The 144,179-nt window shown below is 38.4% G+C and overlaps 1 protein-coding gene and 1 long non-coding RNA gene across 8 annotated transcripts; one reads left to right on the top strand and one right to left on the bottom strand.

Moving 5' to 3' along the window:
• Positions 1–35,240: 35,240 nt before the first annotated feature.
• LOC122646253 lies at positions 35,241–42,985 on the bottom strand. Its single transcript, XR_006330578.1, has 3 exons — positions 42,881–42,985; positions 40,139–40,143; positions 35,241–35,251 (listed from the first exon to the last, which is right to left on the bottom strand). It is a non-coding gene; the product is annotated as an uncharacterized LOC122646253 (long non-coding RNA).
• On the top strand, positions 40,604–100,492 carry LOC122646251 (protein TSS-like). 7 transcript variants are annotated; one of them, XM_043839764.1, is made up of 24 exons: positions 40,604–40,673; positions 40,845–40,906; positions 41,777–41,869; positions 49,439–49,511; positions 49,620–50,063; positions 50,294–50,358; positions 50,467–50,598; positions 50,736–50,777; positions 50,860–51,378; positions 55,290–55,447; positions 55,675–56,194; positions 56,320–56,382; positions 56,477–56,578; positions 58,009–58,329; positions 58,420–58,512; positions 58,603–58,704; positions 58,794–58,898; positions 60,092–60,225; positions 94,774–94,957; positions 95,078–95,209; positions 95,295–95,407; positions 97,487–97,568; positions 97,786–98,535; positions 98,716–100,492. In XM_043839764.1, the coding sequence occupies exons 1-24, from the start codon at positions 40,604–40,606 to the stop codon at positions 100,045–100,047; spliced, it is 5,691 nt and encodes a 1,896-aa protein (XP_043695699.1). In that variant the 3' UTR covers positions 100,048–100,492. The 7 variants fall into 7 exon arrangements, with proteins under 7 accessions (XP_043695699.1, XP_043695701.1, XP_043695700.1 ...); XM_043839766.1 differs by having other exon boundaries at positions 97,786–98,584; positions 98,717–100,492; XM_043839765.1 differs by having other exon boundaries at positions 97,786–98,595; positions 98,779–100,492.
• Positions 100,493–144,179: the final 43,687 nt, after the last annotated feature.

The following is a 144,179-nucleotide window of genomic DNA, read 5'->3' as shown; positions in this document are numbered from 1 at the left end:
AGATAGAAAGAGAAGGAGAAGAAATGTTGGAGTTTATAAGAACTTGTATTTTCCTCTTCGAGACGAGATGGCCTTGGAAACAAAGCTGCTCTCAAGCAATAAAAAGTCTTGACATTGATCTCAAAGAATCCAACAGAAATGTTCGTTCCCAAACCCAGGTTTCATTGATTTTAAGAGAAATACAACTAAGGTGAAGGAAGAAGAGGTAGTTGTGACATGGGATATCCCGGCGGCATCGGATATTCATGACTTGAAGCTACTAATGGAAGTGGAGATGGAGGTGAAAGTGGAAGACAGTGGTGGTGTCGGTGCGGTAGCGGTGTAGAGTGAATTCTGAAATTAAGCTATTGAAGAGAAGGGGTGGAGGAAGACATCGAAATTACTAAAATATCCTCATTTACAAAGGGATAAATGATGTGGAGAGGAACTAAAAAGAGAGATTACAAAACTCTGTTGTAACTGACTTGGTTACAAACAACTTTATCCTTAAAAAAAATTCTTAAAATGATATTTTCATAATATATTTCTTTCACAAACAAACATTAGAAAATTTTTCAATCACGTGTAAAATTTTTTCAAGTAAAAAATTTACATGAAGACAAATAGAGCATGATAAGAAAAAAATGTGAAAGTACAATTAGGAAAAAGACAATAAATAACTGAGGAACTTATAAGTCATAAATTCAGCTTCAACATGTCCGACCCATCTCGGTGTTACATTGCCTTTTCCATGTTATAGTGTACTAGGATAAAGAAAAGACTATTTGGTAGTACAAAATTAATTTTCACTGACCATACACATCTATTTCTCCCTTTCTTCAGCAAGGGGGGAATCTCTTGCCATGCTTTTCCCTGTCTTTCTTTCTTTCTTTGGTTACAATACGCAATAAGTTTCGAGAGAGTGGCGCTCTCAGTACCATCACTGTCACCCGTGCTTCTCCCCCTCCTTCTACCACTCCTCACAGTTCCACCAATACAGGTCATGGTGGACTTGGGGGTGGGGGTGGGGGTGGGGGTGGGGGTGGGGGGGGGGGAGGTCACTCTGGACGTGGCCATGGGGGCCGTTTCCCTCAACAAGGCAACCGTCTCTAGTGTTTGTTCTACCACAACAATAATAACAATGACGCTATGTGTTTTTACCGCACCCTTCTGGTGAGGACAATGACATGGCGGGGGATCGTTACGTGTCTTCCACCTCATCCCTCTTTGGGGAGAAGAGAGAGGTGAATTGAATGTTGGAATCACCACCTAGAGGAGGGTCTAGGACCCAAAGTGTAAATGTAATGACTCTCATGCTATGCCCTTTTGGGGACTGATCAGTCCATTGATCTGGGTACGGATCAAGTTACGGCCTGAGAAAGGTATTAGGCACCCCAATCCGTCCAGTTAAGCCGATCTTCCTATTACTTGGCTAGGCAATGGTATAACATGCTTTTGGAAAAATATAAAGTACAAGAAAGAGAGATAAAATGCAGAAATAAAGAGAAGAGTTTAATGCACTTACTAAGAGGATCTTGGCTACAAGGCAATAGTTACTATACAGATAAAGTAAAATAAAAGATTAGAGTTGAGGAAAACATACCTAAAATGTTTGGCTGCAAGGTTAGTATACATAATGTAAACTAATAATATACAAAATAGGAATGAATAATGCATGAGGAAGCAAATCCTAAATATGCAAGTCCTAGACTAGGACGCATTAGTGAAAGGTAAATCAAAGATAAACCTTGAGAATGCAAAGATGCATGGAAATATGAGAATATGTTATTGACATATGGAAGAGATACAAAAAGAACCTAGTTCTAAATTAAGAGAAAACATAGATAAAAGTTAAAGAGAAGATCTAAAGTACTTGCATGTATACAAGAGACTATAATAACACCAAATATGAAGAAGAAAACAACTATCCATAGTTGATCATCACATCATAATATTGGGAAAATCAATAAATATGCAAATCATAATAAAGATGAGATAAACTAAGCATGGGACATGTTAATCATATATGAATCAATGAAACATGGAAATCATGGTCTAAAATCATAGGAAAACATACTTAATAAGAATGCTAGATAAGAACTTAAACTACATGGATGCATGAGGTATAAAGAAAAATAGTAAGTGTTGACATAGAGAACAATTCCATAAGATCACCACACATGTTGTATCACATCATTAAGTATCATCAATCAATATAAAGATTATCATAAGACTAAAAGAGAAAGTGAGATATGAACACAAAACACCACCTAAGACAGCATAAACTATCATAACATTGAATACATGAAGAAGGAGAAAATCAATTCTAAAGGAGAATGAAGATTCATTCACAAGGTAATCATAATGCATCAAAATAGTTTATTGAAAGATTGTTATTATAAAAATATTATGAAAAATAAAGAGAAAACCTATGCCTAAACATGCAATGCAAAGGTCATGAAATTAGATCTAAGGACATAAATTTAAAAAAAAAAAAAAAAGAATTGATATGTTTGATTAAAAGATCTAAAACAATACTAGAAGAAGAATTAAAATCAACACACATGGTGTATGACCACTACCTAGTAGGGTAGGATCACACACCCTTTTGTGTGTAGTGAAAAGAGAGAAGATATGTAAAGAAAATATAAAAGAAAAAAAGCAAAGTGAAGAGCAAGAAAAGAAGATTACATGATCAAAGAAACACAAAGAAGTGGGGTTGGAGGTCGTCCTTGACTCAGTAAGAAGGCCCAAATCCGTTCATAATAGTCACCCAAGTATTAAGGTTGTACAGCCTTCTCTCTCTAGCTCATTCCAAGTTCAAAAATTATGGTTTTGTATGGAGAAACTAAAGAAGTATATCCCTCAACGTGGGACGCAGTGTATTTATAGATTTAGTAGGGTGTACATGCTCTTAAACAAGTCCATGGATCATTACTTGGATCCAAATCGTCCATGGAGAATTTCTCAAGTGGTTTTGTATCAATGGTATAGGTTTTGCCAACAATCTTGGCCAGTGAGGTTCAAGCAAGCGTATTGTTACAAAAGATGTGTTTCTTGGGGCCTAAGAATGTCCATAAACGAGTCATAGCTTCCAAATAGGTTCTCATGCATGATAGGAATCAAAATCCATCAAATATGGAAGGTTAGATGCACTTCGTATTCGCATAAATCAACAATAGAATGGCTCTATTCGACATTTACATGCCCCGAGTTGAAATTGACATAGTGTCGATCGACAACAGTTCGACATCGACATTGGTTGTTGCGCATCTTCACAAAAAAGGTCATAATGTCTTCGTCCAACCTCCGTTTGACCCTATTCTTTTTCCTACATATAGAGGACTTGAAGAACTACAACTTTCATGTTTTGACCATGAGTTAAATCTCTGTGTAAGTACCCTGAAATAGATCATGAAGCTACCTTATATGCAGACACAGCTTTTCTTTGCCGCCCACGCTCCAGCCTTGAAGATCGAGTCATAACTTCCAGCTCTAATATCGTAATGATATGATTCAAATTTCATATGGAATCTATTCAAATATTTACCTTTATTATATTTTAAGCTTCTCAAAAATACAATTGGAAGATAACTCTAAATGGTCATGAAGTTATTCCATAAACATAAGCCAACAACCTTAAATGCACTTTCTTAGCTTCTTTCGACATCGATCCAAGGTTTAGACGACATTGAAGTGGTGTCGAAGAACATCATTCGACATCGAGTGGAGGGGCATAACTGTCAAAAAAAAAATTTCATTGTCGATTGCATGTCGATATTCAGAGGATTCTATTCAACAATATCAAATGGTTCATCGATGTCGACGCTAGGTCAATTTGATGTCGGTTCAGGCCATTTGACCACTGTTGACCTCTAGTCTGGATGTTGATTGTGCATTTTGTGCCTCTTTTATGGTTCTATTTTGGATCGGGTTACTTTCAAAGTGAACTGGGCTAGGCCTAACCCTATTTCACATACTACATTTTGGTATGAAAAATAGGGAATACTACTGGTCAGCATGGACTACCTCCAATGCGGGTCTCACTTATCAGAAATAGAATCTTCTCCCAATAGAGGGGAAAATGAGTTCATTTTTATACCAAATTTGGATATGCTGAAATAATCCATTATTCGGGCACCTCGGCACATTTTCAAGATTAATAATCACTTATTATCATGTTTTTCTCTTCAAGGATATTTTGATCATTTTGTATGGACGATTTGGTGGACTTCTCAAAGAGCATGAAAAACCTCCTAAATCTATAAATACAAAGTCTCTCAGCCTCAAGGGATACTCATCATTGTTAGGGCGACCTCCGAGGTGATAAAATAAGGTGTTTACACCTCCCCCTACACTCATTATCCCATAGCCTCCCCTACCAACCAGCTGCCCACTACACCCACTCCAACCCTTCCCTCTTGCCATTCCCCCCCCCCCCCAATCCCCCCATCCAAGGATTGACTTGGTATCCTAATATTAGGGCTTCGCATCATATAAGCTCTGACCTACAATCTCTCTCCTTTTATGATGGCTACACTGGTCTAGACCAACTTCATGTTAGCAATGTTAAGATTCTACCAATTTCCCATATTGGTTCGACTTCCCTTCCCTCTTCCTCTTTCTCCTTTTTATTTTGTTTATCTAATGTTTTACATGTCCCCACTATCTCTAACCCCTTCTTTTCATTCAAAAGTTTACATAAGATAACAGAGTTTTCTTTGAATTTCATTCACCTCATTTTTTTTTTATCAAGAATTAGGTAACCAAGAGAAATCTGTGTTCTGGTCCGAGTAGTGGGGGCCTCTACACTCTTTCCATTCCACCGCCGGTAATACTGAATGAACATCCATTGATGGCTAGCACCAATAGCTTGGTCATCCCCATGAGCATCTTTTACGTTTTATGTTACGTGTAAATAATTTACCGTGTCAGTCCACATGACTTAGTCCTTTTTGTACTACCTATCAACTTGGCAAGGTGAGTTGTCTATCTTTAGGTCCTTCCCCTTCCCGCAATTTGTTTCTCCTAGATTTAATTTACAGTGATGTTTAGGGTCCGTCACCCACTTCTTCTGTTGACGGTCATCTTTTCTTTGTAATTTTTATGGATGAAAACACGAAATATATTTGGTTTTATTCTATTGTGCACAAACTTGATGTTTTTATAATTTCTTGTCAATTTCAGGTATTAGTCCAGCATTATTTTTTGCACAAAATTAAGTCCATTCAGACTAATTTGGGTGGTAAATACCGTACCCTCCCATCCTGCTTTGCCCAACTAGGAATCTCCCATCATCTTTCATGTCTCATACCCATGAACAATAAGGGGCTGTTGAGCATCGCCACCGTCACATTGTGGAAATTGGCCTCTCCCTCTTTTAGCTCACGGGTCTGTTCTTAAGCAGTACTGGCATCATGCGTTTGAAACCATGGTATACCTTATCAATCGCATTCCCTCTAAAATCTCTAACTAGACATTACCTTTTGAGCTTGTTCATCACAACCACACGATTATACCTTTCTTCAGGTATTCAGTTGTCTATATTTTCCTTACTTTAGTCCCTACAATCGCCACAAAATTGATTATCGTTCGGCTCCATGTGTCTTTCTAGGTTATAGTTCTTCTCATAATGGTTACAATTGTCTTGATCTCTCATCTAAATGTACATACATTGCCCGCCATGTAAGTTTTGATGAATCTTCTTTTCACTTTCGCATTTCCTCCTTTCTTGGTATGCCTCCACTATCCCCTATGCCTTCCCCTCTCCTTATGCGTCTACTCTTTGCATTGTTTCTGCACTAGGTCTCCTACCTACCCCGGCCCTGCCCTTACTGAATCCAACTCCCCCACATTCCCTCATGGCACGATCTCCATCCCTCTCTCTTACCATAACCATTTCCCATGGCTCTCCCCCTCAACCCGTCCTCTTCCCCTCAGCTTCCATCAACAACACGAGGTTGACTATATGTTAAGAAAACAACGCCCAGAAGTGGTGATTTGTAGAAGAAATATGAAAATTAGAAAGAGAAGAGACAACACACACAACACACAACACAAAGGATTTACATGGTTCACTCCCAAGATGGGAAGCTACATCCACGGCCGAGCAATAGAACAAGTTTTCACTATCCACTTTTTAGGCCATCCATGCTTGTTCCGAGGCCGAAACGGCCCTCCGAAGATCCTCTAAACCACTTTCTGGACCGAAATCAGGCTTTACCACTAACACTATGTAGAAACGTTCAGCCCACCATTGTTAGCTCCATTCTTGCCATTGTCTTCTCTTGGGGCTGGCCAATGCGTCAGTTTGATGTTTATAATGCGTTCTTGCATGGGGTTCTCTCTGAAGATGTCTATATGGTCCAACCCCCCGAGTTTGAGGATCCGAATCGCCCCCATCATATCTGTAAAGTCCACCATTCCCTCTATAGCCTGAAGCAAGTCCCTTATGCGTGATTTCATCATTTATCTCAATTTTTGCTGCAATTGAGTTTTATTGCATCACAGACTGACCCCTCCCTCTTCATCCACAAGAATGGTATGCAAATTGTTTATGTTCTTATTTATGTGGATGGTATTTTGGTTACTAGTAATGCTCCTAGTCAAGTTAAATCCCTACTTCACTACTTAGCTGATAAGTTCTCTATAAAAGACTTGGGACCATTGCATTTCTTCCTTGGTATTGAAGCACTACCCCATTCCAAAGGTATCTTGCTCTCACAATCTAGATATATTGGGGATCTTCTCCAATGGTTCAGCATGACCAATTGCAAGCTCATTCAGATGCCCATGGCTACCACGCCTACACCATATGTTACAAGGGATGTTGCGCTTTCATTAGGCTCTGTGTCAAGAATACTTCCAATCCCAAATGGACAATGGTTTCTAATGAAAAACTACAGTGATTTTGCTTATCCCTTCAAGGACAAGGAATAGAGAAGCTTATATTTCACTGCTCCATGCAAACCATAAGAGAATATATTTACTACATAAAAGTACGTAAATATGTAAAACTATAAAAATTTAGTAGCTATTAAAACAAAAAGGGACATAAACCTAAAATGATACAAAAATTGACTTACAAGAGCTGCAAAGTTGAAATATTCCCAATCTTCTTTGGTATACTCTCTGTTATATTATTCACATAAAATCCCTTCAAGTAGAACCAAGAAAATAGTCATTATAATTGAAGGTTCAATGCTCTTAATCTCGGATTAGATCGACTGATTTTGGCCAGATCAGATTTGTATCAGTCGATACTATTCCAATACACCTGTATAGACAAGGGTAAAAAAGTTTTTTTTTTTCTAATGAAAAACAGGGGCAAATGTGTCATATTTGACCTAATTCTAAGGTGATAACAATCCGATGCACCGATCCAATCTCGGTACCAAGATTACGAATCATGTGAAGGCTAAATTAAAATTTTTCTTTGTTGAAAGATAACAATTAATGAAGATGATTTCTCTTTGCTTTTTTTTCTGGCTCTATTTTTTGTTTTTTTGGTTAAATCTTGCAACTCACAATACTAGCTGACCAATTTCAAGTGCTAAATATTCAAATATTCAGAGAGATTCATATCTAATGAAAGCCTGTGCCAAACAATTAAAAGAAGAAATGGACATCATAATCACATAACTGCTCAATAAGCTAAAAAGAAATAACTTGCACCAAAGATATACCCAGTTAAGACTTTCAAATCCAAATAACTAATTAAGGTTTAGAGTGAAAACATACAATTGTTGTATATGCGTGTAGCCATCTTCACCAACTGTATTACAACACAAAACTCCTTTCCAATTTGATGACATTAAACTATGGACAGCATTTAAGATTACCTGAACGATGTCACAAACACAGCGGAGACGGATCGAGACGTCCTTGATTGACAGTCGATCGAACACATAGCGAACAAAGAGAACACGAGCAATCTTCCCAGCAATGCGATCAATAAGTGATCATACAAGAACGATCTTCCATACTCCAAATCCCATAGCAATGATGGAAGCTCTTGAGATGCACACACACGCATAGCTAAGTGAGAGGGAGAGAGACGAGAGAGATACTTAGGAAAAGAGAGTTGTGTGCATTCACGTTCTCCTGAGGTGGGCGGCTGCTGGTTATCTCATATAACCGTAGCCTACCTCTTCTCGACCTCTTTACATATTTCAGTACGAGTAGGAGACCTTAAGGGGCCCCTTCTCCAAGTAACTCTCAGTGGACCCTTATGGGCCCACAGCTGCCCCATGTGGGTGCACGGATCGGATGAAAACGGATCCACTGACAGATGAACATGGATCCCCCTACTCCAATTATCAAGATAGTTCATAGGATCAATTAAGCTTCTCTTGATAGCTCGTAATGCATTGACTGCAAAATAACACAAATGATCATTTGAATCTCAATAAAAAAATTAATAATGGAATAGTGTAGTTATTAATCTACAGATAAATTAAAGCAGTAGCTTGTGCAATTGGTTGATGGATCCAATTATTGTGTGTTGGACATCTAGTTTGACAGAGATATGCAATATTTAAACTGATATTAAAACATCCTTTTCTACTTTCTCATAAATAGGAGAGTGGGGGAGGAAAAGGACAACCATTCATCGTGGGTTAAAAAATTGGAAATGGATCGATCGAATAGACCAATTTGTATGAGAATCAGCACTAATTGATCTCATTTCTATCAATATCTACCAATTTAGTATCTTTTTCTGCCCAATTCAGACCAATTCCAGCCAATTCAATTTAATATCAATTTGTGCCCAATTCAGACCAGCCTGTTACCTGTACTTAGTAGTAGTAGCAGTTGGTAAGCATTGATTGAATCATAATAGTCTTCGAAGATCTCTGCTACTATTGCATGACTTACATTGTTGTTGGTGATTATTGACTACCAATTCCAATAATCACCAACAGCAACAGCAAGTTATGCAACTGCAACATCAGGAATTACTGGCTGGAGAAGAGTCTTTAGGTAATTAAGCAGCAATTGAAGCAGGAGGAATCGATTGATTGAGAGAGAGAAAGAGTGGATTAAAATGGAGTAGGGAGGAGGAGGAGGAGGAGGGAGTCTTTAATTACATAGAGAAGAGAGGTGTTGGTTTCAATCCCATTTATAAGAAGAATTACAGGAGGAAGAATGAGGAAATCGGGGGTGGGCTAGTTGTCTATTTGCATGTTTGGGCGACAAGATTTAGCAGCTAGTTGTCTTATTCTTTTACCAAGCTATCAATTTAACAAATTAACCAATAAAAAAACGACAAGAAGAATTGCTAGATTCGGGGTGATTGGGTCCACTATCATGCCACAAAGTTACACGTCAGCAAAATATACATGAGGCCCGGGTTTCCTAGATCTTCTCATATGAAATAATTTCTTTATTTATTTTTTTAAGAGAAAGAAAAATTGAGAGAGGATTTAGATTGTAAGGATGTTGGGAGGAATATGTTGGTTAGAGGTTTTAAGATACAATCTTTTGGAACCCTTATCCCCACAAACCCATGGATTTTTAGTCCACATCGCCACCTAATCATGTGTTAATTACCAAAGAATCTTATTTTAGTATAATTTTTTAATATTTTTCTAAAATTGTTTCTTTTGTGATTTTTTAAATCAAGGTGCAATTCAAGTGAGAATTGGGTTGTTGAATTCAATTTTAAACTAAAATGAGATAGCTAGGCTCAAATTCAATTTGGGTTAAAACTTATTATTTATCGAACCCAAGCTTTGCTATATGTACCTCTAGATTGCATTAACATGTGATCTACACGTGGCCAAGGTTGTTACGAAAACAATGCCCAGAATGGCGATTTGCAGAAGAAAAATGAAAATAGAGAAAGAGCACACAACGCACAACACAGAGATTTACGTGGTTCACCTCCAATATGGAAGCTACGTCCACGGCCGAGCAAAAGAACAGGTTTCACTATTTCTCTGAAATGTTACAAAACCCTCATTACCCTATCTCAAAGAAATAAGAACAATATATAAGCAAACCCTAACCCAAAAAGTACACAACTGCCCCCAGCCCAAAAATGCCCAAAAAACCTGGGCCGGACCAAAACATAACACATGGCTCAAAAAGTACTCATTTCAAATATCTCGATGAGCCCAGCCCCACCATTTTTTGGCATTCCAAGATCGTTTTGAGCCCGAAACGGCCCTTCGAAGGTCTCAACTGCATTTTCTGGACCAAATCAAGCTTCACCAAAAATAAAGGTGTCGTTCAAACAATAAGGACGGATGAAGTACATCTAAGCGTGGTGCACATACGATGTGGAGGAGGATTTCTTTTGTTATTCCCGCATCCAAAATATACCCTAATTTTCAGGGTTAAATTGAATTTTCATTCGTAGGTGTGGCGACGCTGGCAACGGTCAACACCTATGACCTTGGGTTATGGTAATCAAAGGGAAAGCTTGATCGAAGAATGAAATTTCACCTTGATGGTCAATGTCACCACCCAAGAGTGAGCTTCTAAGCCTAGATGTTACGTATACATACTCCCCTTAATGCCCTTGAAGTGCGGGCTAAAGTCCGGAGCCAAATAAGAAGTGAAAAGACCTTTTCTTAGGATCGGATTAAGGGTCGGATGCAAGACTATTGTTGCATCCGGGCTTGCATCCGATGGTATTGTTGAGCCTCTACATGGGTACATTTTCTTGTAAGACCCACTTGCTCTGTGTCTCAGACATCGCCTTGGTATTCCTGGGCATGGTGGACCCCATCCCCATTCTTCTATTCCATGTGGGGTCAAGTAGGTGGGGCCACATGGCTCATTTAAACTTTAATGAGCTTGAAGCCTTAAAAAAACTAAATTAAATGGTTGTAGACCCCACCTAACCATAAGTAGGACCCGCCCCTACTTGATGCTAACCTGGTTTAGGGGTGTTAAGGTCAACTCACCCTAAGTGGTGCTTGTAATGAAGGTCTATAGGGGTTATTAATCGAGGCATATACGTGTACGCTACCTAGCTCGAGTGGGACCTACCTACTCTACTTAACACTAAACTGAACTAAGAGTTACTAAGCTCTAAATACTTTAAGTATTGTTTAATTACAAGGCTAACTAGGCCATTTAAATACATGGAGTGAAGTGTTAAGGGCCAGCCAAACAAGACTTTAGGGCTTTAATGAGTTTTTCAGTCTTAAAGATGCCCAACCAAACAAGCTCTACACTAAAACACACCTTATGGTCTTAAGCTAAACCAAGCAGACCCTAATTAATTGGACCTTAGGGTTTAGAACCTACCCAAACAAGCCCTAAGTCCCTTTTCATTTTATAAAAAGGGAAATTGAGTTCAAGGCTCATTTCATTCTCATCCAAGCCAAATCGTGGAGAAAAAAGAGGAGAAAAGAAGGAAAGAAGGAAAAAGAGGAAGGAGGTCAAGGGGGCTCACCTAGCCTTGGCTCTTGCTTCCCCTTTGGTTGTGAGTTATCTTTTCAACAGTTTTTCGTGTCTGTGCTGAGAAACTGCTTTTGACCTGCTTGGTAAACCTGTTCAGGAAACATTTCCAGAAGACAATTGGAACGCCACTGATGCTTGATAAAATCTGTTTCTGGAACATGTACTGTTACCAATATTTAGAAAATTTAATGTACCTTAGCTAATAAAGGTTAAAATAAACATCGTAATTACAAGTTTTATGGTCTAATAAAAGTCTACAACAAATCAAGATGCTAAATATGCTCAAATGGGGTTCTAATTTTTTCCTTTGTTTAAATCAAGCTCCTGAACAGCATCAAGGATATCTTTAAATATCCTTGACTTTTCCTCTGCATCTTGAATTGCTCCAATTAACATTCTTTTTTTTTTCCTCCTTGCCTTGGATTGCTCTTTGTATATATCCCTTGACATAATCAAATAAAAGGGGAGTGTCAGACGAAGAAGCAGACGTGGACGGTCCCACAGAATCACTTATGAGTAGATTATCTTTAGTAGTAGAGCAATTGATCTCATCATCAACCCATTTGAAAAATCTGCAACCACGGTTTTCAACCTATATTCCAAATACATTGTTTTATATTAGGAGAGCATTATTGGATTTATAAAAAAAATGACAACATTTCAATTGAATGTAGAAGTTGGTAGTCATACCCCTGTAGATTGTGGGCAACACCAAAATTGTCGGCCTAGGTTTTGCTTGTGATTTTGCTAATCAAACTTTACATTGTCCTACCCCATATTTACATAATCAGAATTCATCCACCCAGATAAAATATATTATGGTTTGGACATTTGAAGTAGTTTCTACCACTATTTGGACCCTTTTTTGTTGTTTTACACAATGTTTAACAGATTTAGCATCTCGCAACGGTAACCAAAGTCTCATTGGAAGTCATCTGGTCAATACTAAAAAAAATAAATACAATAACGGTTATGGAAGATAAGAGCTTGAAACAGTAGCATAATTTAGACTTTCCAAGATGTAGCATAATCAAATATATTAAAATTAGAGTCAAATTAAAGTTAACAAAAGTAATAATTCAAACATTAAATAATATAATAATTGAAAATAGTTCAAACATAACAAAATACTGTCACTGTTGCATTGGAATCTGAGGTATCCTCCTTTTTCTCGCCAAACGATTTGCAATAATTATCTGAATTTCATTCATAAGTCTTGCCCATACCCTTTGACTAGTAGTTGCAGCAGTATGCTCAAAAGATTGATGACTTGGATTTAGTTCATCTTCTACTAGTTTCACGACCATACTCTTCAAATAACTCATCTCGTCTTTGTTCATCTCTGATGTAGTTGTGCAGTACACAACATGCTACTATAATTTTGGATTGTTCTTCAATTTTATAAGATTTTCTCAAATTTTGAAACCTATTTTTCAATACGCCAAAGGACCTTTCAATAACACTCCATAGAGAAGAATGCATGTGGTTGAATAACTCTTTCGTTGTTGTTACATGTCCTCTATCCCCTTGAAAATCTAGCAAGTGATATCTTTCACCTCGAAACGGTGTTAAGTATCCTAGTTGACTTGCATCACTTGAGTCAATAACATAATACTTGCCTTGAAGTATTATGGACATTGTAAATTAATATGTCGGTGTTAACATTCAATTATAATTTGTATAAGCTTAAAATTAGAGGAATAGTCTTTACCTAGAGGTGGATGAGGGAAACCTATGCTGGGATCTGATCTTGCTGCTTCAAATACTCGAGCATCATGTGCACTTTCTTTCCAGCCTACGTACACAAATGTGAAACGCATATCGAAAGAACATACACACATGACATTTTTTGTGCTTAATCCTTTTTTATTCCTATATCGGGTTTGCTCTAAAGTTTTGATAATGGCACTAATATGAGTACCGTCTATTGCACCTATGCAATCCTATATGAAACATATAACCAACCAAAGTTACTACAAAATTAGGTAATCATATGTACGAATAACTAAACAATATTATATAGTTCAAAATTAAAATTTTGAGACTACCTTAAAATATGTGTCACGCCTCTATCCCAAGCTTAGGAATAAGCATAGTCAAGAGGGTGATTAGGATGACACGCGTCACCCCATTTCCTACCAGGATCAATGACACAGTATTCCAATCCATAGTCATCAACCAAGGGCCCACCCAATCAATTACAATTTATCAAAAGGAAGGAATATTCCATTAAAGCAGAGTTAATACAAGCGGAAGCATATATATAGCAATTACTATAGGTTCAGCTGGCTAGGTGATACAATAAAGTTTAACACTAATTACTAACTGACCATGACGTAACTACTTAAAAGAATAATAAGTTATTACAGAAAATATTCATAATGGGCACAAAGCCCCAAAAAATAAAAAGTGGGGACAATTCCTAACAACATCAATGCCCGTAGGCATAGTCATCATAGGGGCAGCCGTTGTCGTGTTCTTCTGACACAAACTCAGGTTCTTCTGCGTCAATACTGTCATAATCTACTGGTTGAGCTTCTAGGCCAGCCAAATAGCCACCATCTGCATCAAAATCTAAAAAGCTGTGGACATAGGGGTTAGCTCCACTGAGCCAGTGAGGGGAAAGGGGAATGCACAAATAGACAATCACACATAGTCCATGATGTATGTAATGTTAAATAGATTTTTCACCTAACAAACAGTCTAAGTCATGGTATATGCTACTATGATAACTCGGGAGACACTGTGGGTCCCTTAATTTATCGCTACAATGAAACCTCAATTATCACTAGGGAGCCTACGTCAGTAGTAGTCATCAGACCACCCAGTGGCAGACCCCGATAGCCATCACTACCCCTGACCTGGCCTCTCTCACCTCCACAAGCAACAGGTGCTCAGACTATCCAACACATAAACCCCTGTTAGCAAGAGTCGTAGCATAAGGGAATAAGAATCCTAGCCACAGATATACTACATGCAAGTCCTATCATCCTGAGAGGTATTCTGGGTGCATCAACGTCCCATTCCATCTAGTACCCGAGTACCAGCACGGGACGGTGCATACAAATCAGGATGACAATCAATAATATCATATGCATTTTTGGGGTTTCGGCACTGGCATACCCGGCACCGGCATTTTCGACACCGTAACCCGATACAATGAAGTAAAGTAAGCATATCTACATTTCATCAATTCGTATCCAACATGATTTTATATGCAAAGATGCAACATGGTAAGAATGAATGCAAGAATAAAAACCATCATGTAATCTATATAGGTATATGTATATTATATATCAAGGCCAAACATCACCCAAAACCCACTCACAGTTTGCTTGCTTGTTGTTCAGTGTGTTCGATAAGATTTGCCTTGGTGCACGTACTCCCGTACAAGTTATGAAGTCTAAGGGTGAGTGAGATCATAGTTAAAAGTGTATAGGTGGGTCCCATGAGGGGTCCCAAAAATTTATTTGAAGTTTGGGTCAAGACAGCAAGGGCGGATGCAGGGATGGAGGCAGCCAGGTGAGTCCGTTCCTGGATCCGTCCCAGCCAATCACTGAAAATAGATGGAACGGATTCACGGTGGAACTTCCAAGTGAATCCGTTCGTGCATCCATCCAAACCCTGAGACATTCCTGAGAGCGAACTGAGTTACGGGCAGATTTACCAAGTGAATCCGCTCGTGGCTCCGCCCAGGCTAATCTGCTAGACTATACCGGACGGACCAATAGACAGAATCACGACAGTGGATCCACTCGTGGATCAGTCGACTCTTTCTTTGAAATCTGGGAAGATTTCCATCTCCAGCCTTTCATTCATGGAACCACAAGGGTCTTAGGGTTAGGGAGGTGAGTCCATTCCTTCGTTGGGGATCCTAAACACCTAGCCCTTCATAGGGTTTAGAGGATTCAAGGAATTGGATCCATTTCCAAGGTTTTTCCCAAACTTAGTTCTCGGTCTTCAATGCTTTGAACAGCAATTCAGGTCATCAAACCATGAAGGCAGCAAGGAAGGAGGAGAGAGTCTCAATTTGGGGATTATTAGAGGTTATTGGGTTCCCAAGAGGAAACCCTAAGCTGGGAATCGATCTCAAGGGATCCCCAAACTTGAAAATGTAAAAGAGAGGGAGAAGGGTGAGAACATTCACCTCAAGTATGAACCAATGGATGGCTTCCACCTCCACAGCTCCCTCCAATCTCCTCTTCAAAGCTTTCAAAGCTGTCTAAGTCTCCAATGTTTTAGGTAGGTAGGAGAAGTAAATAAGCCTTAAAGGCTGAGCCTTGCTTTTATAGTTAGTCCCCACTTAGGGTCTGTTTGGCTTGTGGCTTTAAGAGTTAAAACTCATTTAAATGCCAACTTGGGCAAGTGGGTCCACCTTGATGGTACACACACAAGCCAAGGAGACTAAAGGTGGGGCCCACCTTGTCTAGGTGCCTAGGTAAGATGCCCGGGGCACGGGGTGTGGGTCCCACACGAGGAAAACACCCAAAAGTCTAAAACAGTATGGACGGACTAACGGACTGAAGCAATCTTTATAAGTCCATTTGTGCATCCGTTGCTACTGTAACGAGCAAAACCCTAAAGAAATTGATTGGGCTTTGGCCCACACTTCAAGGCCAACAAGAGGGAGGGTATACTAACATTCACAAGGGCAGTATCTTACCCCTCGACCATCATGACATGTCCTTCGTGATTCCGAAGAGTTTCTCGATCGCAATGCTAAGTTCATCGCTGAAAGAGGTGTCTAGGTGTGGGGACACAGGGAATGCCCTCCGGTACTCTTCACTCCAGGGACTCATGCCAGGAGGATAGTCGACGAAATCACCATCGATAAATCTCCCCCACTATTGGTTAAGGAATCTCTCTTCCACAGGCAGGCCCATGAACTGGTCAATAATCTTGTGGCTAGGTTTGACCACAAGTGAAAACAGCTCATCCACGTACACGGCAGTAGAATCTACACGTCACAAGAGAGAAATTATAATTAATAGCAAATCCGGGCGTGGATGTAACAATATGGGTAGTAGCTTTTGTTGTAACAAATCTCATTGGGGATCTCATCAAACGAAGGCGGCGTGATTGTTTCCTTCGCTAATTTGAGCATAACCTTCAGCACTGTATGGAAGACTGAACTAATCGTTTGGGCGTAACACTGAAATTTCGTACATACTTGTCTACTAGCCCTACTATGCGCTACTGTAGTGATAAATATTGCAAACTGTTCATCAACTCAAATATATTGACTATCTACCAACCAACCATTACATACCATCTTATCACTTAGGTTGAGAAAAAATATGTCTTTCCATCTTGAGATGAGTGTAGCAATATTTGAATAACCATTCAATATCTCTGCTAGCCTAACAGCTCTTGTGTAACTACTATCCATTAATGGTTCTCTAATCCGGTAATGATCTATTTGACTTTAAAGTTCTAGTATCATCATTATATCCTCATCAGTTGATGAATCATCATGGTCATCAGTGTTCATTGACATATCTGTATATACATATAGATATCAATATGAATAAAAATCCATTTAGCAAAAGACTATACAATCAAAGTATAAGTTGTCACATGCATAATATAAGGTTAAAAAAGTAATCTCAACCAAATGTTACACCAATTAAAATAGTTCATAAAATCACACATTTCCAAAAGTATCCGACATATTGTAATGGTTCATTCAAACATCCAAAATAGTTCATAAAATCACACACTTCCAAAATAATTCATAAAATCACACACAAACAGCTAAAAAGACTAAAAGTTTTGTTACTCCCTAAGTTACGTCCGCAACATCCATGTCCTTCGTTTAGGAATCACTTCTACAAATGACAGTCTCCAACCAGGGTCAGTGTGAATTTTCTTCTGAGCCTTCACATACATCTCTTCTGTAATGTCTGGCATTGAGTACAACATAGCTTGACAATTCTTCATACTGTAGGGTCCATCTACTAGAGGATCGGTAGGATGACAGTACTAGTACATGCTACTGCTTAGTTAGACGAAGTGGGAGTGATACTGCCCGCTCAGTCCATTTTCCAATTAAGATACCTGCTTAATTCTGACGCAGAAGCAATCAATGCTTTTTCAGTACCCTTCTTCCTACGATCTTGAGGTGTTCTATCTAGCCTTCTTCGTTTGTCTGCAATAGGAGTCACTTCTTCATCTCCATCAGTTTCTTTTATATCATCCAAACCTACATGACGGGGGGATCCCTGGGTATGAGGTAACTCATCCTCAGACTCATTGATGACCCTAGGAGGAATGTCGACTGTAATTTGACTCACTCCTCTATCTCCCTGAGCACAATATTCCAAATAAATCTCTTTCAACTCAGGCCGCCATGGAAGACCACTCCTTCAAAATTTGGACCAAGTAGGGTTTGCCTGTTGGTAAAAAACCATGGATTTAGTACACCTTTTTTATAAACTTTAATAATATAGATATCATATAATAGTTGACTTCGATTATTACCTGTATAACTTGATCCTAAACAGAATCCTCTGCAGTAGCAGTCCTAGTTTATGAGTCTTAACTAAATACAGTTGTCTTTAGCAGTTTCTTGAAGCTATCATAATCACCCCATAATTTGTACATCTTATTGCGAGTTGTTCCTTAGTAAAAGAACGTTGAAAGGCAGTTTCTAGTTCAGTTTTGATGTTAGTCCAACCAACCTTAGTAAAAGTTGTGGTAGTTTTTTGACAATTTCTCACATTATCAACCATTAGGTTAATGAATTTATCGGTCTCAGCTGCACTCCAGTTGATAATCATTAGAGTAGGGTTTGAATTAGATGCCATTTGAAAACCTAATTGAAATCAATTGGAATAGATGGTTATCAGCATATGTAAGTTGCATTGTCATGTTCAACTACACAAAGATAATTAGGGATAGGATCTGGGACAGAAGTCTATGTTTAAAAAATGGAATCTAAACACCAGTGGAATGACAAAAAGAAGAGGAATATTGTCCCAATCAAAGTATTTTTCAGATTTCAGAGCATCTACACAATATATTAGCAACCTAGAGAACTAGAAAATCTTATAACCATAAGGATTTATACAAACATAAGGAGAATTGCTGGGCCAAGAAGATCTCGCACAGAGAGAGAGATATAGTGGGAGAAAGAGAGGGATAGAGAGAGAGTTCGAGCTTATAATCATAAGGATTTATACAACAATATTGAAAAAAAATGAGATTAGTCAAGTGCATCCATAATCGTAGAATAATCCACATTTTTATAATTCATCAAATAAAAAAAAATCCAAAATCCAATCATGTATTCAAACAGGGATCTTAAAGATGAAAGTTGGAATTCAAATTATTTTTCAACACATTGTATTAGCAACCATGAGAACTAGAGCAGCTTATGGACTAAGGGAAAAAAATTGTAACTGGATTGAAGTGTTAGGATGAATCAACAGTTACATAGATGCAAGCCCATATGTTGAGTGAAAGAAAAGCCTCTAATATCTCCCTCAATACTAGATAGCCAAAAGTTGTCAATCTCAAATGGGGAGGAGAAAAGGCAAGCAAGAAGAGAGAGACCATTGGTGAGTTAAGGGGTAACTGGATCTCAAATGCGTTTTCATGTAACACACTAGTATCCCTGGATTCTGGTTAATTCTTGAGAAAATTCAATGATAATTATCGAAAAGAAGCAATTTCCATGACTTGCATACAAGGATTAGTCAGGCAGATTTCATGGGCTCTATGAATTTGAGAATTTGAAGGAAGACATCAAAAGGTTTCTGATCAAAGGTGCCAGCAGTTTCAGTTCTAAACTAATTTCAATCTCCTCAGTAAAGTTACCATGATAGAACAAAGTAGCTGAACAAGGTTGTTACTTTTGACTCCTTAGAGGAGATGATTTAAATTTTGGCCGAGGACAGGGGCCAGGGCTGTAAACGAATCGGATTCGGCTCGGATAGTGCTATATCCGCATCCACATCAGATTAGCTATCGGACGGATTCGGATAGTGCTAAAAGGATACGGACACGGATACTGATCGGATATTTTATCCATTTACATATAAATATAGCTTTTCGGATAGCTATAACCTATCCGTATCCGCATCCGTTTAGCTTTCGGACGGACTCGGATAGTGCTAAATGGATACGAACACGGATACGAAAATGGATTTCGGCTATTCATTTACACCCCTAACTAGGGCTGCACAATCTGTTAGGGTGGGTTTGTTGAGGGAGTAGTCGCAATAAGGGAGTGAACCACCCTACCATTTCCTCTGATTTTGTTACAAAATCTATTGACCAAAATAGCCCAAACATTCATCATTATAAAGAGCCCCAAAGGAAAGACAATTTTTTTTTATCGAAAGCTCTAAAGGGAAGTTAAATATATAGTATTAAGAGTACAACAGTGTTAAAAGGTCAGATCCTGGTAAGCATTCATCATAACATAGAACAATTTTTACATGTGGATTAGCCTTTAGAGCCCAACAGAAATCTCAGCCAGGCTACAAAAGAGCACACCTCCTCAAATCTCCGTTCTTGGAAAATGATCATCAGGCTATAATTTAGCATCTAATGGGATAATTCAAACCCAACAATAAATTCCACAAAGTATGGGATCCATTTTCAAAGTATGATGGTTTCAGTATAGGATGGTTTGCCATCACATGAATTTCTAAAAACTAGAAACTTCTAGGAAAGAAAATATTTACTTATTCTGACAGTCTAAATGTATCCTTTTTTCTAAAAGCCACAGCAAGTGCATGACAAATAAAAGAATATAAGAGACAAGTTTCATAATAAAATGCACACAGGGATGCAGGCTTAAGCACAAAATAAATTTATAGAACTTCATCACAAGCATAATGCAGGGCATGTTTGTGTTTTCTTGATTAATTGAATTTATGTACAAGCCTTATGTTGAAGACAATCAAATTGATTCAAGAATTATAAAGCAACAAGAGATAGTGCTCCAACATCAAAGGTTTACAACCATTCCATCGAAATTCAATTAAAACAATTAGTGCAAATGCACTATCACAACAATCCAAAAATAAGAACCGATAGCATCAACAGTAACATCACGAAATCCAAACAAAAAATTGATGAAACGAATTGAGGGAGATGAAATCGAACCTTAAATGTGAATCAAAACAAAGAACAAAGAGAGAGAGAGAGAGAGAGAGAGAGAGAGATATAGAGATAGAGATCGAGGTTCAGAAAAACCTTATGTTTGTTGGTTCATGGATGATGCATTGTTGGGTTTTGCTTCTGATTTTTCTGATACACCAAAACAAATGCAAGCATTTAACATCGATTGAACAATCAGTTTTAAACTTACCCAAAAAAATTGGGGATTTTAGGGTTTGGGGTTTGGGATTTTAGAGATGGATGATATATAGAAATAATGAGGGAGGGGAGACGGCATACATACGGTAATGAGTTCCTTGTAGGAGCTTCGTTCGATACCAGGTTCCTTGGAGGAGCTTTGTTCTAACAGCTAGGGCAAAGCAATGTTCGATACCTAGTTCCTTGGAGAAGCCTCTAACAGTGATGGAGGATGGAGCTTGATGGCAGAGCGATGGAGGTTAGAGCTTGATGGTAGAGCGTTGGAGGTTCCCTGCCACTTTGTTTGTGAGTGCTGGGTAGGTTGGAGCTTGAAGTGAGAGTGGTTAGGTCGAGGGATTTTTGAGAGTTTTTATCGGGCACAGTTTTTCAATTATGTGCCTAGAAATGACAAAACATACTTACACCCTTCCCTAGGCATCATTACTCGTGCGAATGAGTGATTTAAACAAGAATTGATACGCTTATACAAGTTCTTTACAAGCATCTGTGAGTGGGTTTTGGGTGATTTCCTTGGATTTGTTTATAATAATTGTATCTAACGTGTTATTTCATCATGAATGAGCATATTGCATACTTACATATTATTATTGATGTCTATTATGATACTGTTATGAATTGTATTCCCTTCTTGTATCGGGTTACGGTGCCGGGAAGTACCATTGTCGGAACCCTAGAAATGTATATGGTAACCTCTATTGCATGCCATGATGATCTGTATGCGTCATGTCGTACTGGTACCCGGGTGATAGATGGAATGAGACGTTGATGCACCCAAAATATCTCTCGAGATGATAGGTTTGCATGTAGTATAACTATGGTTAGGATCTTTGTTTCCCTATGCTACAACCCTTACCAATAGGGCTTTAGATGTTGAGAGATTAGGGCTTCTTGACCTGTGGGGGAGAGAGGTCAAGTCAAGGATGACCACTGATCATCGGGGTCAGCCTCTAGGTGGTTTTGGTGGCTTGACCGGCTCGGGCCTCCTAGTGACAATTGAGGTTTCATTGTGGCGATAACACAAGTGACCCACAGTCTCTCAAGTTGTTACAGTAGCATATGTCTATTGACTTAGTCTGTGTGCTAGGTGAAAAATGAATTAACATGTACATGCATCATAGACTATTTGTGATTGTGTGATTGTGCATCCCCTTATCTCTCTCACTAGCTCAATGGAGCTAACCCCTGTGTACACATTCTTTTAGATTTTAATGCAGATGGTGGATTCTTTGCTGGACTTGAGGTTCAGTCTTTGAGTTATGATGATATTGGCATTGAGGAGCTAGAGGCCATGACTGAGGATCATAGTGATGGCTGCCCCTGTGATGATTGTGTCTACGGACCTTATTGATACTTGGGATTTGCTTCCGTTTTGTTATTTTGAAGGCCTTGTGCCTTATATAAACTTTATGTTATACATGTTTGGTAGTTACCTGATGGTCATGGGTTGTGAACTACAGTACTTGTTATCATTAGCAAATGAACACCTTATAACTATTTAATTTATGCTTCCGCAAACTCTGATTTATCGTGGAATGTAATGTTCCTTTGTCTTTCACACTCTGATATTATTATATTTTTAATATTGCTAGTTTATGACTGTGGATTGAGACACTGTATCTGTGATTCTGGTAGCTTATTGGGATGACATGTGTCATCCTAGTCACCCCATTTACTTGTACTTTATTCCTTATCGGAATGGGGGCATGACATCTTTATTTTGAAATCCTCATTTCTGAGCCGGATGATCTCCAACTCAACCACGTATTGACATATGTTGTTGCACCGAACGTGGTGTAGCTTGGGGTTGCATTGCAGAGGAGCCGAATCTGGGACTTCTTGCTATTAGAAAAATAACAACAAGGACAAAAGTATAAGACTTATCTGTTTTGTATGACAGATTGTATTATCACAGAAATATCCTCGTAGAAACCAGAGAGGGATAAGGGAACCAATATGCGAGCTACTAGGGAGTTCGTTGAACTAACCAACCCAGTAGGACACTCAATGTCTAGCCAGCATCCCACCCTAGAAAAGATAGTAGCAAGAATATCATACTCAAAAAACATTCAGTGAAGAATAAATATCTGAACCCAGAACACTGCATAGTTAAAGAGCACCTTATTTGTAGGAATAGCAGAATTCCACGATTTTAGAATAACCAAGTGACCATGGTAGATCTATGATTGAGAGAAGAGAATGACATGCACCAACCCCTATTGATACGTTGGGTCGATGTCATCCCAAATGAGACGCCTAGGTTAGTCCAGACATTCTAATAAGAATTTAAAAAGAATGGAAATCGCAAACAATAATTATATAATGGCATACAAAGATTTACATGGTTTGATAAGATTACCTACGTTCACGGTGCGAAGAGCTCTGTTCACTATCAATGGAGAATAGAGTTACAGTCGCTCGTCCATATATCTCTCCCATATTACATTTCGAAAGAACCCTTGTTACAATATAAAGTGAAACCCTATACAGGTAAGTTACCAAAAACAAAGACATTGTACCTCAACACTATAGCCATAAAATGGTTCTTAGTTTATATTCGGAAACCTAAAATGTAGGGGGAGCAGGTTTTATGGACGGACTTGTCTACAAGATATCTATGATCCGTTCATTTATTTCTATCAAATATCAGGTCTGGTGGGAGTTCAATTTTGTTGAGAGCGAGGTAGACTAAAAATCACTTATATTTTCACATATCAAAGTTTCAGCTCAATTGGAGTTGGTTAAATCATAAAAAAAAAAAAGTTTAAAAATCTACGACAGGTGTATGATGACCGTGCTTAGACTACCAAGAAGGTACATGACAATAACCATTAAGAGGGTATATGTTGGATTTAAGTATAGGAATTTATAAGTGACCAATCCAGACCATTCTCTGGATATCCAATGACACAACTAAGTGGATCCATAGATATTACATAGATGGGACCATCAATAAAACCTTTTGCCTAAGTTGAGAGTTGTTCTTTCGGTTAATCGAAGGGTTAAGAAGTTAAGTGTTGTAGTTATTATTACACATATGGGGGTGGGACCTAAGTGCACCAATAGCCAGGGTCTACATGTTGGTGCTTGTGTGATACATAAGAAAGTGATTGAAAGTTATTAATGATTTTATATCTAATTAAGCTTTTTTTCCGATAAGTTTATCTAATTAAGGTAATGATAATTATACGTTATTGCTCGACAAGCTATGACCTAAAACCCTAAAACAAATAGAAGACTAGAAGAAAAAAATGGTAATCCCTCTCTCTCTCTCTCTTTTGTTTCTTTGTGTGTAGGGTAATGTCCTTGGTCCAAAAGCTTGATCGAAGAATGAAATTTCACCTTGATGATCAATGTCACCACACAAGAGTGAGCTTCTAACCCTAGATGTTACATATACATACTCCCCTTAATGCCCTTGAAGTGCGGGCTAAAGCCCAGAGCCAAATAGGAAATGAAAAGACCTTTTCTTAGGATTGGATTATGGGCCGGATGCAAGACTGTTGTTGCATCCGGGCTTGCATCCGATGGTATTGTTGAGCATCTAAATGGGTACATTTTCATGTAGGACCCACTTGCACTGTGTCTTGGACATCGCCTTGGTATTCCTGGGCATGGTGGACTCCATCCCCATTCTTCCATTCCATGTGGGGTCAAGAAGGTGGAGCCACATGGCTCATTTAAAGCTTTAATGAGCTTTAAGCCTTAAAAAAACTAAATTAAATGGTTCTGGGCCCCACCTAACCATAAGTAGGACCCGCCCCTACTTGATGCTAACCTGGTTTAGGGGCGTTAAGGTCAACTCACCCTAAGTGGTACTTGTAATGAAGGTTTATAAGGGTTATTAATCGGGGCATATACGTGTATGCTACCTAGCCCGAGTGGGATCTACCTACTCTACTTAACACTAAACTGGACTAGGAGTTACTAAGCTCTAAATACTTTAAGTACTGTTTAAATTATAAATTTACCAGGCTTAACTAGGCCATTTAAATACATGGAGTGAAGTGTTAAGGGCCAGCCAAACAAGACTTTAGGACCATAGCACTTTAGGACTTTAATGAGTTTTTCAGTATTAAAGATGGCCAACCAAACAAGCTCTACACTAAAACACACCTTATGGTCTTAAGCTAAACCAAACATACCTTAACTAATTGGACCTTAGGGTTTAGAACCTACCCAAACAGGCCCGAAGGCCCTTTTCACTTATAAAAAGGGAAATTGAGTTCAAGGCTCATTTCATTCTCATCCAAGCCAAATCGTGGAGAAGAAAGAGCAGAAAAGAAGGAAAGAAGGAAAAAGAGGAAGGAGAAGAAGAAGAAGAAAAGGAAGGAGGTCAAGGGGGCTCACCTAGCCTTGGTTCTTGCTTCCCCTTTGGTTGCGAGTTATCTTTTCAACCCTCCCTCTCCATTTCTCTATTTGTTAGCTTAGGGCCCGCTTGATAACCTTACTATTGTTTCTGTGCTGAAACTATGCTGAGAAACAGCAGAACAGTTTTTTTTGTTTCTATGCTGAGAAACTGCTTTTGACCCGCTTGGTAAACCTGTTCTGGAAACATTTTTAGAAGACAATTGGAACACTACTGGTGCTTGATAAAATCTGTTTCTAGAACATGTACTGTTACCAATATTTAGAAAATTTAATGTACTTTAGCTAATAAAGGTTAAAATAAACATCGTAATTACAAGTTTTATGGTCCAATAAAAGTCTACAACAAATCAAGATGCTAAATATGCTCAAATGGGGTTCTAATTTCCTTCTTTGTTTAAATCAAGCTTCTGAACAACATCAAGGATATCTTTAAATATCCTTGACCTTTCCTTTGCATCTTGAATTGCTCCAATTAACCTTCTTTTTTTTTTCTCCTCGCCTTGGATTGCTCTTTGTATATATCCCTTGACATAATCAGATGAAGGGGGAGTGTCAGGCGAAGAAGCAGACGTGGACGGTCCCACAGAATCACTTGTGAGTAGATTATCTTTAATAGTAGAGCAATTGATCTCATCATCAACCCATTTGAAAAATCTGCAACCACGGTTTTCAACCTATATTCCAAATACATTGTTCCATATTAAGAGACCATTATTGGATTTTTTTTTTTTTAAATGACAACATTTCAATTGAATGTAGAAATTGGTAGTCATACCCCTGTAGATTGCAGCAACACCAAAATCGTCGGCCTAGGTTTTGCTTGTGATTTTACTACTCAAACTTACATTGTCCTACCCAATATTCACATAATCAAAATTCGTCCACCCACATAAAATATATTATGGTTTGGATATTTGAAGTAGTTTCTACCACTATTTGGACCCTTTTTTGTTGTATAAACTTTACACAACGTTTGGAAGATTTCACATCTCGCAACGGTAACCAAAGCCTCATTGGAAGTCATCTGTTCAATACTAAAAAAAATAAATACAATAACAGTTATAGAAGATAAGAGCTTGAAATAGTAGCATAATGTAGACTTTGCAAGATGTAGCATAATCAAATGTACTAAAATTAGAGTCAAATTAAAGTTAACAAAAGTAATAATTCAAACATTAAACAGTATAACAATTGAAAATAGTTCTAACATAACAAAATATTGTCACTGATGCATTGGAATCTGAGGTATCCTCCTTTTTCTAGCCAAACGATTTGCAATAATTATCCGAATTTCATTCATAAGTCTTGCCCCTACCCTTTGACTAGTAGTTGCAGCAGTATGCTCAAAAGATTGATGACTTGAATTTAATTCATCGTCTACTGTTTGGTCACGACTATACTCTTCAAATAACTCATCTCGTCTTTGTTCATCTCTGATGTAGTTGTGCAGTACACAACATGCTACTATAATTTCGGATTGGTCTCCAATTTTATAAGATTTCATTGACCTCAAAATTTGAAACCTATTTTTCAATACGCCAAAGGACCTTTCAATAGCATTCCACAGAGAAGAATGCATGTGGTTGAATAACTCTTTCGCTATTGTTGCATGTCCTCTATCCCCTTGAAAATCTAGCAAGTGATATCTTTCACCTCGAAACAGTGTTAAGTATCCTAGTTGACTTGCATAACCTGAGTCAATAATATAATATTTGCCTTGAAGTATTATGGACATTGTAAATTAACATGTCGGTGTTAACATTCAATTATAATTTGTATAAGCTTAAACTTAGAGGAATAGTTTTTACCTGGAGGTGGATGAGGGAAACCTATGCTGGGATCTGATCTTGCTGCTTTAAATACCTGAGCATCATGTGTACTTCCTTCCCAGCCCACATACACAAATGTAAAACGCATATTGAAGGAACAAACATACATGACATTTTGTGTGATTAATCCTTTTCGATTCCTATATCGGGTTTGCTCTGAAGGTTTGATAATGGCACTAATATGAGTACCGTTTATTACACCAATGCAATCCTATATGGAACATACAACCAACCAAAGTCACTACAAAATTAGGTAGTCATATGTACGAATAACTAAACAATATTATGTAGTTCAAAATTAAAATTTTGAGACTACCTTAAAATATGGGTAGTACTTTTTGTTGTAACGAATCTCATTGGGGATCTCATCAAAAGAAGGTAGCGTGATTATTTCCTTCGCTAATTTAAGCATAGTCTTCAGCACTGTATGGAAGACAGAACTAATCGTTTGGGTGTAACGCTAAAATTTCGTACATACTTGTCTACTAGTCCTACCATGCGCTATTGTAGTGATAAATATTGCAAGCTGTTCATCAACTCGAATATACCGACTATCTGCCAACCAACCATTATGTACCATCTTATCACTTAGGTTGAGAAAAACATGTCTTTCCATCTTGAGATGAGTGTAACAATATTTAAATGATCATTCAATATCTTTGCTACCCTAACAGCTCTTGTGTAACTACTATCCATTAATGGTTCTCTAATCCGGTAATGATCTATTTGACTTTGAAGTTCTAGTATCATCATTATATCTTCATCAGTTGATGACTCATCATGGTCATCAATGTTCATTGACATATCTGTATATACATATAGATATCAATGTGAATAAAAATCCGTTTAGCAAAAGACTATTTAATCAAAGTATAATTTGTCACATGCATAATAAAAGGTTAAAAAAGCAATTTCAACCAAATGTTACACCAATTAAAATAATTCATAAAATCACACATTTCCAAAAGTATCCTACATATTGTAATGGTTCATTCAAACATCTAAAATAGTTCATAAAATCACATACTTCCAAAATAGTTCATAAAATCACACACAAACAGCTGAAAAGACTAAAAGTTTTGTTACTCCTTAAGTAATGCCTGCAACATCCATGTCCTTTGTTCAGGAATCACTTCTACAAATGATAGTCTCCAACCAGGGTCAGTGTGAATTTTCTTCTGAGCCTTCACATACATCTCTTCTGTAATGTCTGGTATTGAGTCCAACATAGCTTGACAATTCTTCATACTGTAGGGTCCATCTACTAGAGGATCAGTAGGAATGACAGTACTAGTACATGCTACTGGTTGGTTGGACGAAGTGGGAGTGATATTGCCCACTCGATCCATTTTTCAATTAAGATACTTGCTTAATTCTGACGCAGAAGTAGCCAATGCTTTTCCAATACCCTTCTTCCTACGATCTTGAGGTGTTCTATCTAGCCTTCTCTATTTGTCTACAGTAGGAGTCATTTCTTCATCTCCATCAGTTTCTTCCATATCATCCAAACCTATATAGCGGGGGGATCCCTAGGTATGAGGTAACTCATCCTCAGGCTCATTGATGACCCTAGGAGGAATGTCGACTATAATTTGACTCACTCCTTTATCTCCCCGAGCACGATATTCTGAATAAATCTCTTTCAACTCAGGCCGCCATGGAAGACCACTCCTTCGAAATTTGGACCAAGTAGGGTTTGCCTGTTGGTAAAAAACCATGGATTTATTACACGTTCTTTATAAAATTTAATAATATAGATATCATATAATAGTTGAAACTTCGATTATTACCTGTATAACTTGATCCCAAACAGAATCCTCTGCAGTAGCAGTTCTAGTCTGTGAGTCCCAACCAAATCCAGTTGTCTTTAGCAGTTTCTTAAAGCTATCATAATCACCCCGTAATTTGTATATCTTATTGTGGAGTTGTTCCTTAGTAAAAGAACGTTGAAAAGCAGTTTCTAGTCCAGTTTTGATGTTAGTCCAACCAACCTTAGTAAAGGTTGTGGTAGTCTTTTGACCATTCCTCACATTATCAACCATTAGGTTAATGAATTTATCGGTCTCAGCTGCACTCCAGTTGATAATCATTAGAGTAAGGTTTGAACTAGATGCCATTTGAAAACCTAATTGAAAGCAATTGGAATAGATGGTTATCAGCATATGCAAGTTGCAGTGTCATGTTTAACTACATAAAGATAATTAGGGATAGGATCTGGGACAAAAGTCTAAGTTTAAAAAATGGAATCCAAACACCAGTGGAATGACAAAAAGAAGAGGAATATTGTCCCAATCAAAGTATTTTTCAGATTTCAGAGCATCTACAAAATGTATTAGCAACCTAGAGAACTAGAACAGCTTATAACCATAAGGATTTATACAAACATAAGGAGAATTGCTGGGCCAAGAAGATCTCGTACAGAGAGAGAGATAGAGTGGGAGAAAGAGAGGGATAGAGAGAGAGAGAGAGAGCTTATAATCATAAGAATTTATACAAAGATATTGAAAAAAAATGAGATTAGTCAAGTGCATCCATAATCGTAGAATAATCCAGATTTTTATAATTCATTCAAACCAATAAAAATCCAAAATCCAATCTGCATTCAAACAAGGATCTTAAAGATGAAAGTTGGAATTCAATTTATTTTTCAACACATTGTATTAGCAACCTAGCGAACTAGGGCAACTTATGGACTAAGGGAAAAAATTTGTAACTGGATTGAAGTTTTAGGATGAATCAACAATTACATAGATGCAAGCCCATATGTTGAGTGAAAGAAAAGCCTCTAACATCTCCCTCAATACTAGATAGCCAAAAGTTGTCAATCTCAAATGGGGAGAAAAAAAGGTAAGCAAGAAGAGAGAGACAATTGGTGACTTAAGGGGTAACTGGGTCTCAAATGCGTTTTCATGTAACACACTAGTATCCCTAGAGTCTGGTTAATTCTTGAGAAAATTCAATGATAGTTATCGAAAAGAAGCAATTTCCATGACTTGCATACAAGGATTAGTCAGGCAGATTTCGTGGGCTCTATGAATTTGAGAATTTGAAGGAAGATATCAGAAGGTATCTGATCAAAGGTGCCAGTAGTTTCAGTTCTAAACTAATTTCAATCTCCTCAGTAAAGTTACCATGATAGAACAAAGCAGCTGAACAAGGTTGTTAATTCTAACTCCTTAGAAGAGATGATCTAAATTTTGGCCGTGGACTGGGGCTGCACAATCTGTTAGGGGTGGGTTTGTTGAGGGAGTAGTCGCAACAAGGGAGTGAACCACCCCACCATTTCCTCTGATTTTGTTACAAAATCTATTGACCAAAATAGCCCAAACATTCATCATTATAAAGAGCTCCAAAGGAAAGACAATTTTTTTTATTGAAAGCTCTAGAGGGAAGTTAAATATATAGTACTAAGAGTACAACAGTGTCAAAAGGTCAGATCCTGGTAAGCCTTCATCATAACATAGAACAATTTTTACATGTGGATTAGCCTTTGGGGCCCAACAAAAATCTCAGCCAGGCTACAAAAGAGCACACTTCCTCAAATCTCCGTTCTTGGAAAACAATCATCAGGCTATAACTCTGCATCAAATGGGATAATTCAAACCCAGCAATAAATTCCACAAAGTATGGGATCCATTTTCAAAGTATAATGGTTTCAGTATAGGATGGTTTGCCATCACATGAATTTCTAAAAACTAGAAACCTCTAGAAAAAAAAATTTTACTTATTCTGACAATCTAAATGTATCCTTTTTCTAAAAGCCACAGCAAGTACATGACAATTAAAAGAATATAAGAGACAAGTTTCATAATAAAATGCACACAAGGATGCAGGCTTAAGCACAAAACAAATTTACAGAACTTCATCACAAGCATAATGCAGGGCATGTTTGTGTTTTCTTGATTAATTGAATTTATGTACAAGCCCTATGTTGTAGACAATCAAATTGATTCAAGAATTATAAAGCAGCAAGAGATAATGCTCCAACATCCAAGGTTTACAGCCATTCCATCGAAATTCATTTGAAACAATTAGTGCAAATGCACTATCACAACAATCCAAAAATAAGAACCGATAGCATCAACATTAACATCACGAAATCCAAACAAAAAATTGATGAAACGAATTGAGGGAGATGAAATTGAACCTTAAATGTGAATCAAAATGAAGCAGAGAGAGAGAGAGAGAGACAGAGACAGAGATAGAGATCGAGGTTCAGAAAAACCTTATGTTTGTTGGTTCATGGATGATGAATTGCTGGGTTTTGCTTCTGATTTTTCTAATACACCAAAACAAATGCAAGCATTTAACATCGATTAAACAATCGGTTTTAAACTTACCCAAAAAAATTGGGGATTTTAGGGTTTGGGATTTGGGATTTTAGAGATGGAAGATATATAGAAATAATGAGGGAGGGGAGACGGCATACATACGGTAATGAGTTCCTTGGAGGAGCTTCGTTCGATACCAGGTTCCTTGGAGGAGCTTTGTTCTAACAGCTAGGGCAAAGCTATGTTCGATACCTAGTTCCTTGGAGAAGCCTCCAACAGCGATGGAGGATGGAGCTTGATGGCAGAGCGATGGAGGTTAGAGCTTGATGGTAGAGCGTTGGAGGTTCCCTGCCACTTTGTTTGTGAGAGCTGGGTAGGTTGGAGCTTGAAGTGAGAGTGGTTAGGTCGAGGGATTTTTGAGAGTTTTTATCGGGCACAATTTTTCAATTATGTGCCCAAAAACGACAGAACATGTTGGGCATGTATTATGTCAAAAGTCTTCCATACAATATAAATTTTGATTTACGCTCCCAAAAACATGTTCTATGAAACACCATTTACCAAGCACCTTTTAGGGTGTTTTCCCATTTCTCAGAATGGGAAAACACCAGAAACTGTTTCTCGTAAGGTTATCAAGCGGGCTCTTAGGGTTTTGGATCTTGAGGTTGGGATTAGCTTGGGTTTCACTTGGGACTCAATGCTCTTGTGTTGGGGCTTGGTCTTAGTCCCTTTGGGTGCCATTGCAACCCTTACTCCTCCCATTGAAGTACCATACAACCCAATCCATGAAAACCTAGGTTTTTCACCCAAAACCCAAGGTTTTGGTGAATAAATGGGATTTGACCATAGATGCCTTAATTCATTGTGCCTTTAGAGTTAATAGGACCCTAATGAACCTTAGAAACCATCCCTACAAGGCCTTGGAGCCATTAATGGCTTTGAGGCTCGACTTGGTTGATTTTTTGGGAAGAAAATCGTGTTCAGGCTACATCAGATGCAAGGCCGGATCCAAACCTCGGCGTGAATCCGTACTTGCATCTGGTCCTACACAAAATTGGCCAGCTTTGACCTCTATTCTCTGTTTTGGCCATAACTTGGTCTATACACATCGTATTGACACGATTCAAGTTGCGTTGTAAACTAGACTTAAAGGGACACATTTTTTATGAAGGAACTTTGGACCCAATATGAGTGTAAGACTCTAGAAAGTGACACCAAACACTAAGGTTGTGTTTTGACAGCAATGTTAAAACAAAGTTCACTTCAGTGACCTCGCTTACTTCGAGGATGCTTATGTACAACCTTGAAGGTTTATAATGGGAGGGTCCCTAGAACTTCTAATAACCTCTTAACTTGTTATTTGGGTGAATAATGCCCTAGGATGTTTCCCCCTCTTGACTAAGTAAGTACATGAAAACCCCTTTCCCTTTATTTTGGGTGTTGGGAACTTATAATTTTGGAATGGACTTGGGGTTTCATTTGGAACCCAACATATGTCCCTAGCTTTGTATGGGACCTCATTACTAATGTATTGACCTTTTGTTACACCCATTTAGACACCTATTTAAACCCCCACGGACTTTAGGGTTTCAAACACCCAAGAGAAACCCTAGCTTTTGGATCCTTGATGTTAAATCTATGGAATCCCTCAACCTTTGAATGGTTTGTATTTCTAAGACCCTAATGGACCCTAGAACACCCTTCCTTAACCTTTGGAGCTTGGAAATCCAAGTGGGGCAAGTTGTGGGCTTGAAACCCTTCAAAGCTCAAGCCTAGCCTGCATCGGAGGCACGGTCAGATCCAAGTCTGGGCGTGCATCCGTGCTTAGATACAATGAGTCCTACAGGTTTGCTAACATCGGAGGCAAGACTCTGTCTGCATCCAACTTTGAATCCGATGTTGTTGTCATGGCCTTTTGCCCATGTAATCTTAGGGGCTTCTCTTTGGGGATCTTCCCTACCCTCTCTAACATACTTACACCCTTCCCTAGGCATCATTACTCGTGCGAATGAGTGATTTAAACAAGAATTGATACGCTTATACAAGTTCTTTACAAGCATCTGTGAGTGGGTTTTGGGTGATTTCCTTGGATTTGTTAATAATAATTGTATCTAACGTGTTATTTCATCATGAATGAGCATATTGCATACTTGCATATTATTATTGATGTCTAATATGATACTGTTGTGAATTGTATTCCCTTCTTGTATCGGGTTACGGTGCCAGGAAGTACCGCTGTTGGAACCCTAGAAATGTATATGGTAACCTCTATTGCATGCCATGATGATCTGTATGCGTCATGTCGTACTAGTACCCGGGTGATAGATGGAATGAGACGTTGATGCACCCAGAATATCTCTCGAGATGATAGGTTTGCATGTAGTATAACTATGGTTAGGATCTTTGTTTCCCTATGCTACGACCCTTACCAATAGGGCTTTAGGTGTTGAGCGATCAGGGCTTCTTGACCTGTGGGGGAGAGAGGCTAAGTCAAGGATGACCATTGATCATCTGGGTCAGCCTCTAGGTGGTTTTGGTGGCTTGATCGGTGCGGGCTTCCTAGTGACAATTGAGGTTTCATTGTGGCAATAACACAAGTGACCCACAGTGTCTCTCGAGTTGTTACAGTAGCATATGTCTATTGACTTAGTCTGTGTGCTAGGTGAAAAATAAATTAACATGTACATGCATCATGGACTATTTATGATTGTGTGATTGTGCATCCCCTTATCTCTCTCACTAACTCAGTGGAGCTACCCCCCGTGTACACATTTTTTTAGATTTTGATGCAGATGGTGGATACTTTGCTGGACTCGAGGTTCAGTCTTTGAGTTATGATGATATTGGCATTGAGGAGCCAGAGGCCGTGACTGAGGATCATGGTGATGGCTTCCCCTGTGATGATTGTGCCTACGGGCCTTATTGATACTTGGGATTCGATCCTATTTTGTTATTTTGAAGGCCTTGTGCCTTGTATAAACTTTATGTTATACCTGTTTGATAGTTACCTGATGGTTATGAGAATTTTGTGAACTACAGTAGTTGTTATCATTAGCCAATGAACACCTTGCAACTATTTAATTTACGCTTCTGCAAACCCTAATTTATCTTGGAATGTAATGTTCCTTTGTCTTTCGCATTCAGATATTATTGTCTTTTTAATATTGGTTTATGACTATGGATTGGGACACTGTATCTGTGATCCTGGTAGTTTATTGGGATGACGTGTGTCGTCGTAGTCACCCCCTTTACTTGTATTTAATTCCTTGTCGGAATGGGGGCATCATCTTTATTTTGAAATCCTCATTTTCGAGCCGGATGATCTCCAACTCAGCCACATATTGACATTTGTTGTTGCACCGGACATGGTGCAGCTCGGGGTTGCATTGCAGAGGAGCCGAATCTGGGACTTCTTACTCTTAGAAAAATAACAAGAAGGGCAAAAGTATAAGACTTATCTGTTTTGTATGACAGATTGTATTGTCACCGAAATATCCTCGTAGAAACCGGAGAAGGATAAAGGAACCAGTATGCGAGCTGCTAGGGAGTTCGTTGAACTAACCGACCCAGTAGGACACTCAATGTCCAGCCAGCATCCCGCCCGAGAAAAGATTGTAGCAAGAATATCATACTCAAAAAGCATTCAGTGAAGAATAAATATCTGAACTCAGAATACTGCATAGTTAAAGAGCACCTTATCAGCAAGAATAGCAGGATTCCACGATTTTAGAATAACCAATTGACCATGGTAGATCTATGGTTGAGAGAAGAGAATAACATGCATGTGCCTTGCATTAGTAAACTTGGCCACAAAACGATCCAGAGCTTCATCAACAAGATGGATTTCCTCCACTTTGACCGAGCGAGGTTGCCAAGCCATAGAGAACATTGCCTTAAGCCCATATAGGTTCACCGGAGCTTTATCACTCGCCCACCCTATAAGAGAGTAACGAAGGTTACTCCGCACCACCTGCACTTTGCTTTCTGTAATGGTGAAAGGTTAAATGTTACGAATAGGAAAGTCTAGTTTAGTGCTAAACTCCGAAGCAAGAAATGAAGCAACTGGTTCATTTTTGCTTCCCTCTTTGTGTGCCCTGTCACTCACTTTATGATAATTGGGAAAGAAAGAAAGTGTGTCATATAGCTGGGTCAAAAATAGGTGCATATAGTGTTGTCATATAGCTCGATCAAAAAAGTAGGCGAAGATCTTCACCCTATAAGGATACATAGCAACGTGATTTTTTTAAATTTTGTAATGATGAGGTGTACTTAGAATAATTATAAAAAGGGGGAAATGAACAATACAGATCCTCGCACGCAGCGCGTAGTGGACTGTGCGGCCTAGACACATCGTCGTGTACAATGTCCACCTTACCCCTACCAGAGCGCTGTAGAAGATTAGTGAATGTGATTATTTCGTCCCTTATTATATCTAAATGTTTCTGAAAAACTAACCCTTCCTGTCTTTTTGGACTATAATCTTTCTATTACCCCTTATCTCCTCAATCTCTTCTTTAGCAAGATTTCTTATGTATAACTCTTCATGTCCTCAAGGTTTTCCTTTCTTAGTGTTTAGTCTTCCTCCCTCCCATCTCACTATTGGATGATGCAACTTTTTATTTTCTCAGGGATTTCGCTTTATTTTCTAAGCCCATAAATAATTAAATTAGTAATTGATCAATTATTAATAAAAAAAACAATTAATTTAAATAATTTATCTTGTCAGCTAGTTTTGAGTAAAAAAAAACTGAAAATTGGCATTTTCTTTTCTTTTTGTTGATATTTGATACTCGAAATTCAATTCACTTTCTTATCTTTTTATAAGAACCATCTACTTTCCAATCGTCCCCCAATAAAATTTCCACCGAAAAAACGTCATAGTTTTTTTGGGAAAATTGCTTAGATCTACCAATTAAAAAAAAGATTTATAATACTTTACAATCCCAGGTTACAATGTTGAAAAGATTTATCAAAATCTCATATGAGTGAAAAAAACTAAGTGAACAACCTAAAATACCCCTAACATGCTTCCCTCTCCCTTCGTTTTTTTATTCAACCTCACCCAGAGTCGCCCACACTTAATCTTCTCCTTTCTTCAATTCTTCTTCTTTTACAAACAGGGGGATCGGGTGCAGAACAAAAGATAGTTGAATAAAAAAGAGTGGGCGGGAGGAGTGATGAGGGAGAGCAAGAGCAGAAGTGGGGATAAATAAAAATTAAAAGCAAAGAAGAGGGAGCCACAAAACATCCCTCCTCAACAGAGAAGTGGCAGCAGGAGTGGTAGAAGCTCAAGTGGGGTGAAGCAGAGCACTGGTTATAGTGGCCATGGGCGTAGATATCGACCTTATTGATAGGGATAGAACAGAGAGTTTTGTTCCAATTGTAAAGATAATTGCAGCAACAACAACAATATTGTGTTGGTAGTGGAAAGAATTGTGTGATTATGGGTTTCAAGTGCCGAAAACCCTAATTTAACGATTCATGTGGTTATGTTAAAAATGGAGCCAATGATTCAGATGGAATGATGGAGGACTCCAAGGAGAAGACTTCAACCATAAGATCTGAATCTGCCATGGGACCCAATTTATGAACTTGATTTTATATATTTTTGATACAACTTTTAAGGATGACGTTCCATCCTACTGGTAAGCTAACATCTGGTTTCTTAACCTGTTTAAAATTTGAATTGAAAAGATCGAAATTCATTCCAAAATTTCAACATGATGTATTGTAGGGGTTCTCTGTATCCCCTTCTGCAACCACCGCTGCTTCTCCTCTGTAACCTCTTCCCCCACCACCACCGCTCCTTAGCCCTTTTCGGTGAACCTCCACCCCACACCAGCCCTGTAACCCCGCCTCCTCTGTACCCCCATTCACCTCACCCAACTCCAGCACTCCTGTTGTTTCTCCCGCCTCACCCCCATCCCCTTGTTCGTATAAGAAGAACAACAACAACGACGAAGATGCAGAACAGATGGGTTGAATAAAAAAAGACGGGGCATTTTAGGTTCTTCACTTAACTTTTTTAACTTTAGGGGGATTTGGTAAATCTTTTCAACATAGTTACTTATTGTTGTAAAATATAATTTATACCTACTAGTTTTGTAAATGTTTTTGCTATCTAGTAGATCGATCTAGACAATTTCCCCTAGTTTTTTATGTTTTCTTTTTTTTTTTGGTGACCAACGATGCCATTAGTGGGATTCCACTGACCAAGTCCATGAGTACGCTCCTAAAAGAGTAGTCCCAACCACCAGAGCAAGCCTTGGATCGGTAAAATGTTTCATTATTTTTTGGTAATACCTATTGTCATTAGGGATGTAAATGGATCGGATTTGGATCGGATGTGATCGGAGCCGGATATTCCCTGACCGAATACAGATACCTCTAAACGGATTCGAATTTTCGACCATCCGTTTACATCTTTGCCTTGTGTAACCCGGACCTTCCTCCCCTTAGTGGATACAATTCACTCTCAATCCATATCTCTTAGATCATGATTCTCTTTTCATCATATTCTAGAACCCGTTAAATCTTCAAAAACCCTCAAAATCATTATTTCAAAAACCCTCAAAATCATTATTTATTTAATTTTTTATTATTAAGTATTCGAATTTCTTTTTTGGACAGATTTTAGTTGGAGTATACGGATTATTTTTCGGATATCTCCAAACAAATACAAATGTCCCTAAACAGATACGAATGCGAATTCGGATTCGGATTTCGATTATCCGTTTTCATCCCTAATTGTCATAGTTAGATATCCTTTGTATAGTACAATGCAATAGAATTTTATTTTTTTTTGTGGTAAAAATGTAATAGGTACCTTTTTTTTTTTTGATGCAATAGGTATTTTAAATCATAGAGAAAGAGGAACTGTTTTCATGGAAAAGGTATGACTACTTTCGAAACTTCTCCACGTCAATATGCATGTAATTTTATGAAGGCAAAAAATTTTTTTGTTTTTGGGTGAATTAAAATGTACATATTAATGAACGCAAAAATTACATGTGGACTCCATGTGGGGTCCACATTGAAATTCTCTTTCCCATTCTAATTATGTGGGCCTCATGTGGACTCCATGTGGATGATAGCATTCTTCAACCACTAATTGGTGTGGTGTATGATTCCTTCCTACACTGCCTTTGTGGGAAACCTTCTCCCGTACCAGAAAAAAAAAAAAGCAAAAAAAAATATTCATCCAAAAGGTCCAAAACATGTTTATTGGGCCCATTTTTCCTTGAAATTCCATTTAGGAAGTTTTTCATGTACGGTCCAAACATAAAAGAGTGTGTTCCAATGCACAAGGCTTCTGCTACTGCATGGTCTAAGAGGGGCAAAAGTACAAAGTTTTACCTTTTTCTTCGCAAGAAAAACTATTTTCAAGTTTTTAACCTGCAACCAATAGGTTGCAACAGCACAACTCAACCATTGTGCTAAGACTCGTAACTTGACCTATTGTACAATCCAAACATCTCTCGTGCAATAGATCAGATGGGTTAAAATTTTGTACACACAAGATCCCAACATTTATTTTCAATTATCAACTTCAGCTTAAATAATGTCAAGAGCAAAATTAAAGCTTTGAAAGTGAAATATATAAAAAAATGGTTGAAAAGTAATGGAAGGTTGAAACTCCTGAGCAAACTTTATGTATAGGATTGACTCTATTCCCTATATATCTTCCTTCCACTTAGCACAACTTGGTGGATTTAATTATTTTGAGCTGTACAGCTGTACCCACTAGGTCGCAATGGAGCAACCATAACATTGCATGAAGGCCTGCCCTCTCTCTTTACCCTTATTCCAAACTAGTTTATTGAATATTCTTGTGCATTTTGCAATGAAGATTCAACTGTGGTTGCCCATTGGTTCACCCGCTCAATACATCGGACCTATGGATCTTCTGCATATATGTGCAGATGAACATGCATGTGAGAGGTAACCACGTGTTCTTGTTTCCATTAAGGATGTAAACAGATATTCGCAAATCCATATTCAGTTTGAATCCGTATTCGTTTAGGGGTATCCGTATCCGTTTAGAGATATCCGGAAAAAAATTATCTAATCCGAATAGATATCCAACTAATAATTAAAATTTGGGCTGATGTTATCAGTGCCGTAGCGTAGCCTGTGCTCAGACACATGGGCCTACCACTCAGGGGGTAGGGTGGTCATCTCACCAACCTCCATGTGTTTGGGCACAGCCTACACTTCTGACACAGAGAACATTTGGCCTAAAAAATTAAATAACTAATGATCTTTAAGATTTGTTGAAGATTCAACAAGTTCTAAAGAACGAGGAAATGAGAATCATGTGATTTTGACAACTAAGAGACATGGATTAAGTGTGAATCGTATTTGCCGGGGAAGGAAGGTCTGGGTTACACAACTCAGGAATGTAAACGGATAGTCAAAAATCTAAATTCGGTTCACATCTGTATCCGTTTAGGGTATTCATATCCGGTCATGAATTGTCATGTTCCGATCACATCTGATTCGTATCCGATCCGTATTTTACCCGTTTACATCTCTAGTTTCCATTAATATCCCTTTTCTCCTTGTAAATGACAAAACTGAGACATGTGGTTAGTTACCTCTCACACACGTGCAGAGGAACTGGACTCCTTTACTACAACATTCATTGTCCTTAATTCACGGTTCGTGTTTTCACTTTCCATTTTTACCCCTTACTTGTCCGGAAAATACTTGGGTTTAAGAAGCGCTGAGAGAAAAAGATAGAGAGGTGATCTGTCGAGGAAGAGAAACGAGAGGCCCGAAATCGCTAGCCTCACATTCCCCTGTGTATAGAAGGAACGAATGCGAATACCTTATCCCCTTTCTATCTATTTGTCTATCCATCTTTCTATTAAATCTCTCTTTCTCTCTCTATAAATTCCTTTCTATCAAAAAATTTTAATCTATCTATCTATCTACTAAATCCCTCACACTCTCTCTTTCTCTCTTCGTCTCTCACTCTCTCGATACTTTCTTCCCCCTTTCTGTCACTGTTAATTGCAGAAGCAGAAAGCACATCAAGGTTGTGTTTCTTCTGCTACTCAAATCTCTATCTATCGATACTTACGGCAAAGAGAATAAAGAGAGAAAAGAAGCGAAGAAGCGAAGAAGCGAAGAAGAGAAGCAAATAAAGAGAAGGCAAGAGTAATCTCTGATTCCGATTTCTATCTCTTCAATCAATTTCTTTCGTCATTGCTCGTTTCAATACATTCGGATGAAATGCGAAGTGAATTCAATCTCTGAAGCTCTGATATGTAGAAGTAAAAGAAGAAGTGTCACTGCTATTCGTTTCGGCATTTCTTCTCGCCTGTAAAGATTCCCACTTCAATTTGAATCAGTTTTCTTATCATTTCATCTTTCAAGTTTCAAGCTTTGCTTTGATATATTGGATGAGCTATGGCTCCGAAGACTGGAAAAGCGAAACCTCATAAAACGAAAGGAGAGAAGAAGAAGAAGGAAGAGAAAGGTGAAGTAACTAACGGAAAAGCTCGATTTTTTTTGCCTTCCTGCAACTCTCTTTCTTTCCTCCTTCCTTCCTTCCTTCCTTCCTTCCTTCCTTCCTTCATTCATTCAAATTAAGTAGTTAATTAATCTATGTTTAACTACTAGAGATTGATTTATTTATCGCTAATTGCAGTTTTGCCAACTTTGCTGGACATAACTGTTGAGACGCCGGACTACTCCCAAGTCACGCTTAAGGTATGTAAACTCGGCTCCTGTGCAGCACTCCGCCCGGGCTGTACGTGCAGCGCCAGACACAGTGAAGCGTGAAGAGATCGCCTTACCCCTGCCCGAGCGGAGGTGAGACAGTCTTTTCATGCCTCGTTGTGGCTGGCGCTGTACGTGCAGCCCGGGCAAGGCGCTGTACGTGATCCTGTTAGCTCTTTAAGAGAGGGGTGCTCATTACAATCTAACTCTGAAACGTCACGTCTTACACATGCTTTGTTTGCCAACCCCACCACCCCAAGTGTGTTTAATGTACCGGGTAGATGAACCTTAAGATGAAGTTGGGCTGATATGAAACCTAATTTATTGCAACTCTTTTTAGACAAAGTATTTCTACACCCATAGAAAACGGTTCATCGATCATCCTAGGGTTCACAAACCCCTCCTAGAGTTTTGGTATGTTCCAAAATACCCTCTAAATACTCATTATTGCCCTCTCTTGTCCCTTGGTGAATGAAATCATGGGTGGAGAGAAACTCGATCAAATGTTTTTTGTGGCAAAAATATTTTAAGAAAAAATGTTCTTTGCAGACACATGGAGGGTTGGGTGAAATGATAGGCGCATTAAAATCCTCTGCAATGTGGAGTTTCATCCAACGATGTGAACTCAATGCAAGGCATTTTTTTTTTTCTTTTTTCTCGAGTTTAGCATTGTTGGATGTCAACACTATAGAGGATTTTTTCCACCCACCCCCTTAATGACTGAAATGATTGCCCGATCTTACTCCATGTGTCTGGACACAACCTAAGCCCCTGTATCTTACGGACAAAGCACATCAAACCATATTTAAACCTTTATACTAAAATTAAAATTAAAATTTAATTTAGTTTTGTAAAATGCAGGGAATCTCGACGGATAGGATATTGGACGTCCGGAAACTTTTAGCGGTCAACGTCGAAACGTGCCATTTGACCAACTACTCCTTGTCTCACGAGGTATGGTTTATTAACTTTTCAATGTTTGGTTTTTTTATGGTTTTTTTTTTTTTTTTTGTATTTTATGGTTCAATGTTTTATTACTCTTTAATGCATTGTATTTAATATTTACTACGAAACGCTTGTGGGTCTGGTGCGCCCTATTTTAGCTCAGCCTACCCAAAAACAAAAATAAATAAAGGGAAAAAGTTCTCTGTCCGGGAGTGTGGCCTATGTCAGCACTCCCATGAGTCTATCTCTTTCCTCCCCATGTGAAAAGACATCTCTACCCCCTTATTTTGAGGAGGAGAGAGATAGACACATGAGAGTGCTGGCGTAGGCCACACTCCTGGACAGTGAACTACTTCCCATAAATAAAATAAATAAAAAAAGGAGAATTATTAACATAACAAGGGTCTGTTATTTATCCAAATATAACAAGACATAAATTACCCTCATAAAACTGCTGTAAGGGACTCAATTGGAAATAAATTTACGAGACAAGGGAGTAAAATCACATTCATTGCTGAAAATAGAAATAAAATTGAAAAAAATTAATAACTTTTAACGAAATTTCTTAAAAAATGGTTAAATGGTAATTGAATAATCCATATCGAAATCATCTCCATCAAATCTCTCTCACCTCCAACCAAGTGACCGGCGAATACTGCAAAGCGCCTAGGCTGCATTCTAGGTCGTTGGCCAGCGAGTCCTCGAAGTTGGCAATTGAATAACGTATTCTCTCTCTCTTCACACAGTGGATTTCTTCTTCCTCTTTGGCTCCTACCGTTTCCCTCTCAATTTCTTTTCCCCGACTTGGTAACAAACCAAAAATAAATGCAGCATTTAGATTGGTGAAGTGTGGACAAAAGTTGGGCGGATCAAGACCATTAGATGAGCACAAACCCATGAACATATCCTTGAACATATCCCTTGTGGTAACTGGTAGCCTATCCTTGAACATAGCACGTGTTCGAGCTTACTAGTAAGAAAGTCAAGAAGTCCACTGATAGTTCAATTGGAAGCCACCACATAAATAAAGATGCTTAAATCTACAACAAGCTAAATTAAAAATCAACCTAATGTCTAACGATGACACACAAACACTAAATGGATCATTTGAAGTTTATCTAGATGACAGATTAGGTTAAAAGAACACACAGGAATAAGAGCGCACAAATAAGAGATAATATTATAGGATTAGGTTACCAGAATACACAGAAATAAGAAAAACGAAGAAGAAAACATTAACTTAGAAGAATTAACTCCTCGTATACCCTTGGACGTTTCTTTCGATTCTTCAACGCGAGCAGATCAGAGAGAGATTGAGAGGATAAAGTTGTCGTAGCATCAGAGAGACGAAAGAAAGGCAAAAGATCGTAAATCATGGGCAATTTCGATTCTTTGATGTGAACAACTCAAGACCTTTTCGATGTGAGCAAATGAGAGAGACTGAGAAGTTAAGGCTGTTGTAGTAGAAAACCACTTCAACAATAGCTCAATCCTTGCCAGAGACAAGAATGAGGGGGTAAGGCATGGAATATGGAATGAAAAAGACAAAAATGCCATTTCAGATGTCACTTTATAATGTAGTAATCAGATTCTAAAAAAGAAAATGAAATATCTAAATTGCCCCCACTTAATTCATCCTTTAATACCCATTGCTCATTACATTTTAGTCTTTTTACCATTTTGTTAGGTTACCAAACGTAACCCACCCTTGTTACATGAATAACAACCCATAAAAAAAAACACTATTATGTCTTTCGCAACATCAGCTTTAGGTCCTCAAGCCGATTTCATGGGAGAGTGATTGCTATGTTTGTATTGCTCTCAAATAGTGAAGGCAAAACTTTTCATGTATGGCCGTGCATGTGCACGACTTGCACGATCTACATTAAATGTAGTTAGATTGACACAAATGCCAACTTAAAATGATATAAAAGCCCCTGCATTCTTTATTTAATGGAATTAATGGAAGAATCTCCCGTATAGAAATACCTACCCGTTAATTAAAAATTAAAAAAAGAATATAGAATATCCTATTTATATAGTTCGGTAGATGGATCATGGATTGGGAATAAAATGAAAGGACTTAAGGGTTTGTGGTGGGATTCACTTTTTAAAATTGTAATGTCTAAATATAAAATAGAGAGCTGGTTCTCGGTGGCGGCTTAGAGAACGCACCAGGGAGTATGATAGCTTGACAAATGACAATATAGGGGGGGGGGGTAGAGAGCAAGGTTCTAAAACTCGGGTTTCGACTAGGTTTCGACCAACCAGAAATCGAGTTCGTCTCGGTTTCGACTACATCTCGATCGAAAACCTAGGACTTTCTCTAGGCTAACTCGAACCTTGGTTTCGAGGCCCATAAGTTATTTTTTTTGCCCTGATTCTTGTTGTGCTGCCTATTTTTTATATTTTAAATCCAATCCATTCATTAGTTTCACATAGAAAACACTAAAATATTGCTTATGGTTTTGTTCCAAGTTTGATACTATATATTGTTCTTAGACATGGTAATGAATAAGGTTTGACCGGAACATAACTCATTCAATATAAATGAGATTTGATCAATCTTGGATTTGTTAGAAAGCTTTGTTTTAATAGCTTTTCTAACAAGTTCAAGATTGCTTAAATCTGATTTATATTGAAGGAGTTATGTATCGGTCGAACTTAATTTTGTGTGCACGAATGCTGTCAAAATCGCTTTGAATGAAAATAGTTTTTTTAGACATCAAAACAAATGAATATTTTACCACACTTTTGGTTTTTAGCAATATTTTACATATTAAGATTATAGAATTTTTAGATTTGAGAAAAACTCCAGTATTAGAAAGTTAAAAATTGCACCTACCGTCGAAAATCCAGTTTTTGTTTTTGAACTGGGAGGTTGATTTTTTTTTTTCCTTTTGGAATTTGATTTTTTAACTATTTTTATTGGATTCAAATAGAAGGTATTTGCTTACGTATGAATAATATCTTAAGTAAATGTTATACAAAAATATTTGCTAAAATGATATTAGACATAACTAAGTGTATGTCCTGGTTTCTGGCAGTTTCTGACACAAATACCTTTTTGCCTTAGTTTCGAGCCAAGTTTCCCCTAGTTTCGATGGGTATATGTGTCGAAACCATCGAAATATGGTCGAAACCAATCGAAACTGGTCGAAACTTGGTCGAATCCAGAGATTTTATAAAATCCCCCTTCAACTCGTCTCGAAAACCTGGAAAACCGAATTAACTCGATGGTTTCGACAGGTTTCGACCGAGTTTTTCTTCCAGGGTAAAGAGAGATCTTACAGATTCTGTGGTCAGTTTGGAGATATTGTTCCTTATAAAATAATAGAAAGTGATTTTTGCATGTGATAATTCATAAATAGAGGAGATGGTTCGTGCACAAAACCTTTTGCTACAAAATAAAGTAGAAAAAATTAGCTTAGATGCATTTTATAAGGGGAGAGCGTTCTATATGGGGGAACACATGGGCCATGCATGCGTGGCAGCCAATGAGTGCGTGCGTGCAAGCGTCTCGAGACTGAAAATTCTTCCTTTTATGTGGGACGGGCTGTCATTTCACACCCCATAGTGTCTGGGTGTGGCCCACAAAGAACATTTTCCCTATATTTTAATAAAGGAAAAGTTACGAAACACCTCTTGAAAATGGGCTGATACTTAGATCACCCCCTCATATTTGAAAATATTCAGATCACCCGCTCTATTAGAGCCCTATACTCACATTACACCCTACCGTTAGTTTTACACTGATAAATATATTTAAATCCCTAAACTACCCTTGACTAATGTAGAGTTACTATTTTACCCTTGAATCTAAAACCCCCAATATCCATCTTCTTCCTCACATGACCTGCAACTTAATCTGAGTATTTTCAAATACAAAACACACCACCAGGCCCATGCTGTCTAGATCTCTCTCCGTCGTCATCTTCCTCTTCTTCTTCTCAACCAATCTCGGCCGCAGGCAACGAAACACACCACCAGCTGCGGCGTTGGAAGATGAGTTTGGTATTACCTGAAGACAGAACAGAATACAAAAAAAAAATTATAAAAATGAGAGGATTGAAGGATGCAATTGCTTCAAATCAAAGTATGGTTAACATAAAAATAGCCCTCTAATGGTATCCAATTCTTTCCCATTCTTCTACTGTCATTTTACCAAGTAACAGAGACTACAGAATGCGTTAACAAAAAACTTTTAGAAAGGGTTCAATTGGTTCGTCCGCCATCAATTCATCCTTGTTTATATGTTTAGTTTCCTCAAGTATAGTTTCCAGTTAAACAAACAAAACCCCGGGGGGGGGGGGAACAAGTTCCATTTCTACTTAAAAGAAGGGGAAAAAAGTTTCCGTAAGAGAATAATGGAGTAGGTACTGACTTGGCAAGGGGTTGAAGAAGATTGGTGTCGAAGAGATCATTCCATCCGCAGTCGACGAGGAAGTTAAACCCATCAATGGAGAGCAGATAACAGAGAGGATTTTCGTTGTAGACTCCACAAAGTGGAGTGACCTGAACCGATGTTCCCAATTTACACAGTCGCTTGCTTCTTTTTTCTGCTTACTGGAAGTCTGGAAGCTCCGGACTGGATCCTGCATACCGAATGTGTTCATTCGGCTGTTTCAGTGGTTTGTTGGTTGACTAAGAGGGTTTTGAGGAGATGAATCTGAGAAATAGAGGGTTTTGATCTATGGGATTTTTTGAGGAAATGAATCTGAGAAATAGAGGGTTTTGAAGAAAACCCAATTGCCTTGTTGAATTTTGCACGGTCCTCCCGATTGGGAGAAGATTCTTCAAGGAGAAATTATGCTTGAGATTGAGTTGCAAGTGTGAGTCACCATCGAAAGCAGCTGCCTCGCCGTTGAGTCACCATCGGAGCAGCTGCCACCCGTTGTCTCTTGGTTTTTTTTTTTTTTTTTCCCTTCTCTCCGGCAAACTTATGCTTGAGATTGAGTTGCAGGTGTGAGGAAGAAGACAAAATTAGGTTGACGATGAAGGAAAGGGTAGTATTGTAAATTTAATTCTAATGATTTAGTACAAAGGTAAAATAGTCCTTTTACACCAATAACTAACAGCAGACTAACACCATTAGTGTAGAGGGGGTGATCTGAGTATTTTCAAATATGAGGGGATGATTTGAGTATCGGCCCATTTTCAGGGGGTATTTTTTTAAATTTTCCTTTAATAAATTAAGCATATTGATCTTTTAACATTAAAGTTGTGCTTCATTATCTAGAAAAATGGGATCTTCCCTCCCCACTCCCCACAGTTTAGGTCACCTTTTTCCAGGCATTTCATAAAAAAAATCTATTCTTGATAGAGAAACATTGATTAGTGAGCAACGAGTGTTTGGTTGAGTATTGTCCTTTAGAAGTTATTTTTCTTTTTGTCTCTTTTTCTTTTATGGTGATTAGATAATAAGTTGCCGAATATGAGAATGCCTATATTTGTGTGGGTCTTTCAAATTGATACCAAGTGATGAGTTTCATTTTTTTTTGTTTTTCAAGTAGTTTAGTAGCTCAAGTTGGGATAATGCTTAGTTGAGTTGGATTTTTTTTAATACCACAGATGAGTTGGGTTTGGTTGAGTCTTAAGGGTACAACTTTGTGTTTTTATTCATTTGTGGAAAAAAAAAAAAAAAAGATGTATCCAATGCACGAGGTTCCCGCCACTGTGGGGTTCGGAGAAGGTCATAATGTATGCAACCTTACCCCTACTTTTTCACAAAGAGACTTTTCAGATACTGTTAATCATCTATAAAGAGGGATATTAGCTCTCCCATCTTATGAACCAAAAGGTTCAAGGTTATCACTGAATGTCTTATTAGTCACCTAAATTTGCTAGTAACTTGACAATTGGCATCATTGTGGGGATTTTGTGTGCCACCAAAATTTTTTTCTTCTAGCGGGATAAGAATACCTTAAGCAGAAGTAACGTTCTTCCTCTCATGGATGTCTTCAAATAGTTGTGTGTGTCATTGTGCTTTGCTAGTAAAGCTTGTGTAAGCTCCACCCTAGAGCTGGTCACCTCAACTGTTCTAAGTCTCTAGTTAATTTGCTTAGCAATTTATTAAAACAAAATTGGGAAAAAGTTCCCTGCACGGTGGGTGATGGAATGACCGTCATGCCCCCATGTATGACAAAAATTCCATTGCCCATTGTGCTGCCCTGTACGCTCTCATTGGTTGGCACGTGCAGCGTGGCCCCTGCATCCCATGCAGAGTATAGCTTCCCAACAAAGTTATGTAAGATATTTCCAGTTTAATCATAATAACAAATCACTTAACAAAAATTGAAGGACACAGTTTTCCTCCACCCATAGAGGATGGACGGTTCACCCACCATCCCATGATTCACAAACCCCTCCTAAGGTTTTATTATGTTTCAAAATACCCTCCCAATACCCATTCCCGCCCTCTCTCGCCCCTCGAAGGAAAATTCGGTCCAAAATTTGAATCTAAAAATCTTTGTTTTGTTATAAAACTTGAAAAACATATTAATTCATGAATGATTAGTAAGTATATTGATATCACTAAACAAATAATGTAAGATATTTCCAGGTTCCCAACTTTCACAACTATCCGATAACTGGTTAAATAATTAACTCAAAGGCTATAATCCCTAGAAAGAAATAAACGGACAATGCTAGAAGGAAGTACAATTTTTTTTCCTCGAAGGTTGGTCTTGAGCAATTAGGCATTTACATTTGAAATATCAAATTTACAACCCCCGCGTTCATTTGTTGGGTTCAATGTAAAACTGAAATTGATAACCTATAGGTTAGAGCCTGTTAGCAAGGTTTGATTGAGTTGGAGGGTTGATATTGCCAAATATTGTTGGTCAGAGTTGGGCATAAATAATAAAAAAATCATAAAAAAAAGGTATGTGTAGCAAAGATGAGGATGTTAAGATAAATTTACTGAAAAACTAAGAAGGATAAAGTAAAGAATTAACGTATTAGAGCTGATTTGGAAATTGTCCCAATCAATGACAAGGTCCAAGAGCGTCATTTAAGGTGGTATGGTCATGTTCAACGGAAGCCTAAGGACACCCCAGTAAAGAGAGTGATATGATATCGATTGAAGAAGCTAAAAGAGTTAGGGATAGACCTAAAATGACCATAAAAGAAGTTGTAAGTAAGAATATGTGCAATCGAGGTCTTGTTCCAAGTGTGAGCTCAAATAGAATCTATTGGAGGGCAACGGATCCATGTAAGAGATTTTATTTAGTTGAGATTCTCTTGACGTTTTGGGTTGTGTCTCTTTTCTCTTTTATTTTTCATTTTTCATCTCATTTTTCATTTTTTCATCAATTCAGATCGTCTAAGGCCCAGTTGCCTGTAGCGGCCTATGCGGCGTAGATTGAGTCACACGCACAATGACCGCCTTACCCCAGCTCGAGCAAGGCGTTTGGGCAAAGAAAGGCGGTCTTTGCGTGCGCAGCTAAGTCTACGCCGCACAGGCCGCTACGAGCAACATGCCATAGAGGATCTGGATCCTTTCTTCATTCTTTCCTTTTTTTGTGTTTTTTTAAAATTTTTATTTAGACCTCATTTTTCCTTATCTTTATTGCCCAGGTCCGAGGCGCCAGGTTGAAAGACTCGGTGGAAATTGTCTCCGTGAAACCTTGCCACCTCACCATCGTCGAAGGTAAACAAAATGCATCTTGATCGTTGGATTAGAATATAATCAAAATTATTTACTCGTGGATGTCCAATCTGACAATCTGGAAGCCTAAACCTCTGCTCTCTCGCGCAGAGGACTATACGGAAGTACTCGCCGTCGACCATGTCCGACAACTTCTAGACATCGTTGCCTGCACAACCTCCTTTGGCTCTTCTTCGTCTTCTCCCAAACATGGTGGACGATCGAGCCCAAAAGAATCCGGTCCAGCTGGTCCAAAGGAACCCAGCTCGAATGGTGGCGCAGCCTTGGTCGATTTACTTGCAGACAATAGTGCTGAACCCAGTTCTAAACTCAAAGCAGAGACCAAGAAATCAAATGTTACTGTTGATGATGGAAATCACAAACGGGGAAGAGGCACTAATGTTAATAACGAAGGTAAGTCGGAAGCTACGGTTGCCGTTGATACTGCGACGGAAGGAACGGACAAGGGTGATATTGCGACAATGTGCCCTCCACCAAAGCTGGGGCAGTTCTACGATTTCTTCTCGTTTTCGCACCTTACGCCGCCGGTACAATGTGGGTTTATTTCTTGCTCAATTCTTGTGATTGGGTTCTGTTCTGTTCGTTTTCTCATTTCGTTTTCGTTCTTCTTCAATTCTTGTAATTGGGTTCTGTTATTTTGTTCGTCTCTCAGCTGATTGTTGGGTTGAGTTCTGTGATTATATATTGTCTCAATATCGTTGCTCTTTGGCGGGGAATTGAATTTGGGTTTTGTTTGTTTCACTGTGTTGTGGTTTCTCATGCAGACATTAGAAGGTCTTTCCGTCCGTTCCTTCAGGATAAAACCGAAGATGATTTCTTTCAAATTGATGTAAGTTTCTGCCTTTTGGTAATTGGGGGGGGGGGGGGGAAGGGAGGGGTTGTTATTGTTGCAAATTTTATGTTAAATGGGTTGAGATTTCGGAATGGTTGTGTGCAGGTTCGGGTTTGTAATGGGAAACCAGTGACAATCGTTGCTTCCCGAAAAGGATTTTATCCTGCAGGGAAACAGCTTCTAAGAAGTCACTCCCTGGTTGGTTTGCTGCAGCAAATTAGCCGTGCTTTCGATGCTGTAAGTTTTAAACTGAATTTCTAGTTATGATGTTGGTGCCCATTAATCTGTGGCTATCTTCCAATTTGTTTTGTTGGTTCTTTTCATTTCTCTATGATTGTTTCATCTAGTTATCTTTGATGCTATTTTCCTCGTAGGCTTACAACTCGCTCATGAAAGCTTTCACGGAGCACAATAAGGTGTGTATTTCACTTTATACCCTGAGTTATTACATAGACTTTACAGTGTACGAGTCTACAATAACATTTTTTGTTTCTTCAGTTTGGGAACCTTCCTTATGGTTTCAGATCAAACACGTGGGTTGTTCCTCCCGTTGCTGTGGATAGCCCATCTACTTTTTCCCATCTTCCCGTGGAAGATGAAAACTGGGGAGGAAATGGAGGTGGTCAAGGCAGAGATGGAGAGCATGATCAAAGGCCGTGGGCAAGGGACTTTTCAGTTCTGGCCACTATGCCTTGCAAGACAGCAGAGGAAAGACAAGTCCGAGATCGAAAAGCCTTCTTACTTCACAACTTATTTGTCGACATTTCAATCTTTAAAGCTGTTGCAGCTATACAGCATCTTATTGACAGTAATAAATGCTATCCAAATTGTCCCGCTGCTTTGCATGAGGAAAAAATTGGTGATTTGAGAATTTCAGTAACAAGAGATATGCCTGATGCAAGTACCAAGTTGGCTGGCAAAAATGATGGAAGTCAGGCTCCAGGAATGACACTCAAGGAGCTTGCACAGAGAAACTTACTGAAAGGGATAACTGCAGATGAGAGTGCAACAGTTCATGTAAGTAAAATGTTTAATTTCTATGTTCTGGAAATTTGAAATGGGAGCAGGTTTTATGGATGGTCCTGTCCATAGGGTATCTTTGGATGGCTCACCTATTTCTACCATATAGCCGGTCTGATGGGGGATGAAATTTTGTGGAGAGGTAAGCCCAAAGGTTCCTTGCTCACATGTCATGTTTCATCTCAATAAGAGTTGGCCAAATGACAAAATTAAGCTTTCAAAAATCCAGGACTACTAAGAGGGTTCATGACAATCCTTAGACTACCAAGAAGGTGCATGACAATAAATGGGAGGGTATATGTTGAATTTAAGTCTGAAATTTGGAAAGTGGCCAATCCAGACCATTCTCTAGATATCCAATGGTCAGAATTGCCACATCACCCATCCACATGGCATAACTTGGTGGGTCACCCATAGATACTGTTGGTAGAATCGTGGGCTTGAGAGAAGAAATAAAATAAAAGAATGGCTTAGAATGACCTGTATTAATGAGAGAAAGGCCCCTCTATTTATAATAGAGGGAAGTTACAAATAAGATTAAGCTAGGCGATGTGGGACTAAACCCACATAGCTGATATAAGCTTAATACACTAAATAACATAAATAATACCCCAAAAAGATCAGAATACCCCCACGGTATTCTGGAGTACATTATTCTAACACTCCCCCTCAAGCTGGATTATACAAATACTACAGGAAGAAGATCCAGCTTGAACTAAAGAAAAAACCTCTTAAAGAAAAAAAACTCTCTCCATGACAATGCTAACACTCCCCCTCAAGTTGGCTTACAAGGTACTAATGCCCAACTTGAATAATATGGGAAAAATAAATTGTAACAGAATCCAGCTCCAAAATGAATGCAGCTTCCAAATAGATCTTCAAGAACTTGAAAAAAAGATCTTCAAACTTGGACAGACTTGATCAGCAAAACAGGACTGAAATGTTTTCCAAAAAGGCAGCTTTCACCAATCTTCTACTACTGTCCATTGATGAATCTCTAATTATAATCCTCAAGATAAGTAATTAGGATAGCCGGAAATGAGTCAAGCAAGAAAAGATCAAGCAATGAAACAAACAAACAACCAAACTGTAGAACCTCATATGGAATATCTTCAAACTTTAAGGCCAGCCAACCTCCCCTTATGACAAATTTTAATCCAATAACTAAGTAGATACCCATTGGCAATGATGAAATTTCTGACCTTCTATGTTTTGCACCTAGTGTCCCTACATGTTCTGCTCTCTACAATGGCTGCAGGTATACTGTAGGTATACTGTATATATTCCCCCCTCACGTGTAGTGCACGTGGACATAGGAGAGATAGGGCAAAACATAACATTCCAGAATTCAGCAATGGCTGCCAAGGGTAATGGAAAAAGAAGTAATGATAAGGTAGAGAATACCAGTAACTTCCAAGGTGGTTATGGGGAATGCCAAATGTATGTTTTGGGAGGTGGTGAAGGAAAAAACAGTAGTGGGATAATGAAGTAGGAGTAAATTATGCAACATATATAGTTCCAACCATCTTCCATCGATCAAACAAACACTTTTGATGGAAACCCCTACAGGGGAGAAACTCCTAACTCCAATATTCAAATCTGAGAAGTATACAGATCTGATGTGAAGGAAGAAAAACACCATGCTTCAAGGCTTGAGCAATCTTCAAACAAGGTAGAACAAGTGTGCAAAACTCCAATGTATAAACTCCCACATGCGAAATAGGACTGACGAAGATATCCGGACGAATGCAAGAAGAAGCTTCAACAAAAGGTGGATCAGATCTGAATTAGTGAACAATGCTAGGACCAAGCTCCAAAGTAAGCCGGATATGAACCCGAAAGGCTTCACATAACTGAATAGGTTCGTAGGTGCAACCAATAATCGTGGAACACATTGTAGTACTCCCAAATTAGCTGATCTCCAGGGTAGCAGATTCGAGTCTTCCATAATGAAAGTAATTCAATCTCCAATAATAGGAAACACAGACACAATCATAGGGCAGCAGTATTCCACATAAAAGTAGCAATAACACATCAACCAGTCATGCGTACAGAAGCCAATCAATAACACCAGCCATGTAGGTAGTGAAGCTCAAAATAATCAGCAAATAGAAGATAAAGAACCAGACATATCCATAGGTAGTTGAAGCAGTCAGCCACATAGGAACCAATAAAAAAATAGGTTGATAATTGAAGAAATCGAGCCATAAGTGTGAACCTGAATTTTTTCAGAAAAGAACTGATGAATGATGCTGAAATTCATGTTGAATACTCCTCTGATATGTATAAGACTCTCCTCAAAAAATTAGCTTGATAGGACAACCCTAACCTTAAAATCGATTTTAGTCAGGGTTTTGGGAAACCTTGAAATTGGGATCGACATAGGGAAAGGGGGCTGTAATTGTTGATGTAGACTTGCAATAGATGCTCATCAAGGCTGCTAGACTGGAACCTCCAAGGTGAACAATCAATCTCCAGTAAGATTGAGACTTGATCTTCAAAGGGGAGAGTTTCCAAAAAATCGCAGAAACAAAGGGTAGCAACCATTGCAGGAAAAATAGACCTCCTTCAAGCCATGTATTGATGTAGGAGAGTGCTCATTTAATGGTAGAACCACCTCCAAAGCACTAGAACAGCAGCAAATATCCCTAGCCCAAATCGATTTTTATCAGGGTTTTGGAAAACCCTGAAAAGAAGAGATCGATTGGGGTAGGGGTCTTCAAAAAACTTGGATAGGTGCAATATTGAGGTCGATTGGTCCTTGAAGTGGGAGTAATCAGCCCTTCAAAAATTAGCAAAAACTGAAACCTGAAAATCAGGGTTTTTGGCAGGTAACCAAATTAGCAGGTTAATGAATTTTTGCTTTAGAAACAAATCCAACCATCAGAAAGGTCCAAGCTTAGGTCGAGTATGGCTTGTAGTAGTAGGGAATCACCCCCCAAAATTCAGCTGCATCAGAAAAGGGAAACCCTAAAATCGATAAAAGTCAGGGTTTTTTACAAAAAACCCTGACAAGGTGAGATCGATTAGGGTTGGGGCTGGAATACTCAATAAAAGATGGAGAGAAAGAAAAAGGGAAGTTAGGGTAATAGAATAGGGTAGAAAGGGGCTGGAGAAGGGTGCATAGGGAGCTCTAATGGTGGAAGATCAGTTCTCCAAAAAATTCTGGACAGCTCCAATATGGCAGAGAAGGACTCCAGCAGGGTTTTTTAATAAAAATCGATAGAAGAGAAAGGGGGGCAGCAACTAAATCATCGATATTCTGTAGTTACCTCATTAGTGCTGCCCCTAAACAAGGTTTAAGAAAAAGAAAAAACAGAAAAAAAGAGGAAAAGCCGGGAAAAGGAGAAGAAGGAGAGATCGATTGGAGGAGAAGAAGGGGTAAAATAGGGGTTTTCCTTCTCTCTAACCTAGATCAGATCAGCTCTGATACCATGTTGGTAGAATCGTGGGCTTGAGAGAAGAAATAAAATAAAAGAATGGCTTAGAATGACCTGTATTAATGAGAGAAAGGCCCCTCTATTTATAATAGAGGGAAGTTACAAATAAGATTAAGCTAGGCGATATGGGACTAAACCCACATAGCCGATATAAGCTTAATACACTAAATAACATAAATAATACCCCAAAAAGACCAGAATACCCCCACGGTATTCTGGAGTACATTATTCTAACACTCCCCCTCAAGCTGGATTATACAAATACTAAAGGAAGAAGATCCAGCTTGAACTAAAGAAAAAACCTCTTAAAGAAAAAAAACTCTCTCCATAACAATGCTAACAGATACTCTATGGACAAGACCATCAATAAAGCCTTTTGCCATTTGATATATAACTTTCTTATTATGATCCCATTAGTCTGTTGAACTAGTTAGTGTTAAACCTTGAAGTAGCATAGTTCTTTTGCAGGATACTGCTACTTTAGGTGTTGTGGTAGTTAGATATTGTGGATACACAGCTGTTGTGAAAGTTCCAGTTGAAGTTAATTGGGAGGGCAGCCCTATGCCTCAGGACATTGAAATTGAGAACCAACCTGGTGGAGGTGCCAATGCCTTGAATGTCAACAGGTAGGTCCTTTGGGACACCTTGGACTTTATATTAGTGCTTACAAAATCAAAATGGATATCCTTGTGGGGCTTATTCTTTGTCCAGTGCTAGTTAGTTTCATGCAAATAAATCTTTAATTATTATTTTTTTGGTAAAATAAATCTTTAATTATTGATAGAAACTGTTTAAGACACCACAGACCACTTTGATTAATTGGTCATGGCTTGCTTTCGGAATTTATTTTCAGCTTGAGAATGCTACTAAACAAAGTTCCTGCAACTCAAACATCAAGTGGAATTCACCGGTCACATAATGCAGATGTTGAAGATTTAAGATCTTCTAGGTCTTTGGTAAGAAAAGTACTAGGAGACAGCCTGGCAAAGTTGCAAGAAGAAACCAATAAACAGAGGAAGTTTATCAGATGGGAGCTTGGAGCATGCTGGGTGCAACATTTGCAAAATCAGGCTTCAGGGAAGACTGAGTCCAAGAAAACTGAAGAAGCTAAGGTTGAACCAACTGTCAAGGGTCTTGGGAAACAAGGAGGGCTTCTCAAAGAAATTAGGAAAAAGATAGATGAGAAGAGTAGCAAAAGTGAGCAGGCAAAGGAAAGTCCTATGTGTAATGGAGACGAGAGCAAGAAATCAGATACATCTGATCATAAGGAATTAGAAAAACAATATTTGGAAAAGGAAATGATGTTGAAAAAGTTGCTCCCTGTATCAGCATTCCAGCGTCTAAAAGAATCAGAAACTGGTCTTCACCTCAAGGTTTATTCGGCTTCTTCTTATAAACCTGTGCATATATTCTCAGTTGTTTCCTTATCATTGTCTTTCCTTGAAACCTCAAGGACCTTGGTATTGTAATATGTGGTCTGATTCATGTGTGGTGGCAGTCACCAGATGAATTGATTGAGATGGCACATAAATACTATGCTGATATTGCCCTTCCGAAACTGGTAAAATTGGCTTTCTTTCATATTAAAAATTTCTTGCCCCTGAGGTTTTATGGGACCTTACATTTTGATTGAAAGTTTCTTCAACTGTTATCAGGTTGCAGATTTTGGCTCCCTTGAACTTTCCCCGGTTGATGGGAGGACATTAACTGACTTCATGCATACGAGGGGTTTGCAAATGTGTTCATTGGGACGAGTGGTGAGTCCTTGACTGTTTTCTCTAATAGAAGCTTTCTTTTCCTTTATTTTTTTGGAAACAGCCTCTCTTGTGAAGTAGGGGTTAAGGCTGCGTACATTTTCCCCTCCCAGATCCTGCAGTAGCAGGAGTCTCGTGCACTGGGTTGCTCTTTTTTTTTTTTTTCTTTTTATAATAGAGGAGGAAGGCTTTCCTTCACCAAAGAGACTGGCATTGGTCTCAGTGATAGACTGATCATAGATCGCAGAATTTTGAAGAACTTAAAAATTCTGTTTAAAGTTTTCAAGAATGTACCAAAGCTTGAGTTGCCAGAGTGAAGACTGCAGGTTGAGTCTGAGGTGACTACTTGTGGGGAAAAGTAAATGCTGAAGGTTAGGACCAACTCCGGTCTCCAGTTGCCTCTCCTGGGACCCTGCAGAAGTAGGATCCTTACCAGGTTATGGCCTTTTTCAATAATGGCTCAAACTTGGTCATCATTCAACAGAATTGAGTTCACTGTTAAGTTTTATTGAGTTCATTGATAAGCTTATTGGGGGGGGGGGGGGGTTTCTTGACTATGCTCAGAGCCTCCGTCGGCTGTTTCTAGTGATTGAAAGTGAGTCTATTTTCTAACGGGAAAATGGTTATCATGAGAGAACTTGTGGTCACATAATTAAAGTAGTATTTTTGGTTCTAACACCATGGCATTCCTCAATCCCCTCTTCCGTGGAGTTTAACCTTATAGATGCAGCAGTGAGCAGCCTAAGAGTGTTTTATCCATATTGGTTGTTCATGGTAGTAGATTCCATATGATTTCTCTGTCATCCTTACAACTAATGCATGGTCTGTCATCAGTTTAAAACTCCTAGGTTCCTGATCAATTTTCCAGTAACTTGCGTTGCTCTGGTTCTCAGAACTACTTTTGATTTTCTAAAATTTGGTAAATAAATTTTTAATTGAAGTTAAATATTGGCACTGAGATGTATTTCGATATTCTTTCTCCTTTATGGTGGGTAACACCTCATTAGAGAGAGTAGGAGGAGATACAGTAGGGGGGTGAGGGGTCACCTAAATCCTAAATAAGCTATGCAATAGGGTAAAGCCTCAATACATCATGTTCCTGAAAACCCTCTATACATAAATTTAAGTACTATGATTATTTGAATATATATTATATGATTATGGGATTGAATTTATTGGACTTATTTGATCTACATGCAACCATTTCACATATCTTTGTACATAAATATCAAACTCCTCGATCATGTGGCACAAAAATAACTAGGTACCTTGTCAACCTGCTTTTACAACTCAGTTGTTCATCTTCCTTTGGTATCATTTGCTCCAAAAGTATTTTTTTTCCATGTATTTCACTTCATGTGGGAGTTCTTTTGAGATTTAAACTATTTTTTTGTTTATTTCTTGTTTTCCCCTTTACCCCTGCATCACACCAGGTTGAACTTGCAGACAAGCTCTCTCATATACAGTCACTCTGTATACAAGAGATGGTTGTTCGAGCTTATAAGCGCATACTACAAGCAGTTATTGCAGCAATTGGTGATGTAGGTGACTTGGCTGGGTCTATAGCCTCATGTTTGAATATCTTGCTTGGAACACCTTCCGCTGGAAGCATTTCTGCAGACATAAGTAACGATGATATCCTCAAATGGAAATGGGTAGAAACCTTCCTCTTGAAGAGGTTTGGATGGCGTTGGAGAAATGAGAGGTGCCAGGATTTGAAGAAGTATGCCATTCTTCGCGGGCTATGCCACAAGGTAAAATCCTCGATCACTAGATTTCCAGTAGAGTTTTCACTTAATTTGTCTCTTCCCTTTTATCAGTTGATTGAACATATCTTTTATCAGGTGGGACTTGAGCTTGTTCCTAGGGATTATGATATGGACACTCCATCTCCTTTTAGGAAATCAGATATTATTAGCATGCTTCCAGTATATAAGGTAATATACATGATTTCATTATGTTACACTGATTTTGACTATAGTAAGGATCTTATGGAAAGCTTTAACGCTGGTAATTCTGTAATACAGCATGTACCATGCTCATCTGCAGATGGGCGTACGCTATTGGAATCCTCCAAGACTTCATTGGACAAAGGAAAATTGGAAGATGCTGTTAATTATGGTACTAAGGTATTGGAACCATTATCTACTGATTTCCTGACAAATTGAATTGTTTTTGTGGCAACCAAAACCCCTAATTATTGTATGGAGTTTTGAAGGCACTCTCGAAGCTTGTGGCAGTATGTGGTCCTTACCATCGAATGGCAGCAGGAGCATATAGTCTTTTGGCTGTAGTGCTGTACCACACTGGGGATTTCAACCAGGTATGTGCTTTCGCATACATTGTTTTTTCTCTCTATTTTATATTTATGCATATGTATATGTATATCCTTCAAATGCATGCTAGTCAGGGACTGAGGGGCAGCCCACCCTGATTTTAGGGCCAGGGCACACATTTTAGAATATATTTTATTTCTAATTATATACATAATTTTTTGGTTGCCTGGTTATATACATAACTCCTAGGGCCTGCACTGGGCAGCCAGGCCTTTGTTGGCCCAATGATGCTTTAGTGTGTGATCATCCTGGCCCTGGCTGATCGTCAACTTTAACTGTGGGATAACAAAGTCCATGTGAATTGTCATCAGATAGGTGCATCTCTCGGTTTACCAAATGTTTAAGACCGGGTTGGTGACAGTTCTATACCCCATTCTAACATGGACTATTTCCCCATTAATGCTAGCCATTGAAGTTTCACATTGTATTTAAATCAACGCCCAGCAAAGGGCTCTGAGTTGCAAGGGTGGGTTTAAACTTACCAGATGAGGAGAATGATATTGCAGACTGAATCTCTTTTGTGCCACCACATAAAGTTTTCATTAAGAACTCTGAATGCACTACTAAGGAGGAGTTACATGATTCTGATTGGAGGAGGTAAAATAGCAAGTCACAGGCCTAAACTGACTCTGGGGGAAAGTGGTGAGAAAGGACATGCATGGATTATGGTTGACAACATGTTTAGTGTCAAATAGTTTAATGGTGAAACAGGATCCATGTAGCCAATCCCATTTAGTTGGGATAAGGCTTAGTTGAGTTGAGTATATAAGTGTTCACATCTGGTATTCCTGACCCATCTAATACCCTTTATTAATTACCGCAGTTGTATTGGCTGGCAAATTTCTTACCAGGGAGACAAATGTATAGGAAAACCAGACTCATATGTCCACTGTGTTTCATGTATGTGTTCACACCTGAAACCAAAACATGATATCTGTGATAAACATGAGAAAATTGTTCTGTATGGCCATATGTTAGGTTTTACACTTTCAATCTTAACAAGTATCTCTTTGTTTTTTTCTTTTTATGTCCGTGGTCATATGCATGAATTCATTGATCATATTTTCAGTCCACTGGTTTTAATAATCTCTCTCAGACTGTAATGCTATTATCTATCGCACATGATATGCATTTCTATATCTAACTTGTTGCGGCATTGACTTTATGCACTTCTAAGCAGGCAACCATCTATCAGCAAAAGGCGTTGGATATCAATGAGAGAGAACTTGGCCTTGATCATCCAGATACAATGAAAAGTTACGGGGATCTTGCTGTTTTCTACTATCGGCTTCAACATACAGAATTGGCCTTGAAGTAAGTCTCTTTTTATTGATCGCTCGAGTTCAATTGCTTTCTTCATAATTTTTATTGAAGACAGCATGTAAGAAACCTTTCTAATAGTAACAACAATTGGGTGCAATTTTTAGTTTGACTAGCTAGTGGGAGAGCCTTGGCGCAACGGGTAAGTTGTGCTATTGCAGCCTGTTGGTTGCAGGTTCAAAACCTGGAAACAGTCTCTCCTGCGAAGCAGGGGGTAAGGCTGCGTACATTTGCCCCTCCCAGACCCTGTAGTAGCAGGAGCCTCGTGCACTGGGTTACTTTTTTTTTTTTTTTTTAATCTATTTAGTTTGACTAGCCATAGATTTAAAAGAAAATATTTTCATCAAAGTTCAATTTTCAGTTTGAGTATCACATTCTTTATGCCATGCATGGTGCAGAAGGTTTTAAGTTCTTAATTTGGCATTGGTCAGAACAAGGATTTCTTTGTTTCAAAGTGAAAAAACTTTTCCACCAAAAACCCCCAAGCATATTAATAGCTTCAAACTTGTCTTCTTTATTCTCTGTGGCATAAATTAAGATGATGAAGCCAGCTCTATTATTTTCACCCATGGAACTAAAACTCGCGAGATCTCGGTTTTTCCCAAGGTCGAGACGAGATGGCCTGCGAGTTAAAAAAGTGCAATATTTCGGTCGAAATCTTGGTCGAGTCGAGATCTTAGGTCAAGATCTCGACCCAACCCAGATTTCGACCCATTTTACCTTATAAAAGTACCAAAACTCGACAGAACTCATGAGTTCTCTGTCGAATTCTATTGAGACTGCCATTTTGATATACATACACCTATCTATCCAACCCGAGATCTCGACCCAACCCAGATTTTGACCCATTTTACCTTATTTATAAAAGTACCAGAACTCGACAGAGCTCGCGAGTTCTCTGTCGAGTTCTACTGAGACTGCCATTTTGATATACATATACCTATCTATGCAAACCTTGGTATACAGACACAAGACAAACACTCTTATTTATGCCTAATATCATTTGAGTAAATGATTTTGTATTTCATTTACTTAATACATCATTCATAAATAAGCAAATACCCCCCTGTTTGAATCCAATAAAAATAGTTAAAAAAATCTAATTCCAAAAGGAAAAAGTCAACCCCCCAGTTCAAGAACAAAAACTGGATTTTCGGCGGTAGGTGCGATTTTCAACTTTCTAATGCTGGGGTTCTTCTCAAATCTATATATTCCATAAATCTTAATATGATAAAACATTACTAAGAACCAAAAGTACCTTAGCAATGTTTTATCATATTAAGATTTATGGAATTTATAGATTTGAGAAAAATCTCAGCATTAGAAAGTTGAAAATTGTACTTATCGCCGAAAATCCAGTTTTTGTTCTTGAACTGGAGGGTTGATTTTTTTTTCCTTTTGGAATTTTATTTTTTAACTATTTTTATTGGATTCAAATAGGGGGGTATTTGTTTATTTATGAATAATATATTAAGTAAATGAAATACAAAATCATTTACTCAAATGATATTAGGCATAAATAAGAGTGTTTGTCCTATGTCTGTCCTGGTTTCTGGCATAAGTAAGTGTCTGTCCTGGTTTTCCACTAAGTGAAACTCCTATTGGACTTTGTTTTTGCAAAATCTGATAGTGCCATTGTGTTTAAATGGCCTAAAATAGGCTGACTACCAAGTTTCAGACCCAAACTAGGTCTAAAACCCCCCGAAGCCAGCCTTCGAGTTGAAAAAAAATGCACCAACTCGACCGGATCTCGAGTCAACTTGGTTTTTCCCAGGGTCAAAACCTGGTCGAGTTCCGAGTTCTAGTTCTATGTTTTACCAAATGGCATCACATAGTTAACATTTCCCGTGTGTGCATGGTTGAAGTCCATTCATTGATTGTATGATCTTAATCATCTAATTTATGGTAAAACTGGGCAGATATTTTGATCATCTCATCTGATCTTGGTGAGCTGATATCCAAGCGGTGTTTGTTAGAGAATAAATCTCTCTCTAAAGCTACAAGTGAACGAAGCCTTAACCCAACTTGGGTTTGTTACATGAATGATGCAGATAAGTTTAGAAAATTGGACTTATTTTAGTTGAAATAAGCCTTGGGTTGGGTTCTGTACATGTTGGCTGTTGGTCCAATAGGATTTTATTGTAATGGGTCACTTTATTGGGCCTAAACTAAAGGTAAGAACTAGGACTATGAGATTAAATAATGATATGAACCTTCTGAGAACTTGCCCCTAATAGCCAGCTTATAAGGTGAGGGAACCCAAGACCATATTAAAAAAAAAAGGGTGTCTCAATGCACAAGGCTCCCGCTACTGCAGGGTCTAGGGAGGGGCAGATGTATGCAGCCTTACCCCTACTTTGCGGAGAGGCTGTTTCCTTGATTTGAACCTGCAACCGCCAGGTTGTAATAGAACAACCTTAATGTTGCGCCAATGCTCGCTTCTAAATCCCTTAAGAAACCTTAGACCATGTCGTCTCACACCAAATCCCTTACGTAACCGATGTGGGATCAACCCCCCATAGACTGATATGGGATTGTAACAGACCACTACGCTTCCAAACCAACACCCATGGTGGCCCACTCTGAATTAGGTACCTGGTGCAGTACCTATAAGGCTGTGTTGCCAAGATCGAATCTGGTTCAATGGAAAGTACAAAGAAGGACCACGGATGAGGGGAGTTTATGGAAATATAGGCTGCTAAAGAGAGAGAGGATGAAAGAGAAGTTGAGAAGTGAGATGGATAATTCATAGGCTGACTTGGAAATTTCGATTGACATTGATGTTGATGGGCTGAAGAGATTAACTTTTAAAAAAAAGGTAAGAAGAGATGATGGAGATGATGAGGATAGGTATGTGGCAACTAGAGATCCACTAGTGCCTTGGCTCTTGGAGATCCACCAATGCCACCACCAAGGTGATGCAAATTCATCATCCAAATGGGCTTATTTTATTAGGAATAAGTCTAGGGTTGGGTTATATACATGTTGGGCCTTTGATCCCATGGGTTTTCTACGTAATAGGCCACTTTTATGGGCCTAAAGTTGGGGTACATGAATTGCATACGGGATTAGCCCTATATTTAGTTTATTTTCATGTTTTAAATTAACTCGGTCTGAAGCTGGTTTGAACCAGTGGTTCAATTTAAGTGATTTTATTAGTTTTTGTTTTAGTTGTTTAGTTGGGCTGGAGTAGGACTCTATTTTGAGTCTATTTCAGTTTCCTAGTCAGTTTAAGTTAGCTAGTAGGTTAAGGAATGGGTTAGGCCTTTCCCTTTTAGTGTAGGAGTCTAATTTTGAGTCTTTTATATAAGGTTGTAAGGGGGCCAAGTATTGAACACGAATTTGATTAATGAAAAGCTTTTGTTTGTTGCCATTGCTGCTGCCTTGCTCTGTTGAGTGTTGCCATGTGAGTCATATCAAGGTGAAGAGACTGGTGGATCTCCAGCTGACTCCTTGCGTCTGGTAGTACCGGGAGGATCTTCTACTCATCTCCTTGCATCTTGTAGATCGGGAGACCCTATCTTCTTCCAGCTACTGCTATTGTTGAAGATCTAATTTCCAAGTAAGTAGTTTACTGTTACAGTATACATCCTTCTTCTTCTAATCCTCCAACCTAAGCCTACCTATCTCCAATTGATCCTCTAAACCTTAGTTCAATCTACATATTGTCCAGCCTACCTTCCTCATCCACCATTAATACCATAGATCCGTTAGAATCCTAAAACCTGCAACTATTCTTCTTCCCTTCTAGAAGGTAACATGCAAGGTGATTTTCACGAGAATTCTGCCCAGCCAAATCTAACCGTTAGAATCATCTAAAGTTTTGATCTAATGTTCTTGAACCTAATTCATGAACTCGATTTCAGTTTGGTGCAATTATGACATGCAGATCTGTTCCTGCTGTGAATTTCCAATTCTGCCCTTATTGTTATATTGTTCTTTTGAGGTCACAATTTATATACCTATTCTACTGTAAGGGTGTCAAAACAAAACCGAAACCAAACCGAACCGTTTACATCGGAACCGATAGACCGTTTAAATAAATGGTCTGGTTATGGTTTCAGAAATGCCACCATTTAGTTAAACGGTTTGGTTCGGTTTTAACCAATTAATCCAACGGTTTCAAGCCGTTTAATCCAATTACAACTGTTTAAATCAAACATCAAAAGATTCTAAAAACCTAGTAATAGCAACTACTAAGTACTAACCACTAAATCACTAACTCACTAAGTCACGTTTCTTCAATAATCGATTTCCTTTTTTCAAAAAAAAAAAAAAACAAAAAACTAATAACTTCATAATTAATAACTAATTACTAATAACTATTTAGTATTATTAAATAGAAAGTAAACCGTTTTCTACCCAAAAAGAAAAAAAGAAAAAATGGGTAAACAATGATTGAAGGTACAACATTTTCATGGGATCCATTGTCCATTGAAGGTATTTACTATTTAAAAGAGACGCACTACAAAATGCAGGAGGTTTGGTTTGAAAACTATTAAACTATTTAGTAAATTAGGGGTATTATTCATAATCGGCTAATCCAAACCGTGTAGAACCATTTAACCGAAAACCATATAAAATCGTGTATAACCATTTAACCGAAGCCGTTTAAAAACCGTATAACCGAAACCGTTTACTAAATGGTTATGGTTTTGGATATGCAACCGTTTAGCTAAACGGTCTGGTTACGGTTTCTACCCTCAAGCAGTCAAAACCGAACCGAATTGAACCGTTTAACTGAAACCAGACTGTTTAACAACCTTATTCTGCTGATCTGTTATTGCTGATGCTTAAAGGCTAAATTTATATTCGATTACTGAACATCACCCTAATCTATGACCCCTGAATTTCTTGGTTAAATTACTGTTTTGCCCTTTCCTAGTTGTACTCGGATTCCCCCATATTAGCTGATCTAACCATTGGATCAATTCCAAATTTTCAGCAATTGTTCCAGCCCGTATTTGGTGAATTCATTTGGAATTTGGGATCATTTTAACCATCTGATTTTTGGTTATCAAGATTTTCCCTAATCTGAACTATCCTTTGAAGAAAAGATCCTGGTTTGGTTCCTAGTTTGATTATTCGAATCTAGGACTACATTACAAGGAGATCCACTTTGGATGTAATTTGCTAAGTCCACACAGCCCATCTGAGATCTACAGGATATAGTCTTTCAAAGAAAGATCTTTTTTTTTTTTTTTTTTTTTTGTTTTGTTAAAATTTTGGTGTGTCTAGGCAGCCTCCACGATTTACATTTATAGGGGAGGAAAAGGTTCAACTGAACTCTTGGTTACATGCACCATAATAAATGGACTGTTGGAATTCCAACACCTAGGAACTATCCCCCATACATAGATGGAATTTCAACTGAACTCTTGTGTAAGCTTGTAACCTTCACAAAGCCAATCATGGATAGGAATTTTATCCGGCATTGTTGACATGCAATAAGTATGTCAGCACCATAGTTATCCAGGCGGCAAGGCGACCACGGCGTTTGAGGGCCTTCCTAAGCGCCTTGGCGATAGGGCGGCCACAAGGCGTTCTAGTATTCTTTTTCTTATATAACCATTTTATTTGGTACAAATAGCATATTAAAAATTATATAATTCTACTTTGCTAAATAAATATTAATGATTCAAACCAATGCAAGATATTCATCAAAAAAATAAATTAACAAACTAAGTTCATCTATTATCATAGAAATATAGCATATAAATGTGGAACAACATTATAAGTAATTAAATATAAAGAATAAAGGGTTGCTAATACTTACCTCTAAGATGCCAAAATGAGTGCCTAGGCAGTAGGCCCTAAGGTAGGAACAACAGCATAAGAATTTCTGGTGGGGGTGGAGAAGCCACACTATCATATCATGATTTCGACAAAATAGCAAAATGACGTCTATGATATGTATTCACAGGTCCACATTGTCTCAAGATGAGGATATATCATTCAATTTATTATAGGCAAAAGAAATGAGGATGGAAAAATAAAAAAGAAAAGAAAGAAAAGAACATAGTGCGTCACAGGGAAGGAGAAGGAAGAAAAAAAATTGTAAAGGAGGAGGAGGATGAGAAGAAACAGAAAAAAAATCAATTATCAGTAGGCCTAGGCAGTAGGCCCTATGGTAGGAATCGCCGATGGGGGTGGAGGCTGGAGGAGCAGTAACAACAGCATAAGAAAAAAAAAACGAAAAATCGAGGGGACAATGGAACATGGAGGCACAGCAGCAGAATAAGAAAAATAGAAGAGAAGAAGAAGAAGAGTAGAAGGTTACTTACCTTGCTGGAAACGTGGTAGTCGGAGGAAGCTTCGTTGGAATCAAAGCGGCTGGCAGGAGAAGACCAATGCCGGAATTGATGGAGACTTGGAGTTGTTCCTTCACCGCAGGTTTTTTCTCCCAAACCCAAATAACGAAGATGAAAAGTCGAGGGTTTCAGTTTTGGACTTTAGTTGAAAAAGAAGAAGAAAAAGTCTTTTATACCCTTGATAACATGTATCTCAGTTTAGATAATACATACGCTAGCCAATGAAAAGTTAGTAAATAGAATAAAACAATAAAAATAAATAAATGGGGTTTTTATAGTATTGATCCAATGTATCTCAGTGTAGATACTCCATATACACTTTCAAATAATAAGTTAGGAAATAGAATAAAAAAGTAAATACATAAAATAAATTTAACAACAAAAAGCGACCGCCTTGGTCACAAGGCGTCCTAAGGCGTTGCCTTGGTCGCCTAGGAAACGCCTTGGTGACCAAGGCGGCCGCCTTTCTTACATACCATAAAGCGCTCCACCGCCTTGCTCCCATATTTCCGCCTGGACGCCATGGCGACGCCTTGATAACTATGTTCAGCACTCTTACTACACTTACTACATAAAACAAGCATTTCTTTCCAACCTTCATTCCTGCAGGTGTCACAAACTTGGTTAGGAGACTTCCCTTCATCAGAATTAGGGGTGTCGTTTGGAGGATATGCATATGCAATGGGCTGGTGTTGAGGGATTGATTGTGATTGATCCTCCTGTGATCTTCAGCTTGAAGATCATAAGTTTGCGACGGCAGCATTAAAAACTTTTCAACTTCATAATTTTGCTCTTTGGATTCAGCTTCTGGAAGATGTTGAACAACAGATATGGTTGTTGTCTCAATAATAGCAGCTTGAGATTGGTTGAAAAGAGCAAGGCTGTTGTGGGGAGGCAAAATATCAGTGACTTCGACCTCGTGATCAGACTTATCCTCAACGACTGGAAGTCGATGTATAACATGCACTTCTTGAGTATATTCAACTTTATCATCACCATAAACCTCTTTTCATTAGTGTTGATAAGTATGCCATCATACTTTGATCAAAAAGTCAAGATGGAGTTGAAGAATACAATGGAAAGCTCGACCCCCAGGTCTTTCTTGATTGACTGAATGCTGTAGATGATTATTTTGAATGGTATGAGATGCCCAAATTAACAAAAATCAAACTTGTCAAGACCGCACTCGTTGGTCCTACTCGAGAATGGTGGAAAATCCCTGAGCATAGGATGCAATCTAAGAGTACACCCATTACAACATGGGCTGACATGAAAGAAGATTTAAAAGACAATTATCTTCCTCCATTTGTTGACCGATTGCATGATCAATTCAATACCTTGAAGCAAGGTACCTATCTGTGGCTGAATACACGGAATCATTTTCTGCCCTACTTTCACGTTCGGGAATTGAAGCAAGTGATCCAATTAATGTCCAAATTCAAGCTTCGTCTCAAGCCTGAAGTGAGGAAAGCTATGGGTACTACAACTCTTTATGATATTAAGGACTGCTATCAAAAAGCTTTAGAAGCAGAACAATTAATGAAGCTGCCCTCTAGGTCTTATGAGACCCTTTTTTATGGAGGACCTTCCCATCCCCAAGCTACAACATATAGAGCACCTTCCTCATCAAATAAGCAAGGTTCTTCCTCAAGAACTGATTACAAAGGAAAGGCCCCAATGCAGTCTGGTTCTGGATCTGATACGTGTTACTACTGTAACCAAGCTGAGCACATTACTAAGTATTATCCCCAAAAGACTAAGCCTACCAATGCTGTGGTAGCTAGATGAGGCTGATGATAAAAGACACAACTAGAAACTAGGAAAATTAAAAGACACTTTGTTGGAACTGAAGAGTCATTTCTGGGATTGAAATGTCACTAGACTGTTGTTGACTTGTGGGGCCAGACTTGGCAGTCCCAAGGGGCCACAGATTTGCTGTGAGGGACAGAATTGTAATCAGTCCAGGTTGGACAGATCTGGACTGGTCTTGAACTTAGGCTGGGCCTTAGACTTGGACTGAGCCTTCCTTGATGGGTCAGCTGCTGGTTGAAAAGGATGACCTGCATCAATTCTCCTCCTCTTAAAAGCATTGGTCTCCGACAAATGTAAAAGAGTCATGTAATGCGCATAGAGATTCTTGTTGAGGTACATGCAGTCATCCACATTTATCCATGTGAGTTTCGTCTTTGGATGGTCTTTCCATTTCACAAGGAAGTTATAATAGATGCCGCTGCTTCGAGTTATGACATAGTGGTTGTCAACGACGTCTTCAATCTCTCCCAAATGCTTGAATGAATTCTTTCGAGATAATGGAGCCTTTCTTGTTGGAGATGAAGAAACTTCAATGGCAGTGTCAAGGGAGTTGGACCCAACTGTGGTTCCCTCAGAATCAAGCTCTTTTGTAAGCTTGCAACAATTTTATCCGGCATTCTTGACATGCAATAAGTATGTTTAGTGCCCTTACTGTACTTACCACGTAAAACAAGCATTTCTTTCCAACCTTCATCCCTGTCGGTGCTACAAACTTGGTTAGGAGACTTCCCTTCGTCATCAGAATTAGGGGTGTCGTTTGGAGGATATGAAAGTGGGCTGATGTTGAGGGGTTGATTGTGATTGATCCTCCTGTGATCTTAAGCTTGAAGATCATAAGTTTGCGAGGGCAGCATTAAAAACTTTTCAACTTCTGAAGTTTGCTCTTTGGATTCAGCTTTTGGTAGATGTTGAACAACATATATGGTTGTTGTCTCAATAATAGCAGCTTGAGATTGGTTGAAAAGATCAAGGCTGTTGTGGGGAGGCAAAACATCAGTGACCTCAACCTCGTGGTTAGACTTATCCTCAACCACTGGAAGTCGATGTATAACATGCACTTCTCGAGTATATTCAACTTCATCATCACCGTAGACCCCATTTTCATTAGTGTCGAAAGGTATGCCATCATTAATTTCTACTTCATCATCAGTCTCATGACTAGCTACCACAGCATTGGTAGGCTTAGTCTTTTGCGGACAACACTTAGCAATGTACCCAACATGGTTACTGTAGTAACACGTATTAGATCCAAAACCAGACTGCATTGGGGCCTTTCCTTTATAATTAATTCTTGAGGAAGAACCTTGCTGATTTGATGAGGGAGGTGCTCTATAAGTTGCAGCTTGGGGATGGGAAGGTCCTGCATAAAAAGGGGTCGCATAAGACCTGGAGGGCAGCTTCATTAATTCTTCTACTTCTAAGGCTTTTTGATAGCAGTCCTTAGTATCATAGAGAGTTCTTCTACTTTTAAGGCTTTGGGCTTTGTTTTTGCAAATCTGATAGTGCCATTGTGTCAAAATGGCCTAAAATAGTCTGAGTACCAAGTTTCAGCCCCAAAATAGGTTTAGAACTCACTGAAACTAGCCATCGAGTTAAAAAAAAAATTTACCTCAACTCGCCAAGATCTCGGCCCAATTCGGTTTTTGGCCAGGGCGAAACTTGTACCGAAACCGAGTTCTTGAACCTTGGTTTCGATCGAAACCAGCCGAAACTGGTCAAAACCATAGTTAGGTAAAACGGGAACGACAAAAAAAGGTGTTCAGTATAGGTGTGTTTTAAATGGATCAAAACATGAATGGGACGGTAAAAAATACGGTCAAATACTTAAAGAACGGGAAAATAACGAAAACGGATAGTACACGTTTTAAACGTTTAAATTTGAACAATTCGGTAACAAAAAAATGGTAATATATCAAATTAAATAATGAAAATAAGATATACATGGAGAGTTAAAACTGGAATTTCACGATAAGGACCGCGCCAGCACACCCGTTAAAACGCGCTTAATAGGGGAAGGTATAGGATCACTTATTAGCACAGAGTGCTATCCTCGCAGAGCGATGTGGGACTAAACTCGTTCCGCACGAGACAGTCACACACACCCCCTCGGAACCTGGCTCTGATACCAGATAAGGACCGCGCCAACACACCCGTTAAAACGTGCTTAACAGGGGAAGGTATAGGATCACTTATTAGCACAGAGTGCTATCCTCGCGGAGCGATGTGGGACTAAACTCGTTCCGCACGAGACAGGTCCAACCATCATCAACATGTTGGGTAGTCCCATTCTTGAGAAGCAACAAAGGCAGTTGCTATGCCTTTGGGTTTAGTGACTTTAGTCTCAGTCGGTGTGACAAATTTGAGTTGACCGTTGAAACATCCCATTCTTGAGAAGCAACAACAAAATGCTTAAAGAAGTTGCTAGCCTTTGTGTTTAATCCCACATCGGGGAGAGAATTCTAGTAACAAAGGAAATAATTCTATAAAAGAGAGCTACTGTTGTATGTTTCAAAACAATAAGCTAAAGTTGAGTTGCCAGCCTGTAACGCACTACAATGGCTTATGGGCTTCATGGATTGTGCGCTCCTAATATAAATTATTATATATCAAATTTTAAAACATTTTTTTTGTTTGAAAAAAACATGTACACGTTTTAAACACGTTTAAAACGTTTGTTACAGCCGAACCCATTTTTTCCCGTCGCTTTGTGAACAAGTCGGCTGAGTGCGTTTTAAACAGAAAAAAATGGTTCTGCCGTTTTATTTGCGTTTTAACTAACAGTGGTCGGAACCAACCCAAACCCTGTACTTTTTAAACTCCTTAACTCGTCTCGGTTTCTTGCGAAACCGAGATATCTCGATGGTTTTGATTGGTTTCGACTGAGTTCTCTTTCCATGCGTATAAGTATGACGAACCTGAGACCATTTCAACCACACACCAAATCCCTAACGGAGCCGATGTGGGATCAGCCCCCCATATGACTGATTAGTTTAGTCCATATTTTGCGGTCCTCCTTATGTTAAAAGTTTGGTATTACCCTATTAATTCTAAGTCTATGTGTTGATTTTAGAGTCCTAGTTTGAGTAGAAGTGTCAAATGCTTGTATGTTTTGACAATTCCAAGTTGTAGTTTGTATTGCAAACCATTTTAGTCATGGAAAAAGAACTCGCGAGATGTCGACGAGTTTCTTGCTTTTTGAAGTGGTTGAGACGAGATCCTAGGCGAGTTCAAAAAATAGACCATCTCGGGTGAAATCTCGGTCGGATTTCGACCCTTTTTTCCTTTAAAGACTTCCAGAACTCGACAGATCTCGCGAGTTCTCTGTCGAGTTCTACCGAGACTGCCCTTTTTTCCCCTGTGAGCTGCTGCTGCCTCATTCTGCACCTAGATTTCAACGTATAACCTGCCGGAGACTACATTCAACTACAAAATTGAAGGATTTGCATCATATTTGTGATTCTTCATCTCAAATTTTAAGAATTTTTGAAAGGGGACGCAGGCGGGGCTTGTGCGTTACACAGGTGAGTCTCAGTTTATGCATGCCACATAGGATTGAGACCATGGTGTCCTCACTACGTACAAGAGACGAAAGGGTAGCAAACAATCACAGGCTCAGGATGATGACATGAGTATGAAGACCATGCTTGCAAATTTCGGAAGCATGAGTATAGATACTACTACTGAGTGTCAGTCATGGCATTCATCTTTAGCCTCATCATGACTATGATTATGGCCAGGAGAGCACCGGTTCCGAATATAGTGGCTATGGTCAATTTGGGCAGTTGACACTTGAGTTCGACAATCAAAGCACTGGGTCAGGTTTTGTGGACATATTCCCACTCCCAAACCAGCCACACCCATACATGCCTCAGTATAACAGTAGTAGTGGATCTCATGCCTCATGGCAACCAACTCCTCTATACCCTAAGATAGGGGACTTGGAATATGTTGATGACAACACTTAAATGAGTACTGTGGCAAAATATGTGCAACACTACAACAACATTATTACATGGGAAGAATATGTGGACTGAATTGTTCTGAATGTGTGGATGCATCACATTTTATAGGATGATAGATCATAGATGTAATATGTTAAACAAATTGATGTATTGTACACTTTAACATTTCTAATGCTTATTTAAATTGTTTTACATTAACTGAATGCTTTGATTGCTTTCTATTACTAAATTATGTGTAGAGTAGGGTATTTTAGTACGTCGTCGCCTACCAACCTAGGGTCCGAAGTGAAACTCCTATTTGGACTTTGTTTTTGCAAAATTTGATAGTGCCATTGTGTTTAAATGGCCTAAAATAGGCTGAGTACCAAGTTTTAGCCCCAAAATAGGTCTAAAACCCATCGAAACCATCCATCGAGTTGGAAAAAAAAAATTACCCCAACTCGTCGAGATCTGACCCAACTCGCTGTTTGTACTCTAGACAAGTTCTTCTTCTATGATTTTAGGAATGTTACAGAGTCAGTTTATAGATGTAGTGATTAGTGGTCTATGGCCTCGCACAGGGATTTATGACTAATATTATTGAAGTTTTCTTCAAGTACTGTGGATTCAGTGCTGTTCTGCTGAATGGATTCTCAGGTTCTACTTGGTGCATTCCAAAACCACTGTAGATGGATTCCAAAACCACTGTAGATGGATTCCTGCCCTATTATCTCTTCTACTCTTCTATCTTAACCTCTTATCAAACTGCTGGTCATTTATTCCTATTTCCTAGTACTTGCGGCAGATAAGTATTTCCTGTTAGTTTGTTCTGAATATACATCAACTAGAATACTACTGTGTTTTGCTTCAAAATATGTATTCTAGTTCCTGGTCATCTGCTCCCTCAAATTCTGATCTATTCTGTTGAATTTGAGTTGCTGAAACCTTAGTTACTATAATGCTATTTAGTAATCCTAGCAGCATTAGGATTTTCTGCAGGTCACTTGATGCAGAATTCCAGCTTTGTCAGCAGAAGAAAGAAGAGAAAACAGGCCAGAATGGCCTGAGGTTTGGTCTGGTCCAACTTTGAACCAGTTTTCTGGTTCTCCTTAAAACAGAATCATGGAGCTAGTTTGGAGTCTATATTTTCTTTATTATATTTGTTTCTGAGATGTCCTAGTTAGGTTTGGATTAAGGTACTAAAAATCCAGTCCTGTTTACTAGCCTTTATCTTTATTATTTCAGTTTCTTTGTCAATTTATGTTTTCTTTGCAGTTCAGGATTGGTTTAGGCCTTTCCTTTTTAGAGTCTGTGTCTGTCTAGCTCTATTCTACATGAGTATGTACTCACGAATTTACGAACAAAGGCTTTGGCTACTACTTTGGTCTGTGGATTTCAGTCTGACTCTTGGGAGATTCAAGAGTGTTGCTTCTATGGACTTAGGAGTGGACATCGATGAACAAAGAAAGGCTTCTGCTGTGGATTTAACAGGTCAATCAAGTGGATTCCTGATTGTTATCTCTCTCCTTTATCCATCTTCTCGTGCAAACAAGTCAGAATTTCTTAACCTGCAATTCTATACTATGTTCTGTTTCTGTTTCTATTCTGTTCGCAAGATTAATATCTGCAATAATTCCAGTCAGATCTAATTAATATTGCCAGCAATTCATCTGTTGAATCCCATAATCTGTTATTCAGTTTTCTCAATCGGCATCAGAATCCTGGTTTAACTCCACTTCCTAAAATCTGGTTTGTGAATCTACTTTCTATTTCTGTTTTTTGTTTTCTGTTTCTAGTTTCAATTTCAGTTTCTAAATCTCTTCTTTCTAATTTCTGACTTTCTATTCACCAAAAAAGAACAAGGGAAAAAAAAAATCTGAGTTACTAATTTTTTGATTCTGGTTTCTATTGTCTGTCTGGGTTTTGGTTCCTTACCAAAAGTGGAATTCTTCAATATCTTTCAATCTGTCCATTGGATTTCAATCCTGTTTTGCAGAGTTGTTCTCCTTGTTCAATAGAACAAATGACCATGATTTCAGGCCAATCAGACATGTAAATTTCAAGTTATTGAATTGCTCATATTTTGGTTATGGTTCCTACCTTCCTGCAATTCTGGGTTACTTGAGGTTGTCTAAGCCCCAACCTTTAGGTGGCGTAGAATACCTAATTATCTCTTTTCTGTTATCAGACTTCTGTTAAATTCTGTATGCTTGTTCTTCTATTAGGGCAGACCATTCCATCAAGTTATTGGACTGGTCTGAGTTTTCCGTTTTGATATATAAACTTTCTCTATATTCTCTGTTCTGTAATCCTGTCAGTACTATTTTCTTGCTGGATCCATCTCAGAATTAGTTTACATTCGTCTTTTCCCCCTTAATAAGGGCTACTTTCACCTTTGAGCAATAATTGTTTTATTTTGTAGTTATTCAAATGTGTGCACATGCTCACATGTGTGCATAGTTGTCAAAGCGCTAGGTGACTCAAGGCGTTGGAGGGCCTCCTAAGCGCTTAGGCGATAAGGTGGCCACTAGGCGACCTAAGCGTTCATGAGCGATTTTAAAACATGGATACAGTTTCGTTCCCACTTCTCAAACCCAAAGGGACATAAACCATGTGGTTAGGTTCATGGACACAGCTATCCACCCTAAAGTCCCCTTTGATGTATTGTAAGTCTGTAACGTAAGGACAAACAAGTTCACCCAGAATCATAAATAAAGGTGACATAGAGGATGATGTTTCACAAAGAATTAAAGTGGGATGGATGAAGTGGAGAGGTGCGTCCAGAGTGCTGTGTGACCGACTTATTTCTTTAAAGCTTAAAGGAAAGTTCTATCGGACTGTTGTACGACTGACTATGATGTATGGGGCAGAATGTTGGTCAATTAAGAAGTGTCATATTGAGAAGCTATGTGTAGTAGAGATGAGGATGTTAAGATGAATGTGTGGAAAAACTAGGAAGGATAAAGTAAGGACTGAACGTTTTAGAGCTGACTTGGGAGTTGGCCCGATCAATGACAAGCTCCGAGAGAGTCGTTTGAGGTGGTATGGTCATGTTCAATGAAGGCTTAGGGACACCCCAGTAAGGAGGAGTGGTATGATCCTAATTGAAGGAGCTAAAAGAGCTAGGGACAGGCCTAAAATGACCATAGGAGAAGTTGTGAGGAAGGACCTGCATTGTCTAGGTCTAGCACCAAGTATGACCTCGGATAGAGCCTATTGGAGGGCAAGGATCCATGTACCAGACCCCATTTAGATGAGATTCTCTTGACTTGTTGGGTTGTGCCTCTTTCCTCTTTACTTTAATCCTTCATCTTTCATTTTTCCATTTTTTTTTTTGTAATCTATTTTCCCATCCCTCTTTTCCCCCATCTTTCCTTACTTTGTTTTGTTTGGATCCATGTAGCCGATCCCATTAAGTTGGGATAAGGCTGAGTTTTTGTTGTTGTTGTAGAATTGATTCCGATCAAGCAAGCATGAGAAGGACATGTGGGCACAATTGGATAAATATCACCCACTAGTTGTACTCTATTTTCTCTTCTCCTTATCCCTTTTTTTATAATTTTCATCATTATATCCCTCTGTCTGTCTCTCTAAGTTTCAACCATAAAGTGTTGTAGCAGTTCTGCTATTCAATCATAGAATTGATTACGATCAAGCAAGCAGGAGAAGGTGGTCCTTTCATCTCTCTGCCTTCTCCATGCTGTATAGCCTAAGGATCATGAGCTGGTTGAATGTGTCAATACATGAGATCTGCCGGGTCATTTCGGTAGATGAAGGGGGGCGTATTAAGTTGAGAATTTCGAACATTATAGCAGGGTTTGAGTTTCGAAGTTTCCAGAACTCTGATGGTGACACTAAATTATTATATATATATCTATATATATATATATATATATATCCAGTAGTTTTCTCAGGATACCAAATAAAATATGCAAGTAATGAAAGTAAAATATGCAAGTGAAAACTTGAAAAGGTCATGGAAATAATAACTCGTGTGTGCTTAGCAGTGCGCATCCATACTAGGCCAGTGTCGCGCTCGGAGGGGTAACCTCGGCGGTCTACCGTTTTGCGGGTAGCCTTCTCAGTGGCAGGCCGAGCCGACCAATATTTGAAGATAAAAGAGAATTAAAATCTTGAATTTTATATTACTAGAGAATTTGAATTACACTCTTGATATACGGGACTCTTAAGAAAGCTTGAAGAAAACTATTCACTTACGGGTTTACTTGAAGGAAACTTAAGCCCGAGATAAAGGCTTAAACTTGTAGTTCTGAGACTTGACGAACACTGATGAAACTTAGTTACTGACTGAGAACACTTGATGAATTACACTGAAGAAAATAAAATTAAAAACACGAAATAACTGGGTGTAAGAACTTGAAGAGTGAGCTACAAGCAGTGTTGCGTGCTTCTATTTTCCTCCTCCGAGATTCTCCTCTTCTTCGGAGAAGACCAAGGGTTTTATAGAGCTTTGAGGCTTTGGATGCTTCACTTTTCCACCAAAGCAAACCTTATCTTGAAGGAATCTTTGGCGGGCGAAGAAGCATGTGGTCGTGGGCCCGAGTCTTGACTTTGGAGGCAGGGCGCCGAAAGTAGTCTTGTCCGTAGTGCTACAGATAAAAGGCATTTTTACTATTCACCACTTTGTTGGTAGAACTTGGAATCTTTGAGAAGATACTTCAAAACCGCAGAGGCATTCCACGTGTCGAGACACCGTTTTCCTCATTGGTTTTGTTTAGATGGTTCATTGTATTTGAATGGGCCCGGTGGTGGCTTGACTATCTAGGACCAGAGATAGTAACTGGGACACGACTTTTGAATACGACCAGCGTGTCGATTCTTGAGCCATTTTTATGATGTCGTCATGGTGACGATTCTCCAAAATCGGGGTTTGGAGACTAACCCTATGGGCTTAACGGCCCACTTTTACCGAAGTTTGGCTCATGGACCTTCACGGTGGACCTTGTTGAAGAGAGTTGTTGATTTGGTAAGGTCCAGCCCATCATCCGGGTCTTGAGCATATTGGCCTTCGTGAAGGTGGGGCAATGGACCCAACACTTAGGTGGTTTCTTCTTTTTCTTCTTGATGATCGAGGGCAGCCGAGGCCTCGATCTCTGCTTGTTTGGCTTTTAGCTTGAGGCGTCTCATGTTACTAGACTTGTCCGATCCTTGATGAGGGCCACTTGAGGTTTAACTTTTGTGAGGGATTGGATAAGGGCCTCGGGGCACCTTCTTAGATCACACTTGTCCCACCACTGACTCAAGTTTCTTACTAGAAAAGGGATAGAGCAATCGGGGCCCTCAGTTGTCCAATTGCATATTCCCAATATATGATCCACGCCGATCGCAATGGATAAAGAATCTTAGGAGATCCGGTACATTCGGGATTTGTTTGGTGTCTTGCAAAAATGCTTAGAGCATCGAACACTTGATCCGCAGGATGTCATTAATTGGCCCATAGGCGGCCCACCAACGAGGGAACCAATTTGGAATTGGGCTTGAGAACTTGAAGTCGAAACAAAAGAACCAGGAATGTTGGTTCTTACTATTTTGGAACAGGAAAGCATGGTGCCAAGCATCCATGTAGTCAAAATAGTGATATTCCCGAGGCCGGTAGTTTTGAGAGAACCTTTTGTAGACAGGGATGTGTACCCAATCCTTGGAACCGATAATTTGTAAAATGGTTCTTGAAGTATGGGTAACCAAGTTTGGTTCATTTTTGTCGAAATTTTGTTTGATACGGATGGAATCTGTATCAACGAGGATAAACTCATAGAACTCTTGGCCTTTTGAACTATTTGGGAATAGAAATCCCAACCTTAGAAAAAAGCCCTTCGCTATTTCCACAGGAGTGTTGCAGCCTTTGGTGACTGGTCATCAAGGGCAAAAATATCTTGATAAGCTTGTTTGAGGACATCGACTCTTAGGTAAGTTTTGGGAAGAAACTGGTTTGGACACTGTTGTGGAGGAACTTGGCCTAGAGAGCATTGGAATGACCTTGTGTTAGGAACTATTTGAGTGGATGACTAGCCACGACTTGGGTGAAGGGAATACTTTCAACTATTGTTTTGGAGGGGACACTTTGACTAGTTGACTTAAAGCAGATTGGTTTAGCATAGGAACCTTTTGATTTTATACTTGGTTTTGGGGGCTCCTTTGGAGCCATGATAACAAATTGTTTTAGGACCTGCAAGAATTCACGGGTCAAGAAATCAGAATTGAATTCATTTCTCCTTTTATGTAAGTTATGTCAAAATCAAAACTCGATAAAAGGGCTTGCCATCTTGCAAAAATCTGTTTTGAAGCAATATTTTGAACATCATTTTTAAAACTTGTTTTTTGACCGCAATCAACTCTTACTAAAAATTTTTTGTTTAGAAGATCACTTTGAAATTTTTGGATGCAAAGAACTACTGAAAGGATTTCTTTTTAATGGTACTGTAATTTTGCTTGGTGGTTCCAAACTCAAGCAAAGCTGGACTAATTGTTCTTTATCATCTTGGACTTGTTTAAGAATGCCTCCGTATCCAAGTTCGGAGGCATCGCTTCAACAATTTTGAAGAGTGCAGGATCTGCAAGTTTTAAACATGGGATTTCCTTGACTAATTTTTTAATATCTTGAATCGCTTTGGTATGGTTTGAAGTCCATGGACTTGGTTTTTCTTGAGCCTAGAGTAAAGATCTTTACATAATTGGCTAATTTGAGGAATGAAATCTCTGACATAATTTAGGCTTCCTAGGAACCTCTGTAATTGTTTTTTGTCTAGGATTTGGTTAGGGAATTTATCAAGAAAAGCTATAGATCTTTCTATTGGGATGACTTGGTTCGTAAATGTAATGACCTAAAAATCTAACCTTGTCCGGAATAACTCCATCTTTTCTCGGGAAAGAACTAATCCACTAGTTTTCATGGTGTGGAAGAAGCTCCTAAGATGCTTGAAATGTTGTTCAATAGACTTGGAGAATACTAGAACATCATCAATATAGACTATTATGAAATGGCCAAATGGGTTTAGGATGTCGTTCATAATATTTTGAAATTCACTAGGGGCATTTTTTAAACCAAAAGGCATTACGTTCCATTCGTAATGACCAAATGGTGTGGAAGGCTGTTTTATAGCGGTCTTCTTTATGAATTTGGATTTGCCAAGTATCCGGACTGAGGTCAAACTTTGAAAAAATTGTAGCTTGACAAAGCCTCCGGAGTAACTCTTTTTTATTTGGTATAGGATATCTCGATCCATCGCAAAGCTTCATTTAAAGGCTTGTAGTTTATGACAAGTCCGGGCGTCCCGATCAAGAACATACCCGATCGCCATAAGCGTAAATAATTATTTCGGGTTTACGAGTCAACTTAAAGGTTGGTGGGATAATGTTCTCGATCCAACCGAAAAAGAATCCATACTAAATGCCATTCAAACTAATGAACAAGGTCTACCAATTATAATAGGAGACCAACCAGATTGAAGATGCATAAACACTTTAATTTTTAGTATAACCAAGTATTTTTTAGGAGATCCCACAAGACTCAAGGATAGGTCTTCAACAATTATCAAACCTCAAATGTAAAAAATTACACGATTTTAACTGGTATAAGGACACATTCATGACCAAGGTTCTAACTAGGGAAGATGCAAATCTCCTTGTTGGAAAGAAAAATTCCTTCTTCAGGTTACCCAGTTTATTTTCTAAAACTCAAACAAAAATTAAGAGAAGAAAACGACGGAGAAATACCCTATCAAACCCTCACCTATGGTGACCTCATAAGTCTTGTACACAAGGAAGGGTTAGCCCTATATCATGATATCGCTTAGAAAACAAATTAGAAAAGAATCAAAATCCTGCAAACAAGAATTAGGGGATTACGTGAATAGTTTGGTTTCGATTCAAAAATCATTTCTCAAAAAAACATAAAAGTCATAGGCATAACAGGAAGAATAGATACTCAAGTAAGTACAAAACCGAGAAAAGAACCGGATAAAAATTTAGACAATAGATCTAGCCCAAAGAAACAGGGGACCTTACAAGAGAACTTTCCAAAAATCAAGACCAACCCAAAACACCAAGACGGGTTGTTACAAGCTGTGGTAAACCAGGCCACATAGCCAAATATTGTAGACTAACAAAAAGATAAACTCACTCATAATGCCCGATGATACCAAAATCCAACTCTTAGCGATTTGGGTCAAAAGCAGATTCGAGAGTGGAACAGAAACCCAAGAAAATGAGTTGAACCAAATTGAGTCAAACATGATAGTGATAAACAAGGCTTCTCCTTGTAATTGTAGCCAAGGAGTTTTCTGTAAAAATTGTGATGATTCGTAATCATCAAAATCTATAAACATGATACAATCGAATTCGGGACCTAAAACCTTTAACAAACCAGAAGAATTTCTAAACTTTGTTGATCAAATCAAAGATAAACATACCAAGACTTTATACCTTCAACATGCCCAAGAACTCTTACAACAAGTCTCATCAACAAAACCCCAAACTAAGGCAACCCCTTATAACATAAAAATATTTATAAGAAGTTTGACAAAACTCCTACTCCTTCACAAAATCCGGATCAAGTTAAAATTGCCAACTAGAAGCTACTACAAATGATTTAAAGATAAATCAAAAATATAAAAGGCATACACGCAAGTTTAAAGAAGTTTCAAAGAAAAGATCGAATTAGAGGTAGAAGAAGTAGGAGACAACAAGATACAAACTTTACCAAACAATAATGAAGATTTTGTTGATATTATTAACAAAGTCAAATGCCAACGATGGTATGTCAATATTACTATTGTCATATCCTCACCCATAAGATCAGCACCATAGCCCTGGTTGACTCGGAGCCCAAATGAATTGCATACAAGAAGGGTTAGTCCCAACCCAAGATTTTGAAAAGACAACTCAAAAATTAACAGGAGCAAATGGCTCAAGACTAAACGTAAATTATAAATTATCGGCGTTCACATCTCGCAACCAAGGAGTTTGTCTAAAACAAGTATTCATATTAGTAAAAGACCTTAACACTGAAGTTATTCTAGGACAACCTTTCTTAGAACTCATAAAACCCTTCACTTGTTTGGATCAAGGAATTACAACAACTATCCTAGGTAAACAAGTCCATTTCCAATTTTTTGAACAAGCCAAAACAAAAGAAATAGATCTGCTTCAAAACAAGAGTAATTTTGAACAATCAACTATAAGTCAAATTCAAAGTAAACAAAAACATCCGCAATATCTAAAACAAGAAGTTAACCATAGACAATTGAACAGAAACTCCAAGAAAGAACAGCTTCAAAAACAAATTTCTAACACCAAGGCCCAAATTGAAAAAGAACTCGTTCGAGTTTCGATGCCTTCTGGCACGAGCGTAGGCATATTGTCCATCTTCCCTATGAACCAAGTTTTTCGGATAAGGACATCCCTACAAAAGCCAGACCTATTCAAATGACCCAAGAACTACAAGAAATATGTAAAAGGGAAATTCAAGACCTTCTTGATAAAAATTTAATCGAAAAGCAAGTCACCTTGAGCTGTCGCTTTCTACGTTAATAAGAACGCTGAAATAGAAAGAGGGACGCCTGGACTTGTCATAAACTACAAGCCTTTAAATGAAGCTTTGCAATGGATCGAGATATCCTATACCAAATAAAAAGAGTTACTCCGGAGGCTTTGTCAAGCTACAATTTTTTCAAAGTTTGACCTCAAGTCCGGATCTTGCAAATCCAAATTCATAAAGAAGACCGCTATAAAACAGCCTTCACCACACCATTTGGTCATTACGAATGGAGCGTAATGCCTTTTGGTTTAAAAAATGCCCCTAGTGAATTTCAAAATATTATGAACGACATCCTAAACCCATTTGGCCGATTCATAATAGTCTATATTGATGATGTTCTAGTATTCTCCAAGTCTATTGAGCAACATTTCAAGCATCTTAGGAGCTTCTTCCACACCATGAAAACTAGTGGATTAGTTCTTTCCCGAGAAAAGATGGAGTTATTCCGGACAAGGTTAGATTTTTAGGTCATTACATTTACCGAAACCAAGTCATCCCAATAGAAAGATCTATAGCTTTTTTGATAAATTCCCTAACCAAATCCTAGACAAAAAACAATTACAGAGGTTCCTAGGAAGCCTAAATTATGTCAGAGATTTCATTCATCAAATTAGCCAATTATGTAAAGATCTTTACTCTAGGCTCAAGAAAAACCAAGTCCATGGACTTCAAACCATACCAAAGCGATTCAAGATATTAAAAATTAGTCAAGGAAATCCCATGTTTAAAACTTGCAGATCCTGCGCTCTTCAAAATTGTTGAAACCGATGCCTCCGAACTTGGATACGGAGGCATTCTTAAACAAGTCCAAGATGATAAAGAACAATTAGTCCAGTTTGCTTGGAGTTTGGAACCCACCAAGAAAATTACAGTACCATTAAAAAAGAAATCCTTTCGGTAGTTCTTTGCATCCAAAAATTTCAAAGTGATCTTCTAAACAAAAATTTTTAGTAAGAGTTGATTGCGGTAAGGCAAAAAACAAGTTTTAAAAAATGATGTTCAAAATATTGCTTCAAAACAGATTTTTGCAAGATGGCAAGCCCTTTTATCGAGTTTTGATTTTGACATAACTTACATAAAAGGAGAAATGAATTCAATTCCGATTTCTTGACCGTGAATTCTTGCAGGTCCTAAAACAATTTCATTATCATGGCTCCAAAGGAGCCCCCAAACCAAGTATAAAATCAAAAGGTTCCTATGCTAAACCAACCGCTTAAGTCAACTAGTCAAAGTGTCCCCCCCAAAACAATAGTTGAAAGTATTCCCTTCACCCAAGTCGTGGCTAGTCAGTCCCACTCAAATAGTTCCTAACACAAGGTCATCCCAATGCTCTCTAGGCCAAGTTCCTCCACAACAATGTCCAAACCAGCTTTCTTCCTAAAACTTACCTAAGAGTCGGTATGTCCTCAAACTAGCTTATCAAGACATTTTTGCCCTTGATGACCGCTTCACCAAAGGCTGCAACACATCCTGTGGAAATAGCGCGAAGGGCTTTTTTCCAAGGTTGGGATTTCTATTCCCCAAATAGTTCAAAAGGCCAAGAGTTCTATGAGTTTATCCTCGTTGATACAGATTCCATCCGTATCAAACAAAATTTCGACAAAATGAACCAAACTTGGTTACCCATACTTAGAACCATTTTACAAATTATCGGGCCCAAGGATTGGGGTACATCCCCTGTCTACAAAAAGGTTCTCTCAAAACTACCACCTCGGAATATCACTATTTTGACTACATGGATGCTTGGCACCATGCTTTCCTGTTCCAAAATAGTAAGAACCAACATTCCTGGTTCTTTTGTTTCGACTTCAAGTTCTCAAGCCCAATTCCAAATTGGTTCCCTCGTTGGTGGGCCGCCTATGGGCTAATTAATGACATCCTGCCGGATCAAGTGTTCGATGCTCTAAGCATTTTTTGCCAAGACACCGAACAAATCCCCTGAACACCGGATCTCCTAAGATTCTTTATCCATTGCCGTCATGGCGTGGATCATATATTGGGAATATGCAATCGACAACTGAGGGCCCCGATGCTCTATCCCTTTTCTAGTAAGAAACTTCGAGTCAAGTGGTGGGACAAGTGTGATCTAAGAAGGTGCACCCCGAGGCCCTTATCCAATCCTCACAAAAGCTAAACCTCAGTGGCCCTCATCAAGGATCGGACAAGTCCAAGAATGAGACGCCTCGAAGCTAAAAGCCGAACAAGCAGAGATCGAGGCCCACTGGTCGTTTCCTCGATCATCAAGAAGAAAAAGAAGAAACCAGCTCAGTGTTGGGTCCATTGACCCCCACCTTCAGAAGGCCAATATGCTCAAGACCGGATGATGGGCCTGGACCTTACCAATCAACAACTCTCTTCAACAAGGTCCACTTGAGAGGTCCACGAGCCAAACTTCCGAAAAGTGGGCCGTTAAGCCCATAGGTTAGTCTCCAAACCCCGATTTTGAGAATCGTCGCCATGACGACATCATAAAAATGGCTCAAAGAATCGACACGTGGTCAGTATCAAAAAGTCGTGTCCTAGTTACTATCTCTCGGTCCTAGATAGTCAAGCCACCACTGGGCCCATTCAAATACAAAGTGAACCATCTAAACCAAACCAATGAGGGAAAACAGTGTCTCGACACGTGGAATGCCTCGGTGCGGTTTTAAGTATCTTCTCAAAGATTCCAAGTTCTACCAACAAAGTGGTGAATAGACTACTTTCGGCGCCCCTGCCTCCAAAGTCAAGACTCTGGGCCCACGACCACATGCTTCTTCGCCCTGTCAAAGATTCCTTGAAGATAAGGTTTGCTTTCGGTGGAAAAATGAAGCATCCAAAGCCTCCAAAGCTCTATAAAACCCTTGGTCTTCCCGAAGAAGAGGAGAATCTCGGAGGAGGAAAATAGAAGCACGCAACACTCGCGTAGCTCGGCTCTTCAAGTTCTTACACCCAGATTATTTCGGTTTTTTAATTTTATTTTCTTCAAGTGTAATTCATCAAGTGTTCTCAAGTCAGAACTAAGTTTCATCAGTGTTCGTAAGTCTCAGAACTACAAGTTTAAGCCTTTATCTCGTGCTTCAAGTTTCCTTCAAGTAAACCCGTAAGTGAATAGTTTTCTTCAAGCTTTCTTCAAGAGTCCTGTATATCAAGAGTGTAATTCAAATTCTCCTAGTAATATAAAATTCAAGATTTTAATTCTCTTTTATCTTCAAATATTGGTCGGCTCACCATCTCCACACTGTAACTACTGCAAAACGGTAGACCGCCGAGGTTACCCTCCGAGCGCCGCGACCGATCTAGTATGGACGGCAAGATCTCGCTAAGCACACACAAGTTATTATTTCCACGACCTTTTCAAGTTTTCACTTGTGATATTTTACTTTCATTACTTGCATATTTTATTTGGTATCCTGAGAAAACTACTGGTATATATATATATATATATATATGTATATGTATATATATATATATATATATGTGAGGGATTGGATAAGGGCCTCAGGGGTGCATCTGTTTAGATCACACTTGTCCCACCACTTGACTCTGAAGTTCCTTATGAGAAAAGGGACAGAGCAATCAGGGCCTTCAGGTTGCCCAATTGCATATTCCCAATACATGATCCATGCCAGACGGCAATGGATGAAGAACCTTAGAAGATCTGGCTGTTTAGGGATTTGTTCGGTGTGCTGGCAAAAGATGCTGAGAGCATTGAACACTTGATCAGGCAAGATGTCATTGATTGGTCCATATGCAGCCCACCAACGAGGGAACCAATTTGGAATTGGGCTTGAAAACTTGAAGTCAAAGCAAAAGAACCAAGAATGTTGGTTCTTACTATTTTGAAAAAGGAAGGCATGGTGCCAGGCATCCATGTAATCAAAATAGTGAAATTCTTGTGGTTAGTAATTTTGAGAGAATCTTTTTGTAGAGAGGGGATGTGTGCCCTAATCCTTTGAACTGATGATTTGTAGAATGGTTACTGAAGTATGGGTAACCAAATTTGGCTCATTTTTGTCAAAATTTTGTTTGATACGGATGGAATCGTATCAACAAGAATAAACTCATAGAACTCTTGGTTTTTTGAACTGTTTGGGGAATAGAAATTCCAATCTTGGAAAAAAGCTCTTCGAGCTATTTCAACTGGAGTGTTGCAGCCTTTGGTGAATTGGTCATCAAGGGCAAAAATGTCTTGATAGGCCTGTTTGAGGACATACTGACTTTTGGGTATGTTTTGGGAAGGAACTGGTTTGGACACTGTTGTGGAAGAACTAGGTCTAGAAACTTGTTGGGAAGACCTTATATTAGGAACCACTTGGGTGGACTGGCTAGCCACGACTTGGTTAAAGGGAGCACTTGCAACTACTGTTTTGGAAGGGGAGACCTTAACTAGTTGACTTGAAGGAGCTGGCTTGGCATAGGAACCTTTTGATTTAACACTGGGTTTGGGAGGCTCCTTAGGAGCCATGATAACAGAAATTGTTTTGGGACCCTGCAAGAATTCACGGGTCAAGAAATCAGGAATTGAATTCATTTCTCCTTTTATGTAAGTTATGTCGAAATCAAAACTCGATAAAAGGGCTTGCCATCTTGCAAAAATCTGTTTTGAAGCAATATTTTGAACATCATTTTTTAAAACTTGTTTTACGGCACTGCAATCAACTCTTACTAAAAATTTTTTGTTTAATAAATCACTTTGGAATTTTTGAATGCAAAGAACTACTGAAAGGATTTCCTTTTGATGGTACTATAATTTTTTGGCAGGGTTCGATTTCTGAAGCGAATTGAACTAATTGTTCTTTGTCATCTTGAACTTGCTTAAGAATGCCTCCGTATCCGCGTTGAGGCATCAGTTTCTACAATTTTGAAGAGTGCAGGATCTGCAAGTTTTAAACATGGGATTTCTTTAACTAATTTTTTGATATCTTGAACTGCTTTGGTATGATTTGAAGTCCATGGACTGGGCTTTTTCTTGAGCCTAGAATAAAGGTCTTTACACAACTGGCTAATTTGAGGAATAAAATCTCTGACATAATTTAGGCTTCCTAGGAACCTTTGTAATTGTTTTTTGTCTAGGATTTGGTCAGGGAATTTATCAGCAAAAGCTATGGATCTTTCTATTGGAATGACTTGGTTTTGGTAAATGTAATGACCTAAAAATCTAACCTTGGTTTGGAATAATTCTATCTTTTTCTGGGAAAGAACTAATCTACTAGTTTTCATGGTGTGGAAGAAGCTCCTAAGATGCTTGAAATGTTGTTCAATAGACTTGGAGAAAACTAGAACATCATCAATATAAACTATTATGAATTGGCTAAAAGGGTTTAGGATATCGTTCATAATATTTTGGAATTCACTAGGGGCATTTTTTAATCTAAAAGACATTACATTCCATTCGTAATGACCAAATGGTGTGGTGAAGGCTGTTTTGTATCTGTCTTCCTTATGAATTTGAATTTGCCAGTATCCAGATTTGAGGTCAAACTTTGAAAAAATTGTAGCTTGGTAAAGTCTTTGAAGTAATTCTTTCTTGTTTGGAATAGGATACCTAATCCATTGTAAGGCTTCATTTAAAGGTTTGTAATTTATGACAAGTCTGGGTGTTCCTCTTTCTATTTCAGCATTTTTATTAACTTAGAAAGCAGCACAACTTCAAGGTGACTTGCTTTTACTTATTAATTTTTTGTCAAGAAGATCTTGAATTTCTCTTTTGCATATTTCTTGTAGTTCTTGGGTCATTTGAATGGGTCTGGCTTTTGTAGGAATGTCTTTATCTGAAAAACTTGGTTCATATGGAAGATGAACAATATGTCTACATCTGTGCCAGAAAGCATCAGGAAACTCTGAACAGAGTTCCTTTTCAATTTGGGTCTTGGTGCTAGAGATTTGTTTCTGAATTGTTTTATCTTGGAGTCTTTGTTCAATAGTTCTATGATTAACTTCTTGTCTTAGATATTGCAGGTGTTTTTGTTTATTTTGAATTTGGCTTATAGTTGATTGTTCTAAAATGGCAACTGTTTTGAGCAGGTCTATTTCTTTTGTTTTGGCTTGTTCAAAGAATTCGAAATGGACTTGTTTACCTAGGATAGTGGTTGTAATTCCTTGATTTGAAATAGTAAAGGGTTTTATGAGTTCTAGGAAAGGCTGTCCTAGGATAACTTCAGTGTTCAAGTCCTTTACTAATATGAACACTTGTTTTAAACAAATTCCTTGGTTACAGATGTGAACATCTGATAGTTTATAATTCACATTTAGTTTTGACCTATTTGCACCTGTTAACTTCTGGGTTGTTTTTTCAAAATACTGGGTTGGGACTAACCCTTCTTGTATGCAATTCATTTGAGCTCCTGAGTCAACCAGGGCTATGGTACTGATTTTGTGAGCTGAAGATATGACAATAGTTATATTGACATACCACTGTTGGCATTTGACTTTGTTAACAATATCAATAAAATCTTCATTATTGTTTGGTAAAGTTTGTATACTGTTGTCTTCTTCTTCTTCTATTCCTATTTTGACCTTTTGCTGGAATTTCTTTAAATTTGCTATGTCTGCTTTTATATTATTAATTTCAGTTTTTAGATCATTTCTGGTAGCTTCTAGGCTGGCAATTTTAATTTGGTCTGGATTTTGTGAAGAAGTTGGAGTTTTATCAAACTTTTTGTAAATATTTTTTATGTTATAAGGGGTTGCCTTAGTTTGAGGTTTTGTTGATGAAACCTGTTGTAAGAGTTCTTGGGCATGTTGAAGATATAAAGTCTTGCTATGTTTATCTTTGAGTTGGTCAACAAATTGAGAAATTCTTCTGGTTTATTAAAGTTTCTAAGTCCTGAACTTGATTGTATCATGTTGATAGATTTTGATGATTCCGAATCATCACAATTTTTACAAAAAACTCATTGGCTACAGTTGCAAGGAGAGACTTGATCTTCACTATCACTATTTGACTCGATTTGGTTTAACTCATTTTCTTGGGTTTCTATTTCACTTTCTGAGCTGTTTTGTTCCAAATCAGCTCAGAGTTAGATTTTTGTATCATCGGGCATTATAAGTGAATTTATCTTTTTTGCGAGCCTACAGTAATTAGTTATGTGGCCTGGCTTGCCACAGTTATAACATCCAGTCTTGGTGTTTTGGGTTGGTCTTGATTTTTGGAAGGTCCTTTTGTAAGGTCTATGTTTCTTGGGACTAGACCTATTATCTAGGTTCTTATCTGATTCTTTTTGAGTTTTGTACTTGCTTGAGTATCTATTTTTTCTGTTGTGCCTGTGGCTTTTATGTTTCTTTTGGGAGATGATTTTTGAATCAAACCCGAACTGTTCACAGAATCCCCCTAACTCTTTTTTGTATGATTTTGATTCTTTCCTAATTTGTTTTCTGAGTTTGATGTCTGTGCACAAGGCTAATCCTTCTTTGTGAACAAGACTTATGAGGTCACCATAGGTGAGGGTTTGATAGGGAATTTTCCCGTTGTTTTCTTCTCTTAATTTTTGTTTGAGTTTTTCAGAGAATAAACTGGGTAACCCAGTAAGAAACTTTTCTTTCCAGCAGGGAAGATTTGCATCTTCCCTAGTTAGAACCATGGTCATGAATGTGTCCTTATACCATTTGAAATCATGCAATTTTTTACATTTGAGGTTTGATAATTGTTCAGAAGATCTGTCCTTAAGTCTTGTAGGATCTCCTAAGAAATATTTGGTTATACTAAAAATCAAAGTGTTGACTGCATCTTCAACAGGTTGGTTTTCAATTAAAATTGGTAAACCTTGTTCATTAGTTTGAACGGCATTTAGTATGGATTCTTTTTCAGTTGGACTGAGAACATTGTCCCACCAACCTTTTAGTTGACCTGTAAACCCAGAAATAATTATTTCTGCTATGGCTTGGTCAGGTATGTTCTTGATCCGATGAGCATTGCTCACCATGGTCATCTCTTGGAGCTTGTTAGCCAAATTGTAATCTGACATACCATCTATGTTCCATTCATAGATGGTACCACTTTGGTAATTTGCCTGGGAAAATTCCCTTCTTTGTTCAATTTGAAGATCTGGGTATGTTGGTCTTGGATAATAATTGTTGTTCATGTATGAGCTAGTAATAGCATTTATTTGGTCTTGTTCCTCATCATCACTGGATGATTCAGAGGAAGCTAATTGTTGAATGTTTGCCACATTTGAAGCAGAGCTTCCTTGTGTTTCCTTTTGAGGCGTGTCAGGAACAATTAAGTTTTGTAATCTTGTGGAGATCTGGCTTACTAGATCTCTGTTTTCCTGGGTATTCAGGTTTTTTAGGCTTTTGTTGGAAATTGTGAAAGGTTTGAACAGGATTGTTGTTGAGGAAGTACTAGCTTGACTTAGAGACGTTGGTTCAATAGGAGTGTCTTTTTGAACTAAGTTCTCTATTCTAATTAGTTGGCTTCCTATGGTTTGTAAGTATTGGTTTGTGTAAATTGTTTGTTCAATAATTTTCTTGGATCCATCAGAAGCACCTTCAGTGGACCTAAAAGGTGTTGCTACTATTTCTGTGTTGTTAATTTTGATTTTAATATTTGAACCAGGAGGGTGTATAGTCTCAATGGTTTTGTCATCAGCTATTTTCCAGGTGTGATAAACCTTCTTACTAGCGTTGATGTTTGAGAAAGGATAAGGAATGTTATTGTTACTTGTGTAAATGTCTAAGTATGTGAAGAACATAACATCTACTTTGATGGCTCTCATCTTATCGTACCAAAGGTTTTTAATTTCTTGTTGTTTTTCTTTTGAGAAGTAGTTGAAAAACCAATCTCTTTTTTCAGCGTTTCTGGGTGAACCGAAATCTACTCTGAGTTTGGGTTTGTCTATCTCATAGTCTTCTACTGTTATGACAGCAACTCTTGCTTCGTGTTGCATGTCAGTTTGAGTTGGTGAAGTTGGGTTATTTGTTGGAGAAGACTGGTTAGACTGTTCTTCATAGATTCCTTGGGTGACATTACTATTAATTGGAGTATGCAATCCTAAGATTTGTAGGGATCTTAATTGTTGATGTAACCTTTAGTTTTCTAAGTGAAGACTTGTCAGAGAACTAGAAGTTGAAGCTCTACTTGGAACTTGACTAAGTCTTTCAAATTCTTCAGGTTTTACTTGTTTATCTTTTCTCTGAAAAGTTATAGTAACCATTCCGTCTTGATCTTGGTTTATAGATTCAACGTCACTATTTGGTTCAACAAGTGACTCTGGGCAAGGAGCCTGGAGACACCATTTTGTTGGAAACTTAATGTCTTTCCAGCTGACAGTTTTTGGGTGAACGGTTCTTGAATGGACAAAATCTGTTTCTATGAACGTAGTTTGTCCTTTGATGGTTCTTCTCAGGGCCTTAGGTCTTAAAGTCCTCATGGCCTTGTACTGGATTCTATGGATTATGGCAATTGGTATTGATCCTTGTTTCATCTTGTAACCACTTGTAAGGATGTTAACTTTGAGGGTATCTAAGAGATTTGCATCATTCAGGGAAAGATTTATATCTGGGTAACAATTGAAGTAAACTGGGCCTTTATGAAGACTTGTTTCTATCATCCCTAGAAGGGAATCATCGAATTGTAAGAACCTTTGATCCCTGAGTGCAAGCAGGAGGGCTACGTTGAGTCCTTCCCTGTGCAGGGGTTTGATGGCAACTTGTATAAGTCCTATGTGGAGGTAGTTGAAATCCTTTTTAAGTTTGTTAAGATTTGAAGGATCTAAGAGTTGGATCTCTTCCATAGCTGGAGAGTAATTGATGGTCTGTTCTACAATCTTGATAGTTTCAGTGAAACTATACCATTCTTGCTTGTAAACTTCTTTGGTTGGGACCTTGGGTAAGGTCCAGTTTTGCAGGGACTGGTCAAGATCACTTGTTAGAACTTCATTACTAATTACTTGATTTGGCGAACTGAAGTCGCCGACTAGTCTCGAAGACATGGTTCTACTTAGTCTACTCATAGTTTATCGGAACATATCCCCCTAACTAAGATATACTTCCATCCACCAAAGGGTGAAGGAGATTTTAGTTGCTAATCAACCGCATGTCTGGGTCTTACCTCTTGCCCAACGGCCCCAAAAGCCAACTAATTCTCACAACGCAACTCCCAGAGGACTGCCGGAAAGTAAAAAAGAAAAGGAGAGAAGAACTTTAAACTAAGGGTCGGCTAAATAGAATTTAGGCTCTGATACCAGAGGACATATATATATATATATATATATGTATATATATAATTGTTTTTGTTAAATCTGGAAACAGCCTGTCTGCGAAAGCAGGGGTAAGGCTGCGTACATTATGACCCTCCCCAGACCCCGCAGTGGTGGGAGCCTCATGCATTGGGTACGTCTTTTATTTTTTATTTTTTTATATATAATTGTTTCTGTTAAAACACACATGAATCGTATGGGTAGTGGAACAGAGGAGACGAGGAGTCACACAACACACAAAGACATTCTTGAGACTGCCTGTTGGAAAAGGAAATGTGGGCACAATTGGATAAATATCACCCACCAGTTGTACTCTATTTTCTCTTTTCCTTCCTTAGCCCTTTCTTTTTTATAATTTTCACCGTTATATTAAAGCCAAATAATTTAGGTAAAACAACCAACTGACCAAGCAAGTATTGGAGAAGGGTTCTGACTATGGTTCCTTCATCCCATAATGTCTTCTCTCTTTCTTTATTTCTTTTTGTTGATCCCAGGTTGACATTGAGAGGGGGGGTGAATCAGGGTCACCAAAAAAAAAAAAAAAAATTCGAACGTGTCCCAACATAGTCCTTAAAAACCTTACCAGATGGGGCGCACTCTCACTGTAGCACGCAGACAAACACAAAAATCAAAGCATTGTTGACCTTCTCACTGCATTACTTGCACTTGATAACTTGATCATACACTGCATTGTAGGCTGTAGCAACACCAACTGGCTGAGGCACCCCAATTTTACCAGTCTACAAGTTCGTGTGCTCTCCTGCCTTGCAACCAGAATTGGTCAGGCCAACCGGGAGATACACACCCATTCTGTCATTGCACACACTCAAATACAATGCAAATAATAATAAAGTCAAATAATAATAAATAATGGTCGACACAGGATTTTACGTGGTTCGACAGTGTGCCTACGTCCACCGTGCAATACCCTAAATAGGGTTTTGTATTTTGCACTATACGCTACTCAATTTTGGTTGCAACTACAACCTAGGAATAACAATCCCTGCTTCGGCTTGTGCAACAACACAAACGAGGGTAGCAACCCCTTCTTCAATCAAGCCCCAACTCGAATGGAGTTACAATCCATCAATTGAGAGTACCAGAATGTAAAACCCCACAATACACAATACAAGACCCAAAATTAGGGTTTCTACATAGTCTAGGGTTTCAGTAAAGAAAACAACCTAGAACATTAAAGCTAGGGTTTTACAGAATTAGATTACCTCTTACAGAGAAATCCCAGCAATCATAAAGCCTCTGTGTACACTCCACTGCTCAAACCATCTTCAATACGGAGTCATCAAGCCTAAAATAGTGATATCATCGAATTCCCGTGCTCAGACGACGGTGCAACTGGTTCCATTGGCTTCCTTTCGAAAAAATACCCCATTTCAAAAAATAAATTTCGTCAAAAAAGCCTTTAAACGAGGAAGATATGGCCAGTTAAAATTTTACTGTCAAAACACTGATCGAGGGGTGTTTTAGAACTTTTTCAGAAGGGAACAAGGGGTTTTATGCATTAATCGAAAGTTATTCATGACGGGGCGAACTGTAACAAGGCACGTCATTACGTGGCACGCGTAACACCCTAACCAGCGCTGGTTAAGTGAGGTGATAATGCACCAAGGGCTGCTACACATGACCAATGAGATCACGAGTGCGAGCATCTCGTTTGCTACGATCTGTGCTCTTAAACACGTCTTCACAAAAGCACTTAAAATGGAATCTCCTCATCTGGGCTGTCCATCACTGATACGGTATGTGCTTGAAACACTGAAACTCAGTCCTCCCAACCAGCCAGAGCTCTTAAAACGGATTCTTCCTCATAAAACACTCATTTTATACCTAGGTCTGACCCAAAAAAATTGGAAAGTGACCTCTGTAACCACAAAAATGTAATTACATAATATGTTTCAGGAATAAACAACAGAATACTCCTCAAATTCGTCCAAAGCCATTCAACCCTTGCTCAATTCGCTCCATTTTCGTGCAATGACACAAAAAACTTTATAACTTCCTCGTTTGACATTGAAATGGCATGAAACCAATTGCGTTGCAACCACGATTCGACGAACTATATTTCTTGTGATGAGTGCTTCGCCCAGTTCTGCAATTAAGAGTTCCAAAAATAGCTTCAAAGTGGACCCCACTGCTCGATCCTATGAAATCACAACTTTTGATGTATGAGGCCTTCACCTGCTGCTTCGGGCCTTTGCCATACACTGCTTAGGGACCCAATATACTGCCAAAAGTCAGCCTCCATGCTCGGATGCCGCTGTGACCCTGCCAAATGACCAAACTGCCTTTGACACTGTGTAGAAGCCCGTTTGACCATTCCAGATCTGCCAAATCACCGGTAGCTACTGCCACAACACCAATATGACCAAATACGTTGCCAACAATGACAACAGAACTCCATTTGACCAACACTTTAGTTATTGTTTTTTTCCCCTTTTCTTTTAATATAAAGGAATGACCCCATGCATCACACTGTATATTCTACACAAACCCAATCAAAACATTAGAAAATACATTGCATCTTATATAATAATAAAAAATACCAAGGTGTTTAATACAATAAGGTGGTGGAATGCCTAGGTCCCCCCCCCCCCCCCCAAAAAAAAAAAAAAAAAAAAAAAGGAAAAAAAATAAAGCCTTGTGGTCTAGGCAACACTTTTGACAACTATGCACGTGTGTGTGTGTGTGTGTGTGTATAGCTTACTTTTTATTTTCTTTTGTCCTAGGTATGTCAATCGTGCTTTGTATCTTTTGCATTTAACTTGTGGGCCCTCACATCCAAATACGGCTGCAACCTATATTAACATTGCAATGATGGAAGAAGGCTTGGGAAACATTCATGTCGCTCTTAGGTATCTACATGAGGCTCTAAAGTGTAACCAAAGACTGCTGGGAGCTGACCATATACAGGTCTCTCTGTCTCTCTCCCTCTCTCTCACACACACACATTGTGTATTTTGAAACAATTAGTCTTGACAGCCAGTATCCTGGCAATGTGGTTAATCACTATTCTTGGATTTCATTTTTCAGACTGCTGCCAGTTATCATGCCATCGCAATTGCTCTGTCTTTGATGGAGGCATACTCATTAAGTGTTCAGCATGAACAGACCACTTTACAGATACTAAAGGGCAAGCTTGGATCAGAAGATCTCCGTACTCAGGTATGGTCATTGTTCAACAGTGGTAGTAGATTTCATATTTTAATTAGCTCCTTTCATAGTTATTTTTCTCTTTCTGTATTTTCAGGATGCTGCTGCATGGCTTGAGTACTTTGAATCCAAGGCTCTTGAACAGCAGGAAGCTGCACGCAATGGTACCCCGAAGGCTGATGCTTCTATAGCAAGCAAAGGTCACCTAAGGTAATGATTATAAAAGGGAATTGGTTAATCATTCATGAAAAACAGAAAATTTGGATGTCTAAAATGGTCAGGGTTCTTTATCATGATTTTGGTGGCCAAGAAATCACCACTCTTTTGATTAGATATGTACGACTCATTTTGAACTATTAACAATAGCTATCCAATATTTAATTCTTGGATATACATTTAATATGATTAGCTTTTTCTTTTTGACGAAAAACAGGAATCCAAACGAATTGAATGGTGAAACAGGATCTATGTAGCCAGCTCCATTTAGTTGGGAAGATGCCTATTTTTTTTTGGCAATGTTTCCTCCATGGTGTTCCTTGGGAAATAGAAAAATTTGGTCCTAAACAGTAGGGTCCCCTGTCCTTCAATCATTAGCTATTCTGATGACCCAAAATCATTCAGCCAATCGATTTCTTGAACTATTAACCATAGCTATCCAACTTTTAACTGTGGTATAGACATTTTATTATTATTTAATAATCTTATCTTTTGGGGTCTCTCCATCATACATTGATTCAACAGTCAATGTTGATGCATGGTGATGATTATGTCATAATCTTTCAGTATTAGTTTATGTCCCTATTAGCTGGCTTGTCCTTTAGACCTTGCTTTTAGTCAAGGTTCTAATACTCAGGTTTCAACCAGCCAGAAACCGAGATATGGTCGAAACTGGTTGAAACCAGTGATTTTTTCCCAACCAACTCGAGTGGTGGTTTCGAGGCCCAGAAATGCTTTTTTTATATGATTTTTTGTATACGACCTATTTTTGACATTCTAAACACAATGCATGAATTATTTTCACACATAAAACACTCAAAATGGTATTTATGGTTTTTGACCCAAGTTTGATAGTGTATATTGTTCTTGGACATTTGCTGGAAACTAGGACAAACACTTATTTATGCCCAATATTATGTAAGTAAATGGTTTTATAGTTGGTATTTCATTTACTTAAGATATTATTCATAAATAAGCAAATACCCCCTTATTTGAATCCAATAAAAATGGTTAAAAAAATCAAATTCCAAAAGGATAAAAAGTCAACCCCCAGTTCAAGAATAAAAACTGGATTTTCGATGGTAAGTGAAATTTTCAACTTTCTACTTTGGGGTTTTTCTCAAATCTATAAATTCCAAAAATCTTAATATGGTAAAACATTATTAAAAACCAAAAATGCGGTAAAATATTCATTTGTTTTCATGTCTAAAAAATTATTTTCATTCAGAGCCATTTTGACACCAAATTAACTTTGACCGGAACATAACTCTTTTAATATAAATCAGATTTATCATATTAAGATTTTTGGAATTTATAGATTTGAGAAAAACCCCAGCATTAGAAAGTTGAAAATTTCACCTACTGCCGAAAATCCAATTTTTGTTCTTGAACTGGGGGGTTGACTTTTTATCCTTTAGGAATTTGATTTTTTAACTATTTTTATTGGATTCAAATACGGGGTATTTGCTTATTTATGAATAATATCTTAAGTAAATGTCTTAACAAATGATATTACTTATTTATGAATATAAAAACATTTACTTAAATGATATTAGGCAGAAATAAGTGTCTGTCCTGGTTTTTGGTCTGGTTTCTGGCATACATAAGTATCTGTGCTGGTTTCGAGCCAAGTTTCCCCAAGTTTCGATGGGCATAAGTGTTGAAACTTGCGAAATTGCCAACATCTCGGTCGAAACCAGTTGAAACCATGCATTTTTTCAAGTACCTAGTCAACTTGTCTCGAAAACCTGCAAAACCGAGATTTAGTTCCACGCTTTTAGTCTTATTGTTTTTCTTGTTGTATTGATTATTTTTAGTAAAGTACTACTACGAACACAATTACTACTACTATTATTGTTGTTATTTCTGTTCATAGTGTAGGTAAAGAGTGGGGTTACTTAATTTTCTGTTTCAAACCTCAAAAAGATACCGTTATCATAATTCCGGGAAATTGTGTTGTAATTGATATTGGTGGTTTTTGTTTCACACTCAAGAATTCATGTCCAAATTTTTAGGGTCTTTAGGATACATCTGTTGATCGGTATCTAATTCTCTAACCCACTTTTGGATCAGTGTGTCCGACCTTCTAGATTACATAAACCCAGATGCTGATCTGAAAGGGAGAGAAAACCAAAAGAAGCAAGCCCGTGCAAAGGTGTGTTCATATTTCTCCTTCAGAACCTTAAATGCTTGGAAACAGCCTCTCTTGCGAAGCAGGGGGTAAGGCTGTGTACATGCCCCTCCCAGACCCTGCAGTAGCGGGAGCCTCGTGCATTGGAACGCTCTTTTTTTAACCTTAAATGCTTACGTGAACTTAATTTCTTCTCATCATTGTGATATTGGCAATAAGAGTCCTTACCTCATAACTACAGATCAGAGGAAGACACTGTCAAAACCAGTGGGACACAGCCACAGATGACTATCAGAAGGATGAAACATTTGCACCGACTTACCTTGCGATGGAGACCTATAGTGACAAGGAAAACAAAACAGAAGCTCAGTTAGTGGAGTCTAATGATGAGAAACCTATTATCAGTCTTGCAGATGGGTCCGCACTGAACCATCAGGATGACCATCCATCAAAGCTAGATACTTCTGATGAAGGATGGCAAGAAGCTGTTCCAAAGGGTCGACCTGCAGGTCGTAAGTCCTCTAGCTCAAGGAGGCCAAGCCTAGCAAAACTGAACACGAACTCCGTAAATGTCTCAGAATCTGCAAGATACAGAGGAAGGCCTACCAATTTTCAATCCCCAAGAACATCTCCAAATGAGGCTACTGCTATGACAGCTCCTGCTGTTCCTGTTCAGAGGAAGTTAGTAAAGAGTTCAAGCTTCAGTCCAAAGCTCAACAACCCTGCCACTTCAGGTATAGCTGCAGAAAAATATTTATACCCAAAATCAGCTCCGGCTAGCCCTGTTCCCACTGGACAACCCACAAAATCTGCTTCTCTGAACAGTCCAATCAGTGTTCAGTCAGCTGGAAAGCTCTTATCATACAAAGAGGTTGCATTGGCTCCACCTGGCACAATAGTGAAGGCTGTAATGGAGCAGCTACCAAAGGGAAATCCTACTGAGGAGCATAATCCTGAAGAAAGCAAGGAAAATGCTGTAACTGAATCAACTAAAATCGAGGAGACGACTGTAAAGAGTGGAGATGAGGAAAAGGTTCAGAATCTCATTGAGGTTGCATTGGCTCCTCCTGGGACAATAGTGAAGGCTGTAATGGAGCAGCTACCAAAGGGAAATCCTACTGATGAGCATAACCCAGAGGAAAGAAAGGAAAATAGCATTACTGAATCAACACAAATTGAGGAGGAGACGATAGTAGAGAATGGAGATGAGGAAAAGGTTCATAATTGCATTGAGAGAGAGCATCAGCCACTGGTTTCTACGGAGGAAGTAAAGGAATCTGTCATCGAAAATAAAGAAGCAGAAGTAAATGATGATGTAGTAACCGATACTCAACAAGAAATAAAGGGTGTTTCTGTTGAAGAAACAATTGACGGTGGGGAAGTTGCAGCTCTTTCGGATAACATTGATTCTTTGAAGGTTCCAAATGCAACTATAGCTGAACCTGAAACTTCGGGTACAGAAGAAACCTTGAAGGAACAATCAGCTACTTTATCTGATTTGGGACCTCAGTCTGTTTCAAGAGATGTATTGCAGTTACCAGGATTAGATGCAAGCACTGCTGTTGAAAAGCTGGCAGAGACAAGTGAAAGTCCAAAAGCTATGTCAGATGGAAGTGAGAATGGGAAGGCTTCATTAGCAGGAGAAAAGCAGGAGGAAGCTGAAACTGGGAAGGAGACGGCTAAAAAACTTTCTGCAGCAGCACCTCCATTCAACCCATCGATGGTCCCCGTCTTCGGGTCAGTTCCTATGCCAGGTTTCAAAGATAATGGTGGAATTTTGCCTCCACCTGTTAATGTTCCCCCTATGCTGACTGTTAATCCTGTTCGTAAGTCTCATCAGTCAGCAACGGCCAGGGTTCCTTATGGACCCCGTCTGTCAGGAGGCTATAACCGGTCTGGAAATCGGGTCCTCCGCAACAAACATGGTTTCCAGAATGGTGAACATGCTGGGGATGGGAATCACGTCAGCCATCCTAGAATAATGAATCCACATGCAGCTGAGTTCATACCAGGGCAACCATGGGTTGCAAATAGTTTTCCAGCTTCTTCGCTTGCTGTTCCAGTACCTCCAAACGGCTATCCATCTTCTCCGCATGGCATTCTGGTCCCATCTAATGGCTTTCCAGCATCTCCGAATGGTACTCCAGTATCTCCTGATGGTTTTTCAGTGTCTTCAAACAGTTCACTTGAGTCTCCAACAGATGAATTAGTTGGAAAGAAAGCCGAAATTGGGACCAAAGAGAATGCTGTAAAGCTTTCACTGGAAGGGAAGGAGGAGAGGGAAAACTCACCAGATGAGCAAAAGAAGCAAAAACATCCATCTGGAGATGCTGAGGCGGCAAATATTGAAAAAGAACAAGATCCTACTGTTACAGTCGCAGTTCCCGAGGACATTGTGGTTGCAAAACAAACTTGCACCAAGGTAAGAGCCGAGGAGAAGCCAACAAAGTGTTGGGGAGATTACAGTGACAGTGAAGCTGAGGTTATTGAGGTGACGGGTTAAAAGGAGGATCATAATTTTTTTCGAGAAAATTAATCTCACTTGCTTTGCAACTTAACGGATGGTTGGTGAACACAAAGATAAGAAAAATATGGACAGAGGTGTGGTGAATTTGTTGCAGGAAATGGGTGGCGAAGTGCGGAGAAAATTGAATTAGTTTTCTCTTTTAACCAAGTTTCTTGCAAGTTGAGCAATGCAATGAACTTTCATGTTTCTATAAGATTTTGAAGTAGAGGCTGAGGAGATCCGGCGATAGAGAGATTTCGAGTTATACAATGGTATATGAAAGAAATCTACTGGATAGCTGAAGATGCCGTTTTGGTCGGTTACACTGGGAGTTAAGTTGTTCTTCTTTTTATGCTTCGAATTCAGGTTGGTTGTCTGAGTAAACAGTAACAAAATTTTAATGATCTGGTTTATCTATAAGGTAAATCTTCAGTTGAGGAGCTGTACATGGAACTGGATAAACTGGATACTACCGCTAACTGGGCCTTTTTTCTTGACTTTAGCTGACATGGCTAGCCCTTCGGATTATATGCTCCGAAGGTTTACGAAAATAAACCTAAGTGCAAGAAAGCCTAGGAATTCTACGAATTGTAATTAGAAAATGATAGTTAGCCTCATCTGCAGGTGATTTACCTGATAAATTTCATGAGGAGAAATGGTATTGAGGCATATTCCAGCGATTACGCTTACACACCTCTTGAATTTACATAAATACATCAAAAAAGCCTTTTTCTGCCATGTGATTAGATATAGTTCATCCCCAGGTGATGTAATCACTTACCAATGCAATTAATTCTTGGAAACTTCATATTCATATCCAGAGGATTGGAATTTCTTTCTCTGGCCTTTGCATTGCTTTGAAGAAGGTGTTAGTTGTGCTGAGAGAGGGAGAATATGATCTTTTGCCATGCTGAATGGTTTTGTGGTTATTGGTAGGGTTGAATTTTGTAAGGGTATTTATGTAATATCCCTTCATATGTTCTAATATAATTCTACTTGTATTAATGCCCAGGCTGTGAGGGGTAATTTAGTAATTAATCCATCTGACCTAAACTCTAGTTTCTTATAAATACTAACTGGAGGCAGTAGTCTGGGTGTTCCAAACTAGATATTCAGGGTGTAATGCTTTAAGCAACTTTGTGCTTAAACCCTAAACCCGAATAGAATTCTCCCCATGTGCCTGGGGTTTCTAGGCTTGGGCACCAGGGTTTCAAGAAATTGGCAATTAGATTGGCCAATTAGATTGGGAATCACCCAATTCATTGGAATTGGACGAATAGGTGGTCACCGATCATAATTCCTGAAGATTCAATAGGGCTGATTCATGGATAAAAACACCAGAATCATTGGAATATTCGTTGGATCTGTCGATTCTAGGGGTTTTTTCCATCCCCGACTACGTGTTTTAAGACCCTATGGGCAATTTCAATTACTTGCATGAGGGTTAGGAATCAGCATCATCTGATTTTAAAGCATATTAACTACAATTTGGTTGTGTGGTTGTGGGATGTTTTTTGTGAGGATGAACATAGTCTCTGCAAACCTAAGCAGAGTTGTCTGGATTTACTCAAATTAGCACTAATGTTGGTTAAAAAAAGAAAATCACCATCAAAGACGTATGGATGGTTGAATATCCTACTAGACTTACGTCGTCTCAGGTTAATTTTTCTGTCCATCCTTAAATGGACAAAGACGGATGGTTCTACGCACTAGAAGACCTTGTAGCCATTTCACTAGTCAGGTTTAAGCTCAAAACATGTAGAGAAAATGTCTTACCAACAAACAAAAGAAAAAGAAAAAGAAAAAGTGTGTGAACTATGACAAAGATGGGAATGCTATACTTGAATCTGAGAATTATTCTATACCCTTATAAGACCAGCCTTATGGCAGCATGAATGCCTTCTATGAATGAATGAAAAATGTTCTTTCTTGTGTAAGTCCATGCTTGGGCTTAGGGATGCCAGTTTATATGAAGATATTTTGATCCTTCTTTTAAGTCCATATGCGACTTTAGATTCATTTTATTTAATAAGTGATATACTGGTTGTGTCTAAGTAAGACCATTTTGGCATTAGAGTACTCAATCCTTGAGTGAATTTTGTACTCTTTGTAAGGCCAGTTGTACGAATTGCTATCATGTTTCTCTTTATACAAAATTCGGTGTCTACAGATTGCTCCACTTTGACTAAGGACAAGTAGTGGTAAAAGTCAAAGGTATGATTCTTTTTTATCACGACTTATCTACAATACCTCATCTTTGTTCAAGGGTGCAAGTAATTGAAATATGATTGATAATCAAGCGGAACAACCCAAGAAAGATCAGCGAAATGCAAAGGGGGTCTTTCTGTTCTTTGCAAATCGGAATGATAAAGGGAGAGAGCATGAACTTTCCTAAAGAGATCATGTTGATTGTTGATGAGAGATGATGTATGAAATTCCTTGGGGCATGTCTTTTTTACATGAATTTCTGCTTGAGGCACACAAATATGGATGTCAGAAGTGCTCTGGGTGTGTTCCGTAGACACAAAAGCACTAGGGCTCGACTTATCAAGAAAGATGCAAGGATCTCCTTAGGCATGTTGCTATTGGACAATTCCTAAAGGATGTTATCTTGTGTAAAATAAGAGGGTGAAGCATGAAATTTCCCATAAAGAGCATGCAAAAGATGAAATGCAAAGGAGATCTTTCAAACCTTCCCACATCGGGGTAGTAAAATGAGGTAACAATGACATGAGATAAATTTGTTGTCACCAGGGCAAGTTCATTGGCCTGAGGATAAATTTTTGTAAGTCTCAGTGGTATTGAACACTTCATCAAGTTGTGAAGTTGTCCAAATGAGGATAATTTTACAAGAAGAAAAAGAAATAAATTAAAAGAAAGAACTATGCAGTCTGAGAACAAGAGTTGTGGCCGGTTCCACCTAATTATACCCTTGTGGAAGATGGAAAATGACATGTCCATCCAGCCTCTTCATTGCAGACCAGGATCTGTATTCTAAGCCCATCTCGTCCACCCATTTTATTTATGATTATATTCCACCTGCCAAGACACCTTGTCTGCTTAGTGTAGGCCTAAGCCCATCAAGTCCACAAGGCCCGATGCATAGTCAAAACCAAGAATCAATCCATACATGGTCGGTTCCAACCAGCTCCAAAAATCCAACACAAGATCAATAAAAGTCTTGTTAGTGGAGAATCTCTACAATGCCTTTAGAGTTTCCTTAGCGCATGATGACTATGCAGCCTTGGTTTCCCTTCCCTCTTGATCTCCCTTGTGCCTTTTTCATTTTCTATGTATTCCACTTTTTCCCATACACTTTATTGGGTAGCTATATCAAGACATCGAAGTTTGCATCGAGACATTGGAGCTTGCACCAAGACCTTGGAAGTGTCTTTCAATATTTCTAAAGTCTTCTTTCTTTGGGATTAAACTTATATTCTCAACCCTTGGATTGTAAAGATAAGATTGTCCTTTTTCAACCAATGTAATGTCTATAAAAGGGCATCAACTTCTTGTATTTGAGTAGTGAATTTTGATAATTTTGAATGAAAGTGGATTTAGAATCCCTTTAAAAATAAGTTGAGTTCAACCTTAGAAGACCTAGAATAGTTTTCCATTAACTATGCTGAGTTGATTATTTTCTATTGAAAACCTTAAAGAGTTTCCACTTCAACCTTGAAGAGTTGAAGTTTTTTTCTAACTCTCGGCATCCTAGAAGAGTTACCCACATAACCTCGAAGAGTTGTGCAAATTTCCTTTTCTTACTGTTGGTTTTTTGTGGTTATACTTGTTAGCATTTTTTACACCTTGAGAGTGTGTAATTTACTTCTCCCAGTCTCACGCATCTGCCACCTACATCATCCACTCATGTCAAAATCACCCTGTCAACCTTCTATGATCTTTGGTTGAAATGATGCCAAGTTAAAATAATCTTGAGTTTGTTCTTAAGTGAACATATATAGATCTCTACTCAAAGTTGAGTTGGCATCTCTTTGAACCAAGTTGAGTTCAACCTTAGAAAACCTAGAATAGTTTTTCATCAATCAAGTTGAATTGATTTTTTTCATAGGAAATTTTCATATACCTCCCTTGAGATATCACGTAATTACAAAAACACCTGTCAGTTTTGAAAAGCTACGCATGCCCCCTACTTTTGTAAAAAGTTAACAAATGCATCCATTCTGTTAAATTGGGACTAACAACGTTAAAGGGTAAATTGACTAAATTGCCCTTACGAGAAAAAGGAGAAAAATCCAACTCATCTTCCCCAAATCTTTTAGGGTTTGAAAAAAGAGAAAAAAGGGAACACATCTCCTCTGCTTTGCGATAGCTACAACTCATCTTCCCCAAATCGTGATCTAGTGGTGAAAGAACAAGTAAAAAAAAAAATGTATTTGCAAGAAAAATTGAAACAAAAGGCACAGCAGCAAGTACCAAAAAATAGAAACAGTAATGACAGTAAACCTATAGGTCACATATAATGCATAAACTCTTACAATTCATACTCGAAAACAGAATAGAGAGCTTTGCCAGTAAATTAGAGAACTGTTTCCAATGCTCAACAACATATCTCCAAAGACCAATCCCCACACAAATTTAACAATCAAAACTAAACTAATAGAGTGATAATATGCCCAGAATGAACAGGAACAAATAAATTGAACAAGCTTGATTAAACTGAAAGTTGAAACAAGGAAGAGAAAAAAAAGCAAAAGGATAATCGTAGGTACCAGTTCCGGCTGATGCTCATCGACATGGTAGGCAGTGAAGATTTCGAAGACCTTGACATATATGATTGAAAAATCAGGTTCTAAAGCATTGGAGACCATAAACGCCATAGGAGCCATGGGGTAGAAAACGATCCGGGCATCAAAGGAATATCATTCTCGTCCTCTTTTGGTTCAACACATTTAAATCTTTTTTTGGAGCTCTGAAGCTCATCTCCTACTTCTTCTTCTTCTTCGCTTTCCATACTTATGATTCTATTGATAGGTTCAATACCCCAAACTAGTTAATAATCAAGAAGATGATCACATTGAATTCTAAAGTGAAGAAAACAAAATCAGTGACAGTTGTTTATCCTAGACTAGCTTACCGCTAAGTCATGATTTGGGGAAGCTGAGTTGCAGGTATCATAAAGCAGAGGAGATGTGTTCCCTTTCCCCCCTTTTTTTCAAACCCTAAACGATTTGGAGCAGATGTGTTGGATTTTTTCTCTTTTTTATCGCAAGGGCAATTTAGTTAATTTACTCTTTAATTCTAACGTTGTTAATTCCAATTTAACGGAATAGGTACATTTATTTACTTAAATTAGGGGGTATGCATAATTTTCCAAAATTAACAGGTGTCTTTGTAATTACATCATACCTCAGGGGAGGTACGTCAAAATTTTCCTTTTTCATTGAAAACCTAGAAGAGTTGAAGCTTTTCTCTATCCCTCGACATCCTAGAAGAGTTTCCCACACAACTTTGAAGAGCTGTTCAAATTCTCCCATCTTATTATCGATTTTTATGGCCATACTTGTTGGCCTTTCTTACACCTTGAGAGTATGTAATTTACTTCTCCCGGTCTCACACATCCACCGCCTACATCATTTGGTATCAGAACCTGCGAGTAGAGGATGGACAAAATTCCAGCCGATCATTTCACCCCATTTGTCGATTGGAGATGGCCTTTGTATGGTTCGGTCTTTTAGGTGGGAGGTCCTTGTTAGTGAACATGATGACCTTGACTACATAAAGGGCTCCTACTATGTTGGCTAATTGAGCTGGCTTCATTTCGATACACACATGTACACTAGCCAATGCTTTTAGGACTGTCTTTCTATGGTTTTGAGAACCGGTTAACAAATCCCAAATTGAGATGTTGGCTTGGGTTTTCTAGAGTTGTTTTAGAACCTCATTTTCTGGTTCAATCTTGGTGAAGGTTTGGTTCTTTTTCCTTGCCAACTTGGCGGGGTTGTCAACATTAAGCTGAGCTGTCTTGAAGTTCTTCCCACTTCTTGTATTAGTGTTGCTACACTCTTCGTCAGATGGAAAGCACAATTTTGAGTCGAATTGGGCTAGGAGATGATTTATATCTTGGTCTGATTCATTCGATTCCCCATCACCTATGATGATCATGTTAATTGAGGGTTCATTGGTTATTGCATTGAGTTCTTGCAATTTATCACAAAGATTTCATACTAGGACCTTCGTGGTGCGGACCTCCTAATCGAGTTCTTGAAAATGTTAAAAAATGTCGTCTTCCTAAGTAGGGATTAGGAGACTAGTACCCCGCCTCATGTCTAAGTTGAGATTCTCAATTATGTTCCTACGGAGATAGCGTAGGCACCTCATTTTGTTTTTTTTTCTCCAGACTTTTTTCATAACGATGATGAGCACCCTCCAAGGTGTCGAGCCAATGTATCTGTGGATTTAGCTTTAGTGTGCACTTGAATCTGTTTATCGATCATCGATCCCCATGCTAGAACCTAAAATCAGATCCTCCAAGCCTTCTAAGATCCCCTGGAAAGGCTAACCCTGACCTAGATCCCTTAGAACCAGCCTGGCCCAGCACAGAACCTGGTCCAAATAACCCAAAACCTTCCTGTCGAAATGGAAGTCCAGGTCGATACTCAAAGACTCTGAGTTGACATCAACCCAACCTTCCATCGACATCGATCGATCTCCACTCACTATCGAGCAAAGCACTCCTACTGTCTATCCTACCTTGCCATTCAAAAATTTTACACTGACACCTAAAGCCCATCCCTCGTTGTCGAGTGTTGTTTATTGACAACCAGTCGATGTTGACCAAACCCCTTCTCGATGTCGAGTCGACCCCAGTTCAATGTCGACTATGTGCAAATCTGAGAAGCCCAAACTTGCCATGTTTAACTCCGATTTCGATTCCTTTTGTGAAAAAACCCAATTTTGGTAACTTGGATGTGTATTTTGGCTTCCTTAGGTCTCAAGAAACCTCCCTTTTGACAGTAATACACATGCCTACACCCCATTGGCCATTACCTTGACTAAACACCCACCGTTGATGCAAAGACAGTCTTCACCGACGATCCGGATCAAACCCAATATCCTTACACGAATTTGGGAGTGCACACACCCCTCTACATCTATAAATACAACCTCTATCACGTTGAGGAGGGTCCCTAGTTTAGGTCCCTACTCAATTGGTCCTTGATCCTTAGTACATCCTTGGTCCCCCAAACTCTTTGTTCTTTGGCCCTCCACTTGATCCTTAGTCCATTGTCTCATGAGTGTTCATACTTTAGACTTCAAGATCACAACTTAGAGTCATCTATCTGGTGATTTCGGTGTTGGACAATGAAGTGCCTCTTACAAGGAGACAAGAGAAGCCACCACAAGCGGTGATATTTACTCCATGTACAAATCTCCTGAGTCAAGAAGGGAAACCTCCATTTCTCTAGTTTTTGGACTACTTTCTACTAGGTAAGCCTCCTTTTCGCATTTTTAATCGAGTTTTATCGAATCTTTATCGTATTTGTTTTGCATCTCTGGATGGAGTGTGATCCCATCTCTTTAGATAGTGATCACACATTTCCTCTTGTTCTATTTCGCTTGCATGCCCATAATAATTTATGATCCCTATCCCCTATAGTCTAAAACTCCCCTTACTTTTGTTTATGTCATGTGTTCTGCATATGTTTATGAGTTCCTGTTATTTTCCTTACCATTTTTATGCAACCCCTAGTTTTAATCCAGCATGCTCACCACCATGCTATGTATGCTGAATTCTTATGCCTTTATGCTTGATCTTCTCTCCATGTGATGAATGTAATTTAGACCTCAACCCTTCTTTTGTGCTCCCGATATTTCTTTTATCTTACATGCATTCACCACTCCCTATGTCTAGTTTTGCCCTGTGTATGTCATCGTTTATGTATCATAGGCATTGTAGAGTTTATTTTCTTTACTTAATATATACTAACCCTTGTCATGCAGCCAAACCTTTGGGTATGTTTCTTCACTTTCCTCTGCATTTTATTCATTATTTTTATTCTTCTGTATTTTATATTATGACCCAAAAGCATGTTATATTCCTACCCAGCCAAGTAATAGAAAGATCGACAAGTCTAGGCGGACTGGGGTGCCTAATACCTTTTCCGGATCGTAACTTGACCTGTACCCCGACCAACTGGCCATTTATCCCAGAAGAGCATATTCATGAGAGTCATTACATTACAATCATGGGTCCTAGACCCTCCTCTAGGTGGTGACTCCCTACATACATTGTGACCTCTCTTTTTTCCCAGATAAGGATGAGGTGGAGGACACGTGACGATCCCCCACCATTGTCATTTATCCTCATAGATAGGCATTGGTTCCCTGAACCAACTGGTTGATAGAATTGACTTGATCATAGACATTGTTCCACCAATCTGTAAGTCGATCCCATAGTCACCAATATTGCTCATCCATTCCTTGATTTATCTTTTGGAGGGTTTCAATTTATTATTTTTGGGCCTTGATTATGTTTCGACCTAGGAGGTTTGCATTTCTCCCTCTGTTATGCTCAAGCGCCCTTCTTTGCCTATTAAGCATATTCCTAACATGTCCTCTGATAAATTGGGCTAGGTTCTTGAGTTCTCGTATTATTCCTAGTAAGGATTTTATATCTTCTACTCGCTCATATCGCCCATATGCAACCTAACTATATGGTCCGAATCGATTTGGACTTCTTCTAACATAGGTCCGGATGTGCTCGTTAGCTTTTACCACGACTTGGTAGACTTCCTCAATGCTTGCGCATAGCCTTTTATCCTTATCTTGGTGATTGTGCCCGAGTGTGGTAATAATATTTTTCAATTATTGAATAACGGATGCCCATCCCTCTCTTGGGCCGGATCAATTGTGTCTCCACTCTGAAATAAGCTATTGTCAAGGCTCTCTGTTTGGTTGTTATATTGTTTATCAACGGTCATATTTATGAGACCATTCACTAAATTTTCATCATCTTGTGAAGCTTCTGGTGAGGAATCAATGACAATCTTATCCTCTTGATCTGGATGATCGTTACTTGAGTCGTAGGTTTCTTCATCCTTGTCAATTCCAATGTGTATTATGATGATATCATCAGAAAGCACTTCCCCTAAAGTGATTGCAACTAAAGCCCGAAGCATCTCCTCATCCATTCTATATGAGGGAGGTCATGTTGACCTTCAACAAGTGTGATTAGGGCTTGTAAATTAATAGGTCGATCCTCATCCTCAAGGTTGTTAATGGACTTAGGATTTCCATCATGTGGGGGCAGAGGGTTGGTCTACACATTGGGTTGACTTGATTGAATCGTGAACTTTCCTTCATCCAGTAAATCTTGCACAACATGTTTCAATTGATAACACTCGTTAGTTGCATGTCATTCTATTGATGGTAAACACAATAAAGGTTTGGTTTGTACCATTTGGGTAATGGGGTCAGTAAATTAGCTGATTGAATCTTAATTAAGAGTCCTTTTTGAAACAGTTTCTTAAGGACTAGACTCAATGGCATACTCACATCAATTGATAATACTCATCAGTTGCATGCCCATTCTATTGATGGTACTCACAATAAAGGTTTGGTTTGTACCAATTGGGTAATGAGGTCGATAAATTAGCTGGTTGAATCTTAGTCAAGAGTCCTTTTTGAAACAGTTTCTTAAGGACTAGACTCAATGGCATACTCACATTTGTGAACTATCTCTTCTTTTGGATGGTCCCTACCCTAAGAACATTTTCCTCAATCTGGAGTGGGGCCTTTATGGACGGCGCTACAACATTCACTTCAGGGTTTTTGTTTGGAAAAGCTCTTTTTCCTGTCCTAGTTTGTTGGTTGTTCACTGTCATACCCTGCTTGGAATTCCCTTGGATCAATTAAGGTGAGCTCAATGCATCCTCAACTTGCTAACCCGCTTCGAATAAAGCCTCAAAAGTTGTCAAGGGTTAGGCAAATAGGCGAGTCTTGTAAGTTATCTGCAGATTCTTGATGATCTTCTTGACTTGTTCCTTTTCTATGGGTCGGTCCCACATTAGTGCAGCCATTGATCTGAACCTCATCAAATATTGTGTGAACCCCTCATTGGCCTCTTATTTAGTGGTTTCCAGATCTCGACGGGTTAACTCCATTTCAGTATTGTATGAGTATTGGTTCTTGAAGGCTTTCACCATATCATCCCAAGTACGTGTTTAGAAGAAATCTAGGGACATGAACCATCTCAGGGTGGGCCAAGTCAAAGACATATAAAATGCTTGGCCCATCTATTGTTCTGTAAAGTTCTTGATCCTCATATGGCCTATGTAAACCCTAAGATGTGCTCGTGGGTCGTCGATTCCATCAAAATTTTTAGATTTTCATTTGAAACCCTCGGGTAAATGTGCTTTAGGGAAGAAACATAATCTTTCAGAGTCGATCATTTGGTTTTCTACCCCTTTAACATTCTTCATGATAGGTTATAAATTTTCTACTTTCTGTTTCAATATTCGAGTTTCGATTGACACAACAAATGGCTGTGGTCCAGAAGTGATGACTTCATCTTCTAAAGCCAGGTTAGGGCTATGTGATGAACCTTCATGGAGTCGTGTGTGACTCTGATCCATACTGGATTGTAGTGCTGCTGGCATGGTAATATTCGGCACTAGTTTAGGCACTAGGCTAACCAAAAGTTGCATTTGGGCTTTCAGATCTTCTATATCTGTATGATTGTTGTTCGAATCACTCATCTTTGGTTCTGGGGGACTTGACACACAAACTAATCTCTTCCCAATCCTTGTCTAACTAATTGTCGAATCGGTATCCTGCCATCTTGAAGTAATGGCTCCTAGTTAAGATAGGGTTACGATTAGACCAAAAGGAATTTTAGGAAGAACCTAGATCTAAAGTGAACCTCGTATCCCATATACATCGTCTTCTAGGAAGCACGATATGTATATGATGCACAAACAATTTCACAACAAGCATGTCATTCCTAAACATGAATTAGTAAGTGTGGGCGTTAAGTTGATCAAGTTCTAAGTTGGCCCATATATCAAGGACCACATATTGGTGAAGCGTGCCCAAGATGGGATTACGAAAAATCAGGTTGGCTAAGAATAGGATCAACAAAGTGCTGATTTGGTTCTCACACAATTTTATGGTTAGTGTCGTCACCTAAGTGTTGGGCTCTAGATCTCTACATGATGCATGTTAATTAAAAGATAATAGGACATAAAAGAGTTCCCTTAACAAGGTGCACCTATATATCTCTCACCACTCATATAAGTAAGACGATCAAATGGTACGACGGTAAAAACCTTTTTAATATCCCCGAAGGTACGGTGTTAAGAGCTATGGTTTCACCAACGGTAAGTCGTGCGTCTATTCACTGAGCTCAGGGTTACACCACGAGATGTAAGTTGGGGTTAAACCATATCTTATTGGCATTACTAGCGGTGTGTGTGAAAGTATTTGCAAGATATGATTCAAGTTAGCTCACCAAAGTTAGCATCCAAAAGCATACAATAAAGAAAAAACATGTTATAACAATACAACATATATGCCAAACACATCAAAAGTCTAATCTATTTTACACAAGTAAAAGTGGTCCCCAGTGGAGTCGCCACTGTGAAAGTAATGGTATGACGGGGGATCACCATATGTCCTCTACCTCATCCCTCTTTAGAGAGAAGAGATAGGTGAATTGAATGTTGAGAGTAGTCACCTAGAGGAGGGTCTAGGACCTAGAATGTGAATGTAATGACTCTCATTTGATGCCCTTTGGGAATTGATCGGTCCACTAGCCTGGGTACGGGTCAAGTTACAGTCCTTAGAAGGTATTAGGCACCTCAGCCTGCCCGGACTTACTAGTCTTTCTATTACTTAGCTAGGTAATGGTATAACATGCTCTTGGAGAAGGAGTGTAAAATACAAAAAATGGTAAAAACTGAGGTTAAATGTACAAGTGAAAGTAAGGAGACATACCTAGAGGCTTGGCACATGGTAAGGGTTAGTATACAAGAAAATAAAATAAAGGGTTGTAGCATACAAAGCATGCGAATGGTGACAATAGCGAGGAAAATACTAGTTATTATAATATATGGTGAGTACTTCATATCATACAAGGATGATGGAAATATAATAGAAAGGTTCAGACCTAAATTACATCGTATGGAGGAAACCAAGACATAAAAGTGGGGAGAAATCCAAAAAACATTACGTGTGGAACATGAACAACAAATATAAAAATAATAGATCAAAGCATCATGTCATTAAGAATGCGGGACTTCAGCTAAAAGAGGGGTGCATGAGAAGAAAAGAGAAATGATTGAAGACATACAAACATGAAAGATACAATGAATGCACGACAGTATGGGGGAGTCTTAAATTACAGGGGATGGGCATCATGAACAAGGATGAATATGCAACTAAAAAAAAATAAGAGTATGTGCGTGTGTAACCACCATCTAGATAGATGGGATCACACACCACTAAGAGATGCAAAACAAATAAAAGGGTGAACGATAAATCTGGCAAAAACAAGTAAAGGAACAGAGATTTACCTAGTTAAGAGTAGTTCAAATCAGAAGAAGTGGAGGCTTCCCTTTGTGACTCAGGAGATTGGTACGTAGAGATAGTATTGCCTTTTGTGATGGCTTTTCTTGTCTCTTTTTAGGCTGCACTTCATGGTCAAGCACCAAAATCACCAAGTATGATGAACCTAAGCTATGATCTTAAAGCTTGAAGTTTAAAGATCAAGTAGTAAACTCAGCAAGCAAAGGCTGTTGAGCAAGGGACTAAGAATTAAGCAAGGACCAAAGACCAACTAAGTAGTGAAGTAGGGGAACCAGACCCTCCTCAACGTAAGAGAGGTTGTATTTATAGATGTAGAGGGGTGTGTGCACTAATGCTTGGATGTTAGGTTTGATCCAGATTGTCGGTGAGGCATCAAAATGAGTATCTTTACATCGACGGTGGGTGTTTGGTCAAAGTAATAGCCAATGGGGTGTGGATAAGTGGTTTATTTCCAAATGAGGTGTTTCTTGGGGCCTAAGGAAGTCAAAATATGGATCCAAATTTTCAAAATTGAGCTTGGTCGCAAATGAAAATTAAATCGAAGCTAAACATGAAAAGTTTGGGCTTTTCGGATTTGCACAGGGTTGACAATGAACTGGGGTCAAGTCGACATCGAAGAGGGTTTAGGTAGACATCGAACATCGGTCGATGAACATCTATCAACATCGATGGAAGTACATTGGGTATCGGTGTGCATATTTTGAATGTCGATGTGGGTTAAATAATAGAAGGGCTTTGTTCGATAGTCAACAAGGATGGGTTGCTGTCGATGGAAGGTATGGTCGAAGTCGACTCAGGGCCTTTGAGTATCGACCATGATTTCCGTGTTGACAGGAAGGGTTTAGGCTATTTGGGTCAGGTTCTATGCGAGACCAGGCTGGTTCCAAAGGGTCTAGGTCAGGGTTAGCCTTTCCAGGGGATCTTGGAGGGTTCTGAAGCTCTAGTTTTAGGCTCTGATAAGGGGTTTAAACGATGGATGGACGGATTCAGGCAGTGTACACTTGCGCTATATCTACAAATACATCAACTCTACACCTTCGAGGATGCTCATCATCATCACAGAAAATCTCCAGGGGGAAAGACAAAATGAGGTGTCTACACCAAAGAACCTCGAAGTTTGGATCCCACCCACAAGGCATAAATAAAAACCCCCATTCCAAGGTCGCAGTACCCACAAAAGTATATATGTAAAATTAGGGTTTTCTGAAGTAAAAGAAGCACTAAGAAAGATGAAAACAGCCAAGGCTCCAGGCCCAGATGGGATCCCAATAGATGTGTGGAAGAGCTTAGGATCTGTGGCCTATCTTAGCTAACTAAGTTGTTTGATAGAATTATGTGCATTGAGATGTTAGATGAATGGAGGAGAAGCATTACGGTCCTGATTTACAAAAATAAAGGTAATGTCCAAAGTTGTAACAACTATAGACGCATAAAACTAATGAGTCGCACTATGAAATTATAGGTGAGGGTTATTGACACGCAATGGAGAAAAGAGACCACTATTTCAAACAACCAAGGAAGATCCACAACATAAGCTATCTACCTACTTAGGAGACTCATAAAAAGATTTAGAGAGTGCAAGAAGGTAGGGGTGTCAACCGATCGGTCACAGTCGGTTTCGATAGGGCTTGATCAGGTCACACCAATTCTAACACCTGCACTGTGACCGACTGTTTATGGAGTCAGGCATCCAAATGGCAGGCATGAACATGTTTAGTATCGGTAGATCGGTTGCCGGTTTTTAGTCGGCCTAGAATTAATCAGGCTAGCCGGGCCATAAACGGGTGTTGCAATGTTTGAATTTGTTCCCTTTAGAAGATTTCTCACCAGATCATGCATATTATACTGTAATTTATTAAAACAGCAGTTGAATTTAATCTTTTAAGTGGATCTCACACTAGATCCCTGCATAATGGGCTCAAGATGAAAGCAAGTTAGAGATTCAACTGAAAAAAAATTGCAAGGGATGACAAGAGATGCCAGTCTTGTTGCAAGGTGTTGGCATTACAAGCTCTTGAGAAAACCTCGATTGTCGCTCAAAGCATGTTTTATTTATTTCAATTTGTAGCGTATAAACAAAGAAAACAAATCAAATACATTAATTAAAGATGAAAAATAATAAAGAATGTGGAAGGAAGGGAGAGGAGGAGAGCAGAGCCGCAAAGGTTCATTGACCAATTAAATTGGAGAAGGCCGAGAGCAGAGCCGCAAAGGTTCATTTTGCCTGAGAAATAGGAGGAGTTAAGATTTGGTAGGAAGTATTGTGGAGCAGCAATTGCAGCAGCAATGACTCCATCTAGGGTTCAACTAAGGAGGAATGGAAGCATGGAGACAAAGAAGACAGAGTGAAAATGAGAATATTAAAGTGACCTAGTGCGTTTTTACTTTTTAAGGTGGGTATTGTTGAGTTTAGGCAAGTAAGGTGGGGTAGTTTTGGGAGAACAGATGTAATCTAAGGGGTAATTAGGTACACACAGGTTCATAATATGCATGGATAGCTGAACAGTAAAGACATCTGTAATGATAGCAGATAAAAGATGGAAGATAGGCTATAGAAGGAGCAGCTTTTCAATTAAAATATGAATTATGTAATGTTGTGGGAACATGGCATAAGACTAATGGAGTATTTTACTTTTGTTAAATTGTTACATTTAACATATAATATATTATATTACAAATCATTTACCATTCGGTTAGGTCGGTCGGGTGACCACGGGCTCTCTCTTTGCACCGGGATCGATCGAATAACAATCAGTTGGTTCCCAAGCCCGATCCATTTATTATTCGATCATGTCGGTTTCGGGTTTTGATCGGTTGGTACAGGTCGATTTTATCGGTGCGGGCTTGCAATTCACACCCCTACAAGAAGGATCTCCATAGAGTCTTTATTGACCTAGAAAAAGCTTATGACAGTTTCTGGAGATTTAATCTGGCAATGCAAAAAAAGTGTTTCAAGTAAATAAGTGGACATAATTACAGATATGCATGATGGTGTGGTGACTAGTGTAAGAACCGTGGGGGATCAAGTTAGTGAATTCTCAATTACAGTTGGGTTACATCAAGGATCAACTTTAAGCCCTTATCTGTTTGTACTTATCATGGATGAGTTAATCGGAGACATTCTAGATGAGGTTCCTTGGTGCACGTTTTTTGTTGATGACATTGTTTTGGTGGCTCAGACAAAAGCTAGAATTAATGCCAAACTGGAGTTATAGAGGTCAACCTTGTTTAAGCCCTTATCTGTTTGCACTTATCATGGATGAGTTAATCAGAGACATCCTAGATGAGGTTCCTTGGTGCACGTTTTTTGTTGATGACATTGTTTTGGTGGCTCAAACAAAAGCTAGAATTAATGCCAAACTGGAGTTATGGAGGTCAACCTTGGAATCAAAAGGTTTTAAAATAATTAGAACAAAGACAAAGTATATATATGATATGTAACTTCAGCAACTCCGGGACGGATAATGGGGGGGGGGGGGGGAATGTTGATGAGATGCAGATTCCGCAAAGTGACCATTGTAGGTATCTATGATCAATCATCAGTAAGGACGGTGATATAGAAGACGATGTCTTACAGAGGACTAAACTAGGATGGACGAAGTGGAGACGTACATTCGGAGTATTATGTGATCAATGGATTCCTTTAAAGCTTAAAGTAAAATTTTACAAGATATTCATAAGACTGGCTATGATGTATGGCGTAGAGTGTTGGGTAGTTAAAAAGCATAATATAGATAAGCTAAGTCTAGAAGATATAAGGTTGTTGAGATGGATGAATGGCAAAACCAGCAAGGATATAATAAGGAATGACCATATTAGAGCTGATTTGGGAGCAACCCCAATTCAATATAAGCTACGAGAAAGTTGTCTGAGGTGGCATAGCTATGTTCAACAGAGCCCTTCGGCTACTCCAGTTCGGAAGAATCATTTGATTTAGATTAAAGGTACTAAAGGAGTTAGGGACAGGCCTAAAATGACCCTAAGAGAAGTGGTGAGGAAAGACATGCATAGTTTAGGTTTTGTTTCAAGTATGACATCGAATAGAGCACATCGAAGGGCAAGAATCTGTGTAGCCGACCCCAATTAGTTTGTATAAGATTGAATTGTTGTTGTTGTGTTCCTTTTGGTCTTTACTTTTATTATTAATATTTTATCTTTGCAAGGATCCATATAGTTGAACTCATTTAGTTGGGATAACGTTGAGTTCTTGTTGTTGATTAAATTAATTAATATTTATTATATACGTGTTATAATTATTATATTTTGTGCAACAACCCAATAGTACCACTTTTTGTTCTCAGCTATGGATAGACTTGGGCATTCTACTCCCTGATTACCGTATTATATATTTCCCCAATGGGAATTTGTTGGAAATATAGATACGGACACTTTAATGTCTTGAGTACTGATCCATTGAAATTCATGAATGGTTCACCATTAGTTTTGTTTGGCAATAGGAATTTTTGGTGGTATCTTCTTCCCATACTTAAAAGGCACGTACTGTTATCTTTATATTTTACACATCTATAATGCACCAATGTGATTGATGTCTACTGACAGGATTGACTACACACCGACCGCTCGACGTACATGATATTGTAGGAATAGTCATAGGATCATCTTGGGTTCACAATTATTGAAAATCTCTGGGTCGCCCCATGGTCACCCATGGGATCCTAGGGTAATCCCATGGTTGCCCATGGGAACCCTAGTGAATCCTAATTAGGGTTTGGTATAAAAATTTTACACCAAACCCTCTCCTTTCTTGTCCCATAAGATTATGGAATCCACAAGAATTGAGCAGGTCATCTCCTTTTCATCCTATGGAAAGAGGGATCCATCCCATACTCAAATGCACAACGAATAATAGATCGATTCGCGTTTCATTCACATCCCATGATTATCAAAGAATTTTAATGCATGAAATACATTAAGATCTGCTAACCTGTAGAGCCTCAAGTGTTTCTCCTCCTTCAGATAATGGTTCTTCTCCTAACGAGCTGTTCAAGAAAGCCTTAACTTGGATCTCCTTGATGCAGTAGAAGATCCTGAAGCCAAACTTGAATTTCTTCTCAAAAAACTAGATCCAATCCAAAAATCCAGGGTTTTCAAAACCCTAATCAACCTCAACACTCAAGAGAGCAAGTGAGCAAGGGAGAAGAGAGAGAGAGAGAGAGACAGAGAGAGAGAGAGAGAGAGAGAGAGAGAGAGAGGCAGAGAGACAGAGAGGCAGGGACGATCTCCAAGGGGGGAAAATTCACCCAAGCATGGTATGGCAGGTCGTCCCTCCTTGGCTGTGTTTAAATAGATGAGGTTCGAATGAACCTCCTCATTCCCAATGAGAGTCTGACACTCTGTCTCTTATTTGACTTAAAAACCTGATGGGCTTCTAATCAGTGAAGAAACATAATCTAAAAGGGAATAATTATAATTAATAAATTTAAACATTAATGGGCCTTAAATAATTAGTATAAAGTCCATACTAGTTTAAATAAATTAATTACTAATTAGCAAATCTCAAAAATACCCCTGCACACTAATTTTTGCACTACCCTCCACTAAACAACATCATCATCATGGAATCTAGGGCATGTAAACTTGTACTACCAAACCCCATTCCATGGTACATGTTCATATCGGAGCGTCAGTGTACGTGATCGGAATCCGCAAAACACGATTAAACAATTTAATCAAATACATAATTATCATTTTATGTGAAAATATGTTTTGCAAAAACCATTTAACAAAATAGTCCATGATCCTAATTCAAATCCGACCATCCACAGACAGACTCCCCTTGATGTTCCTTAATCGAGCAGTGGGGACCATGTTGAGTGACTCTTTCACTCACATAATATTTATGCATTCTCAGAACACCAACTTTAGTTCTCTTGAACCGCAGTCATTGGTGAACCAAATAATACACTCACATCATGTAGTGACAAGGCTTTCTCAGGTATTGGGTCTCAATGACACATGTCTATCCCAAACCTACAGCTGACAGTAATACATGAGAGAATCGACAAAATAAGATTCTTCGTCAATACATACATCAACATATGCGTACTCGCATTCATACACCAACATCACACATGTCTAGGCATAACCAATGCAACGATCATATGATAACGGTTGCCCAACCCAAACCTTAGTCGTGACTACCAATTTAAAACAATACTTATGGACATATATTGCTCAAAAGTTTATATCGCATGTGATCATATTAAACAAAAATATATGAAATGTTTAATACATAATAAACCGGGTGGAATCAGCATGAACCGGGTTTGATGGACACACATATCCAACAGATATAAATGTGATGGAATTAACGCTCAATAAGGTTTCAATTGCCCGTTTAGGGAGAATATCCAAGTGAGAGTTTATCGGATTGTGACTAGTCGAAATACAGGGCATGGTAATTATTTTATAAATTGTTTACAAAAAGTATTTTATTTTATTATTATATTAAATAAAATATATTTTAACATTGTTTCAAATGTGTTTGGGTCCAGTCATTGGTCTTGACATTCTCAGATTTTTGTACAATGGACTTAATTCCATGGCGGTGATTTTATTCCATGTTTGCTACGTCCATTATAAATATTGGTGGTGTGGGGGAAAAAGTGTAATGAGAGTTTCTACTACTGAGAGTGTTCAGGTTATGCCTTATGTCGTGTCATCATTTAGTGCAATTAAAGACAACTTTCACTTGGCACAATCTAGTCCATTAGATTGTAATCTCTTCACTTAGCTTGTCTATAAAACAGGTGCTATGGCTGAAACCCTAATTGCACATCGTGCAACTCATAATTTAGAAAAAAAATATTGTATACCAAAAACAAATTTTAGAGAGAAAAAAAATCTTCTTCTTCTTTTTCTTCTTTAAGCTTGAGATTTAGCCATTGAAAAAGGTAAATTTGATAGCGATGATGATCACCGTGTATTGCATTCCTTTGGAAGGAAACACCACTTGTGTATTCTAATTGACCTTGAAACCCCGTTGTTAGATTTATTCAATGTATTCATTGAGATTCTTGTTCCATTAAATTTTTAAGATACATAGGTTGTCGAATCGCATCCGCATCCATCTTAAAAAAATTTATGAAACAAAGTACTCGAAACATAATATTTTAAAAAATATGAGACATCACATCCACATAATATTTTAAAAAATACCCTAGACATTACTTCTCCAAACTTTAGATACCCCATGTGTGATTTAAATTTCTATACAAAATTAAATTATTTTTTTATCACTTCTATGTTTAACTTAGACAGGCAAGACCATTACTACCTTTGCCCTCCAAATAAAACAGTGGGCACCTAAAACCTGTCAACTGCCAAAATCCACTTAAGCCCACAGATTGCCACCCATAGTTTTAGGATTTGAAGTGTGGAAGGCAGACTAGAGGAGGGAAATGTGGGAGGAAGAAACCCCCCCCTCTCTCTCTCTCTCTCTAACCCTCCCCTCTACAGTTCCCTCGGGACCACTGGTACCAATAAATTAATAGAGAATAGATTATAGAGATTGGGTTTATCTCTTTGAAAGCATGGGCAAGCAATCAGACCCTAAAACTTTAGCTAAGATAAGATCATAATTCTTCAAGAAGCCAATGCAAGAAAAGAATTATAATGCCACTATATAGTTTCCTACCAAATTTATCATGACCAAAGGGGTCCCCACACTATATATTCCAAGAGCTCATTTCAAAATTCTACTTTGATGAAATTTTATAATTGAAAAATTCAAAAGGGAATCATGTTAAAGGTTCTTTAAACATGGTCTAAGTTTGAGTTTTAAGTGAACATACATTGAATCTAATAATTGAATTAATTTTCAAGTTATGGTTTTTTTTTTTATAATTTTAAGGATTGGATAAAAATAAATGAACATTAATGACAGAGAGGAAGACCAAATCATGCTCTCTAGAATATATATATATATTTTTTGATCAAGTCAAGTTGAACGAATCACTTAAATTAGCTGATTTTCATGTCTGACCTGATACAACAAGTGGGAAACTCAATATGAAGAAGAAGTGGGTAAGGTGAAAACTGGACCCTTGATTTGACTTACCAAGTTTTAGTACAACACATTCTCCCGTCTTTTTCTTACTACAAATTGTCTACATTTCTTAAATTGAATTTTATTTTTTTTAACAAGAAGGTTGTATCCAGTGCATGAGATTTTCGCCATTGCGGGATCTGGTGAAGGTCATAATTTACGTAACTTTAACTGAATTTCAATGAGAGATTATTTTCCGACTCGAACCTATGACCACTTGTTTGCAATGAAACAACCTTACCTTAAATTGATCATATATCCACCCAGATAGTAAATAGAATAAGTATGAAGAATAAACTTTCAAAAACAAAGAGACAATAGAGGAATAGAAAGTAGGAGAAATACCGATTCTAGCCATGCTAGAAGTTTAGAAGCCGTTTGAAATCCAATCGAGACGGATGCTTTGAGTCATGGTTTTGGCGCCGTTTAATGGCAAGACAGTCAAGTGGTCGCCGTCGCATATAAAAGTGAGATATTTAATATAGCCTTCTTAACGAATTTATAAAGTGAATTTGAAAAAAAATTTTAACATAAAAAAATTGTACTTTGAAGACTAAAAATCAGACTTTGAAACAGACTTGAAAAACTTTATTTTTTCAATAGTTGGCTCGACTTATTGGCTTTTGCGGTTTGCTGATTGTCGGGATGTATTTAGAACTTGTAACCATAAATGAGGCCCAATCTAATTTGGGGGTCCACTAGAGAACTTGTAACCTTACATGAAGACTAAAAATCAGACATTGTTCTTTTGCCCACAATCCTTACTAGTGCACAATAGATTATTATTGAAAGGAGAGAAATTCTCCCTAGTGTGTATCGCCAACCGCTCAGATAGAGGAGGTGAAATGACTACACTGACCCCATGATGCCAACGCATGTACGCTCATTAGCCCCATGCATGTAGGGGCCATACTCCCCACAAAGAACACCGATCCTTATTGAAAATAGCTTGTATCTAGTAAAGTGACCTAATATGGGAAGGGGAGGGAAAGAGGCAAAGACCATCCTGGTTAGGTCTTAGCCACTTCAAAAAAACAAATTTACAAGTTACCTATTTTTCCTACTATCCATACTAATGCAAAATAGATTCTTGGTAAAAAGAAAATTTTTTTTATTGAAATTACATATACTATGTTATTGACTAGCACCATGGATTTTATCAAAAAGAAAAAGGGAAAAAATTAGCACCATGGATAGTCCAATAATATATTAAACTTAGAATGATAATACAATCTTATTACTCATGCCAGTGGATCAAAATTTATATTATTATTTGTAAAACTTATAGTGGTCAGCTACTCTAACTGCAATGCCCCATATGATATCTCCAGTTTCATAACCCTTTTCCAAGAAACTTTTTATTTATGAGGAAGCAATCAAATTATATGAAAATCCTATAGATGGTTAACCCTAGGTTGTTCTCATTAATTTTTCCATTATTATTAGTAACATATAGCTTTTTTATTTTGGTAGAGACTTCTATTATTAATATGAGAAAAACTTGTAGATGTCAATCATAGAGTGGAATTTGGTCAAACTGACCTGTTTGATAGTGAAAACACCTTCTTAGCTAGGGAGTCAAATACAAAGATGATATCCTTAGAAATACACTGGAAATTGCATTCTAAAAAAAAATAAGAGGCTAAGTGAGAAATATCCTCAAACCTCTTTGATATTGCTTCCAATATACCACTACGCATTACCATTGCCTAGTCCACCAGAACAAAATTAAAACTGGTCCAGATATTGGATTGCAGACCAAACCCATTTGATCTTCCATCACAAAACCAATACCCTCTTTTAGTTCTCTTTCTTGCATGGGCCGTTAGATTTCAACTTCAAAAATTTTAATAGGGAGGCACCCAAACTTTGTTGAACAGTGATGGCATTGAGAGGGATGGGGGGGGTGAATCAGCGGACTTTAAAAATTTTTCCTTTAACAGGTTCACCTCCTAGTTCACCTGTTGATGTCTTCTACACTCACCACAACCACCTACACAGTCCTAAACACTCACCAAAAGCATTGGACTATCCTCTCAAGAATACCCAGGTGCACAACCAAAATGATATGACAACACTGACTAAGGCACACTCAACCACACTCACAATCATTGGCCCTACTGCCAAGAGTTGTTGTGTCAACTACTGGAAATTTCAAATGTTGTCTGAATCTGATGCTGATACTATACTCAAGCACACAAACTCACTCACTGTTGAAGGCCCCTCACTGATAGCATACATATACACATACACACCCCAGCCTGACTGTCAAAGGCTCTACCAGGTGTATACACCCATCCTATAGAAAAACACTTCTAACAAAAGTAAGCAACCAAGCATCCACAACACAGAGATATACATGTTTCGGCAAGTTGCCTATGTGTATGGAGTAATGCTCCCATTGATCTCAGCATTTACTCAATACTGGTCTTCAATTACAATCAATAGTCCAGGTTCTACACCTGCTTCCACTCCTGATATGTAGAAGCAAGGGCAATCTACCTCAGTGGTGTTTTAGTCACAACTATGACTCAGGACACCTTGCCTGCTTCAACCCCTGAAGAATATAGGAGCAAGGGTGTTACCCCCAATGGTAACCCAACACCCACTGATTACCTAAATATAGAATTGGGCTTATAATAATGCCCTAATATAAAACCACATCTAGTCTAGGTCTTTGCAGTAATACAACCTAGCAAGTATATACAAAGAAATACACAATATCAAAATGACATGCCACTGGGTAAGGAATGCTCAAAACATGCTATGTCTCAGATCACTGGTATTCCAGAGATGAACTGGGATGACTGATGGGTTATTGGAATCTTCAATTCCTCCCAAACAGATGGAGAATTGGACTCTTCAAGTGTGCACTGTCAGTGGTGTCCTGGAGTGGTTCCTGGCAGTGTGGGAAACCACTGTCTTCCTCCCTTCTCACTTCTTTTATTTTCCTTTCCTTTCCTTTCCTTTCTTTTCCTTTCTTTTCTTTTCTTTTCTTTTCTTTTCTTTCCTTTCTCTTTCTTTCTCTTTCTTTCCTCCACCGAATCTGAGATTGAGCCCTTGCTTTCTTTTTCTTCCTTCCTTTTTCCCTTCTTATTTTTTTCTCCCTTCTTCTTTCTTCTTTCTTCCTTCTTCTATCCCTTTCTTTTTCCTTCTCTTTCAATGCATTATCCACTCATAAAAACACCAATAAATGCATCCTACCTTGCTGGGACCATTAATGGAACTCAATAAACACAAATGCAAGGGTAGGGGATGGGATTAATGCTTACAAACAAGGGGAGAAGGGGTTTATGAGATTTACGCTCCACAGAGGCTGAGACCAGTGTGTTCTCTTCATTCCAGAGGATAGAGCTCACAGAGATGAAAAAACGCAACTTGGAAGACCTCATTTGGCCACCGGATGAGGAAGATATTGTGATTTCAATTTGGTCCATTCGGAAGGCTTAAAATGGAATCTATAGAGCAGTATACACGTGCATGCTTAACACAGAAGCCGGGCTTGATCGTGTACAACGCTCGTGGACCAGCGCATGCAATGAAAACCCACAGATCAGCATCTTGTAATTTGCCTTAAATAAAAGCCGTCAAATTGCGTCAGAACTTGTCAGCAGGTCAGCGTAGATCGCACTCGATCTCTATTGTCGGATTAGAATCTCATGGAGTGACGAGTTGTCACGCGACAGTGTGTCAGAGCATGTTTCACGCTTCTATTGGTTCTGTATGTACGGTGTAATCAGGGTCGTTGGATCTGCAGATTTGAGTGGAAATCAATTTTGGCCATCGGATCGGAGTCTTTCCATCACCAACTCGCAAGGCTCACGAGTCATGACAGCCTCCCAAACAGTAACTTTTTCTGGGCGTATGATGCATTAATGACACACTCAAGAGGCAATACAGGGGTATACATATGAGGATCAATCTTGAACCTGCATTCAAATTTCAAAGAGAGCCCGAAAAGGAATCTTCTGCACTCCCAACCTACCAGAGAGCCCGAAAAGAAATCTAGGTCATAATTTCTTCGTATTACCTCCGATTTGAGTGCCATTTGCGGCCACGTGTCCATGACGAGAAGCACTACCAATCTAAACTGGCCACATTAGCAAAGTCCTTGCTATTCTTCTTAGAGAAACCAAAAACAATTCGGGTTGCCTAAAACGCCTTTCATTTTAGGCGACCAAATGGGAGTCGCTATAACTCCACCGTCCGAACTCGGAATTGCGCGATTCCAGTTGTGTTTCGAAGAAGACTTGATGAGCTACAATATTCATGCAGATTGCTCCTCCCATTTCTGCCATTAGAATCCCTGAAAATGCCGAAGAACACGCTACCAATGCGTGATCCTATCAAATCACAATTTCCAAGGCATACAACATTCACCCAAGGCTGCCAAAAGCTGCCAGGCACTATATAAACCTGAGGTGAACAATCTCATGCTGCCACATAAGCCTGTATGCTCCATCATCATTGCCAACATGTCATAGCACAGTCAAATGACCAAAATGCCCTTGTGAGTTGTATCAACACCCCCACTGACCTCCGTGACCGACATAATCACCAAAACACTCATGTATGCTGACAATCACCTGTCTAGGCCTTCAGTACTTTGTAATATTATAGAAATGCCCCTGTAATGTTGTCCATGCCTAAAAATGATAAAAATGCACCTATATGACTCCCAAACACTATGGAACCTTTGTATACACTGCCAAACCCCTGTAATGATGTCATTGCCACTGTAAACACTGCCTCTATCTTATACTGCACCAAGATGCAATGTGTTGACAACAACAACACACATGCACTATATTGACAATAATGACAACCAACACACAAACACTACCATCTGCATTGTATGTTCAACAAACTTCACATGCATTAGTAATCCCTCTAGGTTCATCAATAGAGGACTTAATTATTTGCCGAGTTTTAGCCTAGAGGTATTCCACTTGTGATTTATGAATTGCCACAATAACCTCAGGGGGAGTCCATTTGTTATTGGAAAACAATACATTGTTCTAAGCCTCCACATATACCACGTAATCAAATTATAGGGACTAAAACATTAACGACTAAGACACTCCCCCTGACAGTTAAAATGATTCCAACCTTTAATCCATGCCTGAATGGTTGTATCCTTGACGAGTGCACTCAATGAGATAAAGTACTACCAAACGAAACTACTAATGCAAAATGGTTATTTATAAGAATGTGAATTGGATTCTCTCCACCTTCACCACTATAAAAGGATCTTCATTGCTATCCACTGCCAGACGTGGCAGTGACTCCTCATACTTACCCACCTATTGGATATATGTGTCCATCAAACCCAATTTATTATTTAACGAAACTACTAATGCAAAATGGTTATTTATAAGAATGTGAATTGGATTCTCTCCACCTTCACCACTATAAAAGGATCTTCATTGCTATCCACTGCCAGACGTGGCAGTGACTCCTCATACTTACCCACCTATTGGATATATGTGTCCATCAAACCCAATTTATTATTTATTGAACCATTTATACATTTTGGTTTAATACTATCACATGTGGTATAATTTGTTTTTAGCATTAGGTGTTCTTTAGCTTACACTTAAAATGGTAGTCATGACTAGGGTTTGGGTTTGGCATCCTTATCATACGATCGCCACATTAGGTATGCGTAGACATGCTGATGTCAGGGTACGAATGCGAGTACACATATTAATGTGTATTAGAAAAGGATCTAAATTATGTCGATTCCCTCATGTGTTACTATCAGATGTAAGTTTGGGATAAACATGTGTCACTGAGATCCAGAATCTGAGAGGGCCTTGTCACTGCAAAATGTGAACGCATTTGTTGAAATTTTTTATTTGTCTTTAGAATTAAAGATTCAAAATATTTAGAGGATTATGTCGTTTTCTAATAGGCACCAATAGGCACCTAAATTACCAACAAGCGTGACTATTGGAAGACTTGTTTGAATGGTCAACAAACAAGTATTTTGGAAAAAGGCATGATGTTAGGGCATGTCTCTCGGAGATACCCTTTAGTGGTGTCTCTTCCTCTCCTATATATAGAGATGGGGTGTTGCCTATTTCTCTAACATTTTTTGTGTGGAGACAATCTCACTTTATTATGTTCTTGGACTTCTCTGCTATTTCTGGTTGCATTAAAATCATTTTCCAAACCATCTATTGAGCCTAGCCTTGCTCTCCCTTATAACCGAAGTCTTTGTGCATAAGACCAAGGTTCGGTGGTTGGTTTATCTTAGAGGTAAAACGTAAGGAACCTTGGTTGTACTTCTACAGGCCGGGGGCATTTTAGACCTTAAGATTATTGTAAACAAGTACCCAGTTTGAGAAAATAAGACTGAAATTTCTTTGGTTCATCAAGAACTGAGGTTCTTAGAACCGAAGCCAATATTCTGGGAATGTACAAATATTTTGTGAGTCAAAAAATCACTTAACATGGTCTCCACTGTCCAACTGGGGAACATCAAAGTGAGGTTGTTTTGTGGATGGTCGATGAGAATCAAGATCCTGTACCATTTTGAAATTGATTTACAAAACTTATTTTCACATAAAATGATAAAATATATGTACATTTTTTATTGAAATATTTAGTTGTGTTTTATGGATTCCTATCACGTACAAAGACGCTCTGATATGGACATGTACAACGGAATAGGGCATGACAGTATTTGTATACATGCCCTAGATTCCATAACGACGATGTTGATTAGTGGAGGGTTGGTACATAATAAGATGTTATTATGTAAGGTATTTTTGTGATTTGTTAATTAATTATTATTTAACTTAATGGATGTGATGCATTAGTTTATTATCCATTAAATAAAATAAATAAATAATTATTTTCCCTTTAAGATTCTACTTCTTCACCAATTAGAAGCACACTAGGAATGGACAGTCAATTAAGAGGAGAGAGAATCAATTTCTCACAAGGAAAGCAAATGGGGCTCTCTGGGGGCCATATAAACCAAAGGGGGAGTTGGCCAAGCACTCTTGGCCGAATTTTCTCTCCCCCCTCCCCTGGTCGAACTCTCTTGGCACTCTCTCTCTATCTGTTTATCTATCTATCTATCTATTTGTCTCTTCTCCTTCTTCTTGCTCTCTTGCTTTTGAGAGTTAGGGTTTGGTGAAACCCTAGTGATTTTGAAGCTTTGAAGAGAAATCGCATTGGTTTGGAGAACCTTAGTTGCACCAAGAAGGTTCAAGATTATCTTACCTGGTGTGCTCGTTGGATGAAGAACCACTATCCAGAGAAGGAGTTGCCCTTGAAGCTCTTCAGGTTAGCAAATCTAATAAACTCTTTTGTGGTTAATTTTGTATAATTTGGTATTCATGGGATACAAAAGAAACCCGAATCAATCTATTTCTGCTGCGCATTTTGGTTTTGGATGTTTCCTCTCTTCCATGGGATGGTTGAAGAGATGTTTATCTTCTCTCATCTTATGGGATAAGAAAGAGATTGGTTTCACTACAAAAAAAAATCATCTTTAGCGGTGGTATAAACCGTCACTAATTAAGCAAAAAATTACCTCCATTTAAACCAGAATTTCTTGTGATTAATTTCCCATGAGGACTCTACCTCAATCAAGTCCACAGTAGTTGGAAGCTACACTAACTCCATCTGTCTCTATCGAACCTAACATTGGACATCACCATAACTCTATCTCCACCAACTCCAATAAAGTTTGTGATAATGTTAAACTCAGCCTTGATGATGTTAAACTCTTTAAATACCATTGTATCTCACAACATTACATGATAGTGAAAAACCATCTCAACCTCCGTGGATGTAAGTCTTAGAACCGAACCATATAAATCTGTTTTTCTCTCTCTCTCTCTCTTCCTGTGGCTCCACCATCTACGCATGCATGCCAAAGAACTTTCTTTATCTTCGGTAATGTAAGGCACCTCCATATTCTCCTCAAAACCGATGTAGATGAACTACTCCAAGAAGTGAGACAAGATTCCCTCATTTTCTGCTGGTTACATTGTAGATGGTAGGTCAACTTTATTGAGAATCGACCATCTTTCGCAGCCCTCCACATCATGCAATCATCCTGAGGAAACAAAGCTAAAGAATCTGAAGAGCGGGGGTAAGGCGGTCATTGCGCACACGGCCCAGTCTGTGCCGCACAGGCCCCTACGGGCAGCTGCGCCGTAGACGATCTGAATTGCTATTGCACCATGGACCCTAATCCTCTACTGCCGAGCTGCCCGGCAGGACCCTACTGGCTACTGCCAAGACGCAGCAAGGAGGTAAATTACCACCTTACCCCTGCCCGAGTGGGGGTAAGGCGGTCATTTCCTGCCTTGCTGTGTCTTGGTAGTAGGGTCCTGCCGGACAGCTCAGCAGTAGAGGATCCAAATTGATAGGATCTGATCCTCTACTGCCGAGACATAGCAAGGCAAGAAATGACTGTCTTACCCCTACTCGGGCAAGGCACTCGGGTAGGGGTAAGGCAGTCATTTCCCACCTTGGTGTGTCTTGACAGCACAGTCCTGCCGGGCAGCTCAGCAGTAGAGGATCCAAATTGCCAAATTGATTGCACCATGCCCACGATGGTTGGGATCCTTGAGCTGCCGACAGAAAATCTGTTGTAAGAAAATACACCAATTTGATGAATGTAGCCCAAGTCATCAAATCAGGCCCACTAAATAATCTCCAGGCTACCTTTGCTAATATGGCCCAAGTATGTAATCTCAGTTCCTGAAAACCAAGTCCTCTCGTATCTTTAGAATTACACAACTTTTTCTAGGAAACCCAAGGGATAAATCTCAAGAAATCCTCCATGTGTATCAGTCCTGATACATCCAATATTCATCGGGCCAATCAATGACCGCCACGTGTCACAGACGACCCGCTCCATAGCTAAGGGGAACGAACCGGGGTCCCAGCACCACTCGGGGGCGCGGCCCCGCATCAGGGTGCGGCCTCCTCACCCAGGCGCGGCCTCCTCACCAGGGCGCGGCCTCACCCAGGCGCGACCTCCTCACCAGGGAGCGGCCTCACCCAGGCCGCGGCCTCCTCACCAGGGCGCGGCCTCACTCAGGCGCGGCCACCACTTGGGCGCGGCCTCACCTAGGCGCAGCCACACATCCAGGCGTAGCCTCACCCAGGCGCGGCCTGCACCCAGGCACAACATCGTGGGCACGTGAGGTGGGGGCCACCCATCTCACGATCCGATCGTATCGCTAAGACTCATGTCACTACCAGGACTCTAGACCGCCGCTTAGAGGTCACGTCATCCAGACGGATTCAAGCACCAAGGACGTTATCACCACACGCAGGTATCTATCCACCAAGGATCCTGATGCCACCAGGACACTCCCTCCCACGGGGAGATGGCCAATCAGGATAGAGCCCCGTTACCCAGGGCCTCTATCCACTCAACGGCACAATCGCCATCAAACGGGGACTCTCCACACCGCCATACACCGCCATATGCTACTATAAAAGGCAAGGTACGCAACCCCATCAAGGGACATGAGAACTCATACTGAATAATCACTATTCATCTATTTGCGCCAGGAGATCTAACTTTGGCATCGGAGAGCCCTAGGCCGGGACCACACCGGTTCTCTCTGTTGACCCCTTTGGTCCACTTGCAGGTGACCGCACTCGCAGGACCGCTCGACGATTTCTTGACGCAACAAGTCCCAATACAAAGTCACATTTCAAATGATGGGTTTTGAGAGTTTTGAAAATTCCATGCACGGATGGCCCTCAAATATATCTAGTATTGCCTATAGAGTTTGGGGTTAGTAAGACTGAGCTTTTCTAAGACATCAGTGACATGGTTTCTAAAAGACTTGATGCATGAACACAACAATATCTTTCTAAGGCAAGCAAGGAGGTGTTTCCAGACAGAATGGGGTGAAATGATCGCCCCACCCCCATAAAAGGTAGAATTTCGAATTTTCGCTCCAAGATGCTAGCGCGTTCTCATTAGCTGCCACACATGCATGCCCCTGCACTGTTGTCCCACGGAAAATGCTGTCATATACACTAGCAAAAAAAGAGAAATGATTACTTGTAACCATCTACGCAAGTTACTTGTGATCCAAATTTCTTAGAGGTAGGGCATGCTATCCCCTTCTCATGTCAATTTAGGCTAAAGGAACCCCCTTCCACATATCAAATTTTTTTTCTTTTGTATTGTAATGAGCCATAAAAATGACCATCAATCGAGAAGTGAGACGTGGCCGGTCCGGAACCGAGTGGAAGAACCCAGTCCATGAAGGACAGTAGATCCACTAAAGGGTACCAAAACCAAGTCCTCCCTAGTCGGCAGAAGGCCAAGTCTTCCACGATCGACAACTAGGTCAAGCCCTTCACGGTCGGCAGCCAAGTCGGGTTCTCCCTGGTCGAACATCAGGCCAAGTCTTCACACCAGGCCGAGCCTTCCACACTCGGTGGCCTGTTTGAGCCACGTATGCACGAGCATCAGGCCGAGTCCTGTACACTAGGGCATAGGGTCAAATCCCTCACACTCGCGATAGAGATGAGCTCTAATGGCTCCATTGCACTACACCAGCCATGGTCACATCCGGGGATCACCAAGACATCCGAGATTGTATGATTGGACACACCAAGCCGAGCCATGGACTAAAAGCGATAAATATAACCCACGCGAATCGCGGGACCACATCAGCACATCCCGACATTCTCGGGATTAGCTGAGTCAGCTAGATCAGGCCGTTATCCATTAGCAGGATCGTGCCACACTCAAATAAGGACTCTTACCAAACGAAGAGTCATTCTCCAAGTATCACTCCGCTCATAAGACTCCTACCTAAATTAGAACTCTTGCCATACGAGGACTCTTCTCTGCCGCCAAAGCTACCCTATAAATACCTAGGTATGAGTTCTAAACAAGGCATCTCACTTTTTGACTAAGCGGAACTGCTGTTATTTTGGAGACCTGACTTAGGCATTGAAGAGTCCTCGGCTGGAGTCACACCGGCTCTCTTGTGCTAACTCGATTTTTGCAGGCTCGTCCGTGAGCGGACCAGGCGACGGTGGTTTCTAGACGCAACACTATGTGACAGATTAGCAGAAAACAACTCATATATTTGGATATTTAGGACTAAAATTATCAAAAGTTGGTCCGAACCGATCAAAATCGGTGCAAGTCAAAACTGATAAGAGCTTACTGGATCATGTTTCAGATTTGGGCTTTGCGACACAAAATCCAAACTGTTGCAGACCGCACCGAAACCGATTAGACATCGAACTAATCTTAGAAAATGGATTAGACCAAACCTAAACAGATATAACCCAATAAGAAATCGATACCAATCTGAAATTCATAAAAAAAAATCACACTTTTTCCAAGCTTATGAATATATTTACATGGTAAATTGAAGCCAAACCGAATCGGAATGGTTAGCAACCAATAAGAGCAATTGATAAGAAATCGAAACTAAAGCGAAATCGGATCACCCTTATTGAATTGTGTTTTGGACTCACTCATTTTCAAACCGAAACCGACGAAATCAAACCAAAACCGATCCAAAACGACGGATTTACAACCCCATTTTGGACCATTCAAAAAAAACAATGGAAATCATGTGCAATAATACGTCATAGGCCATCCAATTGAGTTATAGAACCTGAAATTAATGTTCATCAACACAAGTTTTATTTCCAACCAAATAAACAAATACATAAGTGTCCTCTTTCTTTGTCGGTAAAGTTTCCTCTACTACTCTTCCCATTTAACGGTCTAATAGTTGACACAATTCACATACTGTGTGGCAGAAAATAGGGGAGGTGGGTCTTACTCTCTTGATCAATTTGACAAAAAATTATACCATAACAAGGTTTAATATATTCAGGAGAAAAATATGGAAAAGGAAAAAAATAAATAATATTGGAGAGTTTTTCTTCAATATGGGTGAAGAGAAATCCACCATTAAAATCTTATAATTACTCCCCGGATCTTCTCCAGTACGCTAGTGAGTGCAGTGCGCATTAGATGGCTGGAGCTGTTTGGCATGCACCCCAAGGATAGACTGTCTGATGTGTGCTGCACTCACCGGCGTGTTGGAGAGGATTTTCTTGCTAATTTTTCTTCCCTAAATATGATGAATGTTCAAAGTGTCAACCTAGATTCCCATCCAAGCACCAAAACCTGTGAGTGAAGAGATTCATTCTTCATGTTAGTTGAGGAAAATTCGGTTCAATAATATTTAGGAGTGGTGGAGTATCCTTTGTAGGTCTAGGCCATTTCAAAAAATATAGAGATGCTATGGCCCACTTGGATGATTTTTCAATACGATGGCAATGGCAATACCGACAATTGGATAGACAAGTTATGATTCATACTCACAACATGTCAAATTTCAACCTCAAATTCAATAGTTTATCCTCCCATGTATACGCACGTAGACCCTCATTGTCCCGTGCAACATTTATACTCCTGACTTTTAATGATCCATTTTACCATCTCATAGACTCGAAACGGATTAAAACTTGACATGTGAATATGAGACTTTAAGGTCAATCTATCCATAAAATTTAAGTCCATTAAAGTTGTCATGTGATAGATACCTAATGTCAAATGCATTAATTGATTAGGCAATTGGGTGTCCAGTGACAAGACCCAAAAATAATTTATTAGATTCTCATTTAAATCATGTGTTTTCTTTATATTCTAAGGGTGTCTAGCATGGTTGCTCACTCCCTTGCTCAGATTGCTCTGTTTTGTACATTTAAGATAGTTTAGTTATATTCTATTCCTTGGTTGTATGATCTTTGTATCAATTAAATTTTTCATTATCTTTAATTTTCTTTCATTAAAAAGAATAAAATGACCAGCATTACATTATTTATTAGAGCACACATATTTCATGTAAGAACTCAGTCAACCAATATCTTATTGACAAGAAGACCCATAGAATACAATCTCATTATTCATGGATCAAATTTTATACTATTACATGCAGACTTGTTACGTGTTGTTTTTCAATTAATATTATCAATTTTTATTTTTATCAATATGGAAAATATTATTATTAATAACATATGACTACATGTGCTGCTGTGCATATATTTTTTTTACAAGAAAAAAAAAAAAGCCATTAAATCTTCAAAGAATTAAAAACCGATGTTGCTTGGTCGAGTAACTTCCCCTTTTGCAAGTAATTCAACTATTATTTTTCATCATATGGTAGGTTGATTGAACCCAAATTTCACTGAGGCTCTTGAATGATTGTAAGTAAAGGGATGTGAAAATTCTCAAATCTAAAAAAAGAGATTTTTGCAATCATTATCTCATATATTATATTACTAACTCCTAATCATTCAATATTTCGTTATAAAAATTCACTTTATTTTGCATCAAAATACCTTAGGTTTGAAAAGTAAAACAAAAATTACATCTAAAAAACATCATCACTAAATATGTAAGAAATTTAAGTAGTTTACATAATCTTGTTGGATAATAATTACCAAAAGTTTCCTTTTTAAGTTTAATAGTTTCACTTTCCCTTCCTTTAACTTCCCTTGCAACCAAACGGAGTCTGAGTGATTGGATCCATCTCCCTTGCCCATGTGTCAATTTTGAGTCCAAATAAATCCTTCTATGTGTCAAAATGAAATAGACAAAAATAGTTACAACCACTTAACGTTTGATATTTTTTAAGTATTAAAAAACAAAGAAAAATGTGCAATGCATTCGTAGGTCATCCAATTGAGTTAGGATTTGCAATTTTACATTTAACCAATTATAGGGTTTTCTTACTTTTCTATTCTCATTTAGAAAGAAAGTAGGTGTATAGGTTGTCTTTCCAGTCGAGTTGGTAAAATAGATAGGAGAAAATTTTCCCACTCCCATGGGAATGGGGAATCCCTTGTCAGACATTTTATTACTATCCACCAATCGGATAAATGAATTATCATATTCGTATCTGATTAGTTTTCAAACGAATTTTAATTCTCCTAAACGGATACGAATGTGGATTGAATACGAATTTTCGAATATCTGTTGACATCCTTAAACATATACCAAAATACTAAATTTAGGTTTAAGTCACTTTAAAATTGATTAGTAATTCATCCATTTTGTCCACTATTTGTGATAATATAAAAGAGATTTATAGTGAAAAGTAGCTTAACATAGGATAAAGTGACCTATATTAACATTATTAATTAAAGCCATGGACATGTGATGCAAAAACTGCCAACTAATATTTTAGGCTTTCAACAAGACCCCCTATACTATAATTTTATAGCTCATCTAGAGAACTTATCACGTGTCCTTTTCCATTTAATATTATTAATATCAATAAAAAAAATTTATCAACGTATATACATCTCCATGCACACATTGAATATGCGTGTATATAAATATATAAATTTCTACCAAAAAATAGTATATATATATATATATATATATATATATGCCGCAGTGCAGGCTGCAACCAGGTACATGGCTGCCCCCTTGCACAGGCTGCCCATGTGCCTGGTATATAGGGAGAATGTTCTCTGTGCCGCAGCGCAGGCTGTGCCCAGACACATGGGCAGCCTATGCAGGGGGTCAAGGTGGTCATTGTGCCCACCCCCATGTGCCTGGGCGCAGCTTGTGCTGCGGTGCACAGAGAACAACACCTATATATATAGAGAGAATGTTCTCTGTACCGGGGGCGCAGGCTGCGCCCAGACACATAGGGGTGGGTGCAATGACCACCTTGTCTCCTTGAGTGGCAGGCCCATGTGTCTGGGCGCAGCCTGCACTGTGACACACAGAATAGAAGCCCATATATATATACTTAAGGGAACGGTTCCTTACATTGCTGATACAAGATGAGCCTTCTACGCCACCACACCAGTGACATAGTGCATGGCAATATCATTAATAGGGGTCTACAATTGTCAAGGAAAAGAGAATAATGACATAAAAAAAAAAGGAAGAGAAAATTAAAAAAAAAATTTGATGAGATCAAAATTTATAAAGAAAAGAAAAATAATATCATTGCAAATTGTTAAACCCTTGGCGGATTATGACTGCTGCCCCTTCTCCATGGCTATCTGGAATGGGATGATTAGTAAATGTTGGTCGGCTCAAATTCTCCAAATTCTTTTGAAAGGGAATGGAAGTGGACCAAGTAGGTAAGACAACTTGTAATCTATCTCTGGCCTTTTGTGCACCAACCTACCACATATGATGGGAAAGGAACAAGCGCAAATGGACTTCTACTTCTAAATCCTTTAATCAAATCTAGAGTACCCTAAAGTTTGAGTTCAAAACCAAGATAAACTCGCATCATGCTTCAGACTCAGATTGTACTAAAAACAGACATATAGTAACTTATTGGGGTCGATCTCCATGTTAGGTTGATATAGTCCTTGGTAGTTGCTTATCTAGGGTTTGTTCCCCTTCTCTTGGTTTTTTATTTTACTAAAAATAGACATATAATGTTTTCTTAGGGTTTCCATTTTAGGTTGATATAGTCCTTGGTTGTTGCATGTTTGGGGTATGTTTCCCTTCTCTTGTTTTGGATTGTTGTTGTATATTCTTTCTCTTCTCTTTATATTTTAATAAAGTCTCACCCAAAAAACAAAAAAATTAGGTAACTTACAAAATTCTTCGAATTTCCTTCCCCGTTACATTTGAGAGAGAGAGAGAGAGAGTAAAAAAAATATAAATATAAAAATATCCAAATTTTCAATTCTATGTTTAACACATAGGTGAATTTGTGAACTTCATGACCATGTTTTTCATACTATTATCATTCCTCCAAAGGAAAACAAAACCACAAAAAATTTAAAAAGTAGATGTGAAATGAGAAACTATCTATACTTTTTTTTTTTTTTTTGGTAAGAGAAACTATCTATACTATAAACAAAATTTTTGACTCCCAAGTCATAGTCATCTAAAGTTATAAACCAATTGCAAGCTCCTTATGAATCATTGATGCTTAGTTCAACATATTTGAATGGACCACCATTTTTTTTTTGTTTTTGGTAGGGGAATAGACCACTTTAAGACTACAAAGTCTTTTAACACCCAAAAGAAAAACAAAAAAAAAAATTGGACCCCAAAGTCTAAACAATAGCGTAAGGAAGTGTGGGAACCATCATCCTCAAAATTCTACCATTGACTTCCAAGAGTGATGAATTAAAAAATACTCATTCTTTTTTTTGATTCTCTTCATATTATAAATTAATATTCCTATCATGCCGTGTTTGTAATATAATATTTTGTTAAGATTCCTATCATTGTAATATATGTATATGCATGGTCATTTTGTCTCTCTCGTGTTTGGGCGTGGACGGTACACTTCTTCATAGATAATTTTTTTTCTTTTTTTGTTAATATCATCATGTGCATGTATATGAATTATCAATCTTTTATATATATATATATATATCTTAAGCTTACAAGTAGTTTATACACTACAATTTCTAATTCATGTTGCAATGGGTCAAAATATTATATCTAATATTATCTCCAATTCTAATATCATCATCTTTTCTCATTAATATAATTAATTATTATTAGGAAAATTATTATTGTCACAAATGCCTGTTATTGTTTTCAAATGTCACAAGGTATCTATTTTGCCATAAGGATAAGTGATATGTTAATTCTGACCATTGGGTAGAGAGGACATGGTTTACATTACCCACATGTTAAATTTCAGAGTTTAAATCAATCAAATACCCTTTTTTTGTATTAGCACACATCTTGTCTCTATTCATGAATATGGGACTTTAGGGTCAATCTATCCATAAAATTTTAATCCATTAAAGCTGTCAAGTGGTAGATACCGAATGTCAAATGCATTACTTGATTAGGCAATTGGGTGTCTAGTGACAAGACCCAAAAATAATTTATCATATTCTCATTTAAAGCATGCTTGTGTTTTCTCTATATTCTAAGGGTGTCTAACATGGTTGTTCACTACCTTCCTCAGAAGGTTCTGTCTTTGACGTTTAAGATAGTTTAGCTATATTCTATTTCTTGGTTGTATGATCTTTGTATCAATTAAATTTCTCATTATCTTTGATTTTCTTTCATTAAAAATAACAAAATGACTGACATTACATTATTTATTAGAGCACACATATTTCATGCATGTAAGAACTCAGTCAACCAATATCTTATGTTGACAAGAAGGCCCATATAATACAATCTCATTATTCATGGATCAAATTTTATACTATTACATGTAGACTTGTTACGTGTTGTTTTTCAATTAATATTATCAAAATTTTTTTTTATCAATATGAAAAATATTATTATTAATAACATATGACTACATGTGTTGCTGTGCATATATTTTTTTTTTACAAGAAAAAAAAATCCATTAAATCTTCAAATAATTAAAAGCAGATGTTGCTTGGTTGAGTAACTTCCCCTTTTGCAAGTAATTCAACCATCATTATTCATCGTATGGTAGGTTGATTGGACCCCAATTTCACTGAGGTTCTTGATCAATGATTGCAAGAAAAATAAAAGGAAAAGGATGAGAAAATTTTTAAACCTAAAAAAGAAATTTTTGCAATTATTATCTCATATATTATATTAATTGCTAATTTCAAATCATTCAATATTTAGTTATAAAAAATCACTTTATTTTGCATTAAAATCCCTTACGTTTGAAAAGTAAAACAAAAATTACATCTAAATAACATCATTACTAAATATGTAAGAAATTTAAGTAGTTTACATAATCTTATTGGATAATAATTACCAAAAGTTTCCTTTTTAAGTTTAATAGTTTCACTTCCTTTTCCTTTTAACTTTCCTTGCAACCAAACGGAGTCTGAGTGATTGGGTCCATCTTCCTTGGCCCATGTGTCAATTTTGAGTCCAAATAAATCCTTCTATGTGTCAAAATGAAATAGACAAAAAAGGTTACAACCACTTACGTTTGATTTTTTTTTTGGAGTATTAAAAAAAAAATGAAAAATGTGCAATGCATCGTAGGTCATCCAATTGAGTTAGGATTTGCAATTTTCCATTATAGGGTTTTCTATTCCCATTGAGAAAGAAAATAGGTGTAGAGGTTGTCATTCCAGTCGAGTTGGTAAAAAAGATAGGAGAAAATTTCCCCACTACCATGGGAATGGGGAATCCCTTGTCAGACATTTAATTACCGTCCACCAATCGGATAAGTGGAATATCATATTCGTATCTGATTAGTTTTCTTTCGGATTGGGATTCTCCTAAACGGATACGAATGTGAATTGAATATGAATTTTCGAATATTTGTTGACATTCTTAGACATATACCAAAATGCTAAATTTAGGTTTAAGACACTCAAAAATTGATTAGTAATTTATCCATTTTGTCCACTATTTATAGTAATAAAAAAGAGATTTGTAGTGACAAGTAGCTTAACAGAGGGTAAAGTGACATACATTAATTAACAATATTGATTAAAGCCATGGACATGTGATGCAAAAAACAATTAATATTTTAGGTTTTCAACAAGACCCCACATACTCTAATTTTATAGCTCATCTAGAGAACTTATCACGTGTCCTTTTCCACTTAATATTATTAATATCAATAAAAAAATTATCACCGTACCGTATACACATCTGCATGCGCACATTGAATATGCGTTATATAAATATATAAATTTCTATAAAAAAATATATATATATATATAAATATAAATAAATAAATAAATAAATAAATAAATAAATAAATATATATATATATATATATATATATATATATATATATATATATATATATATATATATATATATATATGGGTGTTGTTCTCATGCCACAGAAGTTGCAGTTGCACGCATATGGGGTGGCATAACGACCACCCTACCCCCCTACATAGGCTGCCCATGTGCCTGATATATGGGGAGAATGTTCTCTGCGCCGTAGCGCAGGTTGTACTCAGGCACATGGGCAGCCTGTACAGGGGGGGCAAGGTGGTCATTGTGCCCACCCCCATGTGCTTGGACGCAATCTGTGCTATGGCACAAAGATCAGCGCCCCCATACATATATAGTTAAGAGAACGGTTCCTTACGCTGTTGATACAAGATGAGCCTTCTATCCCACCACACCAATGACATAGTGAATGACGATACCATTAGTAGGGGTCTTCAATGGTCAAGGAAGAGAGAATAATCACATAAAAAAAAAAAAAAAAGAAGAAGAGAGAATAAAAATACAAATTGATGAGATCAAAATTTATAAAGAAAAGAAAAAAATATGCTACCATTGCAAATTGTTAAACCCTTGGCGGACTATGACTGCTTCCCCGTCTCCATGGTTATCTGGAATGGGGTGATTAGTAAATGTTGGTCGGCTCAAATTCTCCAAATTCTTTTAAAAGGGAATGGAAGTGGACCAAGTAAGAGTTCAAGGGTAAGACAACTTGTAATCTATTTGTTAAGATGGCCTTCTGCGCACCGACCTACCACATATGATGGGAAAGGAACAAGCGCAAATGGACTTCTACTTCTAAATCTTTTAATCAAATCTAGAGTGTCTTAAAGTTTGAGTTCAAAACCAAGATTAACTCGCTTCAGACTCGGATTGTACTAAAAACTGACATATAGTAGCTTCTTGGGGTCGATCTCCATGTTAGATTGATATAGTCCTTGGTAGTTGCTTGTCTGGGGTTTGTTCCCCTTCGATCTCTTGTTTTCGATTGTACTAAAAACTGACATATAGTAGCTTCTTGGGGTCGATCTCCATTTTAGGTTGATATAGTCCTTGGTTGTTGCATGTTTGGGGTATGTTTCCCTTCTCTTGTTTTGGATTGTTGTTGTTTATTCTTTCTCTCTTCTTTTAATAAAGTCTATTCACCCAAAAATCAAAAAAATTAGGTAACCTACAAAATTCTTCGAATTTCCTTATTCCCCGTTACATTCGAGAGAGAGAAAGAGAAAAAAAATATATAAATATATAAATATCCAAATTTTCAATTCCATGTGTAACACATAGGTGAATTTGTGGACTTCATGACTATGGTTTTCATACTATTATCATTCCTCTAAAGGAAAACAAAACCCCAAAAAACAAAAAATTTAAAGAGTTGATGTGAAATGAGAAACTATCGATACTATAAACAAAATTTTTGACTCCCAAGTCATAGTCATCTAAAGTTATAAACCAAGCACCTTATGAATCATCAACATATTTGAATAGACCACTTTAAGACTACAAAGTCTTTTAACACCCAAAAGAAAAAACAAAAACCAAAAAGTTGGACCCCAAAGTCCAAACAATAGCGTAAGGAAGTGAGGGAACCATCTTCCTCAAAATTCTACCATTGACTCCCAAGACTGATGCATTAAAGACTCATTCTTTCTTTTGCTCTCTTTATATTATAAATTAATATTCCTATCATGCCGTGTTTGTAATATATTATTTTGTTAAGATTCCTATCATTGTAATATATGTATATATGCATGGTCATTTTGCCTCTCTCGTGTCTGGGCGTGGGCGGTACATTTTTTCACAGAGAATTTTTTTTTTTCTTTTATTAATATCATCATGTGCATGTATATGAATTATTAATCCCATATATATCTTAAGCTTACAAGTAGTTTATACACTAAATTTCTAACTCATGTTGCAGTGGGTCGAGATATTATATCTAATATTATCTCCAGTTCTAATATTATTGTCTCTTTCAATTAATATAATTAATTATTATTAGGCAAATTATTATTGTCACAAAGGTTTGTTATTTTTTCAAATGTCACAAGGTATCTATTTTGTCATATGGATAGATGATATGTTAATTCTGACCATTGGATAGAGGACATGGTTTAGTTTAACCACGTTTTAAATTTCAGAGTTTAAATCAATCAAATACCCCTTTTTGTATTGGCACGCATCTTGTGTATATTCATGCATATGTAATAGTACTTTAGACATTACTGTGGACTATCCGGACTCCGAGTGAGGATAAGCAGTTTAGATTAAAAAATATATAAAAATGAATAGCTCAGATTTATCTTGTACTTTTTTAAAGGGAAATGTTTTCTATTGGGGGGGAAGCCCCGCTCCTTATGAAAAGCGGAAATCTTGCTTCCCCCCCCCCCCCCTCCACGATGCCAGTGCACTCTCTCATTGGCTGCGACGTGGACATGCTGCGCTCCCCCATAGAGAATGTTCCCCCCTTTTTTAAAATTATTATGAAAACGTGCATTACACGTGCATGTATAAGAACTTATATTAATCCTTACTTTAAGGCTTATATAAATATTACTGCTTGTTAATTGCACATGAATATGTTGTTATATTTCAATTCAAAAGTTCCAAATGAAATGAATATTGGTTCTCGAGAAAATAAAAATATTGGGAGAATGTTCTCTGTGCAGCAGCGCAGCCTGCGCCCAGACACATGGGCAACCTGTGTAGGGGGCATGGTGGTCATTGCACCCATCCCCATGTGTCTGGGCACAGGCTGCGTTGCGGCACAGAGAATAGCGCCCCAAAAATATTACTCCTACTTCCTAGAGTTGACAATGGAGCTAGTTAGAGGGGTTATCCACACGCCATCTTGTTCAATTCTAGCCATGTCCTCCTAATGATTATTTGGGTATAGTAGACTTAGTTTTAGGAATCGGTATCGGATAGGTCATATTGGATCAATTCAGCTTGGTATCAATCTTGACTGATACTAATACTTATTTAATATGAATCGACCTTGTTTTTTTGAATGAAAAAGTATTGCCTTGATCTACAATCGGGCTGATACGACCCGATATAACTCAATATTTGAGGCAACTGATACCATAACTAATGCCGTGAACTAAATCCATGATAGTAGGACCTATATCAGATACCTAAGAGTGTCAAAAACATAAATCGAACTGGTCAAATCGATCCGGACCGATCCAATCAGATTGAGCCAATCCAAATTGAACCGAAGCCTTATCAGTTCGGCTTCAATTTACGGGTTAGAGAATCATTCGGTTTTGGCTCGGTTCGGGCTAAACTAACGGGCCACCAATTGGCCCGACTGATGGGACCGAACCAAAGACTGAAACCGACCCCCCAAACCCTTAAAAACCTACCTAATCCCTACCCAAAACCAATCTATACCCGGTTTCCAAATCAAACTGAACCGAATTGAAACCGATATCATAAACGAACCAAATCCGAGTCCAACCCAAATCAAAATCAAATCAAAACCGAAAAATCCTTATTGGTTCGGTTTCAGCTTCCCTAAAACTTATACCGAACACAAACCGAACCGCTCGATTGATACCCTTAAGGATACCGATCAACTATGGTAATTTCAAGAACCCCTAGGTACCCTTCCAAGTTCCAACTTCACCTCTCTCGATCTACTCTACCCAGATACATTGTTAGATTCCCATGAATGTTGGTTCGTGATTTATGGTTTTGCAATATTTTAGAAGTTGGGTATTTTGCTGTAATTGACATATAAGAGAAAGTATAAATTTATGCTCTACTTCACACTTCATATTCAGGTTGTTCAATAATTGATTGGTTTGTTATGGAAATCAGGTTTAAATCTAGGGATGTAAATGGATGAGTTCAAATTGAATATAACACTATCCTAAGTCGTATTCGATTAGTTTCACAGATTTTCTGGAAACCAAAATTTTTAATTTGAATTGCTCTAAATAGATATGAACATGGAACGACTATCGATTTTTGACCATCCATATACATAGTGGAAGCTAGAGAGTAGAGTCATGGTTAGGGAGAGAGCGACATTGCGCTCTTACTGTCTTTGTTGTGCAGCGGAGAACTAGAGAAGACAGAAATTCGAGAAGAAAAGAAGAAGGGCTACATCAACTACATACCCCATTAGGGTTGATATTGAAGTGTCATATCTAAAATTACACAAATATTCTCATGAATTTTTTTTTTTTTTCCATTTAGTTTAATTACTTATAATATTAGGTGAATGGATAAGGATATTTTATTATTATAAAATATTATCTCTAAAATTATTATTTAGCTGTATTTTTATAATCGGACCTAAATAGATTGGATAATTTCCAGTCTGAAATTGAAATATCTGTATCCACATCTGATTACTTTCGAACTATTTCAAATAGTGTTCAAAAATCGATTTTTCAAATATGTATTCTCTTAAACTGATAAAAATACGAAATGAAAACAAATCTTTTACTATTCATTTACATTTCTATTTAAAACTAGAGATGAGAAATTTTTCTTTATAAAATAATAAGAAGGCATGCAACAATTATATATTGATTAACTTATTAAATTAGATTGTTTACCAAAAAAAATTATAAAATTAGATTTACCAAGAAAAAGTACTTATTAAAATATCAGTTTGCAGACTCTCTTAATGCAAAATAATATATGCTTCGTATACATCATTTGCACAGTCAACATGGAAAACCTAGATAGTTTTGTATCCAACGGGAAGACAACTGTTCAATTGATTAATGCCTTGCCAATAGAGTGTAGGCTCCCAGTAAATCATGAGTTTGACTCGCCTATCATTACCTAGTGCCATAATACACACTCCCCCCCCCCCCCCCACCCCCCACCCCCCAA

This window comes from Telopea speciosissima, chromosome 11 (assembly GCF_018873765.1).
Source record: "Telopea speciosissima isolate NSW1024214 ecotype Mountain lineage chromosome 11, Tspe_v1, whole genome shotgun sequence".
In the NCBI taxonomy this organism is placed as follows: Eukaryota; Viridiplantae; Streptophyta; class Magnoliopsida; order Proteales; family Proteaceae; genus Telopea; species Telopea speciosissima.
Note: the sequence above shows the minus strand (reverse complement) of the source record. Positions and strands in the feature narration are given on the sequence as shown.

What these genes read in the sequence shown, in the direction of transcription:
- LOC122646251 (XM_043839761.1), top strand. Translation starts at nt 40,604, where the DNA reads ATGGCTCCGAAGACTGGAAAAGCGAAACCTCATAAAACGAAAGGAGAG. An exon ending in CTTTCACGGAGCACAATAAG is followed by an intron (nt 50,778 to 50,859) that starts GTGTGTATTTCA and finishes TTGTTTCTTCAG; the next exon opens with TTTGGGAACCTTCCTTATGG. An exon ending in ATGAGAGTGCAACAGTTCAT is followed by an intron (nt 51,379 to 55,289) that starts GTAAGTAAAATG and finishes GTTCTTTTGCAG; the next exon opens with GATACTGCTACTTTAGGTGT.